Genomic DNA, 144,179 nt, shown 5'->3' on the forward strand with positions numbered 1-144,179 from the left:
TAAACAATAAAACATAAAATTTCATATTCAATATCTGAAATAATGCAAACATCTATAATTTATCTATCTTGTCAAAAGAGATACATCATCATATGTTAATGGGTGAAATACTTTTGTTCAATAATTATTTCATATCTTGTCTTTCCTTTCTCTTTTCATTATTACATAATTTTTGATCTTTTTCTTTCTAGCTTTGGACTAACCAACACTATGTCTCAATTTTTATTCGATCAAATTTCTACGCATAAGCCTCTCAAGGCTGTCCTACGTATAAGCTCCTGGCCGATTGTCCCAGGCATAAGCTCCTGACCGGTTGATCCACATATAAGCCGATGGGGCTATCCCAGGCATAAGCTCCTGACCGGCTGTCCCAGGCATAAGCTCCTGGCAAGTTGTTCTACAAGACAAGACTAGTCCAAACCATATCTCTTTTTCATTTAATCATTATATATTAATTTCACCAAATCAATTTTGATTTACACTGTGATCAAATTAGATATGTCATATCCATACAATCATGTCATCAATCATTGATACATATGTATTGACATAATACACTCATGCTCAAAAATCATATAAGCAATATAACGATATCTCAAGCATAGTAATTTATCGATCTCAAATCCAACGATGCAAAATCAATGATGCAAGACTAACAGTAAAATAACATATATAATGGTGATCATGTACAGAGATTCTTACCTCTATCGATGATCGATCTAAAAGTAAAATTCGATGAGCTCCTTAATCTACGAATCCGAAATTAAGATATTTTGCTCCATATCTTCTTGTACAACAATTATATCTCTACATGATCAGGATTAAATATAAAAATCATATATAGAAAAATTATGGATAAACGATCCTAATAACATAAATTCAGGACCTCTCCTAGGATTAATCAAAATTAGGATTCCTCTAAGTATCTGAACCCTTCATTAGTCCACAAGACTTTTAGAGAGAGAAAAGTCATGAAGAGAGAAAAAAATTTAGAGAAAAAAAGTAGAGAGAGAAAATGGAGAGAGAATCTTCGTATCTTTCAAATAAGACAATCATGATCGAGATCATTAGAGATCATTTCAGGGTGACTCAATATAAATTAACTATAATCAGATGCTATGAATTTTGAATAAAGATCGGACTGGGATCCAATCTACTGCACGAATTTTATAGCAATCTTCATCTCAAGTTTATCCTAGTATCCATGATGCAATCAGAGAGAGAGAAAGATCCTAGAGAGATAAAATCCATAAAGAGAGAGAAAGATCTAGAGAGAGAAAAATAAAGAGAGAATCTAGGGAGAAGATGGAGAGAGAAGGTAGAGAGAGGAGAGAGGAAAGAGAGAGAAAGGAGGGAGAGGAGAGAGAGAAAATTCTCTCATTCTTTTTTTTTTCTATTTTTCTCTTTTTCTTTTTCTTTTTCTCTTTTTCTTTTTCTTTTTTTCTTTCTTTCTTTTTCTTTTCTTCTTTCTCTTCCCGATCGAACAGAGGATGGATCGAGGGGAGCTTGTTGGCTCAGCTCCTACGAGGGGCGGCGGCGTCTGGTCGATGGTGACAGAGCAAGGAAGTCCGATGGTGAGGTTCGACCGATGAAAAATTAAGAAACAATCAGAAAAATAGGGTACCACTCCTTTTTCTCTAATTTTTCGATCATTGGCCAATCGCCTGCGGCCAAAATCTCTCGAGGAAGAGGGATAGAGAGATGAAGATCCTATCCCAGGAGTGAGACACCGCAAAAGGCGGCGCTGGTGGCTGAAAAATGGAGGAAAGGACCCGACCGAACAGAGCAAAACAGAGGTTCAGCTTTTCATGGATTTTCCAATGAGTCCGATGACTATTGAGGGTCTAAAGCCATGGGGAGAAATAAAAGAGGGAGAGAAAAAAGGTCGGAGCCTTACCTAAGCTCCGGTGGTCTCTCCGACCTCTGATTTCCGACGAACACGAGAAGAGGATGCCGCGGCTTCCACGAAGAAAAGAGGAGGAATCGAGCTCAACGATCATCGTGGAGGCTCTTGAGGGAGGGGGAGGCTTGTTTATAGGACTCTTTTCCGTCTGGGATTCATCGGAGAAGAAGACTCCTTATGGGAGTCTTCTTCCCATTTTCTTTAAGGAGTCTTCTTCCCATTTCTTTTATTTTTTGTTGTTTTTTGTATGAGCTTTGATCTTTTATATGGGCTTGGTCCAAAGCCCAAATGGGCTGGGTGTCACAATAATCGTCCACCTACCAGCTGATGGTTGCCGGAGGAGAACCTGGCTTCCTTTTGCTCTTTTTTTTTTTTTTTTTTCTGACTAGAGAAGCACCCTGGTCTTTCTTTAAAATAAAAAAATTAAAATAATAATAATAATAAAAAAAAAAAGAGAAAGCAGCCACGAAGTTTTCATCGCCGAGAGAGTATTGTTACGCCAGAGGTCGGAGAGGAGAGGAGTTGCATAAAGAGGATAAGCAGGTGCACGGAAGTTGCAAGAAGGGGGATGGTGAGAAACTGATATCATTAAACACTGATGTCCCTCGCACGAAAGAAAGACGCACCTTCCTTCCTTGCCTGGCGATCGCTGGATCGTCCACGGCACAGCTATCAAAGCACCTTAAAATACGGTCAATCATCGAGGTCAAGGTATTTGGGATCTTTACATATAGACTCAAAAGGATCTATAGTGCCTCACAACCTGCTCCTCTCTTTGAGTGTTGAGAGATCCATCCTCCTCTGCCAGTCTCAAAAAATGGCCATGATCTCAAAAGCCTTTGTGGGAAAATTGCTTGACAAGCTTTCAGAATTTATCTGGGGAGAGATTTCCATTATGCGAGATGTGCAGGACGAGCTCAAGCAGTTTCAAAGAAGAATAGAGAGGCTAAGCGGATATCTTGAATCAGCAGAGCAGAAGAGGCATGAAGACCGGACTATCAATAACTGGGTGGTGGAGTTGAAAGATGTCATGTATGATGCGGAGGATATCATCGAGCGTTGTATGATCGAGGGCAGAATATTGTTGGAAAATCATCCCTCTACATTAGCGGTACGCGACACCTCATCTTCATTTTATTCCCCTGGTTTCCTCAAGTTCAAGCATGAAATTGGTAAAAAAATTAAAGAACTTAATGATAGGCTAAAAGAGATTAACAACGATAGATCAAAATTGCCTGCACTAAAATACACCAGGCAAAGTGCTCAAGAGGGTAGAGTAAATACCCGTCAAACTTTTCCCAGTGTGATTAAGTCTGATATTGTCGGGCCAAAAATTGAAGAGGCTACCCAATGTCTCGTGGAGTTATTAATTAAGGACGATAATAAAAAATACCGAGTTTTGGGGATCGTTGGAATGGGTGGAATCGGCAAGACCACTCTTGCTTCTAACATATACAATAACAAAATAATAAAAGAGAACTTTCCTATACGAGTATGGGTGTGTATTTCTCAAGATTTTTCAGAAACAAAATTGCTAAAAGAGATAATTAGGGGTGGGGGTGGAAATTATGGGAAGGCTGAAACTAAGGCAGAGCTTGTAACCTGTCTTTCTTTTGTTCTTTCAAAAAGATTCTTTATTGTATTAGATGATGTATGGGAAAAAGATGTATGGGAGGATTTGCTTAGATATGCCGTTGAAAATGCAACATCTACCGGCAAGATTGTAATTACCACTCGAGATAGGAACGTGGCTGGAAGTATTGTAGCAGAGAGAGCAGAGATCCATCATGTTGATAAAATGGATCACCGCAGTGGTTGGAAATTGCTCTGCAAGATAGTCTTTGGAGATAATGATGATGATGAGGAGGAGATCTCTAGCTTACAAGAAATTGGGGTTAAAATTGTTAAAAAATGCGGCGGTCTTCCTCTTGCAATCAAAACCATTGGAGGGGTTTTAAGGTCGAAGGAGAGAAGCACCATGGAATGGAATAAGATTCTCAGAAGTGATGCCTGGTCAATGAGCCAACTTCAAGAACAACTCCCAAGAGCTCTATTTTTAAGCTATGAATATTTACCATCTGATCTCAAACAGTGTTTTCTATACTGTTCGTTGTTTCCTGAGGATTTTACCATGGATCGCGATGAGCTTATTCGTTATTGGGTGGCTGAAGGCTTTGTAAGAAGAACACAAGGAGATACAATTATGGAAGATTTAGCAGAGGATTTCTGTAGGGAGTTAATCGGGAGGAATCTTTTACAGCCATGTGATTTCTTAGGTGACTTGAGTGACGTAGCTGGCAATTACTGCAAGATGCATGATCTGCTACGTTCCCTTGCTCATTCTTTGATAAGTGATGAGAGCATTTTTCTTGGTGACGAGCAATCACCTAAGACAAACCCTCTGAGTAAAATACGTCGTTTGTCAATGGTTAACAAAGGTGAGAGACTAGAAGTTCCTGATGTACTAAAAGAGCAAAAGTGCTTAAGAACTCTTCTTGTTTGGAGGAGTTCCGAGATAAAGATGGTCGAGAATGAACTTTTGAAAACATTGGGTTTTCTGCGAGTCATGGACCTGAGCAATACGAGCCTTGAGAGCCTTCCAGACTCCGTAGCAGATCTTTTGCACCTGAGATATTTAAATGTTTCTGAGACGGAGATCAAGGAGTTGCCAGAGTCCATCGGATGCCTCGTAAACCTACAGATATTGAACTTGGCATTTTGTGAATTCTTGCATACTCTCCCTAAGGCCATCACAAAATTGTGCAATCTAAGATGCCTCCGTCTTGAAAGAACACCATTTACTCATGTGCCAAAGGGAATAGGCAAATTAAAAGATCTGAACCATCTTCAAGGATTTGTGATCGGCCATGATGATAGAAGAGATGATGAGGGGTGTGATTTGAAGGAGCTACAATCTCTGTCCCAGCTGAGATTCCTGGAGATACAAAGTTTGGAGAGGGCACAACCAAGCGGAGCTTTGGTACTCGTAAACAACCACTCTCTGAGGACATTAATTTTGAATGGTAAAAAAGCATCTATTTGTACTAGAGAAGCAATTGCAATCCAGAGAAATGACGAGGAAGAAGCAATTACAATCCAGAGAAATGACAAGATTTATAATGAGCTCTCTCCTCAATCCACCCACCTACAGGAACTTCAGATTTATGACTTCTTTGGTACTGGATTTCCCAGCTGGATGATGTCACCTTCCTTGGATGTCTCCTTTCCTAACCTGACGACAATAGTGCTCTCTCATTGTAAATCATGTCCGCAGCTTCCTCCATTGGGCCTGTTGCCCCACCTGAAATCCCTTGAGATTAGAGGAGCAGATGCAATCAAAACCATTGGACCTGAATTTCTTGCCCCCCGTGCATCGTCAGCAGCGACTACATTTCCCAAGCTTGAAGAGCTGAGACTTTCGGACATGCATAATTGGGAAGAATGGTCATTTGGTATGGTGGAGGGGGTTGGTGAAGAAAGAAGAGGAGCCCCCAAGTTGTTGCCTTGTCTAATGAAGTTGAAACTTGACTACTGTCCCAAGCTGAGAGCTCTTCCTCCACTGGGCATGTTGCCTGAGCTAAAATACCTTTATATTAACGCAGCATATGCAATCAAAACCATCGGACCTGAATTTCTTCGCCCCCGTGCATCGTCAGGAGCGACTTCATTTCCCAAGCTCGAACAGCTGCAATTTAGATGGATGTACAACTGGGAAGAATGGTCGTTTGGTATGGTGGAGGGGGTTGGTGAAGAAAGAAGAGGAGCCCACAAGTTACTGCCTTGTCTATCAACGTTGGTTCTTTTTGGTTGTCCCAAGCTGAGAACTCTTCCAGAAGGCCTACGGCATGCCACCAATTTACAGGAATTGAATATCTATGGTGCCGACAACCTAAAAGAAATCAACAACCTTCCCTCACTGAAATCTCTGCAAATAGAGAAGTGCCCAAGGTTGGAGCACGTGAAGAATCTTGATAAGTTGCTATTCCTGAGAGTAATATTATCTCGTTCCATATGGACATCCACCACTGATGCTGATGGTCAGACAGAGCGCCTCCAGCAGTGGTTATTGGAGCTATTCGGACGGCATTCTCTTCAAGAATTTGAACTAAGATGCAGCTTGCCACTCCTTAAGACCTTCCTCAAGGACGGCCCCAACTGGCCCATCATTCAGCCGATCCACCTGGTCTGGATCAATAAGCCTTGGCATCCAGAACGTAGCTCATCATATATTCGGTATACAAAGGATCCACCCACTTTCGAAGCCAACGTCGTGGAATCAGTAGAATCAGTGGACTGATAAAGCAAGGGTCCACAAGCATCCTCCTTTCACTGAGGTGCATGATTTCTCCTTCCATTACATTTTTTTTTTCCATTTTTAATTTCTCTAGCAGCTTTAAATTGGTTGTTATACCGCTAATCTTACAGTAATCTTCTCTTTACCCAGATACCAATGCTCCTGTTTCTTTCTCGAAGATAGAGGATCACTGGGTGCTATCAAGATTTTCTCTTTGACTTGATGGTTTTTCCCCCGCCTTTCATGGTTCCATCGTTTGCTTTAAAACTTTCGGTTGGATTTTATTTTGCCTTATGTGATTTCTATTTCCTGGAGTTCTGATACGTTTGTAACTTCCTTTTCCTGTTGTTTTGATGACATTATCGTTTGCTGGTGTGTAACTTTTAGAAATTTGTATGCGATAAATCAGTAGTTTTTCTCCCTTCCTTTGTCTCTAATGTTTCTTTCTCCTTAATCTGGGAGGCCAACTTGAATTCCTTAATATTCATGAGTAGTCCTGCAAAAACAACTTATGATTGTTTTGTGATTGAAGATGGGTCAGATTTGAAAGAGCCTGCCAGCGTTGCAGCAGACGGAGATTTAAGTAATCAGATTACCTCATAGATGGTGTCAGAACCAATACTATATTTCATGTATTAGATCTTTTGCTAGGCCATTAACGGTGGTGGTTCATTGCACCAGATAGGCGAAGAAAGCATAGAGAAGTGATGCCATGGCACGATGCTGTAGATGGTGGATGGGAATGCGTTAGAAGCAAATACATGAGGAAGGATGGGCATACAAACCTTTGTGTTCATGCCCGTTCTTTGATTGTGTGTGAATAGATAAACAACCAAAAGCTTGAAGAAGATTTGGAAACAAGCTGACATTATGCACAGTTTTTGTGACCTCAATTATTTAAAAATCATGGAGAAAATTCCTACTCAGAAGAGGTCTTCCGTTTTGCTTCGTGTTTTTAGAATTCCAGTCTTAAAATGACTACGTCTGAGCCTGCATGCTGTACCTCTGGTTGAACTCCTTGGAAAAGATATAAGAACCAAACGTATTTACCTAACATGAAACATTGATTCATGAAATCGAAAGATTTGCAATTGCTTCTTCAGAAGGTAATAGTGCACTATGCACTGAACATATATTAAAATCGCAACAGCAAGAAGAGCGTGAGGAGGAAAGAAAATCAGAGGAGAGTACAAGAAGCTGCTAGACTGGATAAGATATTCAACACTCAAAGTAAGACAAAATTAACAAATATGCCCGAACTCCAATTTTCTTTAGACCAGATGGACAGGAGAAAATCTAAGAGCGCCCGCTAGTTTCTTGGTTTCACCGCCTCTCCGCCCTCTGCCCATGCTGTTCTCGGCATCGCCTCTCCGCACCCTCCTGTCCTCAGCCTCCCCTAAACGGAAAATAGAAAAAAAATAAGAGAAAGACTCCAATTGAAAGATGAAAGAGGGGAGGGGGAGAGAGTGTGAGAGACGGAAGTGGGGGATGTGGAACAAGAGAGAGATGAAGTGCAGAATATGGAATACAAAAAAAAACTGCCTGCTGGCAGTGGGACGTTAGTGGTCAACTAAAGGCGCATTGGTTTCATGCGTAATTTTAAATTTTAAACCCGTTCCGGATGAGACTGGGTTTTAAATAAATATTTAATAAAAATTTTTATCTCATCTATTTAATAAAAGATAAATTAATAAAAATTTTTAATTTAAATTTAAATTTAAATTTAAAAATAAATTTTCAGTTGAATTTCATTTAAAAATAACTTTTCAATTGGCATAAATGATCAAATTATCTCTACAGTTATAAATCGATATTAAAATAACACTATGATATTAAAAAATAATATTATTTTATTATAATATAATATTATCTTATTATAAAATAATACTATCTTATTATGATATAAGGATATTGCAAAACAGTACTTTCTTATTGTAATACAGTACTACAAAATTATAAAACAGTACTATCTTATTATCATATAATACTATTATAAAACAGTACTGTCTTATTATAAAACAGTACTGCCGTATTATAAAACAATACTATGATATTAAACAATAATACTATTTTATTATAAATCAATATTACGTTATGTATTATAAAATAATATTATAATTTTAAAAAAATAATACTATCTTATTATAAATCAGTACTACATTATTGTAAAATAATACTGTCTTATTATATGACTGTATGAGAGTATAAGAGTATAATGGTCATTTCAGTTAGAAATAGGGAGTTACTTTTAATTTATATTTGAAAAGAGGAGCTACTTTTAATTTAAACTCAAGTAGGGAGCTGCTTTTAATTTGAAATATAAAATAAAAATTTTTATCTATTTTACCATTTAATAAATGAATTAAACAGATTAAATAAGTTAAAAAATAAATATCTAAATTCAATCCAAATAATTAAACATGTTAAATAGGTTAATCCGTTTACGATCCGAATCCATTTAGATCAAACCTGAACTTATTTCAAGCAGATCAAATGCGGGGCAAATTGATTGATTGGATCATATTTTGTCAGTCCTACCCACACCCTTGATATAATCCTCCAGATGAGATGGCTAGTAGGGGATGGCTACTTTGTGAGCATTCTGCATAATCTGTGAATTGGAGACCTACCCTTGAGCTGGTGGTTGACCTTCATTAGTTCTAAGGTGACTGACTCCATGAGAATTGCTGATCTTCTTCTTGTGGATTGTAAGGGTGAAATTGGAGAGCTGTGTCTTATCTATTTGGGGAGAAGCTAGGGGCGTGGGTGTCATCTCTTGCGATTCCCATTCACAGCAGATCGGATATCAAAATTTGGAGACATTCTTACACTTTTAGAGTCATGATGAATGATCTTTACTAGTGTTATAGGAGAGAGTCCACTAGGCATAGAGATATTGAGTTGGTCTAGAGGAGGGGGGTGCACCCAAGGATGAGCCTATTCTTTTGAAAGGTGGCTTAAATTCGGCTCCTGACCAAATCTCTTTTGCGAGCTTGAGGTATAGATATTCAGCTGGCTTGCCCTTATTGCAACTTGGAGGAGGAGACCTTGAAGTATATTCTATTCTAATATCCAAGGGCAAAACATATTTGGTCCTTGGCAGGGATGCACCTGTAGATAATTCAGGTGGAGAACCTGATCCAAGCCTTTCTAGAGTTCTTGATGCACAATACCGAAGGCGGCACCCTAGGATGGTGGGCATCTGTGCGGTCTACATGGCCCTCTATATTTGGTTGATTAGGAACAGCTTGATGTTTGAATACAGATAGTGTTCGACGAGATTTATTCTAAAAAGAGCTTTGACTATGGCAGTGAAGTTGACTGATGTGACGTCCGGGCCTCCAGAGATCTAGAGCTCCTATTCTACTCATGCAACAGCTCATCAGGTGTTCATTGTAGCAACCCGTTTATTTGGGCCTGTAGCCCAGATGGCCCAACAACACATAAAAAAAAAAAAAAAAAAAAAAACAGAACAGAGAAGGAGGAAGACTCCTAGCCGGAGTCTTCTTCCTTCACGATTTCTGGCAAAATCGGACTCAAAGAGTCCGGCTAGGGTAGGAAACCTCCACTATAAGATCCTCCAACCTTCCTTTAGGAATTTACAACAAAAATTTCGAAGTAAATCAAGGGATTTGAGGGATTTTTCTCAGAGATTTCCGTGGTGGTTGATCGGAAGAAAAGAGGTCGCCGGAGCTATTTTGGCCGCCGGAACAAGGTATTTCCTCTTCTCCTTGTTATTCTCCGGTCACCGGTGTTTTTGGAAGCCGACGAGGTGCCGGTTCGGGCTTCCAGTTCGGGCTCAAACAGGGATACCCTGTTTTTATGATTTTCTTCCTTCTCTGCCGCCGGCAACAAGAAGGGTGACCCTGCCGCCGGCCAGCTTGCATGCTCGGTCGTCGTTGCCGGATCTCCGGCCAAGTCGTCGGAGCCCGAGCCACCCTCTTTTTCCTCCCCTGTTTTGGCCCAACGGAACCCGTGGGAAGAAAAGAAGAAAGGAAGAAGAAGAAGAAAAGAAAAGAAAAGAAAAAGGAAAAAGAAAAAGAAAAAGAAAAAGAAAAGAAAAAGGAAAAAGAAAAGAAAAAAAAAGGAAAAAGAGAAAGAGAAAATAAAAATAAAAATAAAAATAAAATAAAAAGAAGAAGAAGGAGAGAATTTTTTTCTCTCTCCTTTCTCTCTTCTTTCTCTCTCTTTTCTCTCTCCTCTCTGTACCTTCTCTCTCTACATTTTCTCTCTCTAGATTCTCTCTCTAGACTTTTCTCTCTCTTTATGGATTTTGTCTCTCTAGGATCTTTTCTTCCTCTCTGATTGCATCATGAACCCTAGAATAAACTTGAAGATGAAAATAAGATGATTTGAGATTGCTCCGAAATTTGTGCGGTAGATCTGATTCCAGTCTGATTCTATTCAAAATTTGTAACACTTGATTCATATTGAGTCACCCTGATAGGACCTCCGATGATCCCGACCATGAGTGCCTCATTGGAAGGATACGAAAGTTTCTCTCTCCACTTTCTCTCTCTACTTTCTCTCTCTAGAATTTTCTCTCTCTTCATGGATTTTCTCTCTATAGAAGTCTTATGGATCAGTGGAGGATCCAGATACTTAGGTAAATCCTAATTTTGGTTAATCCTAAGAGAGATCCTAGATTTGTGTTATCAGATCGATTATCGGTAATTTTCTCCATATATGTGATTTTATATTGATCAGGGTTATGAAGAGATGATTGTCTGCATATGATATCGAGTGGAATATTTTGTTAAAGAAATTCATAAATCAAAGAAGAACATCGATTTCTGTGTTTGGATCAGTCACCGGTAAAGGTAAGAATCCCTGTACATGATCACTATTATGTATATGCTATTTTGCTGTTGGTCTTGCATCGTTGGTTTTGCATCGTCGGATTTGAGATTGATGAAATTATTATATCTGAGATACTGTTATTTGATTTTGAGCATGAGTATGTTATGTTAATATATATGTATCAGAGATTGATGGCATGATTATATGGATATGACATATCTGAATTGATCATAATGCAAGACAGAATTGATTGATGAAATCAATACATAATGATTAAATGAAAAGAAAGAGATATGTGGTATGGACTAGCCTTGTCATGTGGAACAGCCGGCCAGGAGCTTATGCCTGGGACAGCCCGCCAGGAGCTTATGCTTGGGACAGCCCCCACTGGCTTACAGGTGGATCAGCCGGCCAGGAGCTCATGCCTGGGACAGCCCGCCAGGAGCTTATGCCTGGGACAGCCTCTCACGGGCTTTGGTACGTGGGACAGCCGGCCAGGAGCTCATCCTGGGACAGTCTTGAAAGACTTTTTAAAGTGGATTCGATCCGGATGATGACTGAGGTATAGACTTGGATAGTCCAGAGCCAGAAGGAAACTGTTAAAAATCATGTGATTGTGAAAGAAGAAATGAAAGATAAGACATGAAATAATTGTTGAACAAAAGTGTTTTACCTGTTAATATATGATGATGCATCTATTTTGACAAGACATAAAATTTATGAATGTTTGCATTATGCTGGATATTGAACATGAGATTTTATATTTTATTGCTTATCCTTATTTTCAGATTATATTACTATATCAGTGTGATATGAGAATTCTTACTGGGCTGTAAAGCTCATACCCCTTCATCTTTCTTTTCTTTTCAGAGATACAGGATGTTCATGATTGGCTATGGCTTAGATTTATGGGTGAGCAGATGGATAGATAAAATGTTATAGTACCTGATCAGAGAACTGAAGAAATTTAATTTGTACCTATACAAAATTTTATGAATTATTGTTGAAATTAATTGTTATGGATGTTAAGGTTGTAATGATTTATTTTGGCCTTGCATATTCTTTAGGGCTTGCTCTAAGGAGTGTGCGGCCATCACGTATCCGACCCGGGTGTTGGGTTCGGGGCGTGACAGAATGGTATCAGAGCCTAGGTTATGATCATTGGAGATTACGATATAAATGATTTGGATGTGGTAGAATAATATCAAAGCTTAGGTTTAAGATCACTAGAGATTATGAAGAGATATTAAAACTTTATGTAAGATCAGTAGGATAAGTGATATCAAACTTTGGGATTATAATCACTAGAGTATGATTGATAATATCAGAGTTTAAGATTTTGATCATTAAAGGTATGATAGAATGATATTAGAGTTTAGGTTATGATCACTAGAAAATACGATTTAAGTGGTATTTGAGTTTAAAGTTATAATTATTCAGAATTATAATTTTAGTGATATCTGAACTTAGGTTATGATCACGAGGAACATGATAGATATGAAAGAGAAGATTCAATATTTAGATTTCAAATCAATAGATATTAAGATGAAATTTATGCATAAGTGGCATATGATATTTATAATAGAATTGACGAGTTATATCTTAGATTTTAATTAGTAAGGTTGACCTAAGTATGAAAAGAGTTGACCTTGGATTGAAGTGGGAGGTATTGATAAGTTATGTTGAGTATACTAGATGATTTTGGAATATAAAACTTATATGATTAAAAGATCATGATTTTTTAATTCCAATGATAATTGTCTGAACATTATGAATTTTGGACTTATCAAAGAATGTTAATTAGGGTATGGTCTAAGAAGAAATTTCATCATATGAGAGAAAAATATTTTTGAGCATTGAACCTATAAGAGGATCATATATGAAATTCAATCTTAGATGAAAAATATACTTGAATTTTATTATGGGAATATGAGATACACATTTTGGTGAAATCTTTGGTTACTCAAAATATCATATTCTGAATATGATTCTTTGATCTTTCAAGTTGCATTGAATTTCAAGTCAATAGTTTATTTTTTAAGTGGATCAAAAGTCTTTTGATATTGTTGTTAAATTAAAGAAGAAAATTTATTTTGTCAGAGTATGATATACAGGTTATGATGAAATCTTTAATAATTCGTATTATTATCTTTGGATTAGATTTTTTTTTTTGTGACTGTTGAAGATGATGAAGTGTATTAATTATTCAAGTCAAAGTTTGGATTTTTAAATTGATCTAAGACATCTTACTAGTGTTAAAGTTTGAATGACTTATACAAGGGACAAGATTTTGTATAGATTTATTGATTAATATTAAGAGTTATGATGAAGAGAATTCTATAAGAAATAATCAAGTTGATTCTACTTAAGGATGTTGGCTTGAGTCCTTCTAGTTTGTCAAGTTAGAAGTAATTCTTTTAAAAAGGAAGATTGATTTAGAAATTATCTAGATGATTGTAAGGTAAATCTAAGGTTAACTCTAATTAATTCTAGATATGTTGGATTCTTGAAGAGTGATGAAACTTATATAATGATTTCAAATATAGGAAGTAGATCAAGATTTAATTTTATATGCTATACCCAAAAGTAGTAAAGATAAAGAAACTTAAAATTTTGCCCTAAGTTTTATATGAAATTTGAAGGTTAGATCTATCTTGGATTGATCTAACATATAAAGATATTTTTATCTTTGATATAATTATATAAATTGATAAATTAAGATCAAAGTGCGCAGCAAAAGCATGGTGGGTTAAATTGATTAGAAATATTAATTCTTTGATTCCGAAGATATTATGGAATACATGAGTTGTAAATAAAGAATGATTTTAATCTGATCATAGTCGGATAATTTTTGTTAGTAGGTTGTTTCATTGTAGATAATGCCAAAAAATTTTAGATATCTCAAGTTTATTAACAGCTTGATAGTTCTGATATTAGTTCAAACTTAGAATGTCCTAACATAGATCTCATATTTTTAAAATTTAATATTGTTACTTGAACTGATATAGAAGATTGAGATTTTTCTTAAGATGAGAGTCTATATATAAAATTTGTTGGAAAATCAAGTGAAGAAAGAAATCGATGATTGTAAAGAGTGCTCGATGTTTGATCTTTATTTATCAGGGGTAGTATGAGATAATTATGAATTTTGAGTGAAATGTATTAGACAAATAACGGTGGTATATTAATACAAGTTTAAAATGTTACAGTTCTTCAAAAAGTTGAGAAATCAATAAGAAGGGATGAGTTTGAAATTTTAAATAATTTTTGTTATAACAAGATCATGAGAAATAAATAATATATATGATATTATCGTAAGCTTGAGAATGACATGAAGAATGTATACTTTGAAATAGATATCTCAAACGACATAATCTAATTTCGAGGACGAAATTTTTTTAAGGGGGGGAGATTGTAGCAACCCGTTTATTTGGGCCTGTAGCCCAGATGGCCCAACAACACATAAAAAAAAAAAAAAAAAAAAAAAAACAGAACAGAGAAGGAGGAAGACTCCTAGCCGGAGTCTTCTTCCTTCACGATTTTCGGCAAAATCGGACTCAAAGAGTCCGGCTAGGGTAGGAAACCTCCACTATAAGATCCTCCAACCTTTCTTTAGAAATTTACAACAAAAATTTCGAAGTAAATCAAGGGATTTGAGGGATTTTTCTCAGAGATTTTCGTGGTGGTTGATCGGAAGAAAAGAGGTCGCCGGAGCTATTTTGGCCGCCGGAACAAGGTATTTCCTCTTCTCCTTGTTATTCTCCGGTCACCGGTGTTTTTGGAAGCCGGCGAGGTGCCGGTTCGGGCTTCCGGTTCGGGCTCAAACAGGGATACCCTGTTTTTATGATTTTCTTCCTTCTCTGCCGCCGGCAACAAGGAGGGTGACCCTGCCGCCGGCCAGCTTGCATGCTCGGCCGTCGTTGCCGGATCTCTGGCCAAGTCGTCGGAGCCCGAGCCACCCTCTTTTTTCTCCCCTGTTTTGGCCCAACGGAACCCGTGGGAAGAAAAGAAGAAAGGAAGAAGAAGAAGAAAAGAAAAGAAAAGAAAAAGGAAAAAGAAAAAGAAAAAGAAAAGAAAAAGGAAAAAGAAAAGAAAAAAAAAGGAAAAAGAGAAAGAGAAAATAAAAATAAAAATAAAAATAAAATAAAAAGAAGAAGAAGGAGAGAATTTTGTCTCTCTCCTTTCTCTCTTCTTTCTCTCTCTTTTCTCTCTCCTCTCTGTACCTTCTCTCTCTACATTTTCTCTCTCTAGATTCTCTCTCTAGAATTTCTCTCTCTTTACGGATTTTGTCTCTCTAGGATCTTTTCTTCCTCTCTGATTGCATCATGAACCCTAGAATAAACTTGAAGATGAAAATAAGATGATTTGAGATTGCTCCGAAATTCGTGCGGTAGATCTGATTCCAGTCCGATTCTATTCAAAATTTGTAACACTTGATTCATATTGAGTCACCCTGATAGGACCTCTGATGATCCCGACCATGAGTGCCTCATTGGAAGGATACGAAAGTTTCTCTCTCCACTTTCTCTCTCTACTTTCTCTCTCTAGAATTTTCTCTCTCTTCATGAATTTTCTCTCTCTAGAAGTCTTATGGATTAGTGGAGGATCCAGATACTTAGGTAAATCCTAATTTTGGTTAATCCTAAGAGAGATCCTAGATTTGTATTATCAGATCGATTATCGGTAATTTTCTCTATATATGTGATTTTATATTGATCAGGGTTATGAAGAGATGATTGTCTGCATATGATATCGAGTGGAATATTTTGTTAAAGAAATTCATAAATCAAAGAAGAACATCGATTTCTGTGTTTGGATCAGTCACCGGTAAAGGTAAGAATCCCTCTACATGATCACTATTATGTATATGCTATTTTGCTGTTGGTCCTGCATCGTTGGTTTTGCATCGTCGGATTTGAGATTGATGAAATTATTATATCTGAGATACTGTTATTTGATTTTGAGCATGAGTATGTTATGTTAATATATATGTATCAGAGATTGATGGCATGATTATATGGATATGACATATCTGAATTGATCATAATGCAAGACAGAATTGATTGATGAAATCAATACATAATGATTAAATGAAAAGAAAGAGATATGTGGTATGGACTAGCCTTGTCATGTGGAACAGCCGGCCAGGAGCTTATGCCTGGGACAGCCCGCCAGGAGCTTATGCCTGGGACAGCCCCCACTGGCTTACAGGTGGATCAGCCGGCCAGGAGCTCATGCCTGGGATAGCCCGCCAGGAGCTTATGCCTGGGACAGCCTCTCACGGGCTTTGGTACGTGGGACAGCCGGCCAGGAGCTCATCCTGGGACAGTCTTGAAAGACTTTTTAAAGTGGATTCGATCCGGATGATGACTGAGGTATAGACTTGGATAGTCCAGAGCCAGAAGGAAACTGTTAAAAATCATGTGATTGTGAAAGAAGAAATGAAAGATAAGACATGAAATAATTGTTGAACAAAAGTGTTTTACCTGTTAATATATGATGATGCATCTATTTTGACAAGACAGAAAATTTATGAATGTTTGCATTATGCTGGACATTGAACATGAGATTTTATATTTTATTGCTTATCCTTATTTTCAGATTATATTACTATATCAGTGTGATATGAGAATTCTTACTGGGCTGTAAAGCTCATACCCCTTCATCTTTCTTTTCTTTTCAGAGATACAGGATGTTCATGATTGGCTATGGCTTAGATTTATGGGTGAGCAGATAGATAGATAAAGTGTTATAGTACCTGATCAGAGAACTGAAGAAATTTAATTTGTACCTATACAAAATTTTATGAATTATTGTTGAAATTAATTGTTATGGATGTTAAGGTTGTAATGATTTATTTTGGCCTTGCATATTCTTTAGGGCTTGCTCTAAGGAGTGTGCGGCCATCACGTATCCGACCCGGGTGTTGGGTTCGGGGCGTGACAGAATGGTATCAGAGCCTAGGTTATGATCATTGGAGATTACGATATAAATGATTTGGATGTGGTAGAATAATATCAAAGCTTAGGTTTAAGATCACTAGAGATTATGAAGAGATATTAAAACTTTATGTAAGATCAGTAGGATAAGTGATATCAAACTTTGGGATTATAATCACTAGAGTATGATTGATAATATCAGAGTTTAAGATTTTGATCATTAAAGGTATGATAGAATGATATTAGAGTTTAGGTTATGATCACTAGAAAATACGATTTAAGTGGTATTTGAGTTTAAAGTTATAATTATTCAGAATTATAATTTTAGTGATATCTGAACTTAGGTTATGATCACGAGGAACATGATAGATATAAAAGAGAAGATTCAATATTTAAATTTTAAATCAATAGATATTAAGATGAAATTTATGCATAAGTGGCATATGATATTTATAATAGAATTGACGAGTTATATCTTAGATTTTAATTAGTAAGGTTGACCTAAGTATGAAAAGAGTTGACCTTGGATTGAAGTGGGAGGTATTGATAAGTTATGTTGAGTATATTAGATAATTTTGGAATATAAAACTTATATGATTAAAAGATCATGATTTTTTAATTCCAATGATAATTATCTGAACATTATGAATTTTGGACTTATCAAAGAATGTTAATTAGGGTATGGTCTAAGAAGAAATTTCATCATATGAGAGAAAAATATTTTTGAGCATTGAACCTATAAGAGGATCATATATGAAATTCAATCTTAGATGAAAAATATACTTGAATTTTATTATGGGAATATGAGATACACATTTTGGTGAAATCTTTGGTTACTCAAAATATCATATTCTGAATATGATTCTTTGATCTTTCAAGTTGCATTGAATTTCAAGTCAATAGTTTATTTTTTAAGTGGATCAAAAGTCTTTTGATATTGTTGTTAAATTAAAGAAGAAAATTTATTTTGTCAGAGTATGATATACAGGTTATGATGAAATCTTTAATAATTCGTATTATTATCTTTGGATTAGATTTTTTTTTTTGTGACTGTTGAAGATGACGAAGTGTATTAATTATTCAAGTCAAAGTTTGGATTTTTAAATTGATCTAAGACATCTTACTAGTGTTAAAGTTTGAATGACTTATACAAGGGACAAGATTTTGTATAGATTTATTGATTAATATTAAGAGTTATGATGAAGAGAATTCTATAAGAAATAATCAAGTTGATTCTACTTAAGGATGTTGGCTTGAGTCCTTCTAGTTTGTCAAGTTAGAAGTAATTCTTTTAAAAAGGAAGATTGATTTAGAAATTATCTAGATGATTGTAAGGTAAATCTAAGGTTAACTCTAATTAATTCTAGATATGTTGGATTCTTGAAGAGTGATGAAACTTATATAATGATTTCAAATATAGGAAGTAGATCAAGATTTAATTTTATATGCTATACCCAAAAGTAGTAAAGATAAAGAAACTTAAAATTTTGCCCTAAGTTTTATATGAAATTTGAAGGTTAGATCTATCTTGGATTGATCTAACATATAAAGATATTTTTATCTTTGATATAATTATATAAATTGATAAATTAAGATCAAAGTGCGCAGCAAAAGCATGGTGGGTTAAATTGATTAGAAATATTAATTCTTTGATTTCGAAGATATTATGGAATACATGAGTTGTAAATAAAGAATGATTTTAATCTGATCATAGTCGGATAATTTTTGTTAGTAGGTTGTTTCATTGTAGATAATGCCAAAAAATTTTAGATATCTCAAGTTTATTAACAGCTTGATAGTTCTGATATTAGTTCAAACTTAGAATGTCCTAACATAGATCTCATATTTTTAAAATTTAATATTGTTACTTGAACTGATATAGAAGATTGAGATTTTTCTTAAGATGAGAGTCTATATATAAAATTTGTTGGAAAATCAAGTGAAGAAAGAAATCGATGATTGTAAAGAGTGCTCGATGTTTGATCTTTATTTATCAGGGGTAGTATGAGATAATTATGAATTTCGAGTGAAATGTATTAGACAAATAACGGTGGTATATTAATACAAGTTTAAAATGTTACAGTTCTTCAAAAAGTTGAGAAATCAATAAGAAGGGATGAGTTTGAAATTTTAAATAATTTTTGTTATAACAAGATCATGAGAAATAAATAATATATATGATATTATCGTAAGCTTGAGAATGACATGAAGAATGTATACTTTGAAATAGATATCTCAAACGACATAATCTAATTTCGAGGACGAAATTTTTTTAAGGGGGGGAGATTGTAGCAACCCGTTTATTTGGGCCTGTAGCCCAGATGGCCCAACAACACATAAAAAAAAAAAAAAAAAAAAAAAACAGAACAGAGAAGGAGGAAGACTCCTAGCCGGAGTCTTCTTCCTTCACGATTTTCGGCAAAATCGGACTCAAAGAGTCCGGCTAGGGTAGGAAACCTCCACTATAAGATCCTCCAACCTTTCTTTAGAAATTTACAACAAAAATTTCGAAGTAAATCAAGGGATTTGAGGGATTTTTCTCAGAGATTTTCGTGGTGGTTGATCGGAAGAAAAGAGGTCGCCGGAACTATTTTGGCCGCCGGAACAAGGTATTTCCTCTTCTCCTTGTTATTCTCCGGTCACCGGTGTTTTTGGAAGCCGGCGAGGTGCCGGTTCGGGCTTCCGGTTCGGGCTCAAACAGGGATACCCTGTTTTTATGATTTTCTTCCTTCTCTGCCGCCGGCAACAAGGAGGGTGACCCTGCCGCCGGCCAGCTTGCATGCTCGGCCGTCGTTGCCGGATCTCCGGCCAAGTCGTCGGAGCCCGAGCCACCCTCTTTTTTCTCCCCTGTTTTGGCCCAACGGAACCCGTGGGAAGAAAAGAAGAAAGGAAGAAGAAGAAGAAAAGAAAAGAAAAGAAAAAGGAAAAAGAAAAAGAAAAAGAAAAGAAAAAGGAAAAAGAAAAGAAAAAAAAAGGAAAAAGAGAAAGAGAAAATAAAAATAAAAATAAAAATAAAATAAAAAGAAGAAGAAGGAGAGAATTTTTTTCTCTCTCCTTTCTCTCTTCTTTCTCTCTCTTTTCTCTCTCCTCTCTGTACCTTCTCTCTCTACATTTTCTCTCTCTAGATTCTCTCTCTAGAATTTCTCTCTCTTTACGGATTTTGTCTCTCTAGGATCTTTTCTTCCTCTCTGATTGCATCATGAACCCTAGAATAAACTTGAAGATGAAAATAAGATGATTTGAGATTGCTCCGAAATTCGTGCGGTAGATCTGATTCCAGTCCGATTCTATTCAAAATTTGTAACACTTGATTCATATTGAGTCACCCTGATAGGACCTCTGATGATCCCGACCATGAGTGCCTCATTGGAAGGATACGAAAGTTTCTCTCTCCACTTTCTCTCTCTACTTTCTCTCTCTAGAATTTTCTCTCTCTTCATGAATTTTCTCTCTCTAGAAGTCTTATGGATTAGTGGAGGATCCAGATACTTAGGTAAATCCTAATTTTGGTTAATCCTAAGAGAGATCCTAGATTTGTGTTATCAGATCGATTATCGGTAATTTTCTCTATATATGTGATTTTATATTGATCAGGGTTATGAAGAGATGATTGTCTGCATATGATATCGAGTGGAATATTTTGTTAAAGAAATTCATAAATCAAAGAAGAACATCGATTTCTGTGTTTGGATCAGTCACCGGTAAAGGTAAGAATCCCTCTACATGATCACTATTATGTATATGCTATTTTGCTGTTGGTCCTGCATCGTTGGTTTTGCATCGTCGGATTTGAGATTGATGAAATTATTATATCTGAGATACTGTTATTTGATTTTGAGCATGAGTATGTTATGTTAATATATATGTATCAGAGATTGATGGCATGATTATATGGATATGACATATCTGAATTGATCATAATGCAAGACAGAATTGATTGATGAAATCAATACATAATGATTAAATGAAAAGAAAGAGATATGTGGTATGGACTAGCCTTGTCATGTGGAACAGCCGGCCAGGAGCTTATGCCTGGGACAGCCCGCCAGGAGCTTATGCCTGGGACAGCCCCCACTGGCTTACAGGTGGATCAGCCGGCCAGGAGCTCATGCCTGGGATAGCCCGCCAGGAGCTTATGCCTGGGACAGCCTCTCACGGGCTTTGGTACGTGGGACAGCCGGCCAGGAGCTCATCCTGGGACAGTCTTGAAAGACTTTTTAAAGTGGATTCGATCTGGATGATGACTGAGGTATAGACTTGGATAGTCCAGAGCCAGAAGGAAACTGTTAAAAATCATGTGATTGTGAAAGAAGAAATGAAAGATAAGACATGAAATAATTGTTGAACAAAAGTGTTTTACCTGTTAATATATGATGATGCATCTATTTTGACAAGACAGAAAATTTATGAATGTTTGCATTATGCTGGACATTGAACATGAGATTTTATATTTTATTGCTTATCCTTATTTTCAGATTATATTACTATATCAGGGTGATATGAGAATTCTTACTGGGCTGTAAAGCTCACACCCCTTCATCTTTCTTTTCTTTTCAGAGATACAGGATGTTCATGATTGGCTATGGCTTAGATTTATGGGTGAGCAGATAGATAGATAAAGTGTTATAGTACCTGATCAGAGAACTGAAGAAATTTAATTTGTACCTATACAAAATTTTATGAATTATTGTTGAAATTAATTGTTATGGATGTTAAGGTTGTAATGATTTATTTTGGCCTTGCATATTCTTTAGGGCTTGCTCTAAGGAGTGTGCGGCCATCACGTATCCGACCCGGGTGTTGGGTTCGGGGCGTGACAGAATGGTATCAGAGCCTAGGTTATGATCATTGGAGATTACGATATAAATGATTTGGATGTGGTAGAATAATATCAAAGCTTAGGTTTAAGATCACTAGAGATTATGAAGAGATATTAAAACTTTATGTAAGATCAGTAGGATAAGTGATATCAAACTTTGGGATTATAATCACTAGAGTATGATTGATAATATCAGAGTTTAAGATTTTGATCATTAAAGGTATGATAGAATGATATTAGAGTTTAGGTTATGATCACTAGAAAATACGATTTAAGTGGTATTTGAGTTTAAAGTTATAATTATTCAGAATTATAATTTTAGTGATATCTGAACTTAGGTTATGATCACGAGGAACATGATAGATATAAAAGAGAAGATTCAATATTTAAATTTTAAATCAATAGATATTAAGATGAAATTTATGCATAAGTGGCATATGATATTTATAATAGAATTGACGAGTTATATCTTAGATTTTAATTAGTAAGGTTGACCTAAGTATGAAAAGAGTTGACCTTGGATTGAAGTGGGAGGTATTGATAAGTTATGTTGAGTATATTAGATAATTTTGGAATATAAAACTTATATGATTAAAAGATCATGATTTTTTAATTCCAATGATAATTATCTGAACATTATGAATTTTGGACTTATCAAAGAATGTTAATTAGGGTATGGTCTGAGAAGAAATTTCATCATATGAGAGAAAAATATTTTTGAGCATTGAACCTATAAGAGGATCATATATGAAATTCAATCTTAGATGAAAAATATACTTGAATTTTATTATGGGAATATGAGATACACATTTTGGTGAAATCTTTGGTTACTCAAAATATCATATTCTGAATATGATTCTTTGATCTTTCAAGTTGCATTGAATTTCAAGTCAATAGTTTATTTTTTAAGTGGATCAAAAGTCTTTTGATATTGTTGTTAAATTAAAGAAGAAAATTTATTTTGTCAGAGTATGATATACAGGTTATGATGAAATCTTTAATAATTCGTATTATTATCTTTGGATTAGATTTTTTTTTTTGTGACTGTTGAAGATGACGAAGTGTATTAATTATTCAAGTCAAAGTTTGGATTTTTAAATTGATCTAAGACATCTTACTAGTGTTAAAGTTTGAATGACTTATACAAGGGACAAGATTTTGTATAGATTTATTGATTAATATTAAGAGTTATGATGAAGAGAATTCTATAAGAAATAATCAAGTTGATTCTACTTAAGGATGTTGGCTTGAGTCCTTCTAGTTTGTCAAGTTAGAAGTAATTCTTTTAAAAAGGAAGATTGATTTAGAAATTATCTAGATGATTGTAAGGTAAATCTAAGGTTAACTCTAATTAATTCTAGATATGTTGGATTCTTGAAGAGTGATGAAACTTATATAATGATTTCAAATATAGGAAGTAGATCAAGATTTAATTTTATATGCTATACCCAAAAGTAGTAAAGATAAAGAAACTTAAAATTTTGCCCTAAGTTTTATATGAAATTTGAAGGTTAGATCTATCTTGGATTGATCTAACATATAAAGATATTTTTATCTTTGATATAATTATATAAATTGATAAATTAAGATCAAAGTGCGCAGCAAAAGCATGGTGGGTTAAATTGATTAGAAATATTAATTCTTTGATTCCGAAGATATTATGGAATACATGAGTTGTAAATAAAGAATGATTTTAATCTGATCATAGTCGGATAATTTTTGTTAGTAGGTTGTTTCATTGTAGATAATGCCAAAAAATTTTAGATATCTCAAGTTTATTAACAGCTTGATAGTTCTGATATTAGTTCAAACTTAGAATGTCCTAACATAGATCTCATATTTTTAAAATTTAATATTGTTACTTGAACTGATATAGAAGATTGAGATTTTTCTTAAGATGAGAGTCTATATATAAAATTTGTTGGAAAATCAAGTGAAGAAAGAAATCGATGATTGTAAAGAGTGCTCGATGTTTGATCTTTATTTATCAGGGGTAGTATGAGATAATTATGAATTTCGAGTGAAATGTATTAGACAAATAACGGTGGTATATTAATACAAGTTTAAAATGTTACAGTTCTTCAAAAAGTTGAGAAATCAATAAGAAGGGATGAGTTTGAAATTTTAAATAATTTTTGTTATAACAAGATCATGAGAAATAAATAATATATATGATATTATCGTAAGCTTGAGAATGACATGAAGAATGTATACTTTGAAATAGATATCTCAAACGACATAATCTAATTTCGAGGACGAAATTTTTTTAAGAGGGGGAGATTGTAGCAACTCGTTTATTTGGGCCTGTAGCCCAGATGGCCCAACAACACATAAAAAAAAAATAGAACAGAGAAGGAGGAAGACTCCTAGCCGGAGTCTTCTTCCTTCACGATTTCCGGCAAAATCGGACTCAAAGAGTCCGGCTAGGGTAGGAAACCTCCACTATAAGATCCTCCAACCTTCCTTTAGGAATTTACAACAAAAAATTCGAAGTAAATCAAGGGATTTGAGGGATTTTTCTCAGAGATTTTCGTGGTGGTTGATCGGAAGAAAAGAGGTCGCCGGAGCTATTTTGGCCGCCGGAACAAGGTATTTCCTCTTCTCCTTGTTATTCTCCGGTCACCGGTGTTTTTGGAAGCCGGCGAGGTGCCGGTTCGGGCTTCCGGTTCGGGCTCAAACAGGGATACCCTGTTTTTATGATTTTCTTCCTTCTCTGCCGCCGGCAACAAGGAGGGTGACCCTGCCGCCGGCCAGCTTGCATGCTCGGCCGTCGTTGTCGGATCTCCGGCCAAGTCGTCGGAGCCCGAGCCACCCTCTTTTTCCTCCCCTGTTTTGGCCCAACGGAACCCGTGGGAAGAAAAGAAGAAAGGAAGAAGAAGAAGAAAAGAAAAGAAAAGAAAAAGGAAAAAGAAAAAGAAAAAGAAAAGAAAAAGGAAAAAGAAAAGAAAAAAAAAAGGAAAAAAAGAAAGAGAAAATAAAAATAAAAATAAAAATAAAATAAAAAGAAGAAGAAGGAGAGAATTTTTTTCTCTCTCCTTTCTCTCTTCTTTCTCTCTCTTTTCTCTCTCCTCTCTGTACCTTCTCTCTCTACATTTTCTCTCTCTAGATTCTCTCTCTAGATTTTTCTCTCTCTTTACGGATTTTGTCTCTCTAGGATCTTTTCTTCCTCTCTGATTGCATCATGAACCCTAGAATAAACTTGAAGATGAAAATAAGATGATTTGAGATTGCCCCGAAATTCGTGCGGTAGATCTGATTCCAGTCCGATTCTATTCAAAATTTGTGACACTTGATTCATATTGAGTCATCCTGATAGGACCTCTGATGATCCCGACCATGAGTGCCTCATTGGAAGGATACGAAAGTTTCTCTCTCCACTTTCTCTCTCTACTTTCTCTCTCTAGAATTTTCTCTCTCTTCATGAATTTTCTCTCTCTAGAAGTCTTATGGATCAATGGAGGATCCAGATACTTAGGTAAATCCTAATTTTGGTTAATCCTAAGAGAGATCCTAGATTTGTGTTATCAGATCGATTATCGGTAATTTTCTCTATATATGTGATTTTATATTGATCAGGGTTATGAAGAGATGATTGTCTGCATATGATATCGAGTGGAATATTTTATTAAAAAAATTCATAAATCAAAGAAGAACATCGATTTCTGTGTTTGGATCAGTCACCGGTAAAGGTAAGAATCCCTGTACATGATCACTATTATGTATATGCTATTTTGCTGTTGGTCTTGCATTGTTGGTTTTGCATCGTCGGATTTGAGATTGATGAAATTATTATATCTGAGATACTGTTATTTAATTTTGAGCATGAGTATGTTATGTTAATATATATGTATCAGAGATTGATGGCATGATTATATGGATATGACATATCTGAATTGATCATAATGCAAGACAGAATTGATTGATGAAATCAATACATAATGATTAAATGAAAAGAAAGAGATATGTGGTATGGACTAGCCTTGTCATGTGGAACAGCCGGCCAGGAGCTTATGCCTGGGACAGCCCGCCAGGAGCTTATGCCTGGGACAGCCCCCACTGGCTTACAGGTGGATCAGCTGGCCAGGAGCTCATGCCTGGGACAGCCCGCCAGGAGCTTATGCCTGGGACAGCCTCTCACGGGCTTTGGTACGTGGGACAGCCGGCCAGGAGCTCATCCTGGGACAGTCTTGAAAGACTTTTTAAAGTGGATTCGATCCGGATGATGACTGAGGTATAGACTTGGATAGTCCAGAGCCAGAAGGAAACTGTTAAAAATCATGTGATTGTGAAAGAAGAAATGAAAGATAAGATATGAAATAATTGTTGAACAAAAGTGTTTTACCTGTTAATATATGATGATGCATCTATTTTGACAAGACATAAAATTTATGAATGTTTGCATTATGCTGGATATTGAACATGAGATTTTATATTTTATTGCTTATCCTTATTTTCAGATTATATTACTATATCAGTGTGATATGAGAATTCTTACTGGGCTGTAAAGCTCATACCCCTTCATCTTTCTTTTCTTTTCAGAGATGCAGGATGTTCATGATTGGCTATGGCTTAGATTTATGGGTGAGCAGATGGATAGATAAAATGTTATAGTACCTGATCAGAGAACTGAAGAAATTTAATTTGTACCTATACAAAATTTTATGAATTATTGTTGAAATTAATTGTTATGGATGTTAAGGTTGTAATGATTTATTTTGGCCTTGCATATTCTTTAGGGCTTGCTCTAAGGAGTGTGCGGCCATCACGTATCCGACCCGGGTGTTGGGTTCGGGGCGTGACAGAATGGTATCAGAGCCTAGGTTATGATCATTGGAGATTACGATATAAATGATTTGGATGTGGTAGAATAATATCAAAGCTTAGGTTTAAGATCACTAGAGATTATGAAGAGATATTAAAACTTTATGTAAGATCAGTAGGATAAGTGATATCAAACTTTGGGATTATAATCACTAGAGTATGATTGATAATATCAGAGTTTAAGATTTTGATCATTAAAGGTATGATAGAATGATATTAGAGTTTAGGTTATGATCACTAGAAAATACGATTTAAGTGGTATTTGAGTTTAAAGTTATAATTATTCAGAATTATAATTTTAGTGATATCTGAACTTAGGTTATGATCACGAGGAACATGATAGATATGAAAGAGAAGATTCAATATTTAGATTTCAAATCAATAGATATTAAGATGAAATTTATGCATAAGTGGCATATGATATTTATAATAGAATTGACGAGTTATATCTTAGATTTTAATTAGTAAGGTTGACCTAAGTATGAAAAGAGTTGACCTTGGATTGAAGTGGGAGGTATTGATAAGTTATGTTGAGTATACTAGATGATTTTGGAATATAAAACTTATATGATTAAAAGATCATGATTTTTTAATTCCAATGATAATTGTCTGAACATTATGAATTTTGGACTTATCAAAGAATGTTAATTAGGGTATGGTCTAAGAAGAAATTTCATCATATGAGAGAAAAATATTTTTGAGCATTGAACCTATAAGAGGATCATATATGAAATTCAATCTTAGATTAAAAATATACTTGAATTTTATTATGGGAATATGAGATACACATTTTGGTGAAATCTTTGGTTACTCAAAATATCATATTCTGAATATGATTCTTTGATCTTTCAAGTTGCATTGAATTTCAAGTCAATAGTTTATTTTTTAAGTGGATCAAAAGTCTTTTGATATTGTTGTTAAATTAAAGAAGAAAATTTATTTTGTCAGAGTATGATATACAGGTTATGATGAAATCTTTAATAATTCGTATTATTATCTTTGGATTAGATTTTTTTTTTTTGTGACTGTTGAAGATGACGAAGTGTATTAATTATTCAAGTCAAAGTTTGGATTTTTAAATTGATCTAAGACATCTTACTAGTGTTAAAGTTTGAATGACTTATACAAGGGACAAGATTTTGTATAGATTTATTGATTAATATTAAGAGTTATGATGAAGAGAATTCTATAAGAAATAATCAAGTTGATTCTACTTAAGGATGTTGGCTTGAGTCCTTCTAGTTTGTCAAGTTAGAAGTAATTCTTTTAAAAAGGAAGATTGATTTAGAAATTATCTAGATGATTGTAAGGTAAATCTAAGGTTAACTCTAATTAATTCTAGATATGTTGGATTCTTGAAGAGTGATGAAACTTATATAATGATTTCAAATATAGGAAGTAGATCAAGATTTAATTTTATATGCTATACCCAAAAGTAGTAAAGATAAAGAAACTTAAAATTTTGCCCTAAGTTTTATATGAAATTTGAAGGTTAGATCTATCTTGGATTGATCTAACATATAAAGATATTTTTATCTTTGATATAATTATATAAATTGATAAATTAAGATCAAAGTGCGCAGCAAAAGCATGGTGGGTTAAATTGATTAGAAATATTAATTCTTTGATTCCGAAGATATTATGGAATACATGAGTTGTAAATAAAGAATGATTTTAATCTGATCATAGTCGGATAATTTTTGTTAGTAGGTTGTTTCATTGTAGATAATGCCAAGAAATTTTAGATATCTCAAGTTTATTAACAGCTTGATAGTTCTGATATTAGTTCAAACTTAGAATGTCCTAACATAGATCTCATATTTTTAAAATTTAATATTGTTACTTGAACTGATATAGAAGATTGAGATTTTTCTTAAGATGAGAGTCTATATATAAAATTTATTGGAAAATCAAGTGAAGAAAGAAATCGATGATTGTAAAGAGTGCTCGATGTTTGATCTTTATTTATCAGGGGTAGTATGAGATAATTATGAATTTCGAGTGAAATGTATTAGACAAATAACGGTGGTATATTAATACAAGTTTAAAATGTTACAGTTCTTCAAAAAGTTGAGAAATCAATAAGAAGGGATGAGTTTGAAATTTTAAATAATTTTTGTTATAACAAGATCATGAGAAATAAATAATATATATGATATTATCGTAAGCTTGAGAATGACATGAAGAATGTATACTTTGAAATAGATATCTCAAATGACATAATCTAATTTCGAGGACGAAATTTTTTTAAGGGGGGGAGATTGTAGCAACCCGTTTATTTGGGCCTGTAGCCCAGATGGCCCAACAACACATAAAAAAAAAAAAAAAAAAAAAAAAAAAAACAGAACAGAGAAGGAGGAAGACTCCTAGCCGGAGTCTTCTTCCTTCACGATTTCCGGCAAAATCGGACTCAAAGAGTCCGGCTAGGGTAGGAAACCTCCACTATAAGATCCTCCAACCTTCCTTTAGGAATTTACAACAAAAATTTCGAAGTAAATCAAGGGATTTGAGGGATTTTTCTCAGAGATTTTCGTGGTGGTTGATCGGAAGAAAAGAGGTCGCCGGAGCTATTTTGGCCGCCGGAACAAGGTATTTCCTCTTCTCCTTGTTATTCTCCGGTCACCGGTGTTTTTGGATGCCGGCGAGGTGCCGGTTCGGGCTTCCAGTTCGGGCTCAAACAGGGATACCCTGTTTTTATGATTTTCTTCCTTCTCTGCCGCCGGCAACAAGGAGGGTGACCCTGCCGCCGGCCAGCTTGCATGCTCGGCCGTCGTTGCCGGATCTCCGGCCAAGTCGTCGGAGCCCGAGCCACCCTCTTTTTCCTCCCCTGTTTTGGCCCAACGGAACCCGTGGGAAGAAAAGAAGAAAGGAAGAAGAAGAAAAGAAAAGAAAAGAAAAAGGAAAAAGAAAAAGAAAAAGAAAAGAAAAAGGAAAAAGAAAAGAAAAAAAAAGGAAAAAAAGAAAGAGAAAATAAAAATAAAAATAAAAATAAAATAAAAAGAAGAAGAAGGAGAGAATTTTTTTCTCTCTCCTTTCTCTCTTCTTTCTCTCTCTTTTCTCTCTCCTCTCTGTACCTTCTCTCTCTACATTTTCTCTCTCTAGATTCTCTCTCTAGACTTTTCTCTCTCTTTACGGATTTTGTCTCTCTAGGATCTTTTCTTCCTCTCTGATTGCATCATGAATCCTAGAATAAACTTGAAGATGAAAATAAGATGATTTGAGATTGCTCCGAAATTCGTGCGGTAGATCTGATTCCAGTCCGATTCTATTCAAAATTTGTAACACTTGATTCATATTGAGTCACCCTGATAGGACCTCTGATGATCCCGACCATGAGTGCCTCATTGGAAGGATACGAAAGTTTCTCTCTCCACTTTCTCTCTCTACTTTCTCTCTCTAGAATTTTCTCTCTCTTCATAGATTTTCTCTCTCTTGAAGTCTTATGGATCAGTGGAGGATCCAGATACTTAGGTAAATCCTAATTTTGGTTAATCCTAAGAGAGATCCTAGATTTGTGTTATCAGATCGATTATCGGTAATTTTTTCCATATATGTGATTTTATATTGATCAGGGTTATGAAGAGATGATTGTCTGCATATGATATCGAGTGGAATATTTTGTTAAAGAAATTCATAGATCAAAGAAGAACATCGATTTCTGTGTTTGGATCAGTCACCGATAAAGGTAAGAATCCCTGTACATGATCACTATTATGTATATGCTATTTTGCTGTTGGTCTTGCATCGTTGGTTTTGCATCGTCGGATTTGAGATTGATGAAATTATTATATCTGAGATACTGTTATTTGATTTTGAGCATGAGTATGTTATGTTAATATATATGTATCAGAGATTGATGGCATGATTATATGGATATGACATATCTGAATTGATCATAATGCAAGACAGAATTGATTGATGAAATCAATACATAATGATTAAATGAAAAGAAAGAGATATGTGGTATGGACTAGCCTTGTCATATGGAACAGCCGGCCAGGAGCTTATGCCTGGGACAGCCCGCCAGGAGCTTATGCCTGGGACAGCCCCCACTGGCTTACAGGTGGATCAGCCGGTCAGGAGCTCATGCCTGGGACAGCCCGCCAGGAGCTTATGCCTGGGACAGCCTCTCACGGGCTTTGGTACGTGGGACAGCCAGCCAGGAGCTCATCCTCGGACAGTCTTGAAAGACTTTTTAAAGTGGATTCAATCCGGATGATGACTGAGGTATAGACTTGGATAGTCCAGAGCCAGAAGGAAACTGTTAAAAATCATGTGATTGTGAAAGAAGAAATGAAAGATAAGACATGAAATAATTGTTGAACAAAAGTGTTTTACCTGTTAATATATGATGATGCATCTATTTTGACAAGACAGAAAATTTATGAATGTTTGCATTATGCTGGACATTGAACATGAGATTTTATATTTTATTGCTTATCCTTATTTTCAGATTATATTACTATATCAGTGTGATATGAGAATTCTTACTGGGCTGTAAAGCTCATACCCCTTCATCTTTCTTTTCTTTTTAGAGATACAGGATGTTCATGATTGGCTATGACTTAGATTTATGGGTGAGCAGATGGATAGATAAAGTGTTATAGTACCTGATCAGAGAACTGAAGAAATTTAATTTGTACCTATACAAAATTTTATGAATTATTGTTGAAATTAATTGTTATGGATGTTAAGGTTGTAATGATTTATTTTGGCCTTGCATATTCTTTAGGGCTTGCTCTAAGGAGTGTGCGGCCATCACGTATCCGACCCGGGTGTTGGGTTCGGGACGTGACATTCATTATCTAGGAGCCCCCCTCCTCCATCGTACCTGAAAGTCAATTTTGATGGTAATGTTAGAGACAGGTATAATGGGGCAGGTTTTGCGATCCATGCATCTGATTCCAGGCTAGTGGCAGTTGGAGGGAGTCATTTATTTGAGCCCATGGTATCTGAGTAGGGATTGTGTTTGTCAGGTGGATTCTGGAGGTGGGCCAGCTCATTGTTGAGGGTTACTCCATCATGATGATGACCTGGTTACAGAGCTGCATTCGAGGAGCCACTCACCCTCTATTGCATGATGTCTCGATTTTACTAAAGAGATGCATTGCACTAAGTATTAGGCATGTATTCCAAGAGGTGAATAGTGCAGCAAACTAGATGATTGCCTATATAGCTAAGCATGTAGAAAAAATTTTTTGGATCAGGACCGGGATCGTTTCTAGGCCATTTCGAGATCTTTTATTTTATGATTTTTTTAGTTATATTCATACAAAAATTGCTTAAATGAACTGTCTTGTAAAAAAAGATATTTTTGTCAAATATGAATTACCACCACTCCAAAATATATTAAATATCAATCCTTCTATAATATTTATTTTATTTTCTCTTTTTAAAAAATAAATATAAAATTTTTTATTTTTTTATTTTTTAATCTTTTATATTAAATATAATAATATAATATAAAATTTATTTTTTGTTACCAAATTCACCCAATTCAAATGGACCTCAGCGGAAGCCGAGAGAATTTTACAAAAGCGACGTGCTGGCAGCGCTGCTAAAATAAAATAAAAGTAACTCTCTTACCAAAATAACAATAATAATAATAATAATAATGATAACGATAAGGCCACTAAGACCATATAAATTATTTTTTGTGGACGTGTTACGTAGGTAAGGCCACTAAGACCATTGCAACTTGCAGGGAAGCTTCCCTTGCAAACATGAATATCACTGTCCACCAATAATCGTCCACCTACCAGCTGATGGTTGCCGGACGAGAACCTGGCTTCCTTTTGCTCTTTTTTTTTTTTTTTTTTTTTTGACTAGAGAAGCACCCTGGTCTTTCTTTAAAAAAAAAAAAAAAAAAAAAAAACAGAAAAAGCGCCCACGAAGTTTTCATCGTTGAGAGAGTATTTTTACGTCAGAGGTCGGAGAGGAGTTGCATAAAGAGGATAAGCAGGTGCACGGAAGTTGCAAGAAGGGGGATGGTGAGAAACTGATATCATTAAACACTGATGTCCCTCGCACGAAAGAAAGACGCACCTTCCTTCCTTGCCTGGCGATCGCTGGATCGTCCACGGCACAGCTATCAAAGCACCTTAAAATACGGTCAATCATCGAGGTCAAGGTATTTGGGATCTTTACATATAGACTCAAAAGGATCTATAGTGCCTCACAACCTGCTCCTCTCTTTGAGTGTTGAGAGATCCATCCTCCTCTGCCAGTCTCAAAAAATGGCCATGATCTTGGAAGCCTTTGTGGGAAAATTGCTTGACAAGCTCTCAGAATTTATCTGGGGAGAGATTTCCATTATGCGAAATGTGCAGGACGAGCTGAAACAGTTTCAAAGAAGAATAGAGAGGCTACGCGGAAATCTTGAATCAGCAGAGCAGAAGAGGCATGAAGACCGGACCATCAATAACTGGGTGGTGGAGTTGAAAGATGTCATGTATGATGCGGAGGATATCATCGAGCGTTGTATGATCGAGGGCAGAATATTGTTGGAAAATCATCCCTCCACATTAGCGGTACGCGACACCTCATCTTCATTTTATTCCCCTGGCTTCCTCCAGTTCAAGCATGAAATTGGTAAAAAAATTAAAGAACTTAATGATAGGCTAAAAGAGATCAACAAGGATAGATCAAAATTGGCTGCACTAAAATACACTAGGCAAAGTGCTCAAGAGGGTAGAGTAAATACCCGTCAAACTTTTCCCAGTGTGATTAAGTCTGATATTGTCGGGCCAAAAATTGAAGAGGCTACCCAAAGTCTCGTGGAGTTATTAATTAAGGACGATAATAAAAAATACCGAGTTTTGGGGATCGTTGGGATGGGTGGAATCGGCAAGACCACTCTTGCTTCTAACATATACAATAACAAAATAATAAAAGAGAACTTTCCTATACGAGTATGGGTGTGTATTTCTCAAGATTTTTCAGTAACAAAAATGCTAAAAGAGATAATTAGGGGTGGGGGTGGAAATTATGGGAAGGCTGAAACCAAGGCAGAGCTTGTAACCTGTCTTTCCTTTGTTCTTTCAAAAAGATTCTTTATTGTATTAGATGATGTATGGGAAAAAGATGTATGGGAGGATTTGCTTAGATATGCCGTTGAAAATGCAACATCTGCCGGCAAGATTGTACCACAACGTGGCTGGACGTATTGTAGCAGAGAGAGAAGGGATCCAACGTGTTGATAAAATGGATGACCACAGTGGTTGGAAATTGCTCTGCAAGATAGTCTTTGGAGATAATGATGATGATGAGGAGGAGATCTCTAGCTTACAAGAAATTGGGGTTAAAATTGTTAAAAAATGCGGCGGTCTTCCACTTGCAATCAAAACCATTGGAGGGGTTTTAAGGTGAGAGAAGCACCATGGAATGGAATAAGATTCTCAAAAGTGATGCCTGGTCTATGAGCCAACTTCAAGAACAACTGCCAAGAGCTCTATTTTTAAGCTATGAATATTTACCATCTGATCTCAAACAGTGTTTTCTATACTGTTCGTTGTTTCCTGAGGATTTGACCATGGATCGCGATGAGCTTATTCGTTATTGGGTGGCTGAAGGCTTTGTAAGAAGAACACGGGGAGATACAATTATGGAAGATTTAGCAGAGGATTTCTGTAGGGAGTTAATCGATCGGGAGGAATCTTTTACAGCCATGTGATTTCTTAGGTGACTTGAGTGACGTAGCTGGCAATTACTGCAAGATGCATGATCTGCTACGTTCCCTTGCTCATTCTTTGATACGTGATGAGAGCATTTTTCTTGGTGACGAGCAATCACCTAACACAAACCCTCTGAGTAAACTACGTCGTTTGTCAATGGTTAAAAAAGGTGGGAGATTAGAAGTTCCTGACGTAATAAAACAGCAAAAGTGCTTAAGAACTCTTCTTGTTTGGAGGAGTTCGGAGATAAAGATGGTCGAGAATGAACTTTTGAAAACATTGGGTTTTCTGCGAGTCATGGACCTGAGCAATACGAGCCTTGAGAGCCTTCCAGACTATGTAGCAGATCTTTTACACCTGAGATATTTAAATGTTTTTGAGATGGAGATCAAGGAGTTGCCAGAGTCCATCGGATGCCTCGTTGTTATATTTGGCTCCAAATCTTATTTCCTTTTCGTCTCCCGTGATATCAAGGAATTTTACACCGATTGAAACTCTATTTTTGAGAAAGTTTTCTTCCTTTATAAAGAGGTCCCTGGCATCCTTTCTTGGTGAACAGAGGAAAGAGCGCGCGGAGAAAATTCTAGGGCTTCTTGTGCGGGATTTTTCCTTGCTTTCTCGTGTGCGCAGGCTTTGTTCTCGGGTCGACCTCTCACCTGTGAGTCGACCTCTCACCAGTGCCTCTTGTGCGCGGGATCTATTCTCTGGCCTGTCTTCTCTTGTGCGCGTGTTCTGTTCTCTGGCCGATCTCTCGGCTGTGCCTTGTGCGCGGGTTCTGTTCTCTGGCCGATCTCTCGACTGTGCCTCGTGTGCAGGTGTTTTCTGGCTTCTTTCTGTTGGCCTTCGGGTGGTGATCTACCTGTCTTCTTCTTCTCGGTTTCACAGATACTTTATGCTGCTACGGCTGGTAAGGAGGTATCATCTTGATTTTTTGCCGAGGTTTGAGGAAGGTATCTTCATCAGGTATTGTTTATTATCTTGATCTATTGCCGAGGCTGAGATTGGTTGATCCGTTTGGATCTTGGTTGCCTTCTATTCGATATATTGTTGCCTTCTTGTGGGATTCGAAAAAAGGTATTTTATACCTTATATTGTACCTATTTTTCGGGACGGATTTATAGTGGAATTGCTCCTCCTCCCCGTGGATGTAGGTCTTTTGTGCCGAACCACGTAAATCTTGATTCTTTGTCTTTGTTTATTTATGCCTGCAATGTGTTTGGTGAATTGTCTAAAAGAAATTAGATATTAGATCACAAGCCCAGATCGATCCAATCCGGTGCGCGTTGCTCCAACAATTGATATCAGAGCCTTTGGATGGCTGGTGACAAGAAATCAAGTTTCTCAATGGCTAATGATCCGGTGTCTGTCTCACACTCCACCACCTCAGGCATGAAGTGGCCGTCTTTGATGGCACGGGAGATTTTTCACTATGGAAGGTAAGGATGAAATATCTGTTAGTTAAAGAAGGTGTTGCAAAAGCCCTTAAAGGTATAGATTCAATTCCGGGAGATAATAAAGCAGTTAAAGAAGAGATTAACGAGAGAGCCCTAGGAACCTTGTTTTCAGGATTGAGTGATAAAGTCCTTCGTAATGTTGTGGAACTAGATACAGCCAAAAGTGTATGGAAAAAACTAGACAGTTTATACATGGCAAAATCCCTGACTAATAGATTATATTTGAGGAAAAAATTACACACATTTCGTATGACAGAAGGAACTTCACTTAAAGATCACTTGGATGAGTATAATAAGCTCCTGCTAGATTTAGTAAATGTTGGTGTCGATGTAGATGAAGAAGATAAGGCTTTGATTTTAATTTACTCTTTGCCCAAGTCATTTGAGCATATTACCACTACCATGCTTTATGGGAAAGAAACAATAAGTCTTGAAGAAGTAGAAGCTACTTTGTTATCCAATGAACTTAGATTAAAAGTACAGCTTCAGCATCAGGCTCAGACTTCAGCTCAAGGTCTTGTTGTTAGAGGTAGAGATGAACAGAAAAAGAGTGGACAAGGTAGGAGTAAGTCTAAAAATAGATCAAAGTCTAGGCCTAAAAGACCAGGTATTTGTCACTACTGTAAAAAGCCAGGTCACTAGAAATCTGAGTGTAGACTTCTACAATCTAAAAGGAAAAAGGAACAAAAGGATAAAGGAACAATCTCTGATACAGCATCAATTGCAGTTTCTTCAGGAAGTCATAACAGTATATCAGATGATGCTGTATTCACAGCTGCTTGCAGTGTTAGTCATACTGACACTTGGATAGTGGACTCTGGAGCATCTTTCCACATGACACCTCATAAGGAATGGTTCTCTTCCTTTAGATCTTGTGAAGGTGGTACTGTTCTTCTTGGAGATGATGGTATCTGTAATATAGAAGGTATTGGAACAATTCAAATTAAATCAAATTCAAATACCATGGTGATATTGGATGATGTTAGATATGTTCCTAAATTAAAAAAGAACCTTCTCTCAATACATGCCTTTGACAGAGCAGGATATGAGGGCAGATGGGGTAGAGGATCTATTACTATTAATAAAGGGGTATTAACTTTATTAAAAGGTAAATTAAGTGGAACCCTTTATTACTTGGATGGCAGTACAGTTGTTGGTCAGGCATCAGCAGTACAATCTTCTCTTGAGCAGTTGACACACTTATGGCACCAGAGACTTGGACACATTTCAGATAGAGGTCTACAGGAGCTGAGCAGACGTGGTCTGCTGAGAGGTCAGAAGATTGGTGCACTTGGATTCTGTGAGCACTGCATATTTGGAAAACAACACAGAGTCAGCTTCACTACAGGCGTGCACAGGACAACTGGTATATTAGACTATATTCATTCTGACCTATGGGGACCTGCCCCAATTATATCCAAGGGTGGATCAAGATATATACTCACTTTTATTGATGATTACTCCCGAAAAGTCTGGATATACACCATTAAAAATAAGAGTGATGTATTTGAAACATTCAAATGGTGGAAGTCTATGGTCGAGAGGCAAACTGAAAGGAAGGTGAAAACTTTTCGGACTGATAATGGTTTAGAATTTTGTTCTACAGAATTTGATGACTTTTGCAAGACAGAAGGCATTCTCAGACATAGAACAACAGTGGGTACACCTCAACAGAATGGTGTGGCAGAACGCATAAACCGGACACTTTTAGAGAAAGTCAGATCTATGCTATCTAGTTCAGGGTTAAGTAGAGATTTTTGGGCAGAGGCCGCTCACACAGCCTGCTATGTTATAAACCGATCTCCAACATCAGCATTAAGTATGAAGACTCCTGAAGAGATGTGGACAGGAAGACCTGCAGACTATTCGAAACTCAGAATCTTTGGGTGCCCTGCTTATGCATATGTAAAAGATGGGAAGTTGAACCCTCGGGCTAAAAAGTGCATATTTATTGGATATGCATATGGGGTAAAGGGCTACAGATTATGGTGCACAGAACCTGGATCTCAAAGATTTCTAGTCAGCAGAGATGTGACATTCCATGAGACAGCCATTGATTCAAGGCAGCTACAGCCTAATTCTTCTCAAAGTGATCAGGATCGGGGTCAGCAGGATAGGAAGGTTGTTGACATTGATCAGACTGTTAAAACACAACAACAACAGACAGATGCACAGATTCAGACTCAGGAGGAGGTGACATTACAAGATCAGGATCAGATTGAGAGTATTGCCACTCACAGATCAAAGCGTCAGATCAGAGCACCTCAAAGGTATGGTTTTGAGGATTCTGCTTGTGCTGAGTTAGTCTATTATGCTCTGAGTGTTGCAGACACCATTGGTGATGAGCCGATCACATTTCAGGAGGCCATTAGTAGTTCACGAGCTGATGAATAAACCATGGCTATGGTTGAAGAACTTCAGTCTCTAGAAAAGAATCAGACTTGGGAGTTAATCAAATTATCAAAAGGTGAAAAGGTAATTGGCTGCAAATGGATCTTTAAAAGAAAAGAAGGAGCCACTCCCCAAGACTTAAAATATAAGGTCAGGTTGGTAGCAAAGGGATACAGTCAACGAGAGGGTATTGATTACAAGGAGGTATTTTCTCCTGTAGTCAAACACTCATCTATCCGGGTGTTACTTGCTTTTGTTGTTTCTCAAAATCTGGAGCTGGAACAACTAGATGTTAAGACAGCCTTTCTTCACGGTGATTTAGAGGAACAGATCTATATGCAACAACCACCTGGTTTTGAGGTTCCAAACAAAGAAGATCATGTATGCCTACTCAAGAGATCATTATATGATCTCAAGCAGTCTCCAAGACAGTGGTACCGCAAATTTGACAGATTTATGGTCGACCATGGATACAGTAGATCTCCATATGACAGTTGTGTGTATCACCAGCAGCTTTCAGATGGGTCCTTTTGTTATTTGTTATTATATGTGGATGATATGCTAATTACAGTCAAAGATATGACAATCATCCAGAAACTGAAAGTCGAGCTCAGTACTGCATTTGATATGAAGGACCTTGGACCGGCAAAGAAGATACTTGGGATGGAGATTATTCGTGACAGACAGTCAGGTAGACTCTTCCTTACTCAGCATAGTTATATTGAAAAAGTCTTGGACAGATTTGGTATGTCTACAGTCAAGCCTGTCACTACCCCCTTTGCCAGTCATTTTAGACTTTCTGCCAGAGACTCTCCTCAGACTGAGGATGAGGAGAGATATATGTCTAGAGTGCCATATGCGAGTGCAGTTGGCAGCATCATGTACGCGATGGTCTGTACTCGACCTGATATTTCACAGGCAGTAAGTATAGTGAGCAGATATATGGATAAACCTAGAAAGGCTCACTGGTCAGCTGTGAAATGGATACTTAGATATCTGAAAGGCACTTCTAAATTGGGATTGATATTTTCTACACAGAGTAATTGCATAGTTACAGGATTTTGTGATTCAGATTATGCTTGTGACTTGGACAGAAGAAGATCTTTGACAGAATATGTGTTTACTCTTTCTGGATGTGCAGTCAGTTGGAAGGCTACTTTGCAGTCTACAGTTGCTTTATCTACTACTGAAGCAGAATATATGGCATTGACAGAGGCAGCAAAGGAAGCTATTTGGTTAAAAGGGTTAGTACAGGATTTGGGTCTCAAACAGGATTGTTTAGACATTCATTGTGACAGTCAGAGTGTTTTGCACCTTGCCAGAGACCAGATGTATCATGAACAAACAAAACATGTAGATGTCAGATATCACTTCATCAGAGACCTAGTAGAGAAAAGTGATATCAGACTTCAGAAAATATACACTGCCCATAATCCAGCTGACATGTTCACTAAACCAATCCCTACAATTAAGTTCAGGAATTTCCTGAACTTGATTGGAATAAATATTTGGTAATGCCCTGCGGGGCTTGTGGTGAGGAGGCAATAAATTTTTCATATGATATAAAGGTATAATATTTGTCGCAAGGAGGAGGATTGTTATATTTGGCTCCAAATCTTATTTCCTTTTCGTCTCCCGTGATATCAAGGAATTTTACACCGATTGAAACTCTATTTTTGAGAAGGTTTTCTTCCTTTATAAAGAGGTCCCTGGCATCCTTTCTTGGTGAACAGAGGAAAGAGCACGCGGAGAAAATTCTAGGGCTTCTTGTGCGGGATTTTTCCTTGCTTTCTCGTGTGCGCAGGCTTTGTTCTCGGGTCGACCTCTCACCTGTGAGTCGACCTCTCACCTGTGCCTCTTGTGCGCGGGATCTGTTCTCTGGCCTGTGTCTTCTCTTGTGCGCGTGTTCTGTTCTCTGGCCGATCTCTCGGCTGTGCCTTGTGCGCGGGTTCTGTTCTCTGGCCGATCTCTCGGCTGTGCCTCGTGTGCAGGTATTTTCTGGCTTCTTTCTGTTGGCCTTCGGGTGGTGATCTACCTGTCTTCTTCTTCTCGGTTTCACAGATACTTTGTGCTGCTACGGCTGGTAAGGAGGTATCATCTTGATTTTTTGCCGAGATTTGAGGAAGGTATCTTCATCAGGTATTGTTTATTATCTTGATCTATTACCGAGGCTGAGATTGGTTGATCCGTTTGGATCTTAGTTGCCTTCTATTCGATATATTGTTGCCTTCTTGTGGGATTCGAAAAAAGGTATTTTATATCTTATATTGTACCTATTTTTCGGGACGGATTTATAGTGGAATTGCTCCTCCTCCCCGTATATGTAGGTCTTTTGTGCCGAACCCGTAAATCTTGATTCTTTGTCTTTATTTATTTATGCCTGCAATGTGTTTGGTGAATTGTCTAAAAGAAATTAGATATTAGATCACAAGCCCAGATCGATCCAATCCGGTGCGTGTTGCTCCAACACTCATAAACCTACAGATATTGAACTTGGCATTTTGTGAATTCTTGCATACTCTCCCTAAGGCCATCACAAAATTGTGCAATCTAAGATGCCTCCGTCTTGAAAGAACACCATTAACTCATGTGCCAAAGGGAATAGGGGAATTAAAACATCTGAACCATCTTCAAGAATTTGTGATCGGCCATGATGACAGAAGAGATGATGAGGGGTGTGATTTGAAGGAGCTGCAATCTCTGTCCCAGCTGAGATTCTTGGAGATACAAGGTTTGGAGCGGGCACAACCAAGCGGAGCTTTGGTACTCGCAAACAACCACTCTCTGAGGACATTAATTTTGAATGGTAAAAAAGCATCCATATATAGGAGAGAAGCAATTGCAATCCAGAGAAATGACGAGGAAGAAGCAATTACAATCCGGAGAAATGACAAGATTTATAATGAGCTCTCTCCTCAATCCACCCACCTACAGGAACTTCAGATTTATGACTTCTTTGGTACTGGATTTCCCAGCTGGATGATGTCACCTTCCTTGGATGTCTCCTTTCCTAACCTGATGAAAATAGTGCTCTCTCATTGTAAATCATGTCCGCAGCTTCCTCCATTGGGCCTGTTGCCCCACCTGAAATCCCTTGAGATTAGAGGAGCAGATGCAATCAAAACCATCGGACCTGAATTTCTTGGCCCCCGTGCATCATCAGCAGCGACTACATTTCCCAAGCTTGAAGAGCTGAGACTTTCGGACATGCATAATTGGGAAGAATGGTCATTTGGTATGGTGGAGGGGGTTGGTGAAGAAAGAAGAGGAGCTCCCAAGTTGTTGCCTTGTCTAATGAAGTTGAAACTTGACTACTGCCCCAAGCTGAGAGCTCTTCCTCCGCTGGGCATGTTGCCTGAGCTAAAATATCTTTATATTAACGCAACAACACTCAAAAATCGAGTACATTGTCTGATTTTGCTCCAGCAAACAGAACAGAAGAAGTTCAGCAGCAACAACCCTCAAGTTTTGAAGATTTTACAGCTGGAAGTACAAATTCAGAACCTGAAACTTCATCTTCATCTCCTGTTTTAAAAAAATCGGACAGGATCAAGTGCCCTCCTGATGGGTATGGTGATTTTCGAAGTTATTATGCTAACCAAACATGTGAATTTACTTTATTTTCTTATGAACCTTACATGTTTGAAGCAGTGAAGGAAGAAAAGTGGATTCAAGCAATGGATGATGAGATTGCAATGATTGAGAAGAATAAAAAATGGGAGCTTGTAGGTCTTCCTAAAGGAAGGGATGTAATTGGCTTGAAGTGGGTCTATAAGACAAAGTTTAATGAAGATGGAAGCATCCAGAAGCACAAAGCAAGGCTGGTTGCAAAGAGCTATTTTTAGCAATCCAAAATTAATTTCAATGAAACATTTGCTCCGATTGCTCGCGTAGAAACAATCAGAATAGTGCTGGCCATTGCAGCACAGCTAGAATTACAGGTGTTTCAACTTGATGTAAAGTCAGCTTTTCTTAATGAAAAGCTTGAAGAAGAAGTATATGTTGAGTAGCCTCGAGGATATGAGCTTGAGGGCAAAAAAGAAAAGGTGTATAGGCTGAAAAAGGCTTTATATGGCCTTAAACAAGTCCCCAGAGCCTGAAACAGTAGAATAGATTCTTATAACTAGCAAAATAAATTTTTGAGGAGTCCTAATGAGCCTTCACTATATATGAAGTGGTGTAGGCAGAATTTTATGTTGATATGTTTGTACGTAGATAATCTAATCTACATGAAAAATAATCAGAAAATGCTGATTTTAAGCAATCTATGATGAAGGAATTTGAGATGTCAGATCTGAAAATCATGAAATATTTTCTCAGGATCTAGGTCAAGCAAGCAAAGGGTGAGATTTTTATTTCTCAAGAAAAATATATGTTTGATCTTTCGAAGAAATTTCAAATGCTACATAGTAAACCTACGGCTACTCCTTCAGCTCTTAATGAAAAGCTAAAGCAAGATGATGGAGGAAAGAAGGCTCATGAAGGTGTGTACAAAAGTTTTGTTGGATCCTTGCTGTATTTAACACACACAAGGCCTAATATTATGCAAACAGTGAATACAGTGTCAAGATTCATGAACCAGTCCAACAACTTGCATTTTGTTGCAGCAAAAAGAATCCTATGGTATCTTAATGAAACTAGGAAGTTGGGAATCAAGTATTCAAAAAAAGCTGATTGCCTTTTATTTGGTTTTATTGACAGTGATTGGACAGATTCTTTGGAGGATAGGAAAAGCACATCTACCTATGTGTTTATTTGGGATCAAATGTCATCTCTTGCAATTCAAAGAAACAGTAAATAGTAGCATTGTCATCAGCTGAAGCTGAGTATACTGCGGCAACTGAAGCAGCGTGTGAAGCTGTTTGGTTAAAGAGATTGCTTGCTGACTTAGGTCAGAAGTAAGAAGGGCCAACTGTCATTTATTGTGACACTATGTTAGCCATTGCTATGACTAAAAACTTAATTTTTCATGCCAGAACAAAGCATATTAAGTTGAGGTATAATTTCATCTGGGATCTTGTTCAAAAAGGAGAAATTCAGTTGGATTTCGTCAGTACACATCAGCAACCAGTAGATATGCTCACTAAAGCCATTACGACAAAGAAATTTGAGAAGTTCAAGGCTCAATTGAAAATCACAAATTAAGAGAAAAATTTGTGAGTAATCTATGATTTTCTGAAAAATATCAGTGTGGGGCCCAGTCAACAGTCCAGGTGGCATTCTAGAAAAGTCAAAGGTTCTGAAAAATCTCCTTAATGGCAAGCAACAAGTTCCTAAATCAGTTTGTTAAGTCTTTAATATTGTAAAGAATAATAAATGATTATTCTAGTTCCAAAATGAGTTTTTTGACTTCCAAAGTTGTATTTAATGCTTGATTTTCATCCACTGGCCTTAAATATTGTAAGCTAATAATAGAAAACATGTGAAAAAAAAGTAAAAAAAAAAATTGTAGGAGCAATAGCTCTGCAAATTCAGCTTCCTATTTTCAGTTTTCAGCAAGTATTCTTCAGATTTTTTTCTAAATAAACTCCTTCCTACTTGTAATTACTCTCTTTTACCCAACATAATTTACATAGGATTTTTCTCTTAATAGGATTTTATGTATATCCTATGTGATCAAATCCTACATTCTATCATGAATTTTATCCTAAGTTTATGAATCCTAGATATCCCGACAGACCCTAAGAAAGAACGATTACTCTTACAATTCAACACTTGAAGGAGCAACAGAAACCAGCCAAAGTGTTATTGGTCAACTTCTTTTTGTATGGCTAGCTAACTTAAAAAAATATACCTATGATGATGTTTACATAACCAGGAGTAACTATGGATCTTTACAAAAGAGAACATAATAATGTGGAATTTTCAAGGGCATCATGGTCTTGGATCTGAAAATTTTGTATGATAACATGTCCCTTTTAAAAACACCATACACTGGTTACCAATATAACATAAGCACTTTATAATGGGTTATCTCAAACCATTTTAACATCTATACCCAACTAATTATCAATTCTAAGAGGAGAAAACAGTGGGATCAGATTTATGCATGGTCATGTAAAGATAAACCCACCATGCATTACTGGTTATCCAGCTATGAGGCTTTTCCATTTGAAGAAAATTAACCAAGAAAATTGAAAATCCACCTTATGATAATTAAGTTAAAATTTTCTGATATTATTTAGATCTGAAAGCAACAAGTCTATAAGACATCCTATTCTTTAGTTTCACTTCATCACCACTTTTCTCCAAAAGGGTTGCTTGCAACTATGTTTTCCCTTGTTTCGTAAACAGTAGTTCAATGATGACTCAACTACCAAAAGTCAAATAAAATAAAAAATTTGAAACACCAAGACAGAAATTGAAACACTTTGGTTTCAGCCACAAACAATCTAAAATCTAAAGAATGCCTTATATTTTCAGCCACGACTAACTATAGGGGCAAAAATTGTCATATATATGCCCAATCTAGGCAAAAACATGCTATTTCTTCTTTATTGCGGATAGAAAGAAGCATTTAGCAAGACTAAACTCAAATTTGTATCTTGCAAAGACTAAAACTGTCGCATTAGATTTCCCAAAAAAATATAGCAAAAGCAAATTTTTGACATAAGCTTGATAATCTTGATGCTCAATCTCATGGACAGGCATACATTAGGCTGCCATCAAACACTAAAACGATTCATTATATTTTTAAATCATAAATCAAGTTTCACCTTAGCTTTTCATTTGAAAAGATCATACGTTTCAAATTATTTGAGCATGAAAAAATTTCTGGAACAACACATCAAAACAGTTCCAAATCGAATTTGGATGATGCCTATTTAACTTACTGACCTTTTCCCTTTATAGTTTCTGCATGTTTTCTACTTTTTACTAACTTCTGACTCTTGTTTAAAGTTTAGGGCTGGAACAGGTAAAATTAGAGGCAATACCACTGAAACCATCAAATTTGCCAGATGAAATTCACTTGCTAAGGATTTATGGCTATGGCATTGCATCTCAGATGCAAAGGGATGGACAGCTAAGCTCATTCTAGAAAGGGCCAATAAATAAAAAAATGCATATAATCATCCTTAAGAAATCTAGAAACGGAAAAGCATAATAGAAGAAGGTAGCAGGAGAGGACTTGCCCTACCCATGAAAGTGGGGAATGCTGTATTCAACCCCCGCTCGCGGACCCGTATGTAGACTTCTAATGCTCCATTATGATGATCATCAGATCCACTCCCTCCGACTTCAACAACCTCTCTTTGTTCTCTATCGGCACAAACAGGTCACCAAGCATCTCCTCGTCGGAGCTCTTCAGGTCCCTCGGCTTGTACATTGCAATAGCCTGCAGCACCGCAGCAACCCCGTTCATCTGCCCCAGCCTTTTCTGGTCCGCCCTGCTGTTTAGCAGCAGGATCGCGAGAATCTCCGAGGCATACTGCTTGTTGGCATCAAACTCCCGACCTTGATCCTCCCTAGGAGCCACCACAGGAGCTTGATCCGCTCGCAGACGAGCTCCGCGATCGCTGGCTTGACCTCAGTCATGTTTTCGATGGTGCCGAAGGTGTTGTGGATGGCGGCGACCTGGGCCTCAGCAGGCGGCCGAGGTTCTGGAGTAGGAGCTCGAGGGCATTATTCTCCGTGAGGGGGCCGACCAGGAAGCGGGCGGGATCGTCGTTGTCCTCGAGGACGTCCTCTCGCCAGTGAGGTCCATGAGGAGGCCGACGACATCGACGGAGACGTCGATGTTGTCGTGGCCGAGAAGGCCTACGATGTAGGGAATGATGTTGAGGGCGACGAGGTCCTGGTAGAACTCCGGGCCACCGACGAGGATCTTGAGGCGCTCGATCCCGTCTTGGACTCGACCTCGAAGTTGGCAAACTTCTCCAGCTCATCGGGGTACTTCATGCGGGCGAGGCGGGCGCTCGAAGAGAGCTCCAGCTTCTTGAGGGCGCAGAGGTCGAGCACCTCCACCCGCCACTCTGCGACTTCTCCACCACCTCCAGGAGGGAGAGGTCGATTTCAGCGCCGCCATTGGCACCAGCCGGAGCTTCGTCGCGCTTCCACTTGTGGTGGTTGCCCATGGTTCGCGGGGAGGGAGGGGGAACAAAAACCCCAACCCTAGATTAAAACCAGCGAACGATCCGGATGAAGCCCAAAACAGGCGAAGAAGGTGGTTATCAGGATCCTCAGCACCAACTAGACCCCGTTTCTCCTTTCACGTTCGCGGCCAGCCCTTCTCCTTTTCTGAATGCGTGGAATTCTTTGTGAACGGCGGTGCAGAACCACGCCTACCGTCCGCGATGGTTAGCTCACATACAGGATTGAAAAAAAAAAAAATTTTTTACATGCCGTGCCTCGGCTCCATGAGCCAATCATCACGAACAGTACATCGTTTTGGACTGCCTACGATACACAAAGAATCTCTCTTCTGAATGCACGACTCGATAAAACGTGTTTAAGCCATTCAAACAAAAATAAAAATAAAAATAAAAATATATTTAATATTAAAAAAAATTAAAATTTTTCTTTAATATTTTTTTAAATATTTTAATTTTATTATTTAAATATTTTAATTATCATGATTTTAATTTTTAATCATTGAGCTCTTAATTACTAATGATCATGTGTATTTAATCTTGTTTTTATTATATGACCGTTGGATTTTGTATTAAAGATTTTGATCGTTGAATTTTTTATTAAATATCTTAATGGTTAACAAAAATCTCAACAATTATAAACAATCACAAACAATTATAAGCAGCCATATTAGTTGCTATAAAAAGATCCTATTGGGATCTAATCCTGTAAGCCATTCAAAAGCCTTCTAATCTTTTTTTCTTCAATCATTTTTTCTCTTCAATTACAATATTTCTTCTTCTCTTCATTTTTTAGGTACTGAAAATGTTTTCATCAACCTCTTTCATGATCGTACTCGTAAGTGGAGGATTCAAATTATATCTTGAGATAGTTTTTCTGGATATTTCTGCAGGAGAGATGGAAATACGTCTTAATAGTATACAATACGCTTGCATATTTAATGAATTTTATCTCTCGATGTTTTGTGAGTTATTTAAATTTTTCTATAATAAAATATTATTAATTTTATTTATTTTTTAAATTATATTATAATTTTTTTAACCCATGTGTACTCTCTTTCTTCGATTTCGTATTTCAAAGCAACTAATGCAGAAAATATTGCCATAATTGGAAGTTTATAACATAAGAAAAATTGCTTTTCTCATATATAATTTTCATTGGCATTTTTCTAAGGTAATTGTTCGTTTGGCAACACGTTAGGCAATAGAGGCCTCATTATGCTTGCAACGTAACTTGAGGGAATTACTAATCTTGCAAATGCCCCATCTGTTTTAACCTTAGAACTACTATAGCAGCAGCCGTGGTTTATGATATTTTAGCCCTGGATGGGAACAAATGACAAAGAAGATTCACAAAGCTGTAGTAAGTATGAAATATTATCCATTATTTATTTATTTATTTATTATGCTATAAGTTCTTTATATTTGGGCTTGTGGATGCTTGATTGCAAATTCTCTTTTCAAGACCATATCAGATGCCGAATTGCTCATAGGACATGCAGGCAGTGGCATTATTAGGTGCAGAGTAAACTTTGCTATTGGTAGGCAGTGTCGTTCTCAGGTTCATAAGTCTTTTTTATTGAAAGCCAAATTGGTTTCACATCTTTCATTTTGATGCTTTGTAGGTTTTTCTAATGAGACTGACTGCATACGATTTGCATTAAAAAAAAAATTTGCCTGCTAACATGGCAGAGGAAAAAAAAAATCAATGTAGAACAGGATGACAGATCAAGCTTCCCAGCATAAAATATATTGGACTTCTTTTACAATATAAAGTATCAAAATACTTTCAATTATTGTTTGACATTTATGTTCATTTTTTCTCTATATCATGTTAATGGGGGGAAAAAATTGTTTTATTCTAATATGGACACTTTTTGAGTTCAAGAAGAAGCTTCTGCATAATTTCAGGCACTTCCTCTGAAGCCATATATATGCACTTCCAGGCCTTTCACATGTTAACGTTACAAATATCTTTCAACATTGTCTTCTTTTGTTTGCATATCAAATGCATCATGCTTACTCTTGCTTTCTGAAGTTTGGTCACTTGTGCCTCCACATTACCATCAATTTAGGTAGTAAACTGTATATAGCAACATTGCTCTGAACTCATGGTTGATTTTTTGTTTCGGTGCGCATGCACAAGATTCATTTTGATCTTTATATTGTTGTTGTTGTTGTATTGCTTTTTCTCCATTTATTGCACATAATCCTGCATGGCTATTTATCATTGTTATTTTCAGTGCATTGTTTCTTCATAAAATGTTCTTCTGTTTTTATCTTTTAATCAAGTATCTGCATTGTGATGGCATTCCAATTATCTGGAACAAATGGCACAGCACCCAGTACTGGTACAGTTTGTAATTCGTCTGTGTTTTTAGTTTCTCACCATGTTAATTCGCATGAATCTTGTTTGCATTATTTCTAGTTGTCATGAGGCCTGTCAGGTCCATCAATTGAATACCATGATGTCTTGACCTGTTGCACCTATAGACCGCACATCAGCAGCGATTTAAAATACTTAAGGAAGATCCTAGCCCACTTTCTAAACCTGAGTCCATGGTGAAATAATTTTGGGCTTCCTGTGTTTTGACCCCAAGCTGGCCTTGGGGTCTAATTTAAAAGCTTGTGCACAGTTCTTTTTGCAGCAGCTAGCAAGCCAACAGGTCCGGCAGTCATCACCTAAAACTATAACCAAAACAACAAAGATCTCAAAAGATACATCCTGAACAAGGTTTGCACATACGTCATCACACTTGAAGAAGAAGAATACGTAATGTAAAACTTAATATCACGATGCTGAGTGAATATAATGTTGAAAGATTAGGCCGCATAACTTGGGGAAGGAGCACAACTCCATAAATAGATCTGACCAACTCTGAGCGTGCCAAATTGATCTGAACCAGATTAACCTGCCTATGAAATTGGTGCATCGAACAAATAAAATATAAGGAAACCCATGAGCCAATAACTTAGGCATATAGATCCAAATAGGCAAGGTCCTGCAAGAAGCTGTAGAATAACAACCAGCGTGAAGGAGAATAAACAACATATAACTTTGTGATATATAATTATGTAATGAGAAAATCCTTGCAGGGCATAGAGTATTAGAGTGCATTAGTTTCTGCAAAGACTCCCTGGAACACTGACTGATTAGAGACTGCAAAATTGTCCAATGCAAGACAAAACTGCAACATAACAGAAATAAGGAGAGGAGGCGAATCAGCATAAAACGCATGAAGGCCAACACTTGATCCGCATAAGTGTTATATCTGCCGATATATAAATGCCGTGAAGGCCAGAGTTATAAAGTTAAAGATCACAGAGCAGCAAATGAAGGATAGAGAATCTTCAGCATTCTCCAGCAGGAAATTGAAATTAATATTGCATCATAGTAGAATATGAAATGAGTTTTACCGGATTAATTGTTGCCATAATTTCACAAGAAAGACAAGGTTTAGAAACCCCCGTGGTAGATATGCACCAGTTCCCCGATACCCCCACTTCAGCAATTTGGTTTTGTTTCCAGGTAAAGCTTGTGCATAGTTAGTGTAGATCAGATTCTTCAGGCTGCTTGGTCTAACCAAGTACATTAATGGCTTGCCTATAAGCAGATAATATTACATCCTTTGATCATATGAAATTTTCATATTTTGGAGTTCTCATTGGCTAAACTAGCTCACCAAATCAATCTAATTTCTCTCACTTGAACAGTAAAGTTTCATAAGATATTGCATCTCTCTCTTACTCTTTTAATTCTTTCAATTTCATCTCTACTTTGTTACGTTAACAAATTGGCATTCATATATCCTACTTAGTTATGTGAGTTTCCTCTAGAATATTCACTTGCTAACTGTTAAGAAAAATGTTACAACCCTTAATGCATGTTCGGTAATGCTTTTGTTTTCTGATGTTCAAGAAGAAAATTAAAGTAGATTGAACAAATATGTATCATTAAACCCTTTTGTTTTTATAAAACCTCAAGAGCAAGGGTTAAGAAATGATATTATATGAACAGCTGCATGAAAGGGACATGCTAGAGTTTTATGCATATGTTATTTTTCATTGAAATCTAATCTTTTAAGAAATGATGAATAGCATTTTGTGATGAAGAAATATCTTCGATACCTTTAATTCGATGATATGGCTGAACATTTACAGGACATAAGTTCATTAAAAATTATGGAGAAAAAATTTTCTTTATCAATCTATATTATAAAAAGCTTAAATAGAACTAAAGTTCTAGAGTCATCGGGGAGAATGGGGCTTTGCCCATAATGGACTTTTCAATAATGAGAACCCAACCTCTATGATAAGAGATCCCTTGAAAGAGGTTTAATGTGATAACTACAAACTAATTAGTTGGTCAAAGAGCACATGTGGTTTATTTCATATAGGAGTCATCGACTCCATCCCATCCTTATGGTGATTAGTGCTCCTATATAGTGGTTAAGAAGAACTGTAGCTTTGAATGAAATCTGAAGTGGTATTTTTTACGAAATATGACACCACATATTTCTGAAGGGCCTCACCTATATGAGGGTATCTGTACATAGCCGCAGATATGAGATTTGGACTATCTCTAGCAACTCTTATAAAAAATCAAGATATATGTGTAGAGCCACTAATATACAAACTAGCAATAAAAGAAACTCTGTACTTTATGTGATAGTTGAAATTTGGATCAAAAGAACGTAGTTCAAGATCTGGTTCATTTTATTTTCAAAAATTATTTACACTAAGTAAGATTAAGTCATCTTACTTATTACATAATATAAGCACCGAAAAATTATATTATTTTATTTTATAATTTTTTTAAAAAATTTTGAGTTTTGTGAGAGATTATTGAAAAAAAACTCAAAATCTTCCTATAACATCCCTCCAAGTATTTTAATTTTATTTTGAGATTCCTGGAGATACCGAGTTAGGAGAGGGCACAACCAAGCGGCGCTTTGGTACTCGCAAACAGCAGCTCTCTGAGGACGCTATATTTGAGTTGTGAACGATCTATGTATACGGAAGAAGCGATCCAGAGAAATGACAAGATTTATGATGAGCTCTCTCCTCAATCCACCCACCTACAGAATCTTATGATTAGAAACTTCGTTGGTACTGGATTTTACAGGTGGATGATGTTTCCCAACCTGACATTCATGACACTGGATAATTGTATATCATTCCCGCAGCTTCCTCCACTGGGCCTGTTGCCCCAGTTGAAATATCTTTATATTAGGGGAGCACGTGCAATTAAAACCATCGGACCTGAATTTCTTGGCCTCCATGCATCGTCAGCAACGACTTCATTTCCCAAGCTCGAAGGGCTGGAATTTACAAGGATGTCCAACTGGGAAGAATGGTCGTTTGGTATGGTGGAGGGGGTTGGTGAAGAAACGACAGGAGCCCCCAAGTTGCTGCCTCGTCTAACGAAGTTGAAACTTGAATATTGTCCCGCGCTGAGAGCTCTTCCTCCACTAGGCCTGTTGCCCCAGCTGAAATATCTTATAATAATAAGAGTTGATGCAATCAAAATAATCGGACCTGAATTTCTTGGCCCACGTGCATCATCAGCAGCGACTCATTTCCCAAGCTCGAAGAGCTGAAGCTTTCACACTTGTTGTTGAAAAAAATGTCTGCCCAAAATACCATCTTCCAAAAATTTTTTGATACCACGCGATGCAGCAGGAAGAAAGAAAAAATAAAATAGAAAATAATCAATAAGGAGATCTCACTTTCAACCCTCGTACATCCTATTTCTCCCTCACAAAAAATTTTTCCTCACAAAAATTTTCTCTAAAAAGACCCCATAAACCCCTGAAGCGATCGCTGTTCGCTGTCCATGAGCCTCCCTACTCCTTCTTCTCTCAGCATCACGAATTTCTCTCTCTCTTCGCATGGGCTCTCGATTTTCCTGCACTTTTCTCAGAACAGCGTCGCACCAAGTCATGAGACCACCAAGCCACCACCAGCTACTGTTCATCAAACAGTGCCTTATATAAGCTTAAACCCATGTTAGATGGTGATTAGGACTTCTAATCAAACCCAAATAACTCCCCAAACCATTGGATCGAGATCGAGATCAACCCATACCGTTGGATCGCATATCAATTCATGGAACAGTGCCATAGACCATGAGAAATGCGTGGGAAACACCCACGTGGTCCACGGACCTCCCTGTGCACCGCTCGGTCCACGATGGATTGGGCAACGGGCTCCCAAGGGCGCGCGTGGGCCTGGGCCGCTCCCCACATGCTCGGGCCTGGGCCGGCCTACATGCCCCGTACGCCCGGGCCCGGGCCGGCCCGTGCGCCCGGGCCTGGGTCGGGCACCGTGCCTAGCCACGCCCAGCCGTGCACTGCCATACCTAGGCCGCGGCCCGCCGTACGCGGCGGCACCGCCGCCACTCCGTCGGCCCACCGGTGGTCCTCCATCGCTTCGAATTTTGTGCCGACTTCTCTCACGTATATCTCCTCCATCTGAGCTCTATTTGAGGTAATCTTAATCTTGTTGGACTCTATTTTTCATCACGGACCTCGCTGTGGGCTCAATATGGATCGAATCTCAAGGCATTAAATCTTAATATTTGTATGACTGAGAAAAATGATCGTTTGATATGGTGGAGGGGGTTGGTGAAGAAAGAAGCAGAGTTCCCGAGTTGCTGCCTCCTCTAACGAAGTTGGAACTTGAGAGGTGTCCCAAGCTGAGAGCTCTTCCACCACTAGGCCTGTTGCCCCAGCTGAAATCCCTTCGAATTTATAGGGCAGATGCAATCAAAACCATCGGACCTGAATTTCTTGGCCCCCGTGCATCATCAGCAGCGACTTCATTTCCCAACCTTGAAGAGCTGCGATTTGAAGAGATGGACAACTGGGAAGAATGGTCGTTTGGTATGGTGAAGGGGGTTGGTGAAGAAAGAAGAGGAGCCCCCAAGTTGCTGCCTCGTCTAATGAGGTTGGATCTTTTTTATTGTCCCAAGCAGAGAGCTCTTCCATAAGGCCTACGGCATGCCACCAATTTACAGGAACTGAATATCAGGGGCGCCGACAACTTAAAAGAAATCAACAACCTTCCCTTACTGAAATCTCTGGAAATATGGAAGTGTCCGAGGTTGGAGCACGTGGAGAATCTTGATAAGTTGCAATTCTTGAGAGTAAATTTATCTCGTTCCATAGAGATATTCCCCAAGGATGCTGATGGACAGACAGAGCGCCTCCCCCAGTGGTTATTGGAGCTACTCCAAAATGCTCCGGCTGCTCTACCCAATCTAAAACTATTTGGGCTAGAGTGCAGGTTGCCACTGCTTAAGACCATCCTCAAGGACGGCCCCCACTGGCCCATTATTCAGCCGATCCCCCAGGTCGAGATCGAACAGTGTCGGCGTCCAAGAGGCAGGTCATTTTTAAGATTTGATGCCTCGAGATTCAGTCCACATTGACCTCACAGCGAGGTTTGCGGTGAAAAATGGAGTCCAACGAGACCAAGATCACCTGAAACGGAGCTCGGATGGAGGAGATACGAGCTTTTGAAGTTGGCACGAGATTCGAGGCGGCGGAGGACCGCCGGCGACAGGCGGGCGGCAGCGGCGCGCGGGACGCGCGACCCAGGCCCGTGTGGGACGCGCGACCCAGGCCCGCGGCCTAGCCGGGTGCGAGGCCCAGGCTCGCGCGCGGCCCAGTCCGCGCGCAGGCCCGCACGCAGGCGCGGCCCGGGCCCGTGAGCGCAGGCCGGCCCAGGCGGCCTACTGGCCCCGTTTCCCACGCGGTCCATGGAACTATTTCGTGGACCGATCGCGATCGGACGGCCCAGGGAGTTTTCGGTGACGATCCGACGGTTCAGGAGGTTGATTTGGCTTGTTTAGGACTCTTAAACCTAATCTAATTAGGTTTAAACTCTGTTTTACCCTTTAAAAGGGCCCTGTGACGAACAGAGGAAGTAGTGGCTCGATTTTTCGTACCGTACGAAGCCCGTACGGAACCCAAGAGAAGAGAGAGGCAGAAGTGCTAAGAGAGAAGGAGCAGGAGGCTCCTGGACAGCGGTCGTCAGGCACTTCAGGGGTTCAGGGGGTCTTCCAAGAGAGAGAGAGCTTTTGTGAGGAAAACTTCAGGTGAGAGAGAATTGGATGTACAAGGGTTGAGGGTGAGGTCTCCTCTTGTAAAATTTCTTTTTCATAGTGAAGTTTGTATGCCCCGTGGAGGCGAGCCCTTTTGTGGCTGATCCACGTATTTTGATTGTTTTCCTTTTGTTTTGTTTCTTTTTTCTTCCTGCTGCATCGCGTGGTAGTAAAAAGATCTTGGGAGGTGGTGTCCTGACCAGACATCCACCCAACAGTCATCATATATTCGGTATACCAAGGACCCTCCCTCTTTCGATGCCACCGTGATGGAATCAGAAGAATCAGTGGGTTGATAAAGCAAGGGTCTGGAAGCAGCCTCTCTTGAACACGGTGATTTCTCCTTCTATTACATTTTTTTTTTCCATTTTTAATTTCTCTAGCAGCTTTAACTTGGTTGTTATACCGCTAATCTTATTGTAATCTTCTCTTTACCCAGATACCAATGCTCCTGTTTCTTTCTCGAAGATAGAGGATCACTGGGTGCTCAAGATTTTTTCAATCTTTCGCTTGATGCTTTTTTCCCCTCCTTTCGTTGGTTCCGTTGTTTGATTTAAACCTTTCTGTTGGATTTCATGTTGTTCTGTAATTTCTATTTCTTGGACTTCTGATCCGTTTGTAATTTCCTTTTCCTGTTGGTTTGATGACATTAACATTTGCTGGTGTGCCACTTTTAGAAATTTGTATGCAATAAATCAGCAGTTTTTCTGTCTCTGATGTTTTTTTCTCCTTAATCTTGGAGGCCAACTTGAATTCCTGAATTTTGATACGAGTATTCCAGCACGAATAACTTATGATTCTTTTGTGATGGAAGATTGGTCAGATTTGAAACAGCCTGTCAGTGTTACAACAGGCGGAGGTTCAAGTAATCACATTATCTCATCGATTGTATTAGATTTTGTAACTGGTAGTTACATTTCAAAATCAAAGATACTTTTCTTTTTTTGCTTCATCTAAAGAAACATATGAAGTGTGGAAGTCATCTTTCTTTTTTTTTCTTAAAAACAATGGATTACTTTGTAAACAGGAGACACTATAGTTTTACTATAGTCATTAGAGCATCTGAGCTTAAACCAACTTGCACGCTGGCAAGTATCTTAATGGGATCGCTAGGCATTTCTTCATTGATTATTGATGTTTTAACATACTACTTGCTGGTAAAACTTCACAGCTGGTGAAATGTAATTGAATTTTTTTCGATACTTTTATCCACTTTCTTTTCCTACACTATTTGAATTCTACTATCCAGGAAGATTTTACGTATGAACAAGGCTTCCTCTGGTACTTTGCCTTTACTCTCTGAGCTACAGTAGATAACAAAGTTCTAGTAGTTGTGTGAGAAGATACTTTTCTCTTTCTTTTTTTCTTAAGTGAAATCTGTGTCACTACCGGCATAAAAGTAACCTCATGGCATGTCGAAGAAATATTCCACTGTAACTCTGAATCTTTCTGCACAATTGGTATATCATTTATGGGTTGAATTTGCACCTTGTCATCTAGCCTCCTCAATATCTCCTACGAAAAAAAAAATTGAATCCATATAGATCTTAATTATTCATAGTGCAAAAATCGTTTCAACACATGTATATTATAATTTTTCATATCAAAAGTTTTATGGTACTTGAAACTTTTCTTGCATTAGTGAGATCCCTTGATCAACTTTGCTCTCTAAATGATGCTATTGTTGCTCCAAAGATAACAAACATCGTGAAAAGAGAAGAATTATTTCCTGCCAATATAACTAGTATTGGTATTTCTCATCCCATCTATTAATAAAGATCACAGTAAGAGATAAAATCAATTGTTAGTACCTCTGAAAATTGATTGTGGCCTTGCACCTGAGCTTTCTCCATACTCTCACAAATTTCAGAAGGAGCTTTCTCCACACCTTTACAATTTTCAGAAGGCCCCTCCTTATTAGTGGCTCGATACTTTAAATCTTGTGGTGACTCATTTGATCCAAACATTATATGCTTCTCTTGCTATATAAAATAATATTAGCTTGACACACATAATAAATGTACAAACTCATAAAAGTTCATTTTGATATTACTTGGGGATCCATAACATTCGCCATCATACTTTTCGATCTCCTCCCTACACACAGAGGCTCTTCTCTCTTAAGGAGACTCAATAGCATTATCACCTCCCCATTGCCCCATCCATGCTCCATCTCATACTCCTCTCTATGTCTACAATGCTCCTCTGTCTAGTAACCCATGAGAGGACGTGCACGAGAAATAATAACAGATCGAGGTAGAGAAACCCAAATATGCTCATAGTACCAAAACTACATATAGAACATTTCAGGCCTAATAATTAAATAAAATAAATTACAAATAAGAACAAGATTACTTGAATATTATATAAAAGTTCAAACCTAAAGAAATGCAAGGCATCCTTGTAGATGTTTTGCCTTCCCAGACTGCACCTTTGAAATATTTGAAAAGAAAAAATCTAAGGTGAATTTTGCCCAATTATATGTATGAATATGGTTGACATCTTCAACAATATTTAAGTAGGAAATAGGAATATCAGCCCTTGTGCATGGGGCAACAAAAACTCCTATTAGTAAAAGAATGAATCTTCTTTTAAAATATTCATCTCCATCATCACTATTCTTGATACACGAAATCAAGTAATTTATTGTGATTTGTGTTGTGCCCCCTATAACATAGATGTCTAATAAAACTTGATTGGGTTTGTGCTTTTGACTCAATATCTCCTCTCCTTTATCACTCAACCCTATTATGCAATGTAAATCCCATTTTGTAATATAGATATCTATGTTGTTAATCAAGATCGATCTTTTAATGGGATCATATCTTTTCAACAACCAAGCTAAAAAAACTTGATGGAGATTGATCGCTGGTAAATATAATATACTGCCAAATCCCATCTCTTTCACCACATCCTTCTGTGCATTATTTAAATTATCAATTACACTGGCCAATCGTCTCGGAGAGCATCTTATATCTATTGCCAAATCAATATCTTGCATTGAAGTTGTATCTTGCATGGAACTCATTTTCTACATAGTTCATAAATAAAGATTAATTTACTTTATACCATGATTCTATCGTGCAACTATGTATGGATAGGAATTTTAACCTACAAACACCAAATTTTTATGTATAAAAGAATATGAATAAATTATTTTTTTATCTTGCATAGTTTCTAAAAAATATTTACCTAGATAAATATAAATTTTTAGAAAAATTTTTTCTGTAAAAGAATGGGCCGATAGAGATTCAAAAGATATACATGTACATACATCAGGAAATGAAAATAATGGCCATCTTTTAGCTAGTCCGATATGTTTCTGGCATGAAGCACTGGCTGCTTTCATGGCCATCATAGTCCCTTATAATGGGAAGTGACGGTAGATAACAGAAATAAATATGTGCTCAACTGACATAAAGAAATTCGAATTTCAAATATACTGTTCATGAAGTCAGATAGATTTATCTCTACCATCTAATAACCACCATTTGAATACCGAATATGCATTACCCCAACACCATTTGATGAAAGAACTGGAGAAAATTGTTGGTCGGAAGGTGGTTCGGAATTTCGTCGAACAGTTGGTCTGCGGGAAGTAAAAGAGGGTATTCCTTGAATAAATGATTGATCGGAACAGTGATCGAATGTGGTAAAAGATACCCTCTAGTAGACAATACGGCAACGATCCACGACATTATGGCAGCCGCCGCACGCCATCGAAAAATACCAATGAGACGAAGACACATCATCCACAACCACCGACGAGCACCAATCGTCGCTTCACATGATCTTCGATCGCCAATAGGAGATGGATACCATGGATCGGGAAATAAGGAAGAACACAAGTTTGAAAACGATTGAGAATGAGGAAGAAGAAATGCCCATAAAGTTTTCAACAATTACCGTACAACCGAAGTCACACTTTGTAAACGCCCCTGGCTTTTGAATAAATTACACGCACCAGCCACGTGACTGGCTACTGGAAGTTTCCGATAAAAACTTTTTTGCCGTTCCTTCTTAATCGGACGGCCAGAATTTTTTTAAATGAAGGATGCCATAAATGCCCTTGGGAGCACCGTCGCAAATGCCTATCATTAAACACTGATATCCCTCGCGCGAAAGAAAGACGCACCTTCCTTCCTTGCCTGGCGACCGCTGGATCATCCACTGCACAGCTATCAAAGCACTTTAAAATACCGTCAATCATCGAGGTCAAGGTATTTGGGATCTTTACATATAGACTAAAAAGGATCTATAATGCCTCACGACCTGCTCTTCTCTTTGAGTGGTGAGAGATCCATCCTCCTCTGGCAGTCTGAAAAAATGGCCATGATCTTAGAAGCCTTTGTGGGAAAATTGCTTGACAAGCTCTCAGAATTTATCTGGGGAGAGATTTCCATTACGCGAGATGTGCAGGACGAGCTCAAGCAGCTTCAAAGAAGAATAGAGAGGCTAAGCGGATATCTTGAATCAGCAGAGCAGAAGAGGCATGAAAACCGGACCATCAATAACTGGGTGGTGGAGTTGAAAGATGTGATGTATGATGCGGATAGGGATGGCAAAATTAATCCGACCCGATGGGTATACACCATACCCGAACCCAGTCAAACCCGAAAAATAGGGTTTGACTGAGTTTGGGTTCGGGTTTGGGTAAAACCCGAAAATTATAGTACGGGTATGGGTAGGGTATGGGTAGTGCTATTTTCTACCCGAACCCGATCCGAACCTATGGGTATGGATAATACCCAAACCCATATCCGAATATATATATATATATATATATATATATATATATATATATATATATACATATCCGAATATATACATACATATACATATATACATACATATACATACATATATATATACATACATATACATACATACGCACACACATATACACACACACATATATATGATCTCTCTCTCTTTCTCTCTCTCTCTATATATATATATATATAATTATATATATGTATGTATGTATATGTATGCATGCATATATGTATGCATGTATGTATGTGTGTGTGTGTTAGAAGTGTGTATGTGCGTATGTATATATGTATATATATATATAATTGGTAATTCTATTTTTGATTGATAATATGCATAAAATTATTTTACTTTTTTTTTTGGTATAGAATGGACGGGTATGGGTTGGGTATGGGGCGGGTATGAATTGGATATGGGGAAATGAGTTACCCACGGGTATCCCCGAACCCGTTGGGTATGGAGATGGGTATCTCTTTTCTTACCCGATTGGGTATCGGGTAGGATTTGGGTATAGGGTATTAAGTTCGGGTTTGGGGATGGGTAGTATACTACCCGACCCAAACCCTACCCATTGCCATCCCTAGATGCGGAGGATATCATCGAGCGTTGTATGATCGAGGGCAGAATATTGTTGGAAAATCATCCCTCCACATTAGCGGTACGCGACACCTCATCTTCATTTTATTCCCCTGGCTTCCTCCAGTTCAAGCATGAAATTGGTAAAAAAATTAAAGAACTTAATGATAGGCTAAAAGAGATTAACAAGGATAGATCAAAATTGCCTGCACTAAAATACAGTGCTCAAGAGGGTAGAGTAAATACCCGTCAAACTTTTCCCAGTGTGATTAAGTCTGATATTGTAGGGCCAAAAATTGAAGAGGCTACCTGTCACGCCCCGAACCCAACACCCGAGTTGGATACGTGATGGCCGCACACTCCTTAGAGCAAGCCCTAAAAAATATGCAAGGCCAAATTAAATCACTACAACCCTAAAGAATACGTTATGGCCGCATTCTCTGATCAAATACTATGACACTCTATTTATCCTTCTGCTCACCCATAAATCCAAGCCATAGCCAATCATGAACGTCCTGTAACTCTAAGAAGAAAAAAAAGATAAAGGGGGGTGAGCTTTACAGCCCAGTAAGAATTTTCATATCACACCAATATAATAATATAATCTGAAAATAAAGATAAGCAATAACACATAAAAGTCGATGTTTACTGTCCTGAATACTGCAAACATTTATAGATTATCTGTTTTATCAAAAGAGAATGCATTATCATATGTTAATAAGTAAAATAATTTTATTCAACGATTGTTTCATATCTTATCTTTCCATTTTCTTCTATTATCACATCATCTTTAATCCTTTTCTTTTTGGCTTTAGCTTTAGCTTTGGCTTTGGCTTTGGCTTTGGACTACCAAGATCATGCAACGATCTTTTATTCGGATCGATTTCTGTGATCTTCCTTGGATCGAAATATTCATGATCTTTCTCAGATCAAAATGGCCATGATCTTTCTCGGATCAAATCATTCATGATCTTTCTCGGATCAGATTCTTCATGATCTTTCTCGGATCATATTATTCTTCCACACATAAACCTGTGGGGGCTGTCCCAGGCATAAGCTCCTGGCAAGCTATTCCACATGACAAGGCCAGTCCAAACCATATTTCTCTTTCTTTTCATTTTCATAAAATTAAAATATTTGACTTCATTAATCAATTCAAATTTTGCAATGTAATAAATATGTCATACCCATATAATCATGTCATCAATCGCTGATACATATGTATTGATATAACATACTCATACTCAAAATCACATAAATAAATAACAGTGTCTCGGATATAACAAATTCATCGATCTCAAATCCAACGATGCAAAATCAAGGAGATAAAACCAATGATAAAATAACATATATAATGATGATCATGTACAGAGATTCTTACCTTTACCGGTGACTGATCCAAGCACAAAAATCAATGTTCTTCTTTTGATTTATGAATTCTTTAACAAAATATTCCACTCGATATCATTTGCAGACAATCATCTCTTCATAACCCTCATCAAATATAAAGATCATATATGGAGAAAATTACTGATAATCGATCCTAATAATACAGATCGAGGACCTCTCTTAGGATTAATCAAAATTAGGATTTACCTAAGTATCTAGATCCTCCACTGATCCATAAGACTTCTAGAGAGAGAAAATCCATGAAGAGAGAGAAAATTCTAGAGAGAGAAAGTAGAGAGAGAAAGTGGAGAGAGAAATCTTCGTATTCTTTCGATGAGGCAATCATGGTCAAGATCATCAGAGGTCCTATCAGGGTGACTTAACATAAATCAAGTGTTACAAATTTCAAATAGAATCGGACTAGGATCAGATCTACCGCACGAATTTCGAAGCAATCTCGGATCATCTTATTTCATCTCAAGTTTATTCTACGGTCTGTGATGAAATCAAAGAATGAAAAAGATTCTAGAGAGACAAAATCCATAAAAAGAGAAAAAAGTCTAGAGAGAGAAAATAGGGAGAGAATTTAGAGAGAGAAATTGGAGAGAGAAGGTAGAGAGAGGAGAGAGAAAAAATTTTTCTCTCTTTTTCTTCTTCTTATTTTATTTTATTTTTATTTTTCTCTTTCTCTTTTTCTTTTCTTTTTTTTTTCTTTTTCTTTTTCCTTTTTCTTTTCTTTTTCTTTTTCCTTTTTCTTTTCTTTTCTTTTTCTTCTTCTTTTCTTCTTCTTCCCGCGGCCTCCCTTGGGCCGAAACAGGGGGAGAACCAAAGAGGGTTCAGTGGCTCGACTCCGACGAAGGCGGTGGCTTCGTCAGAGGTCCGGTAGCAGGTGGAGGCGCGGCGGTGGAGCAAGGGACGGCCGGCGGCAAGGTTCGGCCGGCAAAATCAAGGAAAAATTCAGAAAACAGGGGATTTCTTTTGCGACTGATTTTCGGCAAAGTCGGTGGCCGGCGGCGAGGCCTTGGGCCAGGAGAGAAAGGGAAGAGGGAGAGGAAGAAGGGGAGGGGCTTACCTCGAGCTCCGGTAGTGTCTCCGTTTCCAATTTTCGGTGAGCACGGGTCTAAGAAAATCGGTAAAACGAGAAAGAAAGGGAGGAAGAAGAGAGGAGGCCAGGCTCTTGGATCCTTTGGAGGTGGGGGAGAAGGGGATTTATAGATGGGATCTAGGGCTCCTAGAGTCCCAATCCCATTTTGATTCAAAGAGGGAAGACGGACTCTATCAGGAGTCCTCTTCCGTTCTCTTCTTTTTTTTTGTATTATTATTTTTTTTTTATCTGGGTTATTACACTACCCAAAGTCTGGTGGAGTTATTAATTAAGGATGCTAATAAAAAATACCGAGTTTTGGGGATCGTCGGGATGGGTGGAATCGGCAAGACCACTCTTGCTTCTAACATATACAATAACAAAATAATAAAAGAGAACTTTCCTATACGAGTATGGGTGTGTATTTCTCAAGATTTTTCAGAAACAAAAATGCTAAAAGAGATAATTCGGGGTGGGGGTGGAAATTATGGGAAGGCTGAAACCAAGGCAGAGCTTGTAACCTGTCTTTCCTTTGTTCTTTCAAAAAGATTCTTTATTGTATTAGATGATGTATGGGAAAAAGATGTATGGGAGGATTTGCTTAGATATGCCGTTGAAAATGCAACATCTACCGGCAGGATTGTAATTACCACTCGAGATAGGAACGTGGCTGGAAGTATTGTAACAGAGGGAGCAGAGATCCATCATGTTGATAAAATGGATGACCACAGTGGTTGGAAATTGCTCTGCAAGATAGTCTTTGGAGATAATGATGATGAGGAGGAGGAGATCTCTAGCTTACAAGAAATTGGGGTTAAAATTGTTAAAAAATGCGGCGGTCTTCCTCTTGCAATCAAAACCATTGGAGGGGTTTTAAGGTCGAAGGAGAGAAGCAACGTGGAATGGAATAAGATTCTCAAAAGTGATGCCTGGTCTATGAGCCAACTTCAAGAACAACTCCCCAGAGCTCTATTTTTAAGCTATGAATATTTACCATCTGATCTCAAACAGTGTTTTCTATACTGTTCGTTGTTTCCTGAGGATTTTACCATGGATCGCGGTGAACTTATTCGTTATTGGGTGGCTGAAGGCTTTGTAAAAAGAGCAGAGGGAGATACAATTATGGAAGATTTAGCAGAGGATTTCTATAGGGAGTTAATCGGGAGGAATCTTTTACAGCCATGTGATAAGTATGGTCGCTTGAGTGACGTAGCTGGCAATTACTGCAAGATGCATGATCTGCTACGTTCCCTTGCTCATTTTTTGATGCGTGATGAGAGCATTTTTCTTGGTGATCACGAACAATCACCTAACACAAATCCTTTGAGTAAACTACGTCGTTTGTCAATGGTTAACACAGGGGAGATACTAGAAGTTCCTGATGTAATGAAACAGCAAAAATGCCTAAGAACTCTTCTTGTTTGGAGGAGTTTAAAGTTGCCGATGGTCGAGAATGAACTTTTTGAAAGTTCGACGTTTCTACGAGTCATGAACCTGAGCGGTACGAGACTTGAGAGCCTCCACTCCATCGGAGATCTTTTGCATCTGAGATATTTAAATGTTTCTGGGACGGATATCGAAGAGTTGCCAGAGTCCATCGGATGCCTGGTAAACCTAGAGGTATTGAACCTATCAGGTTGTGGATACTTGCATACTCTCCCTAAGGCCATCACCAAATTGTGCAATCTAAGATGCCTTTGTATTGAAGAAACTCCATTAACTCATGTGCCAAAGGGAATAGGCAAATTAAAACATTTGAACCATCTTCAAGGATTTGTGATCGGCCATGATGATAGAAGAGATGATGAGGGGTGTGATTTGAAGGAGCTACAATCTCTGTCCCGGCTGAGATTCCTGGAGATAAACAATTTGAAGAGGGCACAACCAAGCGGAGCTTTGGTACTCGCAAACAGCCGCTCTCTGAGGACATTAATTTTGATGGGGGAAGCAATGGAAAGCCCGAGTAATGACGAGGAAGAAGCAATGGCAATCCAGAGTAATGAAGAGGAAGAAGCAATTTCAATCCAGAGAAATGACAAGATTTATAATGAGCTCTCTCCTCAATCCACCCACCTACAGAAACTCAAGATTTATGACTTCATCGGTACTGGATTTTTGGGCTGGATGATGTCCTCTCCTTTGAGTGCCTCTTTTCCTAACCTGACATCCATAAAATTATGTAATTGTATATCATTCCCACAACTTCCTCCACTGGGCCTGTTGCCCCAGCTGAAATCCCTTTGCATTTGGAGAATGCGTGCAATCAAAACCATCGGACCTGAATTTCTTGGCCCCCGTGCATCGTCAGCAGCGACTTCATTTCCCAAGCTTGAACAGCTGAAATTTGAAGAGATGACCAACTGGGAAGAATGGTCGTTTGGTATGGTGGAGGGGGTTGGTGAAGAAAGAAGAGGAGCCCCCAAGTTGCTACCTTGTCTAACGAAGTTGGAACTATTTAATTGTCCCAAGCTGAGAGCTCTTCCTCCACTGGGCCTGTTGCCCCAGCTGACATTCCTTGCGATTGGAGCAGGTGCAATCAAAACCATCGGACCTGAATTTCTTGGCCCCCGTGCATCGTCAGCAGCGACTTCGTTTCCCAACCTTGAAGGGCTGTATTTTAAGGAGATGTCCAACTGGGAAGAATGGTCGTTTGGTATGGTGGAGGAGCTTGGTGAAGAAAGAAGAGGAGCCCCCAAGTTGCTACCTCGTCTAACGAAGTTGGGACTATTTAATTGTCCCAAGCTGAGAGCTCTTCCAGAAGGCCTACGGCATACCACCAATTTACAGGAATTGAATATCTATGGAGCTGACAACGTAAAAGAAATCAACAACCTTCCCTCACTGAAATCTCTGAGAATAGCGAAGCGCCCAAGGTTGGAGCACGTGGAGAATCTTGATAAGTTGCAATACCTGAGAGTAGATCTACATTCTTATTTCAAAGAGACATCCACCACCGATGCTGATGGACGGACAGAGCACCTCCCACAGTGGTTATTGGAGCTACTCCAAAATGCATCCACCACCGATGCTGATGGACGGACAGAGCACCTCCCACTGGTTATTGGAGCTACTCCAAAATGCTCCGGATGCTATGCAGAATCTCAAAGAATTTAAACTAAGATGCAGCTTACCACTCCTTAAGACCTTCCTCAAGGACGGCCCCAACTGGCCCATCATTCAGCCGATCCCCCAGGTCAAGATCAATGGCACCTTCTCATCATATATTCGGTGTACCAAGGACCCTCCCTCTTTCGAAACCAACGTGGTGGAATCAGAAGAATCAATGGACCGATAAAGCAAGGGTCCACATGCATGCAAGCATCCTCTTTTCATTGAGGTGATTTCTCCTTCCATTACATTTTTGTTTCCATTTTTGATTTCTCTAGCACCTTTAAATTGGTTGTTATGTCGCTAATCTTATAGTAATCTTCTCTTTACCCAGATACCAAGAGGATCACCGGCTGCTCAGGATTTTCCTCATCTTTCGCTTGATGCTTTTTCCCCCTCCTTTCATGGTTCCGTTGTTGGATTTGAATCTTTCTGTTTGATTTTATTTTGCCTTCTGTAATTTCTATTTCCTGGAGTTCTAATACATTTGTAATTTTTCTTTTCCTGTTGTTTTGATGACATTATCATTTGCTGGTGTGTAACTTTTAGAAATTTGTATGCAATAAATCAGTAGTTTTTCTCCCACTCCCCGTCTCTGATGTTTCTTTCTCCTTAATCTTGGAGGCCAACTTGAATTCCTTAATTTTTATATGAGTATTACAGCACGAATACTCATATATATGTGATTTTTATTGATAATTTTTATATGAGTATTCCAGCACGAATACTCATATATATGTGATCTAGGGCTCCTTAATCCTCGATTTGTGTATTAGGATCAATTATTGATAATTTCTCTATATGTGATTTTTATATTGATCAGGGTTATGAAGAGATGATTGTCTGCATATGATATCAAGTGAAATATTTTGTTAAAGAAATTCATAAATTAAAGAAGAACATTGATTTCTGTACTTGGATCAGTCACCGGTAAAAGTAAGAAGCCCTGTACATGATCACTATTATATATATGCTATTTTACTGTTGGTCTTGCATCGTTGGTTTTGTATCGTCAGATTTGAGATCGATGAATTTGTTGTACCTGAGATACTGTTATTTGATTTTGAGCATGAGTATGTTATGTCAATATATATGTATCAGAGATTGATAGCATGATTATATGGGTATGACATATCTAAATTGATCATAATGCAAGACAGAATTGATTTGATTAAATCAACACAAAATGATTAAATGAAAAGAAAGAGATATATGGTATGAACTAGCCTTGTCATATAGAACAGCCCGCCAGGAGCTTATGCCTGGGACAGCCCCCACTGGCTTACAGGTGGATCAGCCGGCCAGGAGTTCATGTCTGGGACAGTCCGTCAGGAGCTTATGCCTGGGACAGCCTCTCACGGGCTTTCGTACGTGGGACAGTCGGCCAGGAACTCATCCTGGGACAGTCTTGAAAGACTTTTTAAGTGGATTCGATCCGGATGATGATTGAGGTATAGACTCAGATAGTCCAGGACCAGAAAGAAAATGTTAAAAATTATGTGATTATGAAAGGAGAAATGAAAGATAAGACATGAAACAATTGTTGAACAAAAGTGTTTCAGCTGTTAATATATGATGATGCATCTATTTTGACAAGACAGAAAATTTATGAATGTTTGTATTATTCTAGACATTGAACATGAGATTTTATATCTTACTGCTTATCCTTATTTTCAGACTATATTACTATATCAGTGTGATATGAGAATTCTTACTGGGCTGTAAAGCTCACACCCCTTCATCTTTCTTTTTCTTCTCAGAGTTACAGGATGCTTATGATTGGCTATGATCTGGATTTACGGGTGAGCAGAAGGATAAATAGAGTGTCATAGTATCTGATCAGAAAATTGAAAAAATTTAAATTGTAATTATGCAAGGTTTTATGAATTATTATTAAAATTAAATATTATGGTTGATGAGATTGTAATGATTTAATTTGGCCTTGCATATTCTTTAGGGCTTGCTCTAAGGAGTGTGCGGCCATCACGTATCCGATCCGGATGTTGGGTTCGGGGTGTGACAGAATGGTATCAGAGCATAGGTTATGATCATTAGGAAATATGATATAAGTGATTAGGATTTGATAGAATGATATTAAAGCTTAGGTTTAAGATCACTAGAGATTATGAAGAGATATTAAAACTTTATGTAAAGATCAGTAGGATGTGACGGAGTGGCATCTGAGCTTAGAGGTTAGGTTACGTTTATTTGGAGACAATGATACAAGTGATTAGGATATGACAGAACAATACTAAAGCCCAAGTTTAAGGTCACTAGGGATTGTCATATAAGTGATATCAAAACTTTGGGATTAAAATCAATAGAGTGTGATAGATAATATCAGAGTTTAAGATTATAATCATTAAGGATGTAATAGAATGATATTATAGTTTAGGTTATGATCATCAGAAAATATGATTTAAGCGGTATTTGAGTTTAAGGTTATAATTATTCAGAATTATAATTTTAGTGATATCTGAACTTAGGTTATAATCATGAGGAACATGATAGAGAAGATTCAATATTTAGATTTCGAATCAATAGATATTAAGATGAAATTTATGCATAAGTGGCATATGTTATCTATAATAAAATTGACGAGTTATATCTTAGATTTCAATTAGTAAGATTGACCTAAGTATGAAAAGAGTTGACCTTGGAATAAAGTGGAAGGTATTGATAAGATATGTTGAGTATACTAGAGGATTTTGGAATGTAAAACTTATATGATTGAAGATCATGATAATTTTTTTTAATTTCGATGATAATTGTCTGAGCATGATGAATTTTGGACTTATTAAAGAAAGTTAATTAGGGTATGGTCTAAGAAGAAATTACATCATATAAGAGAGAAATATTTTTGAACATTGAATCTATAAGAGGTCATATAAACTCAATTTAGATGAAAATATATATATATATATACTTAAATTTTATTATGAGAATACGAGATACACATCTTGGTAAAAGTCTTTGGTCACTCAAAATATCATATTCTGAATATAATTTCTTGTATTTCAAATTGCATTGAATTTTAAATTAAAAGTTTATTTTTCTAAGTGGATCAAAAATATTTTGATATTGTTGTTAAATTAAAGAAAAAAATTTATTTTGTCAGAGTATGATATACAGGTTATGATGAAATCTTTAATAATTCATATTACTATCTGTGGATTAATTTTTTTTAATTTTTTCTGTGATTGTTGAAGATGGTGAAGTGTATTAATTATTCAAATCAAGTTTAGATTTTTTTTTAAATTGAACTAAAACATCTTGCTAGTGTTAAATTTTGAATGACTTATACAAGGGACAAGATTTTGTATGGATAACAAGATTTTGTATGGATTTATTGATTAATATTAAGGGTTGTGATGAAAGGAGCTTTATAAGAAATAATCAAGTTGATTCTACTTAAGGATGTTGGCTTGAGTTCTTCTAGTTTGTCAAGTTAGAATTAATTCTTTTGAAAAAGAAGATTGATTTAAAAATTATCTAAATGATTGTAAAGTAAATCTAAGATTAACTCTAATTAATTCTAGACATGTTGAATTCTTGAAGAGTGATGAAACTTATACAATAATTTCAAACATAGAAAGTGGATCAAGATTTAATTTTTATATGCTATATCCGAAGGTAGTGAAGATAAAAAAACTTAAAATTTTGCTCTAAGTCTTATATGAAATTTGAAGGTTAGATCTATCTTGGATTGATCTAACATATAAGGATATTTTTATCTTTGATAGACTTATATAATTTGATAAATTAATATCAGAGTGCGCAGTAAAGCATGGTGGATTAAATTGATTAGAAATATTAATCTTTTAAATCAAAAGATATTATGATGGAATACATTAGTTGCAAATAAGGAAGGATTTTATTGATAATGAAAGGATACTACAAATTTTGATCTAAATTGATCATAATCGGATAATTTTTGTCAGTAGATCATTTCATTGTAGATAATACCAAGAAATTCTAGATATCTCAAGTTTATTAATAGCTTGATAGTTCTGATATTAGTTCAAACTTAGAAAGTCCTAACATAGATCTCATATTTTTAAAATTTAATATTGTTACTTGGACTGATATAGAAGATTGAGATTTTCTTAAGATGAGAGTCTACATATAAAATTTGTTGGAAGATCAAGAGAAGAAAGAAATCGATAATCGTGAAGAGTGTCCAATGTTCGACCTTTCTTTATTTTTCTATCAAGGATAGTCTGAGATAATTATGAATTTCGAGTAGAATGTATTAAACAAATAACGGTGGTATATTAATACAAGTCTAAAATGTTACAGTTCTTCAAAAAGTTGAGAAATCAATAAGAGGAGATGAATTTGAAATTTCAAATAATTTTTGTTATAACAAGATCATGAGAAATAAATAATATATAAAATATTATTGTAAGCTTAAGAATGATATGAAGAATGTATATTTTGAAATATGTATCTCGAACGACATAACTTAAATTTCGAGGATAAAATTATTTTTAAGGAGGGGAGAATGTAATAACCCAGATTAAAAAAAAAAAAAATAGAACGGAAGAGGACTCCTGATAGAGTCCTCTTCCCTCTTTGAATCAAAATGGGATTGGGACTCTAGGAGCCCTAGATCCCATCTATAAATCCCCTTCTCTCCTCCCTCCAAAGGATCCCAGAGCCCGACCTCCTCTCTTCTTCCTCCCTCTTTCTTTCTCGTTTTATCGATTTTCTTAGACCCGTGCTCACTGAAAATTAAAAACGGAGACACTGCCGGAGCTCGAGGTAAGCCCCTCCCCTTCTTCCTCTCCCTCTTCCATTTCTCCCCTGGCCCAAGGCCTCGCCGCCGGCCACCGACTTTGTTGAAAATCAGTCGCAAAAGAAATCCTCTATTTTTCTGAATTTTTCCTTGATTTTGCCGCCGTTCTCCTCTTCGTTGCCGGCCGTCCGCTGCTGGCCACCGCCGGCCGAACCCCATCGCCGGCCGTTGTCGGATCTTCGGCCAAGCCGCCACCCCGTCGGAGCTTGAGCCACCGAGGGGGGGACCTCACGGTCTTCCCCTGTTTCAGCCAAGGGAGGCCGCGGGAAGAAAAGAAAAGAAGAAGAAAGAAGAAGAAGAAAAGAAAAGAAAAAGAAGAAAAGAAAAAAAGAAAAGAAAAAGAAAAATAAAAAAAAAAAGAAAAAGAGAAAGAGAAAAATAAAAATAAAATAAAATAAAAAGAAGAAGAAGAGAGAAAAATTTTCTCTCTCTCCTCTAACTACCTTCTCTCTCCAGTTTCTCTCTCTAGATTCTCTCTCTATTTTCTCTCTCTAGATCTTTCTCTCTTTTTGTGAATTTTATCTCTCTAGAATCTTTCTACCCTCTCTCTGATTGCATCACAGACCCTAGGATATATTTGAAATAAAAATATGATGAATTGAGATTGCTCCGAAATTCGTGCAGTAGATCTGATCCCAGTCCGATCCTATTCGCAATTTGTAACACTTGATTCATATTGAGTCATCCTGATAGGACCTCTGATGGTCTCGACCATGATTGTCTCATCGGAAGGATACGAAGATTCTATCTCTACTTTCTCTCTCTACTTTCTCTCTCTTCATAGATTTTCTCTCTCTAGAAGTCTTATGGATCAGTGGAGGATCCTGATACATAGACAAATCCTAATTTTGATTAATCCTAAGAGAGATCCTCGATTTGTGTATTAGGATCAATTATTGATAATTTCTCTATATGTGATTTTTATATTGATCAGGGTTATGAAGAGATGATTGTCTGCATATGATATCAAGTGAAATATTTTGTTAAAGAAATTCATAAATTAAAGAAGAACATTGATTTCTGTGCTTGGATCAGTCACCGGTAAAGGTAAGAATCCCTGTACATGATCACTATTATATATATGCTATTTTATTGTTGGTCTTGCATCGTTGATTTTGTATCGTCAGATTTGAGATCGATGAATTTGTTATACCTGAGATACTGTTATTTGATTTTGAGCATGAGTATGTTATGTCAATATATATGTATCAGAGATTGATAGCCTGATTATATGGGTATGACATATCTGAATTGATCATAATGCAAGACAGAATTGATTTGATGAAATCAACACAAAATGATTAAATGAAAAGAAAGAGATATATGGTATGGACTAGTCTTGTCATATGGAACAGCCCGCCAGGAGCTTATGCCTGGGACAGCCCGCCAAGAGCTTATGCCTGGGACAACCTCTCACGGGCTTTCATACGTGGGACAACCGGCTAGGAGCTCGTCCTGGGACAGTCTTGAAAGACTTTTTAAGTGGATTCGATCCGGATGATGATTGAGGTATAGACTCAGAAAGTCCAGAGCTAGAAAGAAAATGTTAAAAATCATATGATTATGAAAGGATAAATGAAAGATAAGACATGAAACAATTGTTGAACAAAAGTGTTTCACCTGTTAATATATGATGATGCATCTATTTTGACAAGACAGAAAATTTATGAATGTTTGCATTATTCTGGACATTGAACATGAGATTTTATATCTTACTGCTTATCCTTATTTTCAGACTATATTACTATATCAGTGTGATATGAAAATTCTTACTGGGCTGTAAAGCTCACACCCCTTCATCTTTCTTTTTCTTCTCAGAGTTACAGGATGCTTATGATTGACTATGATCTGGATTTACGGGTGAGCAGAAGGATAAATAGAGTGTCATAGTATCTGATCAGAAAATTGAAGAAATTTAAATTGTAATTATGCAAGATTTTATGAATTATTATTGAAATTAAATATTATGGTTGATGAGATTGTAATGATTTAATTTGGCCTTGCATATTCTTTAGGACTTGCTCTAAGTAGTGTGCGGCCATCACGTATCCGACCCGGATGTTGGGTTCGGGGCGTGATAAAGTTTCCCCATGAAGAAGTAAAACCACACAGAAAGAAGAGATGATTGGCTGTTTCAAACATTCTTCTACATAGACCGCACCTGAGATGATGATTCCAGCCACGTTGAAGAGAGTGTCCTCCGCCAGTAGCTTGTTTCTCAGGAGGAGCCAAAAGAATAGTTTTATCTGAACCGATTTTCTGCTTTGCAGTTGCTATTTGGGTCTCTAAAATTTAATAACGGATACTGAAGATCGTATATTTTTAATGGTACTGGACTGAGAAGTTCATGCAAAATCCCCAGCCACGCTAAATTAGACTGAGGTGATCTGGTGTCACCTAGGAAGAAGCAACTGCTTATTTTCCTCAACCGATCTCACTTTATTTGTAGATTAAGGGGCTCCTAACTTGCAATGGTGTTTTCCAACCATATCCATGATTATGGAAACACAGCAAGCATCACTGCATCAGCAAACATCATTCGTTAACGCTACCAAAGATACAGTAGTCAAACGTTCATTTAAACAAACATATTGACAATGCTTTCATAGATGCACCATAGTGTTTGTCCCGCACTACAATTTCATTTTTTTTCACCGCATTCGTAGTTTGATATTTGGAAAAAAATCTTGAACCATCTGTTAGAGAGTCCCTATCATTGATAGATCTCACTAGATGAATTGGTCGTCTTCCCCGGAATTCTAAGACAATATAAGAAGCCATCAGGTCCTTGCTAAGATTTTTGATTGCTTAATATTTTCCATAGGTGGTAATTCATTTTCTTTCAGGGATTTGAGAGTAAACAGATGCTGCAAACCAGAACTTCGGCACACTGGTTGCACAAAATAAAATCTGAAGAATGAGCACTTCGTACAGTTTAATCCTATAATTGAAAGAATTGATTGGACAGAAACATAAAAAGATGAATTAGGCGAGAAAAATTTGACCACAAATAAGAGTTGAAAGTGGTTAAGGCCTGCCTCTTCTCACGCAGAGGGTAGTGATAACAAATCACGGGCAAAAACTAGGGATGCCAACTTTCAACACGACATGTGAACATGACCCACGACGCCAAACTTTCATGTTAGTGATGGACTTATACAGGTTCACGTCGACTTGTTTATGACACAAAAAAATTTGTGTCGTATCGCATGTTAACCTATAAATCCATTTATGACATTTAATTTATATACAAAAAAATATAATTTTTATCTTTTTATGAGAAACCCTAAAACAAAACTAAACAAGCATATAAACCCCCACACATAACCACCAAACTCAACTCTCTCTTTCGTTTCAAATGCACCGCCACCATTATGTATTTATATGATATTAGTGTGAGTTATAATTTACTTGATTGTTGTTTATATATGTATGAAATATATTATTTAAATAGGTTAGAAAAAATTTATTTATTAAAAATATATATTTTACATAAAATAGATTATTTATATTAAACATATCGTATAAATATGTTAACCCATCACGACACATTTAATAATCATGTTAAACAAATAGCATATTTAATAAATAGATTCATGTATGTGTTGGAGAATTTTGATATAGTTATTAATCATGTCATATTCATATTTTTCATAATTATATTCATATTGAAATCATGTCGACACGATCATAATGCAAGAATACGAAATGCACCTCTAGCAAAAACTAGTAGCACCGCTGCTAGCAGACTCTTTCCTAAGCCAGGTATTTCATGTCATTATATGATGGATTTACTCAAAATACACAATCAATAGAACAAGAAAAATGGATGAAAAATAACATTAAGTAGACAACAAAACGGACATGTTAAACATTATTTGAAAAATTGGGTAGCTTGATCCCTGCATCATCATGAAGCAAACAAATAATGCTAATCAGCCGAACTTGAGTAGGTGAAGGGGTCTTTTAAGCGGTCTTCCTGTATAGAAGGAAGAGGACGCTACACCTGATGGGCAAGCAGCTTCACTGTGAATCTTTGAAATGTAAGAATTCTAAGACAATGCGTTGACTTCTCAAAAATAAATATGCCACTAAAGGACTATTTGATTGGGGAGAATGAAGGTCTGAAATCGGAATAAATGACTCTCATTCCAACCATTTGGTTGAAAGGAGTCCCATTCCGATTTCGACTCCAGAATGGAATGAGAATGGCTCAATTTATACAGAACGCTTCAGAAGATTTGACCATTCCGATTCCGATTCTCATTTCTATTCCAATTTCAGTTACAAACCCAACACCCCCAAATTACAACAAAAGAAAAAGAACTACTTAAAATTTACAATTGTGCCTTAACATGTTAAAGCTCAAAGCCATATATCATGTTAACATCCATATGCATCCCATGATAGAACTTTGTCATTCTGACAGCCTTCAACACTCCTTTGACAACAGATGTTCCCATCACTGGTGCTTTGTGGAACAGATATCAAAATACAGCAATTAATTTTTGGATTTTTGCTTGTGCTCGCTCCTTCTCTTCAGATCTATCCAGATCTCCAATATTATCATGTTCCTGCAATATGAGGAAGTTGCTGCTAACAACCATATAAAGGCAAAGCACAGTTATTTATGACAAGCTGATAGATTAGAAATTTGACAAGTTCTTCTAGAGAAGAGGAAAGATAATACATTCTTTTTTGATACAAAATATTGACATTTTGAAGAAGCTCCTAGCTCTGATCAAGCACATTGTTTTCCATATAAAAGTGATACTATGGTCATACAGTCAAGTTGTATCTTTTGCCTCCATGAAATTCAGTTTACAGGAAGCAGCTCGTACTTTAGTACCATTTCAAATTTATTTAGCCAAAACACTTAAATTTTTGTTTTCCTGCTTCAACATAATTTAATGGCTGCACAAGCACAGCTTATGCAAAAGCGAGACATCAGAATGGAATCTTGAGTGACAGGATCACAATCATCCATCACATACTTCTCATAGATCACACGCACCACCTGTGCCACATGCTATTCACACCCCATATGCAAATATGGGGGCCTATCTCCACCCCAAGTATGGGGTTACATACTTGCTCCCACTCTTACCTAACCAGTAGACTACCATCCAATGCTCATGCAGGCCAGCACACTCATAAAAAGGAGGGGTGGAAGGAAATAAAAGTTTATACATCCTCTGAGAAGAATAGATTCTCCAACTTCAGTCTATGAGAATGGTGGGGGCTAGTAATTCCCCTCCTTGAGCCATCAACCATCTATTGAGAAAGAATCAAAGCAAAGGCATTTCACTACTACATCCTTCAGTGAATCATATCAACATCTCCCGCAAGCACCAGATCATTTTGTTGAGAATAATACCTGGGACACATCTGGGACACCAATCCCCTCTCCTGTCAAACTAGAATATCCTATTTCGTACTGATCAAGATGGACCAGGATGGTTGGATCCCAGCATTTGAGATGGCTTGGCATCCCAGGATGCATTTTTTTTTATTTTTTTTTTTCTTTTCATTCGGGTTGTTAATGACTGTGTCAGTCCATCAGAACCATCTGGATCCACCCCAATATCAATACCGAACCAACACCAAACTGGAATGGGAGTTTGTACCAACATTTAAACCCGAGCTCAATAATAACAAAAGAAACACATCTAACACTACAGTGAGTTGCAAATTATTCCATTAGGTTCTCAAATAGCAACCTACAGTTCTATACATTTCACTCAAATAATACAGAGTAAAGCTGAAGTTCAATCAGGCACTAAGAGTCCTCACTTCAGAAAACAAATTGACACTGTTATAGTCCTAAAGGATTGAGATATAAGAACCAGTTTAGTTCTGATAGTGCAACATGACTGGGAGAAAAAAAGAAAAACGTTTCTTAATAATGCATACCTTAAGTATATCCTTCACAGTTCCCATCTTTCCTCATCAACTTCTGTTGTCTAAGTAATAGTTCTATTCTAGGCCTCATCCGTGGCCCGTGGGTGCATACATAACGACCATCTAAAATCAAAACTCAAGGCCATTGATTTAGAATCAATTAATTAAACAGAAGTTGCTTGAGCTCTACTTAGAACACCATAACAACCATCTAAAATCAAAAGTCAAGGCCATTGATTCAGAATCGATTAATTAAACAGAAGTTAATTGAGCTCTAGTTAGAACACCAGTGATGGCCAAGAATAAGTGCAATCAACTGGAAATTAAAAAAAAAAAAAGGCTCACTCAATAATAAAATGGAAAAAATGTGAAATGTAAAGTGAATGAAATCTTGGAGAAAAATAACAACATTACACTATCACAACATAGTGCTTGCCTGAAGAGTGAAGAGCCCAGCTTCCTTTTTTCAATTACAATGCTCCTCTTCATCCATCTATGAAAATAAGATGACCAGATGTCAAGCTTAACCTTAAACAATAAGCTGAAGCAAACTCTAGATTGAGATGAGGTAGTGGCCTCCAAGTCATCCTATTCAAGTCTATTAAGTTGTTCAGCCTTAGCTTTAACTCCCATCAGAATACCTACAAATTGCAGCAATTGATCATATGTCAGAAGCAACAAGTTATAACATCGATAGCAAGAAATCAAACTCAAGCAATAAAGATTCTACAGAGAAGGCAGCAAGATATCAGAATTTTACCCCATATAGAGTTCAAGCCAAGATATGCTGAGCCGGTACCGTCGGCCGTATCACTGACTGACGGTACAGTTTCGTACCATACTGAACCGAGGAGAACTGACGAAGGCAAGCAGACCCGAACCGAAAGAAGAAAAAGAGGAAAAAGAGAAAAAAGAGAAATAAAGAGAGAGGAAAAAAAAAAGGGAAGGAGCCGGCGGGGCTGCCGGATGGCCTCCGACTGGCCACCATGACCGCCGAAGGGCGCAGTCCACGTACGCAATGCCACAGGCGTGAAACAGGGGAGACACCACTGTTTCGCAAGTTTTTTTAAAAAATGTAGTTTCAAGTGAAGCCGGCAAATAGTTTGCCGCCTTCACGATTTTTGAATTTTTTAGAAAAAATCTCTGAAGTCGGCAACTGGGTTGCCGACTTCATCAGTTTAAAACCAAAAAAAAAAGAAAACAGACGACGGCCTGTTTCGAAAAAGAAGAAAGGGCGGAGCCGCGAAGGGGCTCCGGCTTCGCGGCTCCGCCCGCTCGACCGCCCTCAGGCCATCAGCGTTGCCTCGCCGGCCACCGGGGGCCTCGCGACGGAGGCGCCGTCCATCCAGTAGGTCCTCCCCCAAGTGCTCTCTCTTGCTCTCTTGAAAGTCCTATCGGATGATACAGGGCTCGGAAGCCCTCTCCAACAGTCGTAGCTGGCCACGATCGGCCTCCGACGGCTCCCACCTCCCTCTCTCCTCTCTCTCTCTCACTTTTTCTCTTTTTTCCCTCCGTACCATCGGTGCACCAAATTTATCAGCCGAATCATGCCGGTTTCCCGTCAGTTCGGTATGATACAGGGTGTATCAGCCAGTTCGGCACGGTATGGAAAACCTTGGTTCAAGCGGTTGGTCTATATTCACATTCATTTTCTACAAATTTATTTAACAATCTCACCCTTCTTGAACCTCTCACAATGGCACCTGATGAAAAATTACCAAATATCAGGACATAAGATAAAGTGGATAAATGAAAAATGGTGAAATTTAAAAAATGGGGTGATGACCAAATTTAATCAAATTTCTAAATGCTAATCAACAAATCTCTCGCAGCTAGTAAGTCAGAATTTAAAAGCAGATCAAGCTACTCATTAACTCACACTTCGTCTCCCTGCCATGCTACACAGATGAGCTGCTATCCCAGAAGAGGTAGTTGAAGGTATGAGCAGGTAGAGATACAGAAATACAAAACATTGGTCCTAGAAAATAGTAGACAGTTAACCCAAGCATTTAAATAACTCAGTACTAAGTTGATGCAACAGAACAACTAATCTGATTCATTCAACAAGGTAAGAAAACAAGAAGCGACCTAGAGTGATTGAAATTAGCAATTTAGATGATGTCATATACGATAGCCACTAGCATAAACACCAGAAGGCCTGGGAGTGGAAATTGGCAAATAGGCAGCATTGAGATGGAAAGTCCCTAAAACAAGGGGATAGAACACAAGGCAGCCTAGTGTGCGAGGCTCCTATCACTACGAGGTCTGGAGAGGGTCAAATGTACATAGCCTTGCCCTCACAAGCAAAGAGGTTGTTTTTGTATTTTGAAATCTGTGACAACCAAGTCACCATTGTGCCAAGGCTTACCCTCAAACAAGGCAATAAAATGCTGCTTGTTAAAAGAAAAAAAAAGGGAAGAAGTGTAACGGACAAGTAACTTCAGCAGATACCTTATCCCAGCCCTACAAGTTAGGTTTATCAACCAAAGCTCGAGAGTGTATTATAATTGGCACTTAGCCTGCACCAAATACCTATAAATTAGTATTTGCATCACATCCAAAGCAATCGTGTGATCTTTCTGAAGATTCAACATACAATGAGTAGAATCCCCCAACATGAAACAAAAACACTTAACTACAAGAATATATATGCATATCTATGTGTGTCCATGCACACACACACACACACACACACACACATATAGATATACCTATACATATATATATATATATATATATATATATATATATATATATATATATATATATATATATATATATATATATATATATCTATATGTGTGTGTGTGTATATATATATACATATATATATATGTGTGTGTGTGTACATATATATATATCTACATATACATATATACATATACATATACATATATATATATCTACATATCTATATATATCCACGCACCCATACACGCATATATATATATATGTATGTATACATACATACATATAGATACATACATACATACATATATATATATATATATATGTACGTATGTACATGTACGTACGTACGTACATGTATGTATGTATATATGTACATAATATATATATAAACATTGAGTTGGACTCCACTATCCACACCCAAACTCATGTTCCAAATGCACTTCTCAATTATACACACACACACACACATATACAAACATACAGACATATATATGTATAAACATTGAGTTGGACGACTCCACTATCCACATCCAAACTCATGTTCCAAATGCACTTCTCACTTATGTCAAGATAGAGTCTGCACGAGACTTACCAACATGAGGATTTTTCCTTTTTCCCAAAAATCATGAGAACCTTTGTTCCGGGAGCCTTTCCACAGATGATTACAACTGGGATCTCTGAACATTCAAATATCATTGGATGCTCATTTTTTTCCAACGTGCATAGATTTAAATGATAATATCTCATCATCGAACAAATAATAGAGAAAACGGAAGATTTGACACAATATAAACGGAAGGTTGTGAATTGAGAGAATTGCAAACATTACAACCCAAGAACATGCTCAACAACGTAAAAATAACAAAAATTCGAAAGGGATGGAAGGGAATAAAGAAAGAAAAAATCATCAAGGGTCATGTAAGGACTTCAGAAGTTAGAACCACTAATGCCCTAGAAGCTTTCTATAAGGCTTCATTCCTTGATGATTGGCTAGCATCAAGGAAATGCTTAGATTCAAAAGAGAAACCAGGCCTGGCAGATCCTAAGTGTGAGGCAAAAACTTCCTAATGATGCATAACAAGGCAACTTCCCAATTCCCAAGTTTATATGATGTCTCAAAAGCATGTTATTCATGCTTAAACTCATTTGCTTATCTTTCTAAGAGACTATAACAAATTAAGAGGATAGTGCATTTGGCAACAAGGGCGGGCATATTAGAGCCCAAGAGTCCCCCTAGATGATCAAGACATTTGTGTAGACTAATTTAAAGAAACCAGCAATCATGTAGAGTGAAATACAAATCAAACACCTGGTTCATCATAAAATTGCATATGGCTTTCATATGTTCTATCTGCATTTACTTTGTTTCAATAAGTACGTAACTGAACACAACAAACCATGAATATACAACATATTGGTTTATATGTGATAACCAGATGACACATTCATGAAATAAACATGATAAAACAGTGGGTTCATAAGAACATATAGGATGGATCACATGAATTAGCATCTACAAGCTATTACATCAACAAAATCAAAGTACAACCTCCAGCAAATATGACATTCTTTTTCCACAAAAAAAAAGGCTAATTTTGCTATAAAAATGTTTCTTGTGATATCAGGTTACCAATAATATCAATTATAGATGTACAAAGACAACAAGGTCACTAAGGATAAATCAATAACGACCAACATTTCCAAAGAAAAGAATTTGAATGGCAATGATAAGCCAATCACTTTAATTAAAATAAGTTATTTATTTATTAATTAGAAACTTTATCTTAATGGAAGTTGTCAGAAAGATCCCTCCCTCAACCAAAGAAAAGGGCATGGTAGTGGCTTCTTTGTCAGAAAAATGAATCTACATAAAATATTGTCCACTTTAAAATTTGGATCAAATCTAGAATTATGAATGTAGAGAAACCAAGTCTGGGCACCCTAACAGATATTCAATTTGGTATCTTGACTAACTTGCAACACATGTACCAAAATCTACTATTTCTCAAATCATAAAATTAGCCAACACCTCTTTTCTTGATCTCTCAACTATTTCATTCTCTCCCCACCTCATGATTGATGGAAAGAAACCCTAGGTCTAACTTATCCCCATTCACAACTGATAGAAAGTCTTGTATCATGGACCCACCACCCTGCTCCAATGTTCTTGTGGTAATTTTTCTGAAAGCTGACTACTGCCTGGCCTTGATTCTCCTCTCTTCCTGTCTCCATGCTCCATTGACATCTCCCCAACATTTCAATTGATGGTCAACCACCACTATGCCTTAATGCTTTTTCCATACTAACACACTCCTTGGCGGTCGACCATCCACCAACAGGAATGCCTCGTCCCCCTCCCTCCCCACCCTTCTCTCCCTAAAAAAATCCCAACATCCTCCACTCTCTCTCCCCTCCATTCTCTCATCAAATTGGTGACTGATCTCACCCAAAGGGACTAAACCGCCCCACCCCACCTCCTCTCCTCCCCAATGTTCAAAACACTAACAGCACCATACCCCATGGGCCCATCACTATACTCAACCATTGGGGATATTGGCCAAATTGAGCAATATTATATTCTCTCATTGGGGTGTTGGGCATCTTGAGCAATGTTATATTCCTTCACCATGTTTGAGATAGATCACCAATGAATAACCATAAGTCTATAACCCCAGGTTGTCAAACCTAGCTCTGATTTGGCCTGATCTTTAGCCACCACCACATGTATAATATATCTATGTATGTATGTATGCGTGTATGTATGTACAAGTAATATCTCCTTCATCGATAAAGTCAACCCATGTCAATGGGATGAGACTTGCTAATACCAGAAATAGGTAAACAAGAGCAGACAACATCAAAGATAAAAGAAAGCTAAAAAAAACATACCAATTCATCAAGATTTCAAGGATATAAGATAGAACTTCCAGGTATTCCAAAAGCCAAATTCTTGACTTAAGGAAAAAAAGAAAAAAAGCAGAGCTAAGGGCCTATTTGTCAATGCATTTGTTTTCTTTTTTCTGATTTTTTTGAAAATAGAAAAGCAAAAGGGACAACCTAACAAATGGTTGGTGAATCTTTTCATTGTTCCATAAATTTAAGAGTAAAAACATTTAACCAAACTTTTCATCTTATTTCTATTTGTAGAACTACCACAACCGTTTACAGCAGCACTGACACCGCCATAGCTAAACCGACAGAAACAAAATCAAATAATTACAAACAATACAGTAATCAAGATTACACCAAAAAATCCATTAGCTTTAGCCAACAATCAATAGGAAGATGTGGTGTTTATATATAAACCATTCATATGCGCAGTCATTTTTATAAAAGTATAATGAAACCAGCTACTTCATTCTAAGTTCAGATTTTGATGTTTTCCACTTATAAGTCTGCTTTTCCACTTTGTGAAACAAGCCCTTTTGTTCATGTACTACCGTAGTAACACTGGCAAGCAATTTAACAAGAGTTTCCAGCAAATATATAGAAACTTTATTTATTTTGCATTGAATGTAACAACTTTGCTGAATCATATTCTCTAATTAATCAGGGCCAACTACGTGCATACAATTACCCAGGCCAACTTCACCTAGATCCTTATCAACAATATGGTGGAGCACACACTTGCTTCCAAAAGTTGATTACGCAGTCATAAACAAATTAACTTACAGACTAAGAAACACATAGCATGCAAGATACAAGAGAACAGTAATTTTAAAGTTCCAGGATCCACTTGCCTTCTTACCAAACAATAGTGCAACCAGTTAAATCAGATGCTCTTCCAACTCCTCTTGGTAGCCCTTTTCTTATTTTGCTTGCTCAGAAAAATCTAAATATTATACAAAATTACAAAAAAGATGCATAAATTATAATACAAAAAAGATGCAAACAATGGATACAAAATATAATATGCAAAAAGTAGAAAGGCTTGATAAATTTAAAAAGCACTATGAATGCATCACTGATTAAGTTGAATACAAACATCAGAACAAGGGGCACAGTCAAAAAGAGGCAATATGAAAACAACCCTCAAGATCATCCTTCAAAAAGGAAATAAAATACTCACATGGAACATAAATTTTAAATATTAAGATACAGATGGCATATGAATGAAGGGAATAGAAGTCATATCATTTTTCCAACCAACAAAAGCACACACCTCTACATGCAAATAATGCTACAATCTGTCCATTCAATGCTGAACAAATTAATCCAATTAATACATCTCAGCGTATATTTGCACCACTCTATATGCAAGTCAAAATCATTAAAAAAATTGCTAATTTGTATGCATTACCTCTCAGCAAAATAATGACCTCCAAGATTACCAATGTATTTGGTAACCTCCTGAATTTAAACAATTATTCTCATCATGAGAAACATCAACGTAAGAGGCTAACTTTTCAAATCCATGGCCGTGCTGATCTTTATTTTATTGCTTTTTTACAATCTGAAGCCTTTCCACATATCATACCCTCCTATGGTCTGTGGTTAATTATACGTTCCTTTTGGCATTGCAGCTGCAATACAAGACACGATGTCTTACAGTCATTATTTTCTTCTCCATCTTCATTTTTATCTCGTTAATGCAATTGCTTTCCCATGACAGTTAAAATAGATCTGTTCTGAAAAAAGACACATTTTAAATCTACATTTTGATAACCCCATTATCCTTCAAACAAAATCATACTTTCAAAGACATTAAGTTTCATAAACAAGAGAGAAGCAAATACAATAATGTCCTCTCTTTTGCATTGGAATATTAGTCCTACTGTTGGATTAGTTCTATATACAAATTTCATAGCAGAGCCCTGAATCCTTAACACTGAAGCATTGCGCCATGATTACATCAAACTGATACTCAAGTAATTCAATATATCAATCATGTGTTTGTCAAATTTTCACATGCAACAATGAAGTGGCATTAAACATCACATGTATGCATTTGTGGGACTGCCAAGAAGCTGCAAGGTGAAGATATGTAATCGAAATGATGAGACAAGGAAAATAAATAAACCCTTTAGAGGACATTGAGGAGGATCGGAATCACAACAAGGGCCTGTTTAGAAAGGATAGGATTGGCCCAAATCCTATAGGATTTGGAAATCATATGGATTAAAATCCCATTTTCTTTCTTAGCCACTGTTTGGGGTATTGAAGTATGGGATAAAAAATCAATAGGAAGTGGCTAATCCTATAGGAAAAAAATAATGACGTCGAGATGTCATTATATTTTTCCTATGATAATCAGGCTTCCTACCCCCATCATATTGATGCGTGATCTCCTCCCCCTCCCCCACCCTCCCCCTCATCTGCCTCTTCCCCTTTCCAACTGCCCCTCTCCTTCCTCACCTTCTCCACCTCCTCTCCCTCCCCCACACCCTCCGGTTCCTCGCTGCCTTTGCTGAACGCCTTGAGGTTCCCCCGGTGCCCCTGCCCTCAACCTTCTCATCGCTGTCCTCTGCAGCTCACACCGCCACATCTTCCACGTTGGCTCATATGCTTGAGAAAAAACCCCATCGGAACTTAAGAAACCCTCTGATCTCCCTTAAGTTCTCTCCTTCCCCACAAATCTCCAAAAAAGAGAATGAAATGAAAATAAAAGGACGTAAAAAGAAAAAAATGATCAATCTTCGTGAGAAAAGGACTTACCTTTTAATTTTTTTCCATTTTTCCTTTGTTTTCATTGATTTTCCCAATGATTTCCCCAGATTTTTCCTATTTTTTATGTCCTCAAAAGTCTCAATTGGGTGGGAAGCTTGGCGCAGCTACATAGGGAAGCTTAGATGATGGCTAGGGTTTTGTGTTGGGTGTTTATATGTAAGAGTCTAGACAATATAAATATATTATCAATCAATTTAAAAATAGACAATTGTGGCTTATTGGTTAAGGTGGTGGTTAGGCCATCTAAAAATTTGGGGTTCAAATCCTCGTATCGTCCTATGGATGGCAATGGATTGGGTATGGGTCGAGTCGGCCAATATCCATACCCATCCTGAATTAAAAATGTCATACCCATATATTAAAGTTATATCGGGTCACATTCAAGGTGAAGCATACCATTACCCATACCCCACCTGAACCCGCTTCAAGATTTTATTTAGAACCCATACCTGCCTTAGATCTTAATTGGATCAGATAAAATCCACCTCATTCGGATCAGATCAGGTCGGATATCCAGTGGGTCAACTACAATCGCCATCCCTTAAATGGGTCCTAATGTAGGATCTGGATCCAACCCAATAGAAGATCGGATCAAGTTAGATAGGGTCAAATCCACAATCAAAATTTTTATAAAAATTTATAATATATATATATAATTGGATTCAAATAGCAGATACATGAGGGCCAAATTTCAAATCCATCCTAAATCCAAACAAGTTTTAATTTTAAATTCCAAAGATACACAAAGATATGTCAGCTTTTCTTGATATGAATTATTTTGTAATTACAATGATTAATATAATATTTTGATAATGATAAGTTTATTATTTTGGTAAAAGAAGGGATAGAGAGATAAAAGGAAGAGGAAGAAGAAGAAGAGAGTGGAAGAAAATCCTAATTCGTAATCCAAACATAGGATAGGATTAGTTTACATAGGGCTTTTCTCCTAATAGAATTTTATGTATAATCCTATTGGATCAAATCCTACATTCTATCATGAATCTTATCCTAAGTTTATAAATCTTAGATATCCAAATAGACCCTAAGAAAGAATAATTACTCTTACAATTCAACACCTGAAAGAGCAATAGAAACCAGCCAAAGTGTAATTGGTCAACTTCTTTTCATATAGCCAACTTACTTAAAATAATATACCAATGATGATGCTTATATAGCCAAGAGTAACTATGGATATTTATGAAAGACAACATAATAATGTGGAATTTTCGAGGGCATCATGGTCTTCATCTGAAAATTTTGTATGATAACATGTCCCTTTTAAAAACACCATACACAGGTTACCAATATAACATAAGCACTTTACAATGGGTTATCTCAAACCACTTTAACATCTATACCCAACTAAATATCAATTCTAAGAGGAAGAGACAATGGGATCACATGTATACATGGCCATGTAAAGATAAACCCACCATGCATTACTCATTATCCAGCTGTAAGGCTTTTCCATTTGGTGAAAATTAACCAAGAAAATTGAAAATCCACCTTGTGATAATTAAGTTAAAATTTTCTGATATTCTTTGGATCTAAAAGCGACAAATCTATAAGATGTCCTATTCGAAACAGTTGCTTGTTTAGTTTCACTTCATCACCACTTTTCTCCAAAGGGTTATTGCAACTATGTTTTCCCTCGTTTCATAAGCAGTAGTTCGATGACATTTTTAACCCCATTATCTTTCTAACAAAACCTTACTTTCAAAGAAATTAAGTTTCATAAACAAGAGAGATGCTAATACAATAATGCCCACTCTTTTGCATTGGAATATTAGTCCTACTATTGAATTAGTTCTACATACAAATTTCATAGCAGAGCCCTAAATCCTTAACACTGAAGCATTGTGCCATGATTACATCAAACTGATACTAAAGTAATTCAATATATCAATAATGTGTTGGTCAAATTTTTACATGCAACAATGAAGTGGCATTAAATATCACATGCATGCACTTGTGGGACTGCCAAGAAGCTGCAAGGTGAAGATATGTAATTGAAATGGTAAGACAAGAAAAACAAATAACCCCTTCAGAGGACCTTGAGAAGGATTGGAATCACAATAAGGGCCTGTTTGGAAAGCATAGGACTGGCCCAAATCCTATAGGATTTGGAAATCCTATGGATGAAAATCCTATTTTTTTTTTTCTAGACACTATTTGGGGGATTGAATTATGGAATAAAAAATCAATTGGAAGCGACAAATCCTATAGAAAAAAAATAATGACCTCTGGTCATTATTTTTTTCCTACGATAATAGGGCTTCCACCCCCGTCGTATTGATGCATTATCTCCCCCTCCCCCACCCTCCCCTTCGTCCACCTCCTCCCCCTTTCCGACTGCCCCTTTCCTTTCATGCCCCCTCCTCTCCCTCCCCCACGCCCTCCACCTCCTCGCTGTCTTCGCCAGCCGCCACAAAGGTCCCCTCGACACCGCTACCCTCAACCTTCTCATTGCTGTCCTCTACCGCTTACACCTCCACATCTTGCACATTGTCCCACATGCTTGAGAAAAAACTCGAGTCAAAACCTAAGAAACCCTCCAATCTCCCTTAAGTTCTCTCCTTCCCCACAAATCTCCAAAAAGGAAAATGAAATGAAAAGAAAATGATACGAAAAGAAAAAAAAAATGATCAATCTTTGTGAGAAAAGTCTTACCTTTTAATTTTTCCATTTTTTTCTTTGTTTTCATTGATTTTTCCTATGATTTCCCTAGCATTTTCCTCCATTTTTTAGGTCCTTAGAAGTCTCAATAGGGTGGGCGGCTTGGAGCAGTCGAATAAAGAAGCTTGGATGATGGCTGGGGTTGTGTGTCAGCTGTTTATGCATAAGAGTTTAAACAATATAAATACATTATCAATCAATTTAACAATAGACAATTATGGCTTATTGGTTAAGGTGGTGGTTAGGCTATCTCAAAATTTGTGAATCAAATCCTCATATTCTTTAATTTTAAATCCCAAACTCTTTCCAAATCCTATAGAGTGTTGCTAAACGAGTTACGAATGGCAATAGATTGGGTATGGATTGGGTCAGCTAATATCCATATCCATCCTGCAATTAAAAATTTAATATCCATATCCAACTAGTACCCACCTCAGGTTGGATCGTCTAGATAAGAGGGGTCGAATTGGATCAAATTGGGTTGGGTAGAGAACTCATCAAGCGAATACTATAAAATAATTATAATTTTGAAAGGAGGGATTTGGATTAAATTTATATCGGAACAGGTTCGGGCAGAGCATATCATTACCCATACCCCAACCAAATCCACTTCAAGATATTATCCAGAACCCATACCCACCTCGAGCTTTAATCAGATCAAATAAAATCTACCTCATTCGGATCGAATTGAATCGAGTCGGATACCCAGTGGGTCAGCTATGATCGCCATGCCTAAAATGGATCCTAATGTAGGACCTAGATCCAACCTAATAGAAGATCGGATTAAATCAGATCGCATTGGACCTACGGTCAAAATTTTTACCAAAACTTATAAAATATATATATAATTGGGTTCGAATAGCGGGTACCTGAGGGACAAATTCCAAATTTATAGGGGCACATTTCAAATCCATCCCAAACTTGAACGAGTTTTAATTTTAAATTCCAAAGATACGCAAAGATATATTAGCTTTTTTTATATGAATTATTTTATAATTAAAATGATTGATATGATATTTTGATAATGATAAGTTTATTATTTTGGTAAAAGAAGGGATAGAGAGAGAAGGGAAAGAGGAAGAAGGGAGAGGGAGGAAATCCTAATTCATCATCCAAACATATGATAAGATTAGTTTACGTAAGATTTTTCTCCTAGTAGGATTGTATGTATAATCCTATACGATCAAATTCTACATTCTATCACGAATTTTATCCTAAGTTTATAAATTCTAGATATCCAAACAAACCCTAAGAAAGAATAATTACTCTTGCAATTCAACACCTGAAGGTGCAACAGAAACTAGCCAAAGTGTTATTGGTCAACTTCTTTTTGTATAGCTAACTTAATAATGTGAAATTTTCAAGGGCATCATGGCCTTGGATCTGAAAATTTTGTATGATAACATGTCCCTTTTAATAACACCATACACGGTTTACCAATATAACATAAGCACTTTACAATGAGTTATCTCAAACCACTTTAATATCTGTAGCCTACTAATTATCAATTCTAAGAGGAAAAGACAGTGGGATCAAATGTATGCACGGTCATATAAAGATAAATCTGCCATGCATTACTAGTAATCCAGCTATGTGGCTTTCCCATTTGACGAAAATTAACCAAGAAAATTGAAAATCCACCTTATGATAATTAAGTTAAAATTTTCTGATATTCTTTAGATCTGAAAAAGACAAGTATATAAGACATCCTATTCGGAACAGTCGCTTGTTTAGATTCACTTCATCACCACTTTTCCCCAAAGGGTTACTTGCAATTATGTTTTCCCTCGTTTCATAAGCAGTAGTTCAATGATGACTCAACTACCCAAAGTCAAATAAAAAAAAAATGTGGTTTTGAGATTCCACTAAACACCAAACCAGAAATTGAAATACTTCAGTTTCAGCCACAAACAATCTAGAATCTAAAGAATGCCTCAAAATTTTCAGCCAAGACTAACTATAGAGGCAAAAATTGTCATAGATATGCCCAATCTAGGCAAACACTTGCTATTTCTTCTTTATTGCAGATAGAAAGAAGCATTTAGCAAGACTAAACTCAAATTTTTATCTTGCGAAGATTAACATCTGTGGCATTAGATTTCCCCAAAAAAAAACATTATAGCAAAAGCAATGTTTTGACATAAGCTTGATAATCTTGATGCTCAATCTGATGGACAGGCACACATTAGGCTGCCATCAAACAGTAAAACAATGCATTACATTTTTAAATCATAAATCAATTTCAACTTAGGTTTTCATTTCAAAAGATCATCAAATTATTTAAGCCTGAAAAAATTTCTGGAACAACACATCAAAACAGTCCCAAATCAAATTTGGACGATGTCTATTTTACTTACTGACCATTTGCCTTTATTAGTTTCTGCACGTTTTCTACTTTTTACTAACTTCTGATTCCGTTTAAAATTTTTGGATGGAACAGGTAAAATTAGAGGCAATACCACTAAAACCATTTCAAAATTGCCAGATGAAATTCACTTGTTGAGGATTTATGGCTATAGCATTGCATCTCAGATGCAAAGGGATGGACAGCCAAGCTCATCCTAGAAAGGGCCAATAAATAAAAAAATGCATATAACCATCCTTAAGAAATCTAGAAACAGAAAAGCATAATAGAAGAAGGTAGCAAGAGAGGACTTGCCCTACCCATGAAAGTGGGGAATGCTGTCTTCAGCCCCAATACATCCACAAACCGCTCGCGGACCCATATGCAGACTTCTAATGCTTCATTATGATGATCATCAGATCCACTCCCTCCGACTTCAACAACCTCTCTTTGTTCTCTATCGGCACAAACAGGTTACCGAGCATCTCCTCGTCGGAGCTCTTCAGGTCCCTCGGCTTGTACATTGCCACAGCCCGCAGCACCGCAGCAACCCCGTTCATCTGCCCTAGCCTCTTCTGGTTCGCCATGCTGTTTAGCAGCAGGATCGCGAGAATCTCCGAGGCATACTGCTTGTTGGCATCAAACTCCCGACCTTGATCCTCCCCAGGAGCCACCACAGGAGCTTGATCCGCTCGCAAACGAGCTCCACGACCGCTCGCTTGACCTCAGTCATGTTTTCGATGGTGGCGAAGGTGTTGTGGATGGCGGCGACCTCGTCAGGGTCGGCCTCAGCAGACGGCCGAGGTTCTGGAGTAGGAGCTCGAGTGCATTATTCTCCGCGAAGGCGTCGACGGGGAAGGGGGCGGGCTCGTCGTTGTCATCGAGGACGTCCTCTCGCCAGTGAGGTCCATGAGTAGGCCAAGGACATCGACGGAGACGTCGATGTTGTCGTGGCCGAGAAGGCCTACGTTGTAGGGGACGACGTTGAGGGCGACGAGGTCCTGGTAGAGCTCCGGATAACCGGCGAGGATCTTGAGGCGCTCGATCTCGTCTTGGACTCGACCTCGGAGTCAGCGAACTTCTCCAGCTGATCGGGGTACTTCATGCGGGCCATCCGGTTGTCGCAGAGGCGGGCGCTCGAAGAGAGCACCAGCTTCTTGAGAGCGCAGAGGTCGAGCACCTCCACCCGCCATTCTGCGACTTCTCCACCACCTCCAGGAGGGAGAGGTCAATTTCACCGCCACCATTGGCAGCAGCCGGAGGGATCGCCGGAGCTTCGTCGCGCTTCCACTTGTGGTATTTGCCCATGGTTCACGGGAGACGGAGGGGGAACAAAAACCCCAACCCTAGTTCAAAACCAGCGAACGATCCGGATGAAGTCCGAAAGAGGCGAAGAAAGTGGCTACCAGGGTCGCGAGCACCAATGAGACCCGGTTCCCATTTCGCCGTTCGCGGTTCTCTTAAATGTTCACAGTTTCGCATAGAAAAATTATGCGCGCGGCCGCGTGTTGCTCCGCAAACCACCCCACCAGCCCTTCTACTTTTCTGAATGCACGGACCTACAAGATGTGTTTAAGCCATTCAAGAAAAAAAAAAGAAAAAAGTGTTTAAGAGCAACGGCAGATAGTGGATCATGCGTAACATATAACTTTTTGTAAGGATAGTTGTATTAGGAGACTGCCAGGTAAACCGCATGAGATGAACGGTATTTTTTAAAATAAATAAATAATTACTTTTCACACCGTAGTGGAAAAGATATGGCGAGGTGCGAGCTTGAAGTCAGGTGACTACAACCGCCTGTGCTTAAAAATTCAAAGGAGCACCGAATCTGCCAAATGATATTTTCATTATTTTAGTCCATCCTTTCAGGTTATTTTAATAATTCATTGCAGCGCAACATGTACAGATTTTTTTCTTAAATATTTTTTTTATTATTTATTTCCCAAAATACAGCGGATCAAAATTTATTTCTAATTTTACTGGGCGATCAGCCGCCTTTTCCAATCTACCACATTTCGGGAGCGATCGGTTGGATTTTTTTTTACTTTTTATTATTATTATTATTATTATTATTATTGATGCCAGAAATAATTCTATTTTTGCTAAAATTGTAAATCATAAATTTTAAATCCTAAAATCTGATACATAAAATCTTAAATCATAAATTTTAAATTCTGAACTCTAAAATCCTAAAATCTAAAATCCACAATCTTAAAATTTGATACATCAAATCCTAAACCTAAACTTTTAGTTTGAGCTGGATTATGCACATGCAAGAGCACTGATTGCATGAATAATGTACATGAGAATAATGGTGTTAATTACAACATTATAGTATATAAGAAATCGGGAGTTCAAGATAAAATTGATCAAAATATATGATTTCATTTGACAAGCAGATATGCATAAAAAAAGAAAAAATATATATATCTACAACAAACCAAATTATATTACTCTAAAAATAAATTAAAAAGATGATGCATCATTGGGTGGAGCCTCATATAGTGCAACCAGAAGCTAAAGCTAGCCTAACATCTGCTGCAGGGTCTTGCGGAGGTGGAGAAAATAAAAATATGATATGAATTGATCAAATCATGCAAATCCCTCATCCAGTCATACATCGATATATGCAAATCTCCTCTTGACAGACATCTCCAATGCATCTATCTGAGCAGACAATGCATATAGATCAAAAGATTGCTGACCAGACTATGTAGGCTGTGTATGCAAAGTAGGATGTCTAGACTGATCTCTGTGGGTAGACTGATCTTCTCCTTCACTATTATTTTTATTTTTATGTACATGAGACATACACGTTCACATTCCATCAATAAATGTATACCCTATATGCCTCAGAGATAAATGATTATAGGTGTCAGTAGGTCTGAGCTTAATAACTTCATCTTCATTAGTGATAAAGACATTAAAAGCCTCGATGATAATGATCGTAACAGCTTCATAGAATAAACATGATTTTCGACTTTAGAAACATCATTCATATAACGCATTATTATATATGGCAAATTAATTATATCACCTGACAGCATCATTTTGAAGAGACAAATATCTTTTATCCAAAAAAAAGATAAATATTTAGATGTGATATATTATCTCTGTGACCTCCTTCACATAGAAAATTAAATGTAAAAAATGTGATGAATTAGTCTATTTTTAAGTAATAATAGATATACATTAGGTTTAATAGTTCGAAGTAAACTATCATTTTCAAAAATAGTTCTAATATAGATAAGATAATCTAAATCTCGATGACTCTAATAAATACTATTGAAATAATTATCATCATCTATCAAATATCCAATATTTGATTAAACATACTACGATCAAACTTGATCATTTTTCTTTTCACATACGATGTAATAGAATAAGTTGAACTATTAAAACTAAAATTACTATAAAAATATTTAACTAGGTTAGGATAAGTTGGCTTATTCAATATAATTATAGATAGTCAATCCATCTTTTCAAACAAAAAATTAATTTAAAAATTATTAAAACTATTTAAATCTACTATTCTTCTTCTATAATTTTTTTTCAAAAAAATTAAATTTAAAATTTTCGCTACACTCGTTATTTAAAAATAAATCTTTTGAATACCTATGTAAAACTTATTTTTCTTTTTCTATTCAAGTTATTTTTTCTTTCGATATATCTTTACATTTTTTTTAAGTCATTAAATCGATTTTAGGATGGGGATGATGGTCTGGGATTGTGATACTTTAGAATTAGAGAGTGTTTTTGGATAGATCATGAAAATGGGACATTCGAGTTCTAAAAAAATTCAAATATTAGATGGAATCATAGGTTTAACTCATAATTCTAAAATGTCAGATCATCGAGTCAAAATCATGGGTTGAAGTCGTGAGATCACATGTGGCATATGGCATCAGGAGGGACAGTAGTTTCTGAAATACTTTTCAAGTGACAGTAATTTTGAAATGAGATATTAAAACAGTAATATTTTAAAAAGCCCAAGACGCACGCTGCGGAGGATCTAAACCTGCTTGTCTCATATATCAGCCGCATGCCACGTAGTACTCTTATGCATGCTCTCCACGCGCTTCCACTCGGTGTCACCACGCGATACACTCGAAGCAACGCATCGGAAGGATCAGCTGCCCAAAAGCGTGCACTGGAAGCCCGAAACCTACCAACTCTCCACAGAGACCCACAGAAAATAAATCTCTCGGTCGCCTTCGTTTCTTGGAGGAGATCAGGGCCTCCTCTCCCAGTATAAATAGGGTGGACTGCTTATTCTTGCGCTTCTCCGAGTGGCACCTCTTGTTCTTGTGGTTAACGAAGCAGAGAAAGAAAATGGCAGCTCAGAAGAGTTTTTTTTTTTATTCTGCGGAGACTACGTACGTAGAAGACTACGAGGTATTCCTGACCGCCGGTTAGGACAAGAGTTATTCATCGGTTATTCCAGTGTTATTTCCGTGGTTTCTTTGATCGGATTCCCTTCTCTGCGCATCAAACTATGGATGTTTATTCCATGAATTGATTTATGTGAGGGTTCACAGGTGATGGTGCCGTTCCAAGCGCTGCAAGCGTATGGAATCGCCATGGATGCCGTTTGCCCCGGAAAGAAAGCCGGCGAGATTTGCCGCACCGCCGTTCATCATGGTACCGGCCATCAGGTGTCTGGGGACATGTTTCTGTCTTCTTATTATACTTAGAAATAAGAGGAAAGACCCTAACAAGAAACAACCACAGAAGGACATTTAGATTCTTGCTATTTATAGGAAATATTGAACTTCCTTGCTTGCTTTGCATTAATTATTCCTGGTTTGCAGACATATTCGGAATCAAGAGGTCATAACTTCACGCTTAATGCAACATTCGATGAGATCTATGTGAGCAAATATGATGGGTTGGTAATAAATACCAGGAGGCCGGGCGCCAGAGTATCTTGCGATAAATTAAATGAATTGGTTTTGGGTGTTTCATTGAAGTTTTCTGACACTGGAAAAGCAATTGCATCTATTTGCCACGGATAGCTGAACTTGGCACCTGCGGGATTGGTGAAAGGCCGGAAGTGCACAGCTCATCCCCTGTAAAGCCGGTTCTCATTCAGGGATAGTAAAAATCGATCCGATTCATCAATTCGATCCATATTTGATCCGTATTAAACATGTTCGAATTTGGATTAAACGGGTTCGGATCGTAAACGGATCGATCTGTTTAACCCATTTAATAATCGGATCGGGTTCAAATTTTAGATTACTGACCCATTTAATCTGTTTAATAAATGAATTGAATTGGATCGGATCGGATCGAATTATAATCCATTATTTATAACCTTAAAGTCTCCTGATCCTGGGTCCTGACTCCTTAACCCGTTAACCAGCTTAACTCTTATTTTCTTTCATTCGATCGGACGAAACGTCTTCACTCTTCCCATCTCAGGCTCGCCGCTCGCATCTATTCCCCATTTCCCCTTCCCTCCTCTAGGGTTTCCATTCCATCCCCTCAAGGATTTCTATTCCATCCCTCCTCAGTCCTCTTGGCCAACGATCCCCTACCATCTTCCCCACCGTCAACAATAGATGGCCGTCTACTACCGGCTCCTCTCCGTTCACAGTCGTGCTAAAGGAAACTCAGACTCAGAGAAAGTTCAAGTATTCTCCTCCTCCTCCTCAACCTCCTCCCTTAGATGGTGCTCCTCCAGTCCTCCCCGGTCTCCCCTCATTATGGGAGCACTGGCCAGGATCTGGCCTCCATCTTCTCTTTAGCTGTCGGCACACTCGACATCACGATGATGGCAAACTCGGAGGATTCACGAGGATTTTTGCTCCGATCTTTGGAGTTGGTATTCTCCTTCGATCTCTGTGGTTGGTGTTCGATCTAGATCCGAGGATTTTTTTTTAGATTTACATTAGGGTTTCTGGGGTTTCATAGTGATCTGATGATTCTGATTTATTATTCTGGGATTTCATAGTCATTTATGTATTGTCTCATTTATGCAATCGATTTATTGATTTTTTTCTTGGATTTACATTAGGGTTCTTGGGAGGTTTGTCACAAGTCGGCTGGTTTAAATCGTTTGTGTGATTGTCTCATTTAAATCGTTTAAATCATTTATGTATTGTCTCATTTATGCAAACTGTTTGTGTGATCTGATCTTTACTCGGCTGTTTTAAATCAGAAATTTTTGTCTAACTATTTTTGCTCTGATCTATGGGTTCTTGGCTCTCTGATGATCATTGTTTACATGATTAGATTTTTTTCTTGGATTTACGTTAGGGTTCCTGGTAGGTTTGCGTGATCTGATCTTTGCTTGGCTGGTTTAAATCAGAAATTGTTGTTTAACTATTTTTTGCTCTGATTTATGGTTTAAATTAGTGATATCGGATGAGAGCCCCATCCTCTCTTAGGTCCTCTTGAGAATCTACCGGTGGTTCAGGTTGCTACTGGCCATTGCTACCTTGCAGCACTTGCTTTTCACTTGTCGGCAATTCCTTCACACTTGTCTTTCTATTTGGTGCGCTTGTAAAGAGTTGATATATTTTTTCTATGTTATTATATAAGAACTTTGATGCTGAAATTCTTCAATCAGCAAGCATTTGAATGCTTGATATTGGTAAATTAATTTTCATTGGCAGTAAGTTGATTGCTCATTGTTATCAGTTTTTTCCTCTCAAAAATGGACAAACAGTTGATGTAAGTCTCATTCTTATCGTAATTATTCTTATTGTAATTATTCTCACTCTTGTTGATGAAGTCTCAGGATAAACAGTTTTGCAGAAATCAAGTTGCCCAAATTTTTGTTCATTTAATGTTTGTAAATACCAGTTAATTGATGTATGTAATAGTCCAGGTATGGAAGATTAATTAGCTTCCCTATTTCTATTAATTATCTGAATTTTGTGGTGTTTGTTTATCTGTGTGTGCATATAATTTTTTATCTGTATCTATGTTAATTTTGATTATCTCTATATCTAAACAGGTTAAACGGGTTGGGTCGGGTCAGGTAAACAGGTTAGCTATTTATTACATAGGTTAAATAATAAACGGGTCGAATCGGGTCAGATAAACAGGTTAACTGTTTAATAAACAAGTTAAATGAGTCGGGTCGGGTGATCTGTTTATTAAATGGGTCAGGTTCAGGTTTGAAAATCTGACTTGTTTAATAAACAGATCGGAATCAGGTATGATGTTTTCTGATCCGACTCGTATCCGATCCGATCCGTATCCGATCCGACCTGACCCGATTGCCACTCCTACTCTCATTGCTGCTGGCGGTGACTGCTGGAGAGAATCCAAAAAAGAACTCAATTTTTTTTAATCTTATTTTTTTAATTTTATTTTTTAAATATTTTAATTTTTTTAATAATTTTAAATTTTTATCGTTGAGCTCTTAAGTCATTGTATTTAATCTTATTTTTATTTTTTGATCGTTGGACTTTGCATTAAAAGTTTTAACCAGACTCTTTATTAAAGATCTTAATGGATCAATAAAAATCTCAACGATCATAACGATCATAAACGATTATATTAGATAGCTGTAAAAAGACCATCTTGAAACCTGATTTTAGATATCCTATCCAAATCTCTCCCTCTCTTTCTTCTAATATTTTCTCTTTAATTATTTTTTTTCTGGCTATTTTTCTGGGCACTGAAAGAGTGTTCATCAACCTCCTCTACGTTCATGCACATAGGCAGAGGATTTCGATTGTATCTTGAGATGGTTTTCTCTCATATTTCTGTACGAGAGACGGAAATACGAATTAGGACAGTGTCCAACATGTTTATGGATTTGATTAATTTTATGGCTTGATGTTGTATAAGTTATTTACAATTTTTACAATCAAAACTCTCATTAGTTTTCTCAAATCACATCTGATTTTTAAAAATTGTTCCAACAGTGACCGGTGGAGCCAGAGATGATCACGACAAGCAACGCTGATGGTAAACTTATAACAGGAGCAACATATGAAGGGCATCCTGAATTTATCAGCCTTTTTGTCAAAGCATTGGGAGGCACCATATAACAGGATCAGATAAAAAGATTTTGTTCCTCTGTGGAGTACGCAAACAACATGATTTCTTGTAAACTTGCATCATCTATGATTTAGAAAAAAAATTGCTGAATCAAACCCAAAATCTAGATAAGATGGAAGAAAGGTGTCCCCTCAGCAACTCTGATAGAGAACTTAGAGATTCCCTAAAACGTGATCTCTCTAATATCTTAAAAAATGAGGAAATCTACAGGTCTCAGCGGGCCAAGGTCAAGTGGCTCGAGGAGGGAGATGGTAATACTGCATTCTTTTATAAATCTGCCAATTATCGTTGGAAGCTCAATTGGATCTCCAGCATCATGTGGCAGAACTCTGAGGTCTATGATCACTCTAGCATTCACCTTGCTTTCAAAGAGCACTTCAACAGCATCTTCGATGCCCCTTCCACTTCAATGATTGACCTTGACTCGATCAACATCTACCATCATGCAGATCTTGACCTCAGCTCTCTATGTAATCTTTTCTCTCTTGATGAGGTTAAACATGCCATCTTCAGCTCTGCTGGGGATAAGAACCCTGGACCTGATGGCTTCACTCTAGTCTTCTTCCAGCACTATTGGGATCTTGTAAACAAGGATCTAATGCCTTTCTTCAATCAGATGTTCACCTCCAATATTGATCTTGCTAGAATCAATTATGCTACCCTTGCTCTCATCCCGAAGAAGGATGCGGCCAGTGCACCCTCTAATTTTAGGCCAATAAGCCTTGTCCATAGTTGCATTAGAATCTTCACCAAGGTACTTGCCCACAGGTTGCAGCCTTTTATGAATGACCTAATTGACCATGCTCAAACTGTCTATATCAAGAGGCGTTCTATTCTCGACAATTTTTTTTGTGCTAGTGAAATCATTCATCACACCACACGGTCCTCTGGAACTGGACTCATTTGCAAACTCGATTTCTCAAAAGCATTTGATCGGCCTATCCCTGCTTACATTTTGAAAGTTTTGTCATCGCGTGGCTTCCCTGAGAAATCGGTTGGATGGATTCGTAATGTCCTTCGCTTTTCCAAGGTGGCACCGTGTGTTAATGGCCAACAAGGAGATTGGATCTTCTGTCATTGTGGCCTTAAGCAGGGCGATCCTTTATCCCTTTTTTATTTATCCTTGCTATTGACCCCCTGTGTCGCATGCTTAACAAGATCTCCTTAGAAGGGGTCTTTGAAGGGCTTGGCAATCCTTGGCTTTTCGGTGGCATAAAAATCCTTCAGTACGCCAACGGTACCCTGATCTTTGCCGGCCCAAGCAAGAAAAATTTGACTACTCTAAAACTCATCCTGTATTATTTTGAACATGTCTCTGGCTTATCTATTAATTATTGGAAGAGCTCTATCTCACTAATTGGATCAGATTCCTTGGATGAGTGTGCCACCTGGATCAACTGCTCCACTTCCACCCTTCCATTTAACTATCTTGGGCTTCCATTGGGAGGTCGGAGGTTATCTAGATCTGATTGGAATGCTCTCCTCTCATGGGTTGAATCCCGACTTGCCACCTGAAAATCCAAGCTTCTCTCCTTTGCAGGTAGACTCACCTTGGTTAACTTTGTCCTCACCTCATTACCGCTATACTTCATGTCCTTGTTTAGACTGTCTTGCTGGGTTGCCAAGAAGATCAACTCCTATAGGCAGTCGTTTCTCTAGACTAGATCATCCTCTACCAGCGGTTTATCCTGCAAAGTCAATTGGAGCACCGTCCGCTTGAAGGAGGGTAGTCTCGGCAGCAAGGGTATTCACCAATTCAATACCTCTCCCCTTGCTAAATGGGAGTGGAGACTACTCTCTAACGACTCTGCTCTATGGAAGAAGTAGGTTCAGTGGGTGTACCATAAGAAAGTTAGGCTCGGCAATACTTAAAAACCTCCTAGGAGGTGCTTCTCCTTATGGCGATATGTAATCCGAAGACTACCTGCTTTCTGGAATCACACTCAATTCCTTTGTGGCAATGGTTTTCAAACCCTCTTCTAGAAGGATAATTGGATCGTCGATGCCCCTCTCCAAACTCTAGTTTCTGATCTTTTCAAACTCTGCAAGAACAAGAATGGCACAGTGGCAAGTTATTTCAATCTCAGATTGCGTTCTTGGCGTCTCAAACTGCCTCTAAACCTTTCCTTCAAGGTACGCACCCAATTTGATCTCATTGTCTGTCTCTTGAACTGTCATGCCCCGAACCCAACACCCGGATCGGATACGTGATGGCCGCACACTCTTTAGAGCAAGCCCTAAAGAATATGCAAGGCCAAATTAAATCATTACAACCTTATCAACTATAATATTTAATTTCAATAATAATTCATAAAATCTTGCATAATTACAATTTAAATTTCTTCAATCCTCTGTTCAGGTACTACGACACTCTATCTATCCATCTGCTCACCCATAAATCTAAGCCATAGTCAATCATGAACGTCCTGTATCTCTGAGAAGAAAAGAAAGATAAAGGGGTGTGAGCTTTACAGCCCAGTAAGAATTTCCATATCACATCAATATAATAATATAATATGAAAATAAAGATAAGCAATAACACATAAAAGTCGATGTTCACTGTCCAGAATACTGCAAACATTTATAAATTATCTGTTTTATTCAAAAGAGATGCATCATCATATCTTAAATAAGTGAAACAATTTTTGAATAAAATTGTTTCACGTCTTATCTTTCCACTTTCTTCTATTATCACATCATCTTTAATCCTTTTCTTTTTGGTTTTGGCTTTGGCTTTGGCTTTGGCTTTGGCTTTGGACTACCAGGATCATGCGACGATCTTTTATTCGGATCGATTTCTGTGATCTTCCTCGGATCGAAATATTCATAATCTTTCTCGGATCAAAGTGGTCATGATCTTTCTCGGATCAAATCATTCATGATTTTTCTCGGATCAGATTCTTCATGATCTTTCTCGGATCATATTCTTCCACACATAAGCCTGTGGGGGCTGTCCCAGGTATAGGCTCCTGACAAGCTATTCCACATGACAAGGCCAGTCCAAACCATATTTCTCTTTCTTTTCATTTTCATGAAATTAAAATATTTGACTTCATTAATCAATTCAAATTTTGCAATGTAATAAATATGTCATACCCATATAATCATGCCATCAATCGCTGATACATATGTATTGATATAACATACTCATGCTCAAAATCACATAAATAGATAACAGTGTCTCAGATATAACAAATTCATCGATCTCAAATCCAACGATGCAAAATCAATGAAATAAAACCAATGGTAAAATAACATATATAATGTGATCATGTACAGAGATTCTTACCTTTACCGGTGACTGATCCAAGCACAGAAATCAAACTTCTTCTTTGATTTATGAATTCTTTAACAAAATATTCTACTCGATATCATTTGCAGACAATCATCTCTTCATAACCCTGATCAAATATAAAGATCATATATGGAGAAAATTACCGATAATCGATCCTAATAACACAAATCGAGGATCTCTCTTAGGATTAATCAAAATTAGGATTTATCTAAGTATCTAGATCCTCCACTGATCTATAAGACTTTTAGAGAGAGAAAATCCATGAAGAGAGAGAAAATTTTAGAGAGAGAAAATAGAGAGAAAAAGTGGAGAGAGAAATTTTCGTATTCTTCCGATGAGGCACTCATGGTCAAGATCATCAGAGGTCCTATCAGGGTTACTTAACATAAATCAAGTGTTACAAATTTCAAATAGAATCGGACTGGGATCAGATCTACCGCACGAATTTTGGAGCAATCTCGGATCATCTTATTTTCATCTCAATTTTATCCTAGGGTCCGTGATGAAATCAGAGAGAGAGAAAGATACTAGAGAGATAAAATCCATAAAAAGAGAGAAAGATCTAGAGAGAGAAAATAGAGAGAGAATCTAGAGAGAGAAAATATAGAGAGAAGGTAGAGAGAGGAGAGAGAGAAAATTTTTCTCTTTTCTTCTTCTTTTTATTTTATTTTATTTTTTTTTTCTCTTTCTCTTTTTCCTTTTTTTTTTCTTTTTCTTTTTTCTTTTTCTTTTCTTTTCTTTTCTTCTTCTTCTTCTTCTTTTCTTCTTCTTCCTTCTTTTCTTCCCGCGGCCTCCCTTGGCTGAAACAGGGGAAGACCGTGAGGTCCCCCCTTGGTGGCTCAGGCTCCGGCGGTTTGGCCGGAGATCCGGCAACGACGGCCGACCGTGCGAAGCCGGTCGGCGATGGGGTTCGGCCGGCGGCTCTCTTTTATTTTTTTTTCCTCCGAAAAACAGGGGATCTTTTTTGGAATTTATTTCCAGCAAAATTGATGGCCGGCGGTGAGGTTTTGGGCCAGGAGAGAAAGGGAAGAGGGAGAGGAAGAAGGGGAGGTGCTTACCTCGAGCTCCGGCATCCGAGAAGAACTCCGGCAATTCTTTCTTCCTGTTCAAAGAACTCGCAGAAAAATCTTGGAAAAATCCCTCTAAACTCTTAATAATCTCTCAAAATCCCATGATAAAGACCTAAAGGGAGGGGAAGGGGGTTTTTATAGGGTGGAGGGGAGGTCGAATTCCGCTCGGATTCAGTTTCTCTTCTGATGTATTTGAGCGGAAGAAGACTCCCAACGGGACTCTTCTTCGCTGCCTCCCTTGTTTTTTTTTTTTTTTTTTAAATCTGGGTTATTACATGAACTCTGTCACTCTTGGCAGTGATGAAGATCGAATTGTTTGGATGGCTTCTTGCAATGGCGAGTTCTCCACTGCCTCATTCTATCAATTCCTCAACTCCTTTGGCAGAATCTATAGATTCGCATCCATCTTGTGCAATCTTCCCATTCCCCTAAAAATACGTTGTTTTCTATGGCTATGCTGGAAGTATAAATTGAATACAAGGGATGCTATTGGAAAAAAGCTGGGCAAGTTCTTGGGTGGCTGTGCTATCTGTGGCACATCACTGGAAACAATAGATCACCTCTTTTCCTACTGCCCCCTATTCTTCAAGACCAGGAGCTCCATGTGCGTGGCCTTGGACACTCTCCCCTTAGTCTACCTTTAGGTACTTATGCATGGACTGAACATAGTAGAAGTTTTCGAAGTCCACCCTACCGGTTATTTTGATGCTCTTCTCTACCATTAGCTGGAGATGCTGGAGGGAGCATAATGCTAAACTCTTTCTGAACAAAGCCTCTTCGATGTGGGTAGTTGCATCTGATGCTTTGTCCCTCTTCAAAGATTGGTCGATCCTTTGCAACTCCAACCAACTGAAGAACTTTGGTGCAATCTAATCAAAGATCAAGCGAGTTACCTCCTCCCTGCCAAATTCCTAATCCCACTATCTTGCTCCCCTCTTTGTTTTGTTGTATTACTCCCTTCTCTCATCCCTTCGTCTCCCTGTTGTCTTGTTCCACACACGTGGTGAGCTGTAACATTCTGAGTCTGTAAACTCTGCCAACTTCTGCTATATTGCAATTTCAATAAATCTGTTTTGGTGGCCTCAGCCTCCAACTTTCATCAAAAAAAAAAAAAAAGTTTCTTTTGTCCCGTAGAATTCTTTTTCTTTTTTCCGATGATTCTTCATCGGACTATGGTATGGACATTTATCGAACCTTGAAATCTTTTGTCAATGTAGTTTTAATAGTGACTTGATTAATTAGTTGTTTATTCCAAGAAGCAGCGTATAAGTAAATGGAAATGACAAAATTAGACCTGCTTCGTTAGTGATGATTAGCTATGCTAGCATGACTGTTCTACCTGTGAGGGCCTAATTTGTGCCACCACATCCTTTTTTCCTTATTCGCAAAAGTTGTAGTAGGACAATTTTTTATATGTAGATTTGTTGCAAATTAAAGATTGTGACATGGAATACTGTTAGATAATTAGATCCAGAGATGATGAGATCCGGATCAAAAATGTTGACATGGTGTTTGAGTTCTGTAATCAGCATACTAAATTTTTGATTTCCTCTGAATTATTTATCTTGATCCTCTTGGCATTTGTAAGACATAACTTTACCTCTTGAAATGTCTAAAGTGCTAGATACAAGAAAATCACCTTGATGGATTAAATATTATTTTTCTAAGTATTCTGATTACGTTTTCGATCACAAAATGGAAAGAAAACAATTACCACAATATGAATTACCTCTTACCTACGTTGTTTTTTCAGGATCTTGAGTCAGAGAGAGAGAGAGAGAGTCTTTCTTCAAATAAAACTCCCCGTATGTTCTTTTCACATAAAACTTCTTTCGTTTTATATGAGAGTTATAGTGGGCGGTTCGGTAACCATCCACCATGTTTTATGTGGAACTATCCACTTTTTTTATCTTATCAATTATTTAAATTCATAATTGGGCATATATATCTTACATCTCCCACTTGCATAATAATGGGCTTAACAGCATATCATTCATATATGCAATTAGGCCGTGTGACCCATGAATACTTTTGGCATATTGCTGTGAACCTGTTAGGGATATCATAGCTGCCATTATTAACAATCAATACAGAGATATTTTTTTGAGTGTTACTCGCCCTAGACATATTGATGTATACATCAATAATTAATACATACTCAATCCCTCAAGAGTCATATTTAATTTTCTTTGCACAATATACATATTCACAATTATATATAAGAAGATAAATTTAGCTAACATATATATATAACTGGTCGACCGATGTATATATATACACATACACTGTTGGTATAACCAATGGCCTTCCTTTCCTACTCATGCCTCTCAATTTCAGATCAATTGCTTTTCTAACATGTCTCATAAGGCTAATTATATTCATTATCATTGAAAAAATATATTAAGGTAGCAAACATTGATCTGTCACTTTAAGACGTAGTCGAAAGTCTATAAGAGCAATAGTGAGGCTAAAATTTATTTGTCTCAGGAAAATCACATAGTGAGATTGCAGGGATTTATTATTATTATTAATATATATATATCTCACTTTTCTTTTTGGTCATCTTTACACATCGTATGAAATACATACCATGGTAGTCTTTCTTTTCACAACAGAAAAGAGCATATGTCATTATTTATTTTATATATTACTACCATGCAGATTTTCAGTATGGGTATTCTCTCATATCTAGTTTGAGTTGAGCATTTGCTTACTTTTCTTAACACCATTATGCTCAAACTCAAATCTGGTACTCTTTCAGGCTAATATTTTGCTGGTATTAAAGAATTCGGTCTTTATATGAAATTGGACCTCATCTTGATCACTTTGCTTAAGGTGACACATAAAAAATATGCAATTAGCTCTTAATCATCTTGGTATCTTATGTGCACATATGTCTCATCTCTGTAGTAACTCTCACGTCAAAGGCGGTCACTTGTGCGTGAGCTAACCTTCTGCTTGACAACATACTTTTATTTTTTTTATAACATATACATGTGCTAGTATATTTCAACAATATTACAACCGAAAGAAATGCACCATTCATTAATATTAAAGTGCATACAAAATGTAGCATTTCTCAATAATTTATATTTTACGTAGCCCTATGAAATTTACATGAGTAACAAATACATCTCTTGGAATGGGCTTAGTAAAGGAGTCGGCTAACATTTGTCACATAGAAGTATATTTCAAGTTCACTTCATTTTGTGCCAATATCTCTCTCACAAAATTATTCTTAATGTCTATGTATTTTGTTCTTCCATGATACTTTGGATCTTTGACATAAGCTAGTGCTGCTTGACTATTACTATGCACTGTTATAGATCTGGTTAAGTCGCTTACTATTTTTAGACTTTGCACAAATCTCCTCAACCATATAGCTTCTTGTACTGCTGATAAGTAAGCCGTAAATTCAACTTCCATAGTTGACAGTGCAATACTGATTTGTTTCTTACTACTCTAGGATATGACATCATTATTGAGCAAGAAAACATAACTAGATGTTGATATGCGTTCATCTAAATCTTCTGTCCAATCAGCATCTGAATATCTATCCAAACACAAGCAATCTCTTTCATAACATAGGAAATAGTCTGAGGTGCCTTTGAGATTTCTCATAATTCTTTCAATTACTTTCCAATATTTTCTTTCAGGATTTGATTGATAGTGACTTACTAGTCCATCGGTAAAACAAATATCTAGCCTAGTGCACATGGTGGCGTACATAGAGTTTTAATAGCACTTGAGCAAAAAATCTTGGATATCTTATTCTTTTCTTCTACAGTTTTAAGACACATATCGAGACTAAGGCCTTCTTCTTTTGCTATAGAAGTGTCAATAGGATTACAATACTGCATATGAAATCATTCTAAAATCTTCTTGATATAAGGTTCCTGAGAGAGAGCTAAAAGTTTTCTAGAACGATCCCTATAAATTTTGACTTCCAAAATATATGCAGCTTCTCCCATGTCTTTCATCTTAAAATTTGATGCTAACCATCTCTTGATGGTATTCACAAACTCCTTGTTATTACCGACCAACAAAATGTCATCAACATATGCTGACAAGTTGACAAAATTACCTCTGTCATGCTTGATCCTTCTTTTGACCTTTGACCATGAAACCTACAGATTGTTCCATATAGATTTTTTCATCCAATTTTCTATTGAAAAAAGTCATCTTAATATCTATTTGATGTAGCTCTAGATCCATTTGAGCTATCATGGTTGGTATTAAGTGAATTGAGGTCAATCTAACAACAGTAGAAAAAATTTTCTCATAGTCTATACCATCCTGCTGGGTATAACCTTTCGCTACTAATCGTGCCTTGTACCTCTCGATTGTTCCATCTGTATTTCATTTGATTTTGAGAACCCATTTGTTTTCAATGGCCTTTCATCCTTATGGCAGATGAACCAAGTCCAAAATATGGTTTGCTTTCATTGACTTCATTTCCTCTTCCATTACAATCTTCCACTCTTCTTTGGCAGAGCTAGATAAAGCTTCATTAACCGATTTTGGTTCTGCTTCGCCATGCGAAGCCAACATAAATGCCTCACCCTCAATCTCAAAATGTCTATGAGGAATACTCTGATGAGTACTCTTTCGTATTTGAAAGTTCTGAGATTTTTTTTTTGAGGCATAGAACCACTCCCACTCGAATAAAAAGATTTAGGTTTATTATTTTCAGCCTTATTCAATTCATATAATTGAATTTCCTACCGTCAAGGAAAAAACAAAAAAAATTCATGCCAACGGCATGAGAATATGGAGGCGGCAATATTGCGCACCAATCTCAGTGTGACATTCTATCCATCAATAGATTTTGTCTTTAATATGTGGTAGAAAGATCGGACCTGGATGCAATTTTCAGAAACTTGCACGAAGCTTCTTAAAAAAAAGCAGCAGCAGCAGCTTGCACGAAGCTAGACTCTTTTATCGTCGACAACGTCAGTCAGATCCAGGAGGTGTCATGGGCTTTAAAATATGGTTTCAATTATTGTTGACAGCTTGCCACCAAGCTTCCGCAAATGACGGAGACAAAGCATCTGCCGACGATCCTGCAACACCGCCCTGCGTACATGTCAAAATGACAGCTTGATAAAAGAAATTTCAGTAGTGTTAGTCACCAAAAAAATCTTGTCACAAAGAGCTGGGGAGCTGTTGGTTGACGGGCTAAGGATAAAAAACAATAAGTATTAAAAAATAATAATTTTTTTCGAATTTTTTTAATGATAATAATAATAATAGCCATTGAATCTTCTATTTTGCAAATAAATAATGGAGGTGGCTGCGGAGGGTGCGGGGTGCTGGTTTGTCGGGGGGCCAAGGCACAGTGCAAGGGTTGGCGCGGATGGCCGGGGGCGGTGCCGGAGATACGACTATTGGGGGGCCGGGGGTGGAGCAGCCGGGGGTTGGGGGGTTGTGGCATGCGGGAGAAGAAGAAGGAAGGAAAAAAATAAAAATAAAAAAAATAAAAATAAAAACAATAAAAATATAATATATTATATATTATATATATAATATAATATATAATATATTTTTGTTCTTTTATTCTGAAAAATTGAAAATTTTGTGCTTGAGGTGTGATTTTTAATAAATTTGATTTAAGGGTATTTTAAAAATTTGATGTTACATTATCAGTAATCTGATTGTCATACCAAATATGTTAATTAAGATTTTCAGAAATTTTATTGTAATATTATCTGCGTGTACCAAACACGGTAATCAACATTACGGACAATCTATTCAGATTGCAGATAATCCAGATTACCACTGCTTGGCAATGCGCCAAATGCAACCTGAGATACTGTTAGGAGCCTATGCTTTGTCCTTACTGTTGGATTACTATGTTGGAATTTGCTTCATTTCATACTGCATAAATGAGATGTACTGAAATCTTGGTCTTCAGAATTTGATTCTTATTATATTTTGTTAATGTATGGGGTTTCAACGACTACGAGTCTGGCAGCAATACATCTTTTTGATTCCTTACTATTTGCAGACAGTAAATTATGTCTGCACCTTGTAGAGATGATATATCAATATTCCATTAGTTCTTTTATTTGTTGGCATTGGATTTTGTAGAGATTCATTCATAATTACTGTTACAGGAAGCACGGACATATGCTGAGGAGAATGGCCTCTTCTTTATGGAAACCTCTGCTAAAACTGCGATAAATGTGAATGACATATTCTATGAAATTGGTGAGTATTAATTCTCAATTTGCTACATTAGAGGATAAGGATTCTTATTTATAAATTTTACAAATATTTTTAAAACTAATGGAGATACATTTTCCTTGGGTGATAACTGATTCTGGTATTGATTTTGTTGTGTCATATGTTTCTTCCTCTCAGCTATTTAGGTGATAGATTACCACTCTGTTACTTTCTTTTCGATGTTGCAGTAACTTGCAGGTTGCTCCTGTAGTTAGGCTTAATGTATGTCATTCTTTCCCAAATGAATATTGGGCATCACCACCACCAGGTGACAGATAACTGGTGGTGATGGCCAATGAATGGCTGAGGCTTGACATTCTATGCATTAGTTTCCAGTTAGGGAGCATGCATATACATAGTCATACCTTCAAAGGACTTTTAGAAGGGTGTTCTTGTTAGGCTTGAGCTTTCATCTGTGCTATGTTTGATATTGTTGGCATTCACATTAACTCTCATCATGATCATGTTATGGGTTTTAGTTAATGAGTTTGTTAACAAGAGTGCAACAATTTTAATGAATTGAGTGATTTCATTATGAGTTGAAGGAAGCTTTAACAGTGGCACCCATCAATGCTGCCTTTATCACCTTTTCATTATGCAGCTTTTGCTAATCTAGCTTGTTTGTCTTTCTATAAACACAAGATGATAAAATATGTGTTCATAATGCTGAACATAAAAATTCTCTCGTCTGAGGTTTGAAGGATGTTTATAGATCTGCATCAGTTACAATCTGGGAAGGTAACAAACACCGTGTTTTTTCTTATTTGAAGGATGTTTGAAGGATGTTTATAGATCTGCATCAGTTCGAGGCGGCGGAGGACCGGCGGCGGACGGCAGCAGCGCGGCCGCAGGCGGCGGCGCGCGGGACGCGCGTCCCAGGCCCGCGTGGGACGCGGGACCCAGGCCCGCGCGGGACGCGCGACCCAGGCCTGCGCGGGACGCGCGTCCCAGGCCCAGGCCCGCGCGGGACGCGCGACCCAGCGGCCTGCTGGCCCATCCCCGGTCCACCGTGGACCGAGTGGTCCACGGAGCGGTCTGTGGACCGCGTGGGCGTTTCCCACGCGTTTCTCGCGGTCCACGGCCCTATTTCGTGGACCGGAGCGCGATCTAAGACGGTCCGGAGGGGTTTTTGGCTTTGTTTAGGATTCCTAATCCTTCTCTAATCAAGGTTTAAAGCCTGTTTAAACCTATAAAAAGGCTGTGAGGTAACAGAGATGTGTGGTTTTTCGGTTTCTCGCCGTCGTACGAACCGAGAGGAGAGAGAGAGGTGTGAGGCGCTGTGAGAGAAGGAGCAGGAGGCTCCTGGACAGCGGTCGCCAGACTCTTCAGGGGTTCAGGGGGTCTCCAAGAGAGAGAGAGCTTTTGTGAGGGGAACTTCATGTGAGAGAGAATTGGGTGTACAAGGGTTGAGGGTGAGGTCTCCTCTTGTAAAATTTTCTTTTCATAGTGAAGTTTGCATGCCCCGTGGAGGCGAGCCTTTTTGTGGCTGATCCACGTATTTTGATTGTTTTTCCTTTTGTTTTGTTTCTTCTTTCTTCCTGCTGCATCGCGTGGTACTGAAAGGATCTTGGGAGGTGGTGTCCTGGACAGACATCCACCCAACACCTGAGATATTTAAATGTTTCTGAGACGGAGATCAAGGAGTTGCCAGAGTCCATTGGATGCCTCGTAAACCTACAGATATTGAACTTGGCACGTTGTAGATCCTTGCATACTCTCCCTAAGGCCATCACAAAATTGTGCAATCTAAGATGCCTTTGTCTTCAATGGACTCCATTAACTCATGTGCCAAAGGGAATAGGCAAATTAAAAGATCTGAACCATCTTGAAGGATTTGTGATCGGGCATGATGAGGGGTGTGATTTGAAGGAGCTACAATCTCTGTCCCAGCTGAGATTCCTGGAGATTCGTTGTTTGGAGAGGGCACAACCAAGCGGAGCTTTGGTACTCGCAAACAGCCGCTGTCTGAGGACACTATTTTTGAATGGGGAAGAACCATCTATTTATTCGGAAGAAACGATCCAGAGAATTGACACCATTTACAATGAGCTCTCTCCTCAATCCACCCACCTACGCAGACTTGAGATCAATGTCTTCTTTGGTACTGGATTTCCCAGCTGGATGATGTCACCTTCCTTGGGTGTCTCCTTTCCTAACCTGACGATAATAGTGCTCTTTCGTTGTAAATCATGTCCGCAGCTTCCTCCATTGGGCCTGTTGCCCCACCTGAAATCCCTTTCCATTTCTGAAGCAGAGGCTATCAAAACCATCGGACCTGAATTTCTTGGCCCCCGTGCATCGTCAGCAGCGACTTCATTTCCCAACCTTGAAGAGCTGCGATTTGAACAGATGTCCAACTGGGAAGAATGGTCGTTTGGTATAGTGGAGGGGGTTGGTGAAGAAAGAAGAGGAGCCCCCAAGTTGCTGCCTCGTCTCATGAAATTGCAGCTCTATAGATGTCCCAAGCTGAGAGCTCTTCCTCCACTGGGCCTGTTGCCCCAGTTGAAATATCTTTATATTAGGGGAGCACGTGCAATTAAAACCATCGGACCTGAATTTCTTGGCCTCCATGCATCGTCAGCAACGACTTCATTTCCCAAGCTCGAAGAGCTGGAATTTACAAGGATGTCCAACTGGGAAGAATGGTCGTTTGGTATGGTGGAGGGGGTTGGTGAAGAAACAACAGGAGCCCCCAAGTTGCTGCCTCGTCTAACGAAGTTGAAACTTGAATATTGTCCCGCGCTGAGAGCTCTTCCTCCACTAGGCCTGTTGCCCCAACTGAAATCCCTTTGCATTCGCGAAGCACGTGCAATCAAAACCATCGGACCTGAATTTCTTGGCCCCCGTGCATCGTCAGCAGCGACTTCATTTCCCAAGCTTGAAGAGCTACAATTTATTGGGATGTCCAACTGGGAAGAATGGTCGTTTGGTATGGTGGAGGGGGTTGGTGAAGAAAGAAGAGGAGCCCTCAAGTTGCTGCCTCGTCTCATGAAGTTGAAGGTTGAGCGGTGTCCCAAGCTGAGAGCTCTTCCTCCACTAGGCCTGTTGCCCGAGCTGAAATCCCTTATTATTTTTGACGCATATGCAATCAAAACCATCGGACCTGAATTTCTTCGCCCCCGTGCATCGTCAGCAGCGACTTCATTTCCCAAGCTTGAAGAGCTGCATTTTTATTCGATGAAGAATTGGGAAGAATGGTCGTTTGGTATGGTGGAGGGGGTTGGTGAAGAAAGAAGAGGAGCCCCCAAGTTGCTGCCTTGTCTCAAGAAGTTGAAACTTTTGGAATGTCCCAAGCTGAGAGCTCTTCCTCCACTAGGCCTACTGCCGCAATTGAAACTCCTTCGAATTTCAGGAGCAGGTGCAATCAAAACCATCGGACCTGAATTTTTTGGCCCCCGTGCATCGTCAGCAGCGACTTCATTTCCCAACCTTGAAGAGCTGTATCTTTGTAATATGTCCAACTGGGAAGAATGGTCGTTTGGTATGGTGGAGGGGGTTGGTGAAGAAACAACAGGAGCCCCCAAGTTGCTGCCTCGTCTAACGGAGTTGAAACTTGAATATTGTCCCGCGCTGAGAGCTCTTCCTCCACTAGGCCTGTTGCCCCACCTGAAATCCCTTTCCATTTGTGGAGCAGAAGCTATCAAAACCATCGGACCTGAATTTTTTGGCCCCCGTGCATCGTCAGGAGCGACTTCATTTCCCAAGCTTGAAGTGCTGTTTTTTTACGATATGGCCAACTGGGAAGAATGGTCGTTTGGTATGGTGGAGGGGGTTGGTGAAGAAAGAAGAGGAGCCCCCAAGTTGCTGCCTCGTCTAACGAAGTTGGAACTTTCATCATGCCCCAAGCTGAGAGCTCTCCCAGAAGGCCTACGGCATGCCACCAATTTACAGGAATTGAATATCTATGGAGCCGCCAACCTAAAAGAAATCAGCAACCTTCCCTCATTGAAATATCTAAGCAATTGTCCAAGGTTGGAGCACGTGAAGAATCTTGATAAGTTGCAATTGTAATATTATGTCGTCTCATATGGATATTATGTCGTCCCATATGGACATCCACCACTGATGCTGATGGTCAGACAGAGCGCCTCCCGCAGTGGTTATTGGAGCTATTCGGACGGCATTCTCTTCAAAAATTTAAACTAGTATGCAGCTCACCACTCCTTAAGACCTTCCTCAAGGACGGCCCCAACTGGCCCTTCATTCAGCTGATCCACCTGGTCTGGATCCAAGAAGAAGACTATTGGCATTCAAGTCGCAGGTCATCATATATTCGGTATACAAAGGATCCACCCACTTTCGAAGCCAACGTCGTGGAATCAGAAGAATCAGTGGACTGATAAAGCAAGGGTCCACATGCAAGCGTCCTCTTGTCATTGAGGTGATTTCTCCTTCCATCACATTTTGGTTTCCATTTTTGATTTCTCTAGCACCTTTAAATTTGGTTGTTATATCGCTAATCTTATAGTAATCTTCTCTTTACCCAGAGATACCTGTTTCTTTCTCGAGGACAGAGGATATTTGGGTGCTCAGGATTTTCCCTATCTTTCGCTTGATGCTTTTTTCCCCTCCTTTCATGGTTTCGTTGTTTGATTTAAACCTTTCTGTTGGATTTTATTTTGCCCTCTGTAATTTTAATTTTCTGGAGTTCTGAAACATTTGTAATTTCCTTTTCCTGTTGTTTTGATGACATTATCGTTTGCTGGTGTGTAACTTCTAGAAATTTGTATGCAATAAATCAGCAGTCTTTCTCCCACCCTCTGTCTCTGATGTTTCTTTTTCCTTAATCTTGGAGGCCAACTTGAATTCCTTAATATTCCTGCAAATACAACTTATGATTGTTTTGTGATTGAAGATGGGTCAGATTTGAAAGAGCCTGCCAGCGTTGCAGCAGACGGAGATTTAAGTAATCAGATTACCTCATAGATGGTGTCAGAACCAATACTAGATTTCATGTATTAGATCTTTTGCTAGGCCATTAACGGTGGTGGTTCATTGCATCGGATAGGCGAGGAAAGCATAGAGAAGTGATGCCATGGCACGATGCTGTTGATGGTGGATGGGAATGCGTTAGAAGCAAATACATGAGGAAGGATGGGCATACAAACCTTAATTTGTGTTCATGCCCGTCCTTTGATTGTGTGCGAATAGATAAACAACCAAAAGCTTTTTGGAAACAAGCTGACATTATGCACAGTTTTTGTAACCTCAATTATTTAAAAATCATGGAGAAAATTCCTACTCAGAAGAGGTCTTCCATATTGCTTCGTGTTTTTAGAATTCCAGTCTTAAAATGACTACGTCTGAGCCTGCATGCCGTACCTTTGGTTGAACTCCTTGGAAAAGATATAAGAACCAAACATATTTACATAACATGAAACATTGATTCATGAAATCGAAGGATTTGCAATTGCTTCTTCAGAGGGTAACAGTGCGCTATGCACTGAAAATATATTAAAATCGCAACAAGCAACAAGAGCGTGAGGAGGAAAGAAAAACAAATGATAGTACAAGAAGCTGCTAGACCGGATAAGATATTCAACGCTCAAAATAAGACAAAATTAACATATACGCCCGAATTCCAATTTTCTTTAGACCAGATGGACAGGAGAAAATCTAAAAGCGCCCGCTACTTTCTTCATTTCGGCGCTGAAATTTTTTCATTCCTTTCCAGCAATCTGGCCCAAGCGACAGCTACGGTAATGAGAATCCATCCTTGGATCTGCAGAGGTCCAATAGAGAGGTTGGCGCGCAGTCCTCTAATCGTCAGCTTGTGAAAGAAGTTTCGCCATACAGTGGAAGTAAAACCACAAAAAAAGGAAGAGATGATTGGCTGTTTCAAACATTCGGCTTGTGAAAGAAGTTTCACCGTACGGCTGAAGTAAAACCACGAAGAAGGAAGAGATGATTGGCTGTTTCAAATATTTTTCCACGTAGACGACACCTTAGATGATGATTCCAGCCACGTTTGAAGAGATTGCCCTCAGTCAGTAGCTTGTTTCTCAGGGGGAGCCAAAAGAATAGCTTTATCTGAACCGGCATTCTGCTTTGCAGTTGCTATTTAGGTCTCTAAAATTTAATAATAGATACTGAAGATCGTAAATTCTAATGGTACTTGACTGAGAAGTTCATGCAAAATCCCCAGCCATGCTAAATTAGACTATGAGGTGATCTGGTGTCACCTAGGAAAAAGCAACTGCTTATATTCCTCAACTGATCTCACTTCATTTGTTGATTAAGGTTCTCCTAACGTGCAATGGTGTTTTCCACACATATTCCATGATTATGGAAACACAGCAATTGGCTGCCAGCAAGCATCAGCAAACATCATTCATTAAAGCTGCCAAAGATACAGTAGTCAAAACGTTCATTTAAGGGAACATATTGGCATTGCTTTTAGAGCTGCACCATATAGGTCTTGTGACTACCACCGCCAAATTTCATTTGATATTTGATGCACTACAATTTCATTTATTATTACCGCATTCCGAGTGAGATCTAAAACCATCTGTTAAAGAGTCCCTATTGTTGGTAGATCTTACTAGATGAATTGGTTGTCTTCCCTGGAATTACAAGATACTATAAGAAACCATCAGGTTCTTGCTTAAAGTTTGGATTACTTAATATTTTCCCTACGTAGCAGGTCATTTTCTTTCAGGGATTTGAGAATAAACAGATGCTGCCAACCAGAACTTTGGCACACTGGATGCACAAAATAAAATCTGAAGAATGAGCATTTGGTAGGTAGATTAATCCTATAATTGAATGAATTTATTGGACAGTGACATAACAAGATGAATTAGGCGAGAAAAATTTGACCATAAATAAGAGTTGAAAGTGGTTAAGGCCTGCCTTTTCTCATACAAAGCAGAGTGGTGATAACCAATCACGGGCAAAAACATGTAGCATCGCTGCTAGTAGACTCTTTCCTTAAGCCAGGTATTTCATGTCTTGGGGACAGAAGCACAACAGAACACCAGATCATATGATAGATTTACTCAAAATACACAATCAATAGAACAAGGCAAATGGATGAAACATAACATTCAGTAGACAACAAAATGGACATGTTAAATCTTATCTGAAAAATTGGGTAGCTTGACCCCTGCATTACCATGAAGCAAACAAATAATGCTAATCAGTCGAACTTGAGTAGGTGAAGGGGTCTTTTAAGCGGTCTTCCTGTATAGAAGGGAGAGAACGCTGCATCTGATGGGCAAGCAGCTTCACTTTGAATCTCTGATATATATGAATTCTAAGACAATGCATTGACTTCTCAAAAATAATATGCCATTAAGTTACAACAAAAGAAAAAGAACTGCTTAAAATTTGCTATTATGTCTTAACATGTTAAAACTCAAAGCCATAAATCATGTTAACATCCACATGCATCCCATGATAGAACATTGTCCACAACCGATGCTTTGTGGAACAGATACCAAAATACAGCAATTAATTTTTGGATTTTTGCTTGTGCTCACTCCTTCTCTTCAGGTCTATCCAGATCTCCAATACTATCATGCTCCTGCAATATGAGATAGTTGCTGCTGACAACCATATAAATGCAAAGCACAGTTATTTATGACAAGCTGATAGATTAGAAATTTGACGAGTTCTTCTAGAGAAGAGGAAAGGCAATATATTCTTTTTTGATACAAAAGATTGACATTTTGAAGAAGCTCCAAGCTCTGATCAAGCACATTGTTCCATATAAAAGTGAAACCATAGTCATACAGTCAAGCTGTAGCTTTTGCATGCCTCCATGAATTCGGTTTACAGGAAGCAGCTTGTACTTTAGTACCATTTCAAATTTATTTAGCCAAAACACTTAAATTTTTGTTTTCCTGTTCCAACCTAATTTAATGGCTATACAAGCACAGCTCTTGCAAAAGAAAGACATCTGAATTGACAAGATCATAATCACCCATAAAATACTAATATTTTGATCACATGCACTACTTGTGCCACATGCTATTCACACCCCATATGCAAATATGGGGGCCCATCTCCACCCCAAGTGTGGGGTTATATATTAGTTACTCCCACTCTTATCTAACCAGTAGACTACCATCCAATGCTCATGCAGGTCAGCACACTCATAAGAATAAGGGGTGAAAGAGAATAAAAGTTTATACATCCTCTGAGAAGAATAGATTCTCAAGCTCCAGTCTATTAGAATGGTGGGGGCTAGTAATTCCCCTCCTTGAGTCACCAACCATCTATTGAAAAAGAATCAAAGCAAAGGCATTTCACTACTACATCCTTCACCAATGATTCCCATCTCGACAGTATCAACATCTCTCGCAAGCACCATATCGTTTTGTCGAGAATAATACCTGGGACACATCTAGGACACCAATTCCCTCTCCTCTCGAACTAGAATATCCTATTTGGTACCAATCAAGATGGACCAGGATGGTTGGATCCTAACATTTGATGGCCTGGCATCCCAAGATGCAATTTTTTTGATATTTCTTTTTCTTTTCATTCACATTGTTAATGCCTGCGTCAGTCCATCAGAACAATCTGGACCCATCCCACTATCATACCGAACTAACACCAAACTGGAATGGGAGTTTGTACCAACATTTAAACCCTGGCTCGATAATAACAAATGAAACACATTTAACACTACAGTGAGTGGCAAATTATTCCATCAAGTTCTCAAATAGCAACCAACGCTTCTATACATTTCACTCAAAAAATACAAAATAAAGCTGAAGTTCAATCAGGCACTAAGAGTCCTCACTTCAAAAAACAAATCAACATTGTTAGTTATAGTCCCAAAGGATTGAGATACAAGAACCAATTTAGTTCTGATATTGCAACATGACTGAGAACGAAAAGTTTTCTTAAGAATGCATACCTTAAGTATATCCTTCACATCGCTCCTTGTCATCATCTGTTGTCTAAGTAGTAGTTCTTCTAGGCCTCATCTGTGGGTGCATACATAACAACCATCTAAAATCAAAACTCAACGCCATTGATTCAGAAACGATTAATTAAATAGAAGTTGCTTAAGCTCTACTTAGAACACCATAACAACCATCTAAAATCAAAAATCAAGGCCATTGATTCAGAATCGATTTTACTAAACAGAAGTTGCTTAAGCTCTACTTGAACACCAGTGATGGCCCAGAATAAGTGCAATCAACTGGAAATCCAAAAGAAAAAAAGGCTCACTCAGTAATAAAATGGAAAAAAAGTGAAATGTATAAGTGAATGAAATCCTGGAGAAGAATAACAACATTACACTATCATAACATAGTGCTTGCTTGAAGGGTGAAGAACCCAGCTTGCAGTTTTCAATTATAATGCTCCTCTTCATCCATCTATGAGAATAAGATGACCAGATGTCAGGCTTAACCTTAAACAATAAGCTGAAGCAAACTATATATTGAGATGAGGTAGTGACCTCCAAGTCATCCAATTCAAAGTCTTTTAAGTTTGATCAGCCTCATCTTTAACTCCTGTCAGAATACCTACAATTTACAGCTGTTGATCATTTGTCAGAAGCAACAAGTTATAACATCAATAGCGAGGAATCAAACTCGAGCAACAAAGGTTCTACAAAGAAGCCAGCAAGATATCAGGCATATAGAGTTCAAGTGGTTGGTCTGTATTTCACATTCATTTTCTACAAATCTATTTAACTATCTCACCCTTCTTGAACCTCTCACAATGGCACCTAATGGAAAATTCCCAAATACCAGGACATAAGATAAAGTGGATAAGTAAAAATGGTGAAATTAAAAAAATTGGGTGATGATCAAATTTAATCAAATTTCAAAATGCTAATCAATAAATCTCTTACAGCTAATAAGGAAAAGAATTTAAAAGTGGATCAAGCTACTTATTAACTGATTCAATCCTCTTGGTTAACCAGCAAAGAAACAAGACAAGCGTACAAACTATTACTTTTTTATTATTCACACTTTGTCCCCCAGCTATGCTACACAGATGAACTGCTATCCCAAAAGAGGTGGCTGAAGGTATGAGCAGGTAGAGGTGCAGGAATATAGAACATTGGTCCTAGAAAATAGCAGGAAGTTAACCCACGCATTTAAATAACTCAGTGCTAAGTTGATTCAACAGAACAACTAATCTGATTCATTCACAAGGTAAGAAAACAAGAGGCAGCCTAGAGTGGTTGAAATTAACAATTTAGATGATATCACGTATGATAGCTACTAGCATAAGCACCAAAAGGCCTCGGAGTAGAAATTAGCAAATGGGCAGCACTGAGGTGGAAAGTCCCTAAAACAAGGGGATAGAACAAAAGGCAGCCTCGTGCGCAAGGCTCCTAGCACTGCGGGGTCTGGAGAGGATCAGATGTACAGAGCCTTGCCTTCGGAAGCAAAGAGATTGTTTCTGTATTTCGAATCTCTGATAACCAGGTCACAATTGAGCAACCTTACCATTGTGCCAAGGTTTACCGTCAAACAAGGCGATAGAATGCTGCTTGTTAAAAAAAAAAAAAAGAAAAAAGAAGAAGTATAATAAACAAATAACTTCAGCTCCCTACAAATTAGGTTTATCGACCATAATATGATCAACCAAAGCTCGAGTGTATTATAATTGGCACTTAGTCTACATCAAACACCTATAAACCAGTATTTGCATCACATTCAGGGCAATCGTGTTCTTTTTGAAGATTCCATATACAACGAGGAGAATCCTCCAACATGAAACAAAACACTTTCCTTAACTACAAGAATATATATGCATATGTATGTATGTATATACTTTCCTTAACTACAAGAATATATATGCATATGTATGTATGTATACAACATTGAGTTGGACTCCACTATCCACACCCAAACTCATGTTCCAAATGCACTTCTCAATTATGTCAATACAGAGTTTGCACAAGACTTACCAACATGAGGATTTTTTCTTTTTTCCCAATAATCATGAGAACCTTTGTTCCAGGAGCCTTTCCACACATGAATACATCTGGGATATCTGAACATGCAAATATCATTGGATGCTCAGTTCTTTCCACCATGTATAGTTTTAAATGATATTATCTCATCATCGAACAAATAATAGAGAACAAAAGATTTGACACAAAATATAAAAGAAAGCTTGTGAATTGAGGAAATTGCGAACGTTACATCCCAAGAACAAGCTCGGCAACATAAAAATAACAAAAATTCAAAAGTGATGAAAGGGGATAAAGAAAGAAAGAATCATCAAGGGTCATGTAAGGACTTAGAAGTTAGAACCACTAACACCCTAGAAGCTTCCTATGAGGCTTCATTCCTTGATAATTGGTTAGCTCCAAAGAAATGCTTAGATTCAAAAAGGGAATCAGGCCTGGCAGATCCTAAGTGTGAGGCAAAAACTTCCTAATGATGCATATCAAGGTAACTTGTTGATTCCCAAGTTTATATGATGTCTCAAAAGCATGTTATTCATGCTTAAACTCATTTACTTCTCTTTTTAAGAGATAATAACAAATTAAAAGGATAGCACATTTGGCAACAAGGGCAGGGATATTAGAGTCCAAGAGTCCCCCTAGATGATCAAGACATTTGTGTAGACTAATTTAAAGAAACCAGCAAATCATTTAGAGTGAAATACATATCAAACACCAGGTTCATCATAAAATTGCAAATGGCTTTCATATTTTCTATCTACACTTATTCTGTTTCAACAAGTACATAACTGAACACAACAAAGTGAACAAACCATGAATATACACCATATTGGTTTATATGTGATAACCAGATGACACATTCATGAAATAAACATGATAAAACAGAGAGTCCACAAGATCATATAGGATGGATCACATGAATTAGCATCTACAAGCCATTACATCAACAAAATCAAAGTGCGACCTCCAGCAAATATGATGTTTTTTTTCAAAAAAAAATTATAAGTTTGCTATAAAAATGTTTCTTGTGAATTGTGATATCAGGTTACCAATAATATCAATTATAGATGTACAAAGACAACAAGGTCACCAAGGATAAATCAGTAAGGACCGACATTTCCAAACAAAAAAAATTTGAATTGCAATGATCAGCCTATCACTTTAATTAAAATGAGTTATTTATTAATTAATTAATTAGAAACTCTATCTTAATGGAAACCATCAAAAATATCCCTCCCTCGACCAAAGAAAAGGGCATGGTAGTGGCTTCTCTGTCAGAAAAATGAAACTAGATAAAATATTGTCCACTTTAAAATTTGGGTCAGATCTAGGATTATGAACATGGAGAAACCAAGTCTGGGCACTCTAATAAATGTTCAATTTGGTGTCTTGACTAACTTGTAACACATTCACCAAAATCAGCTATTTTTCAAATCATAAAATTAGCCGACACCTCTTTTCGTGATCTCTCAACTCTTTCATTCTCTCCCTACCTCATGATTGATGGAAAAAAAACCCTAGGTCTAACTTATCCCCCATTCACAACTAAAAGAAAGCCTTGTATCATGGACCCACCACCCTGCTTTAATATTCTTGTGGTAATTTTCTCAGAAGCTGACCACTACTTGGCCTTGATTCTGTCTTCCTGTCTCCATGCTCCATTGACATCTCCCCAATATTTCAATTGATGGTCGACCATCACTATGCCTTGACACTTGTTCTATCCATATCAGCCACCACAGTAACACACTCCTTGGCGGTTGACCATCCACCAACAGATATGCCTCATCCCCCTCCCTTCTCACCCCTTCTCTCCCTGAGAAAATCCCAACATCCCTCCACTCTCCCCTCTATTCTCTCATCAAATTGCTGACTGACGCCACATAAAGGGACTGATCCCTCCCTCCACCCCTCCCACATGTTCAAAACACTAATTGCACCATACCTCATGGGCCCATCACCGTACTAGGCCATTGGGGGTATTGGCCAAATTGAGCAATGTTATATTCTCTTATCAGGGGTGTTGGCCAAATTGAGCAATGTTATATTCCTTCACCGGGTTTGAAATAGATCACGGATGAATAACTATAAGTCTATAACCACAGGTTGTCGAACCTAGATCTGATTCGGCCTGATCTTTAGCCACCCCTATTGAGCAATGTTATATTCCTTCACCAGGTTTGAGGTAGATCACAGATGAATAACTATAAGTCTATAACCACAGGTTGTCAAACCTAGATCTGATGCGGCCTGATCTCTAGCCACCCGTGCATGTATATCTATATATGTATGCATGCATGTATGTATGTACAAGTAATATCTCCTTCATTGATAAAGTCAACCCATATCAGTGGGATGAGGCTTGCTAGTACCAAAAATAGGTAAACAAGAGCCGACATAATCAAAGATAAAAGAAAGCTAAAAAGAACATACCAACGCATCAAGATTTCATGGATATAAGATAGAATTCCCAGGTTTCCCAAAAGTGAAATTCTTAATTTAAGGGAAAAAAAGCAAAGTTAAGGGCCCATTTGTCAATGCTTTTGTTTTCTGTTTTCTGATTTTTGGAAAACAGAAAAGCAAAAGGGACAACCTAACAAATGGTTGGTGAATCTTTTTGTTGTTCCATAAATCTATGAGTAAAAACATCTAACCAACTTTTTCATCTTATTTCTATTTGTAGAGCTATCACAACCCTTCACAACCTCCGCCATAGCCAAAACGATAGAAACAAAATCAAATAATTACAAAAAATACAGTAATCAAGATTACATCAAAAAATCCATTAGCTTTAGCAAATAGTCAATAGGAAGATGAAGTATTTATATATAAACCATTCATATGCATAGTCATTTTTATAACCATATAATGAAACCAGCCACTTCATTCTAAGTTCAGATTTTGATGTTTTCCACTTATAAATCTGCTTTTCCATTTTGTGAAACCAGCTACTTATAAATCTGCTTTTCCACTTTGTGAAACAAGCACTTTTCTTCATGTACTACTATACTAACACTGGCAAGCAATTTAACAAGATTTTTCCAGCAAATATATAGAAACTTTACCATATTTTACATTGAATGCAACAACTTTGCTAAATCATATACTAGAATTAATCCGGGCCAACTACTTGCATACAATTATTGAGTCCAACTTCACCTAGATCGTTATCAACAATATGGTGTAGCACACACTTGCTTTCAATAGTTGATTGCACAGTCATAAACAAATTAACTAACAGAAACACATGGCATGCAAGATACAAGAGAACAGTAATTTTGAAGTTCCAGGATCCACTTGCCTTCTTACCAAATAATAGTGCAACCAGTGAAATCAGACGCTCTTCCAACTCCTCTTGGTAGCCCTTTTTCTTGTTTTGCTTGCTCAGAGGAATATAAATATTATATAAAATTACAACAAAGATGCATGAATGAACAATGTATGCAAACAACGGATACAAAATATAATATGCAGAAAGAAGAAAGGCTTGATAAATTTAAAAAGCACTATGAATGCATCCCTGATTAAGTTGAACACAAACATCAGAACAAGGGGCACAGTCAAAAAAAGGCAATATGAAAACAGCCCTCGAGATCATCCCGCTAAAAGGAAATAAAATACTCACATGGAACATAAATTTTAAATATTAACATACACATGGCATTTGTATGAAAGGGATAGAAGTCATATCATTTTTCCAAACAAACAAAACCACACACCTCTAAATGCAAACAATGCTACAATCTGTCCATTCAATGCTGAACAGATTAATTCAATTAAAACATCTCAGCATATATTTAAACCACTCTAGATGCAGGTCAAAATCATTACAAAAACTGCTAATTTGTATGCATTACCTCTCAGCAAAATAATGACCTCGAGGGTTACCAATGTATTTGGTAATTGGTAACCTCCTGAATTTAAACAATTATTCTCATCATGAGAAACATCAGTGTTAGAGACTAACTTTTCAAATCCATGGCCATGCTGATCTTTAATTTTGTTGCTTTTCTACAATCTGAAGCCTTTCCACATATCATACTCTCATATGGTCTCTGGTTAATTATATGTTCCTTCGGGCATTGCAGCTGCAATACAAGACATGATGTCTTACCGTCATTATTCTCTTCTCCATCTTCATTTTTATCTCGTTAATGCAACTGCTTTCCTATGATAGTTAAATAGATCTGTTCTGAAAAAAGACACATTTTAAATCTACATTTTGATAACCCCATTATCCTTCTAACAAAACTTACTTTCAAAGACATTAAGTTTCATAAACAAGAGAGATACTAATACAATAATGTCCTCTCTTTTGCATTGGAATATTAGTCCTATTGTTGACAAATTTCATAGCAAAGCCCTGAATCCTTAACACCGAAGCATTGCACCATGATTACATCAAACTGATACTAAAGTAATTCAATATATCAATCAAGTGTTTCCCAGATTTTCACATGCAAGAATGAAGTGGCAATAAATATCACATGTGTGCACTTGTGAGACCGCCGAGAAGCTGCAAGGTGAAGATATGTAATTGAAATGGTGAGATAAGAAAAATAAATAACCCCTTTAGAGGACCTTGAGGAGGATTGGAATCACAATAAAGGCCTGTTTGGAAAGGATAGGATTGCCCAAATCCTACAGAATTTGAAAATCCTATAGATTAAAATCCTATTTTCTTTCCTAGCCATTATTTGGGGGATTGAATTATGGGATAAAAAAATTAATAGAAAATGGCTAATCCTATAGGAAAAAATAATGACCTCCAGAGATCATTATTTTTTCCTATGATAATCGAGCCTCCCAATCATATTGACGCGCGATCTTCTCCCCCTCCCCCTCGTCCACCTCCTCCCCCTTTCCAACTACCCCTCTCTTTCCTCGCCTCCTCCTCTTCCTCCCCCACGCCCTCTGCCTCCTCGCCAACTTTGCCTCCTCCCCTCGGCACCCCTGCTCTCAACCTTCTCGTTGCTGTCCTCTGCCACTCACACCGCCACATCTCGCACATAATCCCATATGTTTGAGAAAAAACCCCAATCGGAACCTAAGAAATCCTCTGATCTCCCTTAAGTTCTCTCCTTCCCCATGGATCTCCAAAAAAGAGATTGAAATGAAAAGAAAAAGATGCAAGAAGCAAAAAAAAACTGATCAATCTTTGTGAGAAAAAGTCTTACCTTTTAATTTTTCCATTTTTTCTTTGTTTTCATTGACTTTTCCTATGATTTCCCCCGCTTTTTCCTCTATTTTTTACATCCTCAGAAGTCTCAGTTGGGTGGGTGGCTTGGAGCAGCCGAATAGGGAAGCTTAGATGATGGCTAGGTTTTTGTGTCGGGTGTTTATATGTAAGAGTTTAAACAATATAAATATATTATCAATCAATTTAAAAATAGACAATTGTGGCTTATTGGTTAATGTAGTGGTTAAACCGTCTAAAAATTTGGGGTTCAAATTGGCCGATATCCATACCCATCCTGCAATTAAAAATTTCATATCCATATTTGCCTAATACCCACCTCGGCTTGGGTCGGCTAGATAAGAAGGGTCAAGTCGGATCGAGTTGGATTGGATAAAGAACTCATCAAGCAAACATTATAAAATATTGTAATTCTAAAAGAAAGGATCTAGGTTAAATTTATATCAGGACAAGTTCAGAGCAAAGCATGCCATCATCCATACCCAGGTTGGACACTTGGTGAGTTGGCTACAATCGCCATCCCTAAGATTGGTCCTAATGTAGCACCTAGATCCAACCCAATAGAAGATTAGATCGAATCGGACAGATAGTCAAAATTTTTATAAAAAAATTATAATATATATATATATATATATATATATATATATATATATAATTGGGTTTGAATAGTGGGCACCTGAGGGGCAAATTCCAAATCTATAGGGGCAAATTTCAAATTCGTTCCAAAACCCAAACGAGTTTTAATTTTAAATTTCAAAGAGAAACAAAGATATGTTAGCTTTTTCTTGATATGAATTATTTGTAATTATAATGATTAATATGATATTTTGATAATGATAAGTTTATTATTTTGATAAAAGAATGGATAGAAAGAAAAGGGGAAGAGGAGGAAAGGAGAGAGAGGAAATCCTAATTCATCATCCAAACAAATGATAGGATTAGTTTGTGAGTAATCTATGATTTTCTGAAAATTATTAGTGTGGGGCCCAGTCAACACTCCAAGTGGCATCCTAAAAAAGTCAAAATTTCTAAAAAATCTCCTCAATGGCGTGCAACAAGTTCCTAAATCAGTTTGTTAAGTCTTTAATGTTGTAAAGAACAATAAGTGATTGTTCTAGTTCCAAAATGAGTTTTTTGACCTCCAAAGTTGTATTTAATGCTTGATTTTCATCCACTGCATTATGGCCTTAAATATTGTCAGCTAATAATAGAAAATATGTGAAAAAGAAGCAAAAAAAATATTGTAGCAATAGCTCTGGAAATTCAGCTTTCTATTTTCAGTTTTCAGCAAGTATTCTTCAGATTTTCTCTAAATAAACTCCTTCCTACTTGTAATTACTCTCTTTTACCCAACAAATTTGGTATCAGAGCTATGGTTAGCTTGATATGGCTACCAATCCTTCATCTTCTTCTAGCACCCTCTTTTCTTATTCACAAAGTCAAATTCCAATCTTTGAGGGTCAAATTATGGATATTGGAGTGACCAAATGATGTTCTTCTTCATCTCTCAAGATTTGTGGGATTTGATAGAAGAAGATTATGAAGAACCACCTGCTGCAGGATCAAGTACGGCATGGACTGCTAAAAAATAATCCCAATACAAAGAGAATGTAGAGAAGAATGCTCTTACCTTAAGGTATCTACACAATGAGTGAGTAGAGCAATTTACCATCGCATCTACGGCATCACCAAAGCCAAAGTTGTTTGGGAAACCTTGAAGGAGTTTCAAAGAAATGAGAAAATCATTTCCATCCGACTGCAATCCCTATGGAGAAGTTTTGATAATCTTCAAATGAAGGATTCGAAATCCATCAAAGAGCTGAAATTGTAAATCAGATTAGAGGCTACGGAGTATAATTGAAGAAAAGAAGATTGTAGAAAAGATTCTTAGGAGTCTTTCTCCGTAGTTTGATCATGCTGCTGCAGCAATTAAAGAATCAAAGGATCTTTCAAAGATGTCAATGTTTGATCTTAGTGGTTCTCTTGAATCATATGAAAAGAGGATCTAGAAGTCATCAAATCAGCCCTTGGAGCAAGCTTTTCAGTCCAAAGTCAATCTGTCCAGAGATGAACATGAGAAGAAAAGAGGTCAAGGGAACCAAGGAAGAGGTCACGACAGAGGTAAAGGTCGTGGAAGAGGTTTTCATCCTCAAAAACAAGAAAATTCAGGTTCTTCTTGCATTATTTGCAAGAAAACCAATCATGCATCATCCGAGTGCTATTTCAGATGCAGAAGGTGCAAAATTCCTAATCATTCTCAAAGGGATTGCTAGCATTAGAAGACAGAAAGAATGAAGCAAACTTCACGAGAGAAAATGAGGAAGAACAGGTGTTTTACAGCTGTATGAATGCTGAAGCCAAAGAAGATAAAGTTTGGTTTCTTGATAGTGGTTGTAGTAACCACATGACTGGAAATAAGGAGCTTTTTGTAAAGCTAGATGAAAGCATAACAAATCAAGTGATTCTCGATGATGGAAAAGCAGAAAAAATTCAAGGGAAAGGAGTTATTGCTGTCAACATAAAAACTGGAAGCCAAAAATACATTCAAGATGTTCTATATATACCAAACCTTGCACACAACTTGCTTAGTGTTAGACAGTTAGTTTGGAAGGATTATCAAGTTTGTTTTGTCAACAATGAATGCAAAATTGTTGATAAAAAGAACAAGACCTTGATAGCTAAAGCAGAGATGATCAGAAATAAAGTTTTTCCTCTAACAATGGCATATTCAACCAATATTGCTCTTAAAAGTGATGTTGCCAATGAATCCTATTTTTGGCATCGAAGATATGGTCATCTGAATCAAAAAGGACTACAGCTTCTATAACAAAAGAAGATGGTGGTTGGATTACCTCAACTAGATCAAAAGGACAGAATCTGTGAAGGTTGTGTTTATGGAAAAATGCATCATCTTCCTTTTTCAAAGACATCATGAAGAGCAAAGGCACTTTTAGATTTGGTGCATGCAGATATCTTTGCTCCTACGAGAACACCTTCACTTGAAAACAAGAGGTATTTCCTACTGTTTGTTGATGATTTTACAAGGATGATCTGGATTTATTTTATAAGTCAGAAATCAGATGCATTTTCTATTTTTATGCAGTCTAAAGCTCAGGTTGAGAGGAAAAGTGACTGCAAGATAAAGTCCTTAAGGATTGATCGTGGAAGAGAGTTTATTTTTCGTCCCTTCATCGACTATTGCAGGAAAGAGGAGATCCAAAGGCAGCTGACAGTGAGTATAAGTCCTCAGCAAAATAGAGTTACTAAGAGGAAGAACAGGACCATAGTTGAAATAGCAAGAAGTATGCTTAAAGGCAAAGGACTTCCCAACGATTTGTGTGCTGAAGCTGTTCATACAACAGCATATATTCTGAACCATTCTCCAACAAAAGCGGTTCGAAATAAAACTCCTTTTGAAGCTTGGATTGGAAGGAAGCCACAGGCAAGTCATTTAAAGATCTTTGGTTGTCCTGCCTATGCACCAAACAAAGCCCCAAACAAGGATAAATTTGATGAAAAAGAGAAAATTTCTATTTGTGGGCTATAGTGATGAGTCTAAAGACTACAGATTGCTAAATCCACATAATAAGAATCTAGTTGTGGCTCGGGATGTTTTATTTGATGAGCTGGCAGAACTGGAGTGGGGCAACAACACTCAAAAATTGAGTATGATGTCTGATTTTGCTCCAGCAAACAGAACAGAAGAAGTTCAGCAGTAACAACACTCATATTCTAAAGATTTTACAACTGGAAGTGCAAATTTAAAACCTGAAACTTCATCTTCATCTCCTGTTTTGAGAAGATCAGACAGGATCAGGCACCCTCCTCATATGTATGGTGATTTTCGAAGTTATTATGCTAATCAAACATGTGAATTTGCTTTGTTTTCTTGTGAACCTCACATGTTTGAAGAAGCATTGAAGGAAGAAAAGTGGATTCAAGCAATGGATGATGAGATTGCAATGATTGAGAAGAATAAAACATGGGAGCTTGTAGATCTTCCTAAAGGGCAGGATGTAATTGGCTTGAAGTGGGTCTATTAGACAAAGTTTAATGAAGATGAAAGCATCCAGAAGCACAAAGCAAGGCTGGTTGCAAAGGCCTATTCTCAGCGGCCCGAAATTGATTTCAATGAAACATTTGCTCCGATTGCTCGCATGGAAACAATCAGAATAGTGCTGGCCATTGTAGCATAGCTAGAATTGCAGATGTTTCAGCTTGATATAAAGTCAGCTTTTCTTAACATAGAGCTTGAAGAAGAAGTATATGTTGAGTAGCCTCGAGGATATGAGCTTGAGGGCAAAGAAAAAAAGTGTATAAGCTGAAAAAGGCTTTATATGGCCTTAAACAAATCCCCAGAGCCTAGAACAGTAGAATAGATTCTTATTTCCAGCAAAATGAATTTCTGAGGAGTCCTAATGAGCCTTCACTATATATGAAGTGGTGTGGGCAGAATGTTATGTTGATATGTTTGTATGTAGATGATCTAATCTACATGGAAAATAATCAAAAAATGCTTGCTGATTTTAAGCAATCTATGATGAAGGAATTCGAGATGTCAGATCTAGGAATCATGAAATACTTTTTCGGGATCTAGGTCAAGCAAGCAAAGGGTGAGATTTTTATTTCTCAAAAAAAATATCTATTTGATCTTTTGAAAAAATTTCAGATGCTGGACAGTAAACCTACGGCTACTCCTTCAGCTCTTAATAAAAAGCTAAAGCAAGATGATAGAGGAAAGAAGGCTGATGAAGGTGTGTACAGAAGTCTGGTTGGATCCTTGCTATATTTAACACACACAAGATCTGATATTATGCAGGCAGTGAATATGGTGTTAAAATTCATGAACCAGCCCAGCAACTCGCATTTTGTTGCAGCAAAAAGGATCCTATGGTATCTTAATGGAACTAGGAAGCTGGGAATCAGATATTCAAAAGAAGCTGATTGCCTTTTATTTAGTTTTACTGACAGTGATTGGACAGATTCTTTGGAGGATAGGAAAAGCATATCTGCCTACGTGTTTTGTTTGGGATCAAATATCATCTCTTGAAATTCAAAGAAACAGCAAACAGTAGCATTGTCATCAGCTGAAGCTGAGTATACCACGGCAATTGAAGCAGCATGTGAAGCTGTTTGGTTAAGAAGATTGCTTGCTGACTTAGGTCAGAAGCAAGAAGGGCCAACTATCATTTATTGTGACACTATGTCAGCCATTGCTATGACTAAAAATCCGATTCTCCATGCCAGAACAAAGCATATTGAGTTAAGGTATCATTTCATCCGGGATCTTGTTTAGAAAGGAGAAATTCAGCTAGATTTCGTTAGTACACATGAGCAGCTCGCAGACATGCTCACTAAAGCCATTACGACAAAGAAATTTGAGAAGTTCAAGGCTCAATTGAAAGTCATAAATTAAGAGGGGAATTTATGAGTAATCCGTGATTTTCTGAAAAATATTAGTGTGGGGCCCAGTCAACAGTCCAGGTGGCATTCTAGAAAAGTCAAAAGTTTTGAAAAATCTTCTTAATGGAGTGCAACAACTTTCTAAGTCAGTTTGTTAAGTCTTTAATATTGTAAAGAACAATAAATGATTGTTCTAGTTCCAAAATGAGTTTTTTGACTTCCAAAATTGTATTTAATGCTTGATTTTCATCCACTGCATTATGGCCTTAAATATTGTAAGCTAATAATAGAAAATATGTGGAAAAAAAAAGCAAAAAAAAAATTGTAGGAGCAATAGCTCTGCAAATTCAGCTTTCTATTTTCAGTTTTCAATAAGTATTTTTCAGATTTTCTTTAAATAAACTCCTCCTTACTTGTAATTACTCTCTTTTACCCAACATAATTTACAAAGGATTTTTCTCTTAATAGGATTTTATGTATATCCTATATGATCAAATCCTACATTCTATCATGAATTTTATCCTAAGTTTATGAATCCTAGATATCCCGACAGACCCTAAGAAAGAATGATTACTCTTACAATTCAACACCTGAAGGAGCAACAGAAACCAGCCAAAGTGTTATTGGTCAACTTCTTTTTGTATGGCTAGCTAACTTAAAAAAATATACCAATGATGATGTTTACATAACCAGGAGTAACTATGGACCTTTACAAAAGAGAACATAATAATGTGAAATTTTCAAGGGCATCATGGTCTTGGATCTGAAAATTTTGTATGATAACATGCCCCTTGTAAAAACACCATACACTGGTTACCAATATAACATAAGCACTTTATAATGGGTTATCTCAAACCATTTTAACATCTATACCCAACTAATTATCAATTCTAAGAGGAGAAAACAGTGGGATCAGATGTATGCATGGTCATGTAAAGATAAACCCACCATGCATTACTGGTTATCCAGCTATGAGGCTTGTCCATTTGAAGAAAATTAACCAAGAAAATTGAAAATCCACCTTATGATAATTAAGTTAAAATTTTCTGATATTATTTAGATCTGAAAGCAACAAGTCTATAAGACGTCCTATTCTTTAGTTTCACTTCATCACCACTTTTCTCCAAAAGGGTTGCTTGCAACTATGTTTTCCCTTGTTTCGTAAGCAGTAGTTCAATGATGACTCAACTACCAAAAGTCAAATAAAATAAAAAATTTGAAACACCAAGACAGAAATTGAAACACTTTGATTTCAGCCACAAACAATCTAAAATCTAAAGAATGCCTTATATTTTCAGCCACGACTAATTATAGGGGCAAAAATTGTCATATATATGCCCAATCTAGGCAAAAACTTGCTATTTCTTCTTTATTGCGGATAGAAAGAAGCATTTAGCAAGACTAAACTCAAATTTGTATCTTGCAAAGACTAAAACTGTCGCATTAGATTTCCCAAAAAAATATAGCAAAAGCAAATTTTTGACATAAGCTTGATAATCTTGATGCTCAATCTCATGGACAGGCATACATTAGGCTGCCATCAAACACTAAAACGATTCATTATATTTTTAAATCATAAATCAAGTTTCACCTTAGCTTTTCATTTGAAAAGATCATACGTTTCAAATTATTTGAGCATGAAAAAATTTCTGGAACAACACATCAAAACAGTTCCAAATCGAATTTGGATGATGCCTATTTAACTTACTGACCTTTTCCCTTTATAGTTTCTGCATGTTTTCTACTTTTTACTAACTTCTGACTCTTGTTTAAAGTTTAGGGCTGGAACAGGTAAAATTAGAGGCAATACCACTGAAACCATCAAATTTGCCAGATGAAATTCACTTGCTGAGGATTTATGGCTATGGCATTGCATCTCAGATGCAAAGGGATGGACAGCTAAGCTCATTCTAGAAAGGGCCAATAAATAAAAAATGCATATAATCATCCTTAAGAAATCTAGAAACGGAAAAGCATAATAGAAGAAGGTAGCAGGAGAGGACTTGCCCTACCCATGAAAGTGGGGAATGCTGTATTCAACCCCCGCTCGCGGACCCGTATGTAGACTTCTAATGCTCCATTATGATGATCATCAGATCCACTCCCTCCGACTTCAACAACCTCTCTTTGTTCTCTATCGGCACAAACAGGTCACCAAGCATCTCCTCGTCGGAGCTCTTCAGGTCCCTCGGCTTGTACATTGCCATAGCCTGCAGCACCCCAGCAACCCCGTTCATCTGCCCCAGCCTTTTCTGGTCCGCCCTGCTGTTTAGCAGCAGGATCGCGAGAATCTCCGAGGCATACTGCTTGTTGGCATCAAACTCCCGACCTTGATCCTCCCTAGGAGCCACCACAGGAGCTTGATCCGCTCGCAGATCGCTGGCTTGACCTCAGTCATGTTTTCGATGGTGCCGAAGGTGTTGTGGATGGCGGCGACCTGGGCCTCAGCAGGCGGCCGAGGTTCTGGAGTAGGAGCTCGAGGGCATTATTCTCCGTGAGGGGGCCGACCAGGAAGCGGGCGGGATCGTCGTTGTCCTCGAGGACGTCCTCTCGCCAGTGAGGTCCATGAGGAAGCCGACGACATCGACGGAGACGTCGATGTTGTCGTGGCCGAGAAGGCCTACGATGTAGGGAATGATGTTGAGGGCGACGAGGTCCTGGTGGAACTCCGGGCCACCGACGAGGATCTTGAGGCGCTCGATCCCGTCTTGGACTCGACCTCGAAGTTGGCGAACTTCTCCAGCTCATCGGGGTACTTCATGCGGGCCTTCAGCTTGTCGCGGAGGCGGGCGCTCGAAGAGAGCACCAGCTTCTTGAGGGCGCAGAGGTCGAGCACCTCCACCCGCCACTCTGCGACTTCTCCACCACCTCCAGGAGGGAGAGGTCGATTTCAGCGCCGCCATTGGCAGCAGCCGGAGGGATCGCCGGAGCTTCGTCGCGCTTCCACTTGTGGTGGTTGCCCATGGATCGCGGGGAGGGAGGGGGAACAAAAACCCCAACCCTAGATTAAAACCAGCGAACGATCCGGATGAAACCCAAAACAGGCGAAGAAGGTGGTTATCAGGATCCTCAGCACCAACTAGACCCCGTTTCTCCTTTCACGTTCGCGGCCAGCCCTTCTCCTTTTCTGAATGCGTGGAATTCTTTGTGAACGGCGGTGCAGAACCACGCCTACCGTCCGCGATGGTTAGCTCACATACAGGATTGAAAAAAAAAAAAATTTTTTACATGCCGTGCCTCGGCTCCATGAGCCAATCATCACGAACAGTACATCGTTTTGGACTGCCTACGATACACAAAGAATCTCTCTTCTGAATGCACGACTCGATAAAACGTGTTTAAGCCATTCAAACAAAAATAAAAATAAAAATAAAAATATATTTAATATTAAAAAAAATTAAAATTTTTCTTTAATATTTTTTTAAATATTTTAATTTTATTATTTAAATATTTTAATTATCATGATTTTAATTTTTAATCATTGAGCTCTTAATTACTAATGATCATGTGTATTTAATCTTGTTTTTATTATATGACCGTTGGATTTTGTATTAAAGATTTTGATCGTTGAATTTTTTATTAAATATCTTAATGGTTAACAAAAATCTCAACAATTATAAACAATCACAAACAATTATAAGCAGCCATATTAGTTGCTATAAAAAGATCCTATTGGGATCTAATCCTGTAAGCCATTCAAAAGCCTTCTAATCTTTTTTTCTTCAATCATTTTTTCTCTTCAATTACAATATTTCTTCTTCTCTTCATTTTTTAGGTACTGAAAATGTTTTCATCAACCTCTTTCATGATCGTACTCGTAAGTGGAGGATTCAAATTATATCTTGAGATAGTTTTTCTGGATATTTCTGCAGGAGAGATGGAAATACGTCTTAATAGTATACAATACGCTTGCATATTTAATGAATTTTATCTCTCGATGTTTTGTGAGTTATTTAAATTTTTCTATAATAAAATATTATTTATTTTATTTATTTTTTTAAATTATATTATAATTTTTTTAACCCATGTGCACTCTCTTTCTTCGATTTCGTATTTCAAAGCTACTAATGCAGAAAATATTGCCATAATTGGAAGTTTATAACATAAGAAAAATTGCTTTTCTCATATATAATTTTCATTGGCATTTTTCTAAGGTAATTGTTCTTTTGGCAACCCGTTAGGCAATAGAGGCCTCATTATGCTTGCAACGTAACTTGAGGGAATTAGTAATCTTGCAAAAGCCCCATCTGTTTTAACCTTAGAACTACTATAGCAGCAGCCGTGGTTTGTGATATTTTAGCCCTGGATGGGAACAAATGACAAAGAAGATTCACAAAGCTGTAGTAAGTATGAAATATTATCCATTATTTATTTATTTATTTATTATGCTATAAGTTCTTTATATTTGGGCTTGTGGATGCTTGATTGCAAATTCTCTTTTCAAGACCATATCAGATGTCGAATTGCTCATAGGACATGCAGGCAGTGGCAGTATTAGGTGCAGAGTAAACTTTGCTATTGGTAGGCAGTGTCGTTCTCAGGTTCATAAGTCTTTTTTATTGAAAGCCAAATTGGTTTCACATCTTTCATTTTGATGCTTTGTAGGTTTTTCTAATGAGACTGACTGCATACGATTTGCATTAAAAAAAAAATTTGCCTGCTAACATGGCAGAGGAAAAAAAAATCAATGTAGAACAGGATGACAGATCAAGCTTCCCAGCATAAAATATATTGGACTTCTTTTACAATATAAAGTATCAAAATACTTTCAATTATTGTTTGACATTTATGTTCATTTTTTCTCTATATCATGTTAATGGGGGGAAAAAATTGTTTTATTCTAATATGGACACTTTTTGAGTTCAAGAAGAAGCTTCTGCATAATTGCAGGCACTTCCTCTGAAGCCATATATATGCACTTCCAGGCCTTTCACATGTTAACATTACAAATATCTTTCAACATTGTCTTCTTTTGTCTGCATATCAAATGCATCATCCTTACTCTTGCTTTCTGAAGTTTGGTCACTTGTGCCTCAACATTACCATCAATTTAGGTAGTAAACTGCATATAGCAACATTGCTCTGAACTCATGGTTGATTTCCTGTTTCGGTGCGCATGCACAAGATTCATTTTGATCTTTATATTGTTGTTGTTGTTGTATTGCTTTTTCTCCATTTATTGCACATAATCCTGCATGGCTATTTATCATTGTTATTTTCAGTGCATTGTTTCTTCATAAAATGTTCTTCTGTTTTTATCTTTTAATCAAGTATCTGCATTGTGATGGCATTCCAATTATCTGGAACAAATGGCACAGCACCCAGTACTGGTACAGTTTGTAATTCGTCTGTGTTTTTAGTTTCTCACCATGTTAATTCGCATGAATCTTGTTTGCATTATTTCTAGTTGTCATGAGGCCTGTCAGGTCCATCAATTGAATACCATGATGTCTTGACCTGTTGCACCTATAGACCGCACATCAGCAGCGATTTAAAATACTTAAGGAAGATCCTAGCCCACTTTCTAAACCTGAGTCCATGGTGAAATAATTTTGGGCTTCCTGTGTTTTGAGCCCAAGCTGGCCTTGGGGTCTAATTTAAAAGCTTGTGCACAGTTCTTTTTGCAGCAGCTACCAAGCCAACAGGTCCGGCAGTCATCACCTAAAACTATAACCAAAATAACAAAGATCTCAAAAGATACATCCTGAACAAGGTTTCCACATACGTCATCACACTTGAAGAAGAAGAATACGTAATGTAAAACTTAATATCACGATGCTGAGTGAGTATAATGTTGAAAGATTAGGCCGCATAACTTGGGGAAGGAGCACAACTCCATAAATAGATCTGACCAACTCCGAGCGTGCCAAATTGATCTGAACCAGATTAACCTGCCTATGAAATTGGTGCATCGAACAAATAAAATATAAGGAAACCCATGAGCCAATAACTTAGGCATATAGATCCAAATAGGCAAGGTCCTGCAAGAAGCTGTAGAATAACAACCAGCGTGAAGGAGAATAAACAACATATGACTTTGTGATAGATAATTATGTAATGAGAAAATCCTTGCAGGGCATAGAGTATTAGAGTGCATTAGTTTCTGCAAAGACTCCCTGGAACACTGACTGATTAGAGACTGCAAAATTGTCCAATGCAAGACAAAACTGCAACATAACAGAAATAAGGAGAGGAGGCGAATCAGCATAAAACGCATGAAGGCCAACACTTGATACACATAAGTGTTATATCTGCCGATATATAAATGCCGTGAAGGCCAGAGTTATAAAGTTAAAGATCACAGAGCAGCAAATGAAGGATAGAGAATCTTCAGCATTCTCCAGCAGGAAATTGAAATTAATATTGCATCATAGTAGAATATGAAATGAGTTTTACCGGATTAATTGTTGCCATAATTTCACAAGAAAGACAAGGTTTAGAAACCCCCGTAGTAGATATGCACCAGTTCCCCGATACCCCCACTTCAGCAATTTGGTTTTGTTTCCAGGTAAAGCTTGTGCATAGTTAGTGTAGATCAGATTCTTCAGGCTGCTTGGTCTGACCAAGTACATTAATGGCTTGCCTATAAGCAGATAATATTACATCCTTTGATCATATGAAATTTTCATATTTTGGAGTTCTCATTGGCTAAACTAGCTCACCAAATCAATCTAATTTCTCTCACTTGAACAGTAAAGTTTCATAAGATATTGCATCTCTCTCTTACTCTTTTAATTCTTTCAATTTCATCTCTACTTTGTTACGTTAACAAATTGGCATTCATATATCCTACTTAGTTATGTGAGTTTCCTCTAGAATATTCACTTGCTAACTGTTAAGAAAAATGTTACAACCCTTAATGCATGTTCGGTAATGCTTTTGTTTTCTGATGTTCAAGAAGAAAATTAAAGTAGATTGAACAAATATGTATCATTAAACCCTTTTGTTTTTATAAAACCTCAAGGGCAAGGGTTAAGAAATGATATTATATGAACAGCTGCATGAAAGGGACATGCTAGAGTTTTATGCATATGTTATTTTTCATTGAAATCTAATCTTTTAAGAAATGATGAATAGCATTTTGTGATGAAGAAATATCTTCGATATCTTTAATTCGATGATGTGGCTGAACATTTACAGGACATAAGTTCATTAAAAATTATAGAGAAAAAATTTTCTTTATCAATCTATATTATAAAAAGCTTAAATAGAACTAAAGTTCTAGAGTCATCGGGGAGAATGGGGCTTTGCCCATAATGGACGTTCTAATAATGAGAACCCAACCTCTATGATAGGAGATCCCTTGAAAGAGGTTTAATGTGATAACTACAAACTAATTAGTTGGTCAAAGAGCACATGTGGTTTATTTCATATAGGAGTCATCGACTCCATCCCATCCTTATGGTGATTAGTGCTCCTATATAGTGGTTAAGAAGAACTGTAGCTTTGAATGAAATCTGAAGTGGTATTTTTTACGAAATATGACACTACACATATTTCTGAAGGGCCTCACCTATATGAGGGTATCTGAACATAGCCGCAGATATGAGATTTGGACTATCTCTGGCAACTCTTATAAAAAATCAAGATATATGTGTAGAGCCACTAATATACAGACTAGCAATAAAAAAAAACTTTGTACTTTATGTGATAGTTGAAATTTGGGTCAAAAGAACGTAGTTCAAGATCTGGTTCATTTTATTTTCAAAAATTATTCACACTAAGTAAGATTAAGTCATCTTACCTATTACATAATATAAGCACCGAAAAATTATATTATTTTATTTTATAATTTTTTAAAAAAATTTTGAGTTTTGTGAGAGATTATTGGAAAAAAAACTCAAAATCTTCCTATAACATCCCTCCAAGTATTTTAATTTTATTTTTTAAATATTTTAATTATCATGATTTTAATTTCTGATCGTTGGTAAACGGTCATGTGCATTTAATCTCATTTTATTTTTTGACTGTTGGACTCTATATTAAAGATTTTAACCATTGGGCTTCTTATCAAAGATCTTAATGGATCAATAAAAGCTCCAACAATCATAAATGGTCATATTGGTTGGCTATAAAAAAGCCTCATTGGGATCTATCAGCACACAATCATTCCAACCCAACATTCTATTTTGGCTTACAGTCTTATTTGGCTCTTTCCTATGTTTAGCAAGTCAACACATATTCATATTTGGCTGGCACTCCTATTTGGTCTTTCTCTCTTATTTGGTCTTTCTCCTTGTTTAACTATTCTACATTTGGTTTCTTTTTACTTGGTATGTAATCGAGATATTCCTTCTTCTTGTAATTGCTACAATAGCTAGACCTTGTAATCTATATATACTCCTATTGAAGAACAATGAAATGTAAGAATTAGAAATTATCCTCAATAAAGATATTACCTTCTTTATGGTATCAGAGCAATTGAAGCTCCAACGAGCATCTCTTCTTCTTCCTCCTTCTGTGCTCTCTCATGGCCACCAGTTCATCTATCTCCACCTCCTCCAATCCCTCTTCTCCTCCTCCACCCAACACAACGACCCCTCTCACCTTTCCATCGGCACATCATTTTCTATCTATCAAATTAAATGCATCCAATTTTTTGATCTGGAGAAAGCAAATTACTCCCTTCTTAAAGGGTCAAGGCCTGTTTGGGTTCCTTGATGGCTCTCACCCACAGCCCACCGATCCGATTGCCGCTACTGCTTGGCAACAACAAGATGCCCAACTCGTAAGCCTTCTTGTTGCTTCATTATCTGAAGATTTGGTTCCTCTTCTTCTTGACAAAGAGACTAGTTTTGAGTGCTGGACCACTCTTCATGAAGCCTTTGGTTCAGCATCTCCTATCAGGCTCATGTCTCTGCATCTAGAGTTGCAGAATCTACGTCAAAAATCAGATGAGACCGTCACCTCTCTACTCCGACGTGCCAAAGCTGTGGCTGATGAACTTGCTGCCTCTGGTAATGCCCTCAAGCCAACCGAATTTAATCTTCATGTATTGCGTGCTCTATGTGATGATCTACAGGATGCGGTCCCTGGCATTCTCAACCGACACACCCCTCCGACATACACTGAACTTCATGGGCTGTTACTTAGCCATGAAAGCATGCGGGCATTTAGAAAATTAACTGTTGCTGATGCCACTCCTACCAATCCTATCGTCAATACTGCTCAACAGTTTGTCCATTCTTCTAATGACCCTAGGCCCTCTATTGGCCGTGGCTTTATTAGAGGTCATGGAGGACGTGGCAAGTTTGGTCGAGGTCGTGGTCGTTTTGGTCCACCTGGTAGCCGTGGTTCTCAATGGTGTTCGTTTTGCAATCGTAACAACCACTCTAATGTCACCTGCTTCTATCGCCCTCAGCAACCATATCCACACTTTTCCTCTCCACAACCCAATGCCAATTTCTCATATTCACCATATCCAAATCCAAATCCAAATCCATCTCAACATCACCCTAATCCACCACTTCTCCCTACCCCTCACCCCTCCACTGCCCTCACTTGGTACCCAGATACAGGAGCATCTCACCATATCACTCCTAACATTCATTCTATGTCCTCCTATGATGAGTACACTGGTCCTGATCAGGTGCATGTAGGCAATGGTAAGGGATTACATATATCACATATTGGTCATGGTTCTTTTTCCTCTCCCTACTCTTCTCTTTCTTTTCAGTTATCTAACATCTTACACGTTCCTTCTATTTCTAAAAATTTACTTTCCGTACAACAGTTTGCAAAAGATAACAATGTCTTTTTTGAATTTCACCCCTCTCATTTTCTTGTGAAGGATCGAACTACCAAGACCATAGTGTTATCCGATCTGAGTAAAGGAGGATTATACACTCTCCATTCCAGCCCTTCTCCGTTGTCTGCATCTGTTCACGTAGCCGAGAGCACCACTCTTGATGGCTGGCACAACCGTTTGGGCCATCCCCATTATCGCTTGCTTCGCTCCATGGTGAAGACCAATAATCTACCCTGCAAGTCTGCACATCTTCGTTCCCTTTGTCCCTCATGTCAATTAGGCAAGTCTAGTAAGTTGCATTTACCTCCGTCCCATCGTCGCAGTCAGTTTCCATTAGATCTTATTTATAGTGATGTTTGGGGTTCTTCCCCTACTCCATCTTTGTTAGGACACCGCTACTACATAATTTTTGTTGATGATCAAAGTAAATATATTTGATTTTATCCATTAATGCGCAAATCTGATGTATTCTCTACTTTCTTACAATTTCAAGCCTTGGTTGAACGGCATTTCTCTCGTACTATTAAATCAATCCAAACTGATTGGGGAGGAAAATTTCGCTCTCTTCCTCAATTTTTTCATAAAATTAGCATTACCCATCGTGTTGCTGCTCCTCACACCCATGAGCAACAAGGGGCTGTCGAACGTCGTCACCGTCATATTACGGAAACCGGCCTATCCCTTCTTGCTCATGGATCCGTGCCCATGTCATACTGGCACTATGCCTTTGAAACGGCTGTTTTTCTCATTAATAGGATGCCATCTAAAGTCTCTAGTGATGTATCCCCCTTCGAACTCATTCACAACAAACCACCATCCTATGCCTTCCTACGAATTTTTGGGTGTCTTTGCTATCCTCTTCTTCGTCCTTACAATCGGCATAAAATGGAGTATCGGTCTCAACCGTGTGTGTTTCTCGGCTATAGTCCCTCTCATAGTGCCTATCGATGTCTCGATTTAAAAATAAATCGAACATATATCGCTAGGCACGTTCGCTTCGACGAATCTACCTTTCCTTTTCAATCTCAGTCTTCATTAATTTGTCCACCACCATCATCTCCCTCTTCCCCACCTTGGGGCGTTACATTACTTCACCCTCTACAAGAGGCCACCCCACTACCATCTGTTTCTCCATCAATTCCACATTCTCCTTTGCATCGTCTGTCCAACTCATCATCGGCTGCATCCTCCTTTTCTCGATCTGCCTCAACACCTTCTCCTATGACCGATCTCACTCCAAGCCCCTTTAGCATTAACGACTCTGCACCTGTTCGGATCAAATTACTTACTGACCTCTCCTCATCAGCAAAACCTTCCCTTCCTACGCCTTCCCCTACAACTAGCTCCCTGCAAGACAAAACCTCCCCTGACCCACCTGCCCAACCCACCCGTACACATTTCATGGTACTTTGACCCCGTTCCAACCAGCCATCCGCCCTCACCACCATTATCCTCACCATAGAACCTACTTGCTTTACTCAAGCCTCTAAACACTCTGAGTGGCGTGCTGCAATGACTGAAGAATTTAATGCCTTAATTCGCAATGGTACGTGGTCTCTTGTTCCACGTTCATCTCATCAAAAGAATTTGGTCGGGTGTAAATGGGTGTACAGGATCAAGAGAAAAGCTGATGGGTCTCTCGAGCGTTACAAAGCGCGTCTAGTTGCTAAAGGGTTCCATCAGCAACTTGGCCTCGACTACAACGAGACATTCAGTCCGGTTATCAAACCTACCACCATTCGATCTATTCTAAGTATTGCAATCTCTCAAGATTGGTCCATCCGGCAATTAGATATTCATAATGCCTTTTTACATGGCAACCTAACAGAAGAAGTCTACATGTCTCAACCACCAGGGTTTGAGGATCGCGACCATCCAGATTATGTCTGTCATCTCCACAAATCTTTATATGGGTTAAAACAAGCACCCCGTGCCTGGTTTCACCGTCTCTCCCAATTTCTTCTCCGACTAGGGTTTGTTGCCAGCAAAACTGATCCTTCATTATTTATTTTAAGGATGAGGTCTCATGTCCTCTATGTGCTCATCTATGTTGATGATATTTTGGTAACCAGCAATGACTCCAGTCAGATTTCTCTTCTTCTTCAAAAGCTTGCTAAGGAATTTTTTATTAAGGATCTTAGTGATCTCCATTTTTTCTTAGGAATTGAGGTTGTTCGGAACTCTGCTGGATTATTATTATCTCAAAATCGCTACATTAAAGATCTTCTTTTAAAGGCAGGCATGGTTGATTGTAAACCTGTTCAGACCCCAATGGCCATGACAAAGGATTCTGATTCAGGGGGTGCTCCCCATCCGGACCCCACACAGTATCGCTCCATTGTTGGGGCTCTTCAGTATGTTACATTGACACGTCCGGATATTTTTTTTGCAGTGAATAAAGTATGTCAGTTTATGCAGTCTCCTAATATTGATCACTGGATTATGGTCAAACGCATCTTACGGTACCTTCAAGCTACAGCTGATCATGGGTTACACATTCACCGATCCACCTCTCGCTCTCTCCAAGCTTTCTCGGATGCAGATTGGGCGGGTAGTGGGATTGATAGGCGTTCCACTGGAGGCTATGCAATCTTTCTCGGTCCCAACCTCATTTCTTGGGCATCTCGTAAACAGAAAACAGTTGCCCGCTCGTCCACAGAGTCTGAATATAAAGCCTTAGCAGATGCATCAGCTGAACTTATCTGGCTTGAGTCATTGTTTCAGGAACTTGGCCATCCCTTACATGGTCCTCCGATTCTATGGTGTGACAATATTGGGGCCACTTATCTGTCGGCCAATCCTGTTTTTCATGCTCGCACGAAGCATGTCGAAATTGATTTTTATTTTGTTCGTGAACGTGTTGCAAGACATCAACTATCTGTTCAGTTCATCTCCACCCAAGATCAGCTTGCCGATATTCTCACCAAGCCCTTGGGTACCTCCCATTTTAGGTTCCTAAAGGACAAGCTGAAGATTCGTGCTCCCGATTCTTCATCTTGAGGGGGTGTATCAGCACACAATCATTTCAACCCAACATTCTATTTTGGCTTGCAGTCTTATTTGGCTCTTTCCTATATTTAGCAAGTCAACACATATTCATATTTGGCTGGCACTCCTATTTGGTCTTTCTCTCTTATTTGGTCTTTCTCCTTGTTTAGCTATTCTATATTTGGTTTCTCTTTACTTGGTATGTAATCGAGATATTCCTTCTTCTTGTAATTGCTACAATAGCTAGACCTTATAATCTATATATACTCCTATTGGAGAACAATGAAATGTAAGAATTAGAAATTATCCTCAATAAAGATATTACCTTCTTTAGGATCTAATTCTATAAGCCATCCAAGAGCCTCCTAATCTTTTTTCTCCAATAATGTTCTCTTCAATTACAATATTTCTTCTTCTCTTCATCTTTTTGGGTGCTAAAAAAATCTTCATCAATCTCCTCCATGATTGTATTCATAGGTGGAGGATCTCGATCATATTTTGAGATGATTTTTTTGGATATTTCTGTATGAGGGATAGAAATATGTCTTAGGACAGTGTCCAATATGCTTTTAGATTTGATTAATTTTATATTTTAATATTCTATAAATTATTTAAATTTTTTATAATAAAGTATTATTAATTTTATTTAATTTTTTAAATTATATTATAAATTTTTTAAGTCATGTTTCAACATCTAAGAGCAACAACAGATGGGAGATCATGCGTAACATTATAGCATATAACTTTTTGTGATGATAGTTGTATTAGGAGACTGCTTTAGCTGGATACAACAAGTAGACCACATAAGATGATCGATATTTCTTAAAATAAATAGGATAATTAGCATATAACCCTCTATGTTCTACATCTATTTGTAAATATCTCCTACATAAAAAAATCAATCAATATCAACCTTATATTTGATAAAATATTGCAATGTGACCCATATGGCTCCCAATTTGGATCTGTGCTCACTGCTGAGGCCAACATGGCAACATACTGGGGGTTATGGTCTGACGTGGCAACTTAACGGTGATAGAGGAGCTAACATGGAAGGGGTTAAGGTGGAAAAATACTCGCCTGCACATGAGATGCAGGTAGTCATCTTTATGAATGCCCTTTTTTCTTTATTCCCTCCCAAAGTTCGATCCGTCACTATCAGTCTCTTTTGCTGAAATTCTCCTAAAGAAAATCATTGGTTTGGATGTCTGCTTTATGGTGTAAACTGCTTTGAATAGCTCAGAAGAGGAGCTCCTTCCATCTCAACCTAGATATAGACTAAACAATATCCGACTTGGTTGAGGTATGCTTATTTTTAAAATGTATTATTTCAATGAATTATCCTCCAATAATCGCATGATTTCTTGGAGTGATGCTTCTTTTTTGAGATGTATTTGGCAAATCTATCCTATTTGTTCTGATTTATATGTTTGTTTTTATAAAATTTTGAAGTTAGGGTTTCTAAATTGAGTTTTTTTTATTTGCATCCTTTTATTATGTACAGATGTTTGGTTTTTGCTTATTTTGCATGCCTTTGTTTGTTACTTTATGTGATTGTGTATTATAGGATTTGTAGATGTTTAATTACTAGATAATATACTCACCGTGGGCTATGGGCAAAGTAGGCTCTTATAATATTCAGTTAGTAGTTTGCCCAATTATTTATCTAATTGTTTATGCTTATTGATATGCCACTATGGTCCCATATCTTAGCTTGGTAGATAAAATACGGTTTCTAACTGTGCATGCATAGCTTGCATATAGGTATAATGCATGGGTTAGGCTTATAACTCACTCAAGATAGCTTGCATGTAGATAAAATAAGGCTTATAATTTTTTGAGGATGAGTAAGGTCATTGTTAAGCATGATAGAAAATCATATGTGCTACAATATAGCTCATTATTAAGCATGGGATGATTAACGTCATTGTTGTGCATATAGTACAATGTCAAGCTCATTGTTGTGCATTGTTAAGAATGGGATGATTAAGCTCATTGTTAAGCATGGGATTAAGCTCATTGTACTACGATATAGTACAATATTACTTATA

The 144,179-nt window shown here is 37.6% G+C and overlaps 3 protein-coding genes and 4 pseudogenes across 10 annotated transcripts; 4 read left to right on the plus strand and 3 right to left on the minus strand.

Annotated features, from left to right (window-relative positions):
* Positions 1 to 2,396: 2,396 nt before the first annotated feature.
* LOC105037295 (putative disease resistance protein RGA4) lies at positions 2,397 to 54,924 on the plus strand. Of its 3 annotated transcripts, none has more exons than XM_073246723.1 (2): positions 2,397 to 6,237; positions 54,731 to 54,924. In XM_073246723.1, the coding sequence occupies exon 1, from the start codon at positions 2,502 to 2,504 to the stop codon at positions 6,198 to 6,200; it is 3,699 nt and encodes a 1,232-aa protein (XP_073102824.1). In that variant the 5' UTR covers positions 2,397 to 2,501; the 3' UTR covers positions 6,201 to 6,237; positions 54,731 to 54,924. The 3 variants fall into 3 exon arrangements, with proteins under 3 accessions (XP_073102824.1, XP_073102825.1, XP_073102823.1); XM_073246724.1 differs by lacking the exon at positions 54,731 to 54,924 and adding an exon at positions 6,730 to 7,218; XM_073246722.1 differs by lacking the exon at positions 54,731 to 54,924 and adding an exon at positions 6,348 to 6,634.
* LOC140852810 (putative disease resistance protein RGA1) lies at positions 32,471 to 54,587 on the plus strand (annotated as a pseudogene).
* Positions 45,257 to 46,477, minus strand: LOC140852897 (uncharacterized; annotated as a pseudogene).
* A 3,605-nt stretch (positions 54,925 to 58,529) lies between the features above and the next one.
* On the plus strand, positions 58,530 to 65,806 carry LOC140850967 (putative disease resistance protein RGA3). The gene is made up of 5 exons (XM_073246558.1): positions 58,530 to 58,845; positions 59,657 to 59,945; positions 62,376 to 65,103; positions 65,159 to 65,450; positions 65,556 to 65,806. The coding sequence occupies exons 1-4, from the start codon at positions 58,552 to 58,554 to the stop codon at positions 65,406 to 65,408; spliced, it is 3,561 nt and encodes a 1,186-aa protein (XP_073102659.1). The 5' UTR covers positions 58,530 to 58,551; the 3' UTR covers positions 65,409 to 65,450; positions 65,556 to 65,806.
* Positions 65,807 to 74,089: 8,283 nt separating this feature from the next.
* On the minus strand, positions 74,090 to 90,717 carry LOC105055511 (uncharacterized; annotated as a pseudogene).
* Positions 90,718 to 94,690: 3,973 nt separating this feature from the next.
* On the plus strand, positions 94,691 to 112,663 carry LOC105055510 (uncharacterized). 6 transcript variants are annotated; one of them, XM_073246561.1, is made up of 4 exons: positions 94,691 to 95,147; positions 107,799 to 107,892; positions 108,678 to 112,288; positions 112,395 to 112,663. In XM_073246561.1, the coding sequence occupies exon 3, from the start codon at positions 110,029 to 110,031 to the stop codon at positions 111,916 to 111,918; it is 1,890 nt and encodes a 629-aa protein (XP_073102662.1). In that variant the 5' UTR covers positions 94,691 to 95,147; positions 107,799 to 107,892; positions 108,678 to 110,028; the 3' UTR covers positions 111,919 to 112,288; positions 112,395 to 112,663. The 6 variants fall into 6 exon arrangements, with proteins under 6 accessions (XP_073102662.1, XP_073102661.1, XP_073102663.1 ...); XM_073246560.1 differs by adding an exon at positions 103,436 to 103,487 and having other exon boundaries at positions 94,691 to 95,125; positions 107,799 to 112,288; XM_073246562.1 differs by having other exon boundaries at positions 94,691 to 95,125.
* A 2,489-nt stretch (positions 112,664 to 115,152) lies between these two features.
* Positions 115,153 to 132,667, minus strand: LOC105055292 (uncharacterized; annotated as a pseudogene).
* Between the last annotated feature and the right edge of the window lie 11,512 nt (positions 132,668 to 144,179).

Source organism: Elaeis guineensis, chromosome 12, assembly GCF_000442705.2.
Source record: "Elaeis guineensis isolate ETL-2024a chromosome 12, EG11, whole genome shotgun sequence".
Classification (NCBI taxonomy): Eukaryota; Viridiplantae; Streptophyta; class Magnoliopsida; order Arecales; family Arecaceae; genus Elaeis; species Elaeis guineensis.

Excerpts from the sequence above, each read along its gene's own strand:
- LOC105037295 (XM_073246723.1), top strand. The coding sequence starts at position 2,502 with ATGTCCCTCGCACGAAAGAAAGACGCACCTTCCTTCCTTGCCTGGCGA.
- LOC140850967 (XM_073246558.1), top strand. The coding sequence starts at position 58,552 with ATGCCTCACGACCTGCTCTTCTCTTTGAGTGGTGAGAGATCCATCCTC. Across the intron at positions 58,846-59,656 it reads ATGTGATGTATGATGCGGAT|GATATCATCGAGCGTTGTAT; the intron begins AGGGATGGCAAA and ends CTAGATGCGGAG. Across the intron at positions 59,946-62,375 it reads AGGGCCAAAAATTGAAGAGG|CTACCCAAAGTCTGGTGGAG; the intron begins CTACCTGTCACG and ends TGGGTTATTACA.
- LOC105055510 (XM_073246559.1), top strand. The coding sequence starts at position 110,029 with ATGATGTCACCTTCCTTGGGTGTCTCCTTTCCTAACCTGACGATAATA.